We start from the raw sequence: 144,179 nt of genomic DNA, 5'->3' as shown, positions 1-144,179 counted from the left end.
GTAGGAACGATGCAGACCAGAGTGTCAGGTGGAACAGGTGACGTGTAAATAGCCATCTATTTTCTCTGATTGCTCTTATCCTCTGCTTATTATCTCCCGAGGAGTCAGTCCAGCTGGATTTTAGCCACCTGGGAGCTAAGAGGTGCATTAGCTCTCAGACACCAACCAGCACGAGGAGCGACCGAACCCAGGAGATGCCTGCAGGGAAACCTCTTCCCGCTGTCCTTGTCCGGGATGTCCCACCGCTCTGATGGAGCACCACTCAGTGCTCCATCTAAAAAACTCGTGGCTGATGCCTCTGCAGGAAATAAGGCAAGATGTAAAGCAGAGAAGACAAAATGTGGGTGTGTAATGAGGTGACGGCACATGTCCTGGCAGATGATTGCAGTGATAAAGCATGCCATATGCTCCGGCTCCTATGTAAATCTTCCTCAGCTGACATTGTTATGGAGCATTTGAGAACACACGCCGATCCCTTATGTTTTCTCCATCCTTCATAAATGTTGCCAAGCGCCAAATACCTAAACACAATTAACCTCTGACATTACATCGAAAGGCTCTGCTACATCCTCAAAGAGCAGGAGCTTCTCCCAAATATCCTCAGAGTGCACTGCCTCCACGGCGGGCAGATTGCCTTCCACGGCCAGAACAAATCTATAGGTGTTGCAGCAGCCTGCGCAGGGAGCAGCCTTCGCCCCTCCAGCCTTCGCCGACGAAAGAATTGGTGAATCAAATGTGCCAAATTGATCCCAGTTTGGGATCAGCAATACAAGACCCAAATGAGATGGTGTATTTGGGCAGTGTCCAGAGCATCCCAGCCGTGACCTGGATCTCAGCATCCAGAAAGCTACCGGTACGAATTGTTAAGCAATTTAGAAGTATTAGATCAGAGGGAAATAAGGAGAAGAGAAATTGCCAACAGGGATTTTTCGAGAGCAAATTCCTGTCAATCCTTTCTACTCTTTGACAAGAAAACCAGCCCGGCTGATGGAGGGAAGCTGTAGCTGTGACAGATCCTCACTCCAGGGAAGCTCCTGGCACCATCTTGGCTGACAACTTCGCAAACAAACAAGGGAAACCTGATCCAGGTGAGGTTATAAAGGGGGGGCACAACAGAGGGGAGAAAACCTGTGCTCAGCAAGCTGTTATCAGACATGCCCTGCCAGGCTGCGAGGGGATCTGAAGGGGCACCCGGTCCCCATATATTCAAAATTTGCGTTAGCAACCTGGATGATAGACTAAAGAGTGTGGTATAAAGTGTGCGGATAACTCTGGGCTATGAGGACTGCAAGGTTTTTGGAAGGCAGATCATTAGAAAAAATCTTAATAAATTCATGGCATTTATTTTGAGTGAGCTAGACAAAATTCAGTAAGAACAGAGAATTAAAGAGCTGTGTTTTGGCTGGATAGCTAATGCCCAAATCCAAGTTGGGGAATAGCTTTTGGAGAGGTCTATAACCCCCCAAAAATATGATGGGATCCAGCTTGGGATGATGCTCAGGAGGGAAAGGCACAAGGGCCACCCTCGGGCGCATCCGTGGGAGGTGACACCTTTGCTTGTACGCAATGCTTCGACTCACTGCGATGCACCACAGCTTAAGGATAATACAGATGAGCTGGAAAATAATACAGATGTCCAGGAAAGAGCAACCAGACGTGGTCTGGAAACAACGGCCGACACAGAAAGGATTAAAGAATTGGGGGCTGCCGACTTTTTCACCATCTGCTGTTTTAAAAAAAAAACAAGCTCAGGTTTTGCCTCCTTCACCCAGAGACAGAGTGATAATTGGATACATTCAGCGGCGTATTTCGCAATAAGCAGCTTCGCATCAGTGGTTGGATCCCCAAAGCGGGTCTCTGCCCTGCGAAGGGCTCCTGGGCTGAGGTTTCCCCGAGCAGCACCTTCCCTTCTCTGCAATAGAACACAGCACACGAAGCTTGGTCACGATTTTCCTTCACCATGCTTGTCTCCCTTGGCTGCTTCTTAACTCCTGAAGCTCGCAGAAATGGTTGTGATGAGATTCTTTTATTTCTATTAATTTTACAAAAGTTGCGCTATGGATACATATGTGTATTTTGCTGAACCTGTCCTGGAACAGCTGTAGACATTGTTCTTCATTCAGTTGCTGCTTTCCACCATTTTTTGCAAAGTTATTTTCTGAATCACTTCTTTGAAGTAGCTTTTTTCCCTCGGGTGGGTTCTCTGAATTTCCTTATTCCCAGTGGAGGTCTGGGCATCGGCAGTAAGGAAGCAGGATAACCGTCCCCGTCACACGGGGTGGGCAGAGCAGGCATGGTACCTATTGTTCTCTGCATCCGCTGTGGCTACGAGAGGAGGAAATCAGCTTTATTTGAAGCAAAGAAAGACATCAATTAGGAAATTCATTAGGAAAAACTTCCTGGCAATAGAGTAGCAATGCATGGGAACAGATACGGCAGGCAGCTGCGGAAACAGCCGTATTTTTAAGAAACGGGCTTATGGGAGATGCTCTCCCTTACATCAGCTCCTGCAACGTTCTCACCTCATCCTCTGTGGTCCACACCTGATCCTCTCCCACGCTGACTATAGGGTTCCCCTCTCTTCCTGCCCTTCATCTGGGGTCCCTGCATCCCTCCTCCTTTGACAGCGCCACACGCCAGGGTCTCACCCTGCCCCCGGGGATCCACTACACTTAGCATCCCGCTGAAGGTTAAGAAGATGGTGCACCTTTCCGAAGGGCTGGGAGAAGGGCAGCGCCTTTTGCAAGGCAGAGGGAAGGATGGGGGGACAAGGGCGGGTGTTTCGCCTTCCCTCGCGAGCAGCACTTGGCAGGGGAAGCCGCATGGTGGTATTCGCTGCGAGCCCACCGCCATTGGCACTGCCTCTCAACTGACAGCAGCAGAGGAACAAGCTTGCAAGGTCTGCTCTGGAGCCCACCCAAGCATTACCAGCATGCAGGGGGTCCCTGCTATCAGAAAAGCCACCTGTTATTCTCTTACAAAGGCAAAAAATTCCATTTTTTTTCTCCTAGCCCTAGCAAAGCAAGCAACCAACCAACCCAAAAAGCTGCAAGCTCCCTTTTAACCAAATTACTCCCTATGAATGATATTCAAGGGAAGAAAATGGGGTGCTGTGCTGACCCCCCTGTCTGCCAGCAGAGCCAGCCCAAGCAGCCGAAGGCAACACCCAACAAGGGGGCTGCAAAAGGGCCACAGCGGTTTGGCACGTAGCAGCGGGCGAGATCAAGAGCAGAGTAATCCGCTGGCACACAGGTGGCTCACAAATCCCATGTCTAGTGGGCTTTGCTTATTTATTTATTTGTTGGGGCGGGGGGGGAATCAAACAATTAAATACATTGCTCACTTGGCACTTTTCGGGTGTCTCTCTGTCCCATGTTGCCCCTAAGCTGGGACAAAACTGGGATGCTGAGCACACCTGAGTGTGGAAACGTGGATTGGGATGGATGTCTCAGGAGGTTCTGCAATGAGCACACATTTCCTAAAAAGCTAGAGAACAGAAAAAAAAACAAAACCTTCTCCTCCACCTGTGTCCTTGCTAATCATCTCAGCAGATATCTCAGTCCATCAGGCGTGATGGAGGGAACCCCTCCTTGTCCCGGCAGGTCGCTGAGCCCCATGGTGTGCGGCAAAGCCTGAAAGCCGTTCGGATGCCCGTGGCATGGCACGAAGACGCACGGATCCAAGCCAGAGACCAGACTCGCAGACCTGCAGGCAGGAGGGTGCCGCCGGGACTCTGCCAACAAGCTGCTCCTGGCATGCGCCGCTTTCCGGCATCCCTGCCCTCCCGGCAGCCTTTCTGCTTCAATATATCCATCTATTTGGTAGCAAACTCGTAGCCGTACTGATATCGTTGCTATCACAAATGCAATGTTTAGGATTGGATCTCTCCCCTGAGTCAATGCCTGTTGGTCCCTGATATTCTCTGCTTTGCCTCCGCATCTCTCCATTTCCAGCTCATAAAATTACACCGCTCGTTTCCAACTAGCAAAAAAATTTCTGACCCCAGGCTGAGGCTCCCTGGGGGCTTGCAGGGTTGGGGCGGCTCATGTCGGGGAAAAGCCACGGCCCGCAAGGGAAGGAAGCTCCAGGAAAGAGATGTATTTTTGTTACTGCGGCTGTGTTTTAAGTTTCTATAGCTACCAGAAGCGAGCTGTCGGGAAATATTGTTGCGCTCTTCCCCGCATGCTGCTTTTGAGTGGAAAAGCAGGAAATGGGGCCCATCGGAAAGGGTTTTTACCTTCCCATATTTAAGCATCTCTCCTCTCATCTCCGTACCCCCTTTCTGGGTGGGATGAGCACATTTGGCCGCGTGCTAGCGATGCTTCACCAAGCTCAGCGATCAGATTGCAAGGCCAGATGCAGCACAGTTTTCCTGCAGAGCTGCGAGCGATGGTGGCCAAGGTTCCCGAAATCAGCTGGGAAGCAGCATGCCAGGCTGAGCGGGGGCTGCTGCCAGAGGAGACAGTCCCCAGCCCTCGGGTCTCCTGGTCCTGGGCACCGATGTCGCGTGCTGCTGGGCATCCCCCTCTCCGCCCTGCAAGGCTCCTGCAGAAATGCAAACCCCAGTCCATTTTTCCTCCCTTTCCCTGTTTCCATCAATCCTTCGGCATTTACGTACACATATATAGATGCACACAGCATGCAACAGATAACCTTTAAATAACTTCTAGTTCTACTCTCTGATTTTGAGAGACTCGAGCCCTCAGCACAGGAGGAAAAACTTTCAAAAGCCAGAAACACCCCTCCGAGCCCACGCCGAACCCCAAGGCCACCTTTGCCTTCTGGCACTTGCATCCCCAGCTCACTGCCACGACAATAAAATCCACCTTCCCTCTTCAAACAATGAGCCACTCTTCCATATGTTGTCAGGAATAATGTGCATGCTGTTATACACGGTGCCTAAATTGCTCCGAGGGGACAGAGGGGTACTCAGACACAAGACGATAAATAGGGTGTAAGGACCATTTCCTCAAAGGGGTTGAGTTATTTGAATCCTAGCGGTAACAGACCTCATTTTGTTCAGGGACAGACGTGTTTCTGGAGGCATTATCTAGATCCGAGGTGTTTCTTCTCCTTCTGCCAAGTGTTGGGACACAACTGTCCGAAGTAATGCACTCACATCCCTGCTAGTTTCTGTTCTTCTAACAGTTTGGTCGTCTTTCCACAATGCACGCACACATGTATAGAGATGGGCTGGTCCCTCAGTACTTATGAATTAGTGAAATGTGAGGCTCAGGAGGTCAGAGGTTGGGTTCATACAAACATCCTGAAGTTCAAATATTTTCCCAAAGCTTGTCTGAACTTTATGTGACCCTCTTCAGTCTGGAAATGTGAGGCAGACGGTGCTCCTCATGAGATTACCAACACGTCATGAATCTAGCAAAGTCTGCAGCATCACCAGCAGAAACCGCTTTTCCTGGAACATTTGGTCCTTGGCTTCAGCTGCAGACCAAGGCCATGAGGGCTGGGCTCTGGGTCATGGTCAAATGCCAAATGATGCTTTGGACAGCTTCCAGGTGGTCTCCAACAATGTGGACGTGGCCTTCAGGCATTCCTCCACCTGTCTTTGCTCCAATCTTTGAGACCCAAGACCCAGAAATCGGTCAAAGAGCTTTTCTTCTCAAGCACAAGCTGCCTACGCCGAGCTCCGATTTGCCAGCTCTAAGGCAGGGGTGATCATCACCCAGATGCTGGAGGAAGGCTTGAAGATGACAAATGCACACCATTACCTGTAACCCTGTTATTCTGCAATTTGTGCGATATCCTACCCTGATTTAAGGCCCAATTTGCTAAATCCTTGGCACACATCTAGCAAAGGACAGTGGCACGTTCTTATCCTCGTTATAAAATCTGCCTCCTTCCCACAGCAGGAGATGACTCAGACGCTGAGCCTGAACACGGTATTTTGCAGATATTCGCAGAGTAACAAACTTCCCAGAAGCGGTAACAAACACCGGGATCCTGGTGGACATTTTGCTGCCTGCTCATTGATATTACAAGACGTTTCACGACATTAAAATCACTATTTTTTAACATAACTCACAAACAAAACAAAGCCACCTCAAGTCAGTGTTTTAGTTATAAGTTGCTTAACAGCAAGCAATATTTCTGCCGTTGTTTCTAACAAGCAATTTGCTACTTTTTGCTGTTGTCTGAAATGCCAGAAGATTAACAATCTCTCTCCTGGGTCTGCAAAATCTCCTTTTACCACTGAAACTAATTACTCTGTTAACCACTAATGCTGCCGAAGGAGAGCTAATGAGTTGCTAGACAGTGGGCGTTTTATCTCCCATGCAGAAAAAGCTACAGCCGTACAATATGCAGCACCAACAGAAAACTTCTGCGGCGGCCGCAGCCTGCCTGGCAAAAGAGAAAACCGTGGAGGAGGAAAAGCAACTGCTCCGAAACACCTCTCCCCGTCTCCATCACCTGCAATGCTCAGAAAAACAGCCGTGGAGATGTAAATGAAAGGATGCCTCGTTGCTTTTACACCCCCAAGACATTGTCAGCCTTAATGAGTTAATATTGTTAAATCCTTCTGTGCTCATCAGCTGGGAAATAGCGTAGGAAAGGCGCTTTCGAGGAGGGCCCTCCCAAGACGGCATTTGTACATTCCCGTTTCCTCCAGCCGTCTGCTGCCTTTCCACGTCCCCCCAGGAGACGTGTCCTGCATCGTGCACCGCTGTCATTGCTGCTGGTTTCATTACTATCATCGTCATCCTTTCTTAATGTTAATATTGTAGAAGCAGCTTGGAGCACTCATCACGGTCCCGGACCCCTTCGTGCTTCATGTTGCACAAACGCTGTTGGAGATATCCCGCTCTTGCCCCGATCACCCTCCAGTGCAAACTGAGTAAATTCAGGACTCCGCTGTGCATTGTCCTACCTAAAAAACCTCTACCCCCATCTCTAACGGGCTGATGGGCTGCGCCATCACAGCCCGCAGCAGACCAGACCAGAAGCAGGGTTTGGAAGGAGGCGAGTGAGTCATCTCCTCCGTGAGGCTGAGACGGTGGATATCCAGGGAAAACACTCGTGATTTGGTTCACCCCCGAATGGGTACCTCTAGCAGGACAGGCCATTTCTCCCCATCGCAGGTGCGTTAGACACCTGTGGTGGGGTAGGAAGACTCCTATGTGGGATGGAGCACAACCAAGCACCACCCCACAACTGGGTTTTTCTGAATTACAGCATCTGGTCCTCAACGGTACCCAGTAGGGTATGGGTCACAACGCCCAACTTGCTTTTCTTCCTCCAACACTAACCCACTCCTCAAAGGCCTCGTTCATCAGTTTGACCGTAGGGTCGCTGATGCTATCCATTGTCCCTAGGATATCACAGGAATTAAATTAACACTGTACAGTGGAGCTCAGAGGTAAAAAAATGACCACAGGCACTGGCGATACTGCCAATTTTACGTTGGATCGTCCTCCTCAAGCGACCAATTCAAATTCTTCCTTTTCCCCACATCAGCACTGCTGAAGAAGCGCTCCCGGGAGCAAAGCCAGAGCTGGGGTACATCTCCAAGGTGCCCAGCACAAATATTTGCAGCGGTGGACATCTAATACTCTGCAACGCTGTTTGTGTTCACTGAAGACATTAATACCTATTGCTGGTCATGCCATGGCTCATTTTTATTGAATCCAATGGAAACAAATTCTCCTTGACATCAGCGAAGCCAGGGCTTGGCCCCAGGAGCAGAAGGAGCCGTGCTGGTTGCTGACCCAAGGGTGGGCAAACCCGAAGCTAGGTGCAGGACAGACCCTGCAGTGAGCCCTAGCAGATCAGGATGCTCAGACATGCCTGCGAGCTTTCCAGCTCCCTTTCCATCCTCATGCACGCTAAATCTGCATTCACACCTACACTTTATCAAGCACCTCGCCTGTCCATGCAGCAGGAGACTTCCCTGCATGTCACTAGTTTTTGACCTATATATTCATGGCGTTAATTGTGCTCAGCAAAAGCAGCAGCATCGCCGCCATGAAACAGTCTCCACACTTCTCTGCTTTCCTGCCCAATTCACATAACTCCTCCAAGTCCTCTGTGACCAACTTTTTATGCTGTGCAGCCTTTCCCAGCTTCCCCAGTTTTGAGGGTAAGAACATTTTTATATTGCATTCTTTGATGGATCATTCAAAGGCTTCAATAACCACATTTCAGGTTTTGTAACCTTGCCTGAGCACTGCCTACTGCTGTTGTTTACATCTGGGACTTCAATTGCACAACGGTTCCTTCATAAAAACATTAGTTCCTCTCACTTGGGTTGAATTCATGGCTTGAAATTGTGTCTTTCCATGTGTTTGTATACATTTTCTGTGTCTGCTATGGCCAGAGAGCAGCTCTCTGCTTCCTGGGGAGAAATTGTTGCTTCAAAAACATCCCCTGCATAGTTATAATGAGTTCTGAAGGAAGAGAATAAAGTGTACGGTGCCACCAAGGTAGAAAAAAAGGAGGTCAAAGTGCTAGAGAGACTCGCACATCCCTGGAAAGCTTCTGGAAGTGGAGCTGGGAGTGGGGAGCACTTGCAAGGGAGGGGGTGCTGAGGGGAAAGTTGTTTTGCCCTCTTTTTGCCTTCTCCATTTCCTTGTGTGTGCCCAACATGGAACCTCAGGGTGCTTCTGCTCAGGAAAGGGGACTGGTCCCATCACAGACCAACAAGCCAAACCAGGGAGCTGGAGGTCAGGGCATGCAGAGCCCCGGAGGGCTGGAGCCCGAAGGTGAACTCAAGTTACGCATGTGCAGACACAAGGCAAATTCAGCATCTTAGGGACCTCAGGAATAAGTAGCATTACCGATGTAGACTGACCCATCATGGATGCACCCTTGGGGTTTCACACCAGTGAGCTGGGACCTTGATTTATGTCACCTACCACTGTGAAGGTCTCTTGGGGCTCCTCAGCTTCCAAGATGCTGTATCTGATCCAGGGCAAAGGAAACAGCTTTCCTGTAGGAAGCAGGAGACATCTTTATGGGCTGTTGTCTGGAGCCTCTGGGCTTCCTTCTTCTCCACAGGCCGTGGGGAGCCCAAGGGGCTTTCCTGGCTCAGGGCTCAACATCTGCATCTTCTGGGTGAGGTTTTAACCTGGGTTTGGCCCTCTTGTCTTGAACCACTCACCTTGAGGCAGGAGCAGCTGAAAGGCTCTCGGGTGGAAGGAAAGGAGGAGAAGATGAGGGAGAGCAGGGGTTAAATGTTCAGATAGTTCATCTGATATCAAAACCTTTCCAGGACAAGAAGCCAAAAAATCATTTCAAACCAGCAGCTGTAAAGGTCACGAGGGAAACTACAGTGTTGAAATAATGTCTTCGGCAGAGCAGAGGAGCACACTCGGAGCAGCAGGTTGGCCGGCACCTCTTCACCCCCCGGCTCACCAGACACCAGCAGAACCGGTGGTGACACCCTCGCACCTTGCACGGCCCCACGTTGCCACCAGGAGCAAACTGAACACAATTGGGCGCGGGTGTTGCTCAGCCAGAGATGCTGGGAGTGGGAACTGCCTCCCCCACCAAGCGTTGCCGCAGGCGGTGGACTTTGATGCCTCCACGTAAACATCTTTCTGCTTGAGGAGCACTAGCTGGAAAACAGGCTGTTTCTGGGAAAGAGAGCAGTGGTATGTGATGTGCCTCTTTGCTGTCCATGTATTCTCTGGTTTTTACGGTAACGGCAAATACGCTGGGCCAGAAGTGCCTGACCACGTATGAAGAGTTTTAAGAGTATACGATGGTGAGCAAACCCTGCCTGCACATGGACCTGAGCAAACCCTGATTGAACAAAGTGGAGAGAAGATCAAAACAAAACTCATTTTTTTGCCTAGAAAGGCTTGCTTTGCTTTGTGTCTCCTCTGTGCAAAAACTGGAATAATTCCATTAAAAAAACAAAAAAAAAACCAAAAAAAAAAACAAAAAAAAAACCAAAACCACCTGTGTTTTCCTCCTTCTGGCTAGACCCAAGACAATTCAGCCCAGGAGCACTGCTGCTGGACATCCTCGGGCCTGGGACTGAGACATCCCTTGCTCCTCTTTTCTCTCCAGCTCAACTTTTTAAGTCAAAATTCATCTGCCACGACATGAGCTGTACGCCGACGGAGAGCAGTGCATAAGGTAGCAGGGCAGGGACCGACGGGGACACACTGATGCCCTGACATCTCATCCCCCCAACCCGCCTCCAAACCATTTTCTCCAACCCAACACAGCCTCCCCTCTCCCCGTGCCTCTTTTCTTTCTTTCCTGAGTCCCGGAGCTGAGTTTTGGCCCTTGGGCTGGGTTCCTCTCTGCTCTCGGGGAGCTCCTCTCTATTTATTTTCCCATCATGTTTTGCCTTTAGCACATTCCTCCCAGCTCCAGCGGTTCACTTGCAAGACACGGCATTTTTCAGATTGCTGCCATAAATCCGCAAATCGGCCGTTACGGCGAATATTGGGTGACCGCACGCCTCCTCTGACCCCAGCCAGAGAGCATCAGGTTCCCTGAGACTGGATCAAACATGGGTTATTTTGGCTTTTTTTCCCCAGCATTTTATTTAACCAAGCAAAACCCGCCCTAGGGTCGGCCGGGACCCGAGTGCCACCCCGGGAGAGCCCCTCTGCAGCCTGAATGCAGCCTCTGTTGCGGCTCACACGGGCACCGCTATGCGAGACGCCCCAGGCTCCCTATTGTACGGGCACCCCTAGCCCGGGGGGGCACGGCCGTGCCACCCTGCCCATCTGAACCCCCTGCCGATGCACGCAGCCCCTGGTGCAGATGTGCACCACTGTACGCGAAGCACCAGGGCTGAAGCCCCCGCAGAGCCAGGGGAACATTAATGCCTGATTTTTGCAAAGCCTGGGGCTGGAGCGGTGAGCCAGGGAAGTCATGGACACTGAAACCTCCTCTTTAAAAAATAATTCAGCTAATTGGTTGCTGATTCTGCCTTTTCTTCTCCTAAATTAACGCTCTGGGGCCACAGCAACTTGTAGCCAGATTTTGTGGCAAAGCTGGGCTTGTCTGTTAAGAAGACTGTCCCTTCTGATCCACACCCTAAAGCAGCAAAAAACCCCCACCATTTTCCCCAACACCCACCAGCCTTTTATTCTGGTTTTCATGGGCTGGGGGCAGCTGCAGAGCCCTGGGCAGAAGCGCAGCCTGCAAGCACAATGAAGTCCCACGCTGGTGGGCTTGCAATGAGCAATGAGGTGCCAGGCATTTGGCCACCACCGTCATGAGGTCTATGTCCCCTCTGGGAACCTAACCTAGAGCCAGAAAGACATTACAGGTGCCCCCCTGGGGTGAGAGACTCGTGATGTCCCTGGGCAATCGGGCACGGGTGAATACGACCTGATGGACAAGGCAAAGCAAAGCCAGCACTGCAAGCTGGTGCACTTACGTGGCTTTTGCTGCTGATTTTTTTAAACCAATTGATTTGTCAATGCACTGGAGAAACAAAATGGGGAAAAGGCAATTACGGAAGAGACCAGCATCATATTAGGGATCGCTGCTGCTGCTGCTATTAGTGTTATTGCCCTCTTCCCTCTGAGCCTTATTAGGTGCTTACATGAGAGTCAGACTGTCCTGAAATGTCAGTGAGCACCAAGCACTTGAAAATCCAGCCCTGCGGTGCCCAGAAAATCTTGTTGATTACTTCAGACATTGTATGAACGCGGGAAACTACAGCAAGCCTCGGGCGAGTCCCGGCCACGTACGACAGCGAGAAACAGGGAGCAGAGGCAGGCAGGGCAGAGGGGAGCCGCACTTTTCAGACTTCTTACTCTGAACCAGACGTGCTGGGAACATTGCACAGCAATTCTTGGTGCCAGGAGACAAATCCTGCCACTCACATTCGACCAGCTGGGTGACAGGTCTTGTTGCAGTGCAGCCATTTCAGCAAACGTGGCATCAAGTTCCCCAGGACCGCAGGTTTTCTGAGTACTGCAACAATGCTCTGCTCCTGTTGTTCAACAAGGGTTGCACGCTGTGACCAAACTCTTTGCCTGCTGGCAGTGGGGCATCAAGAAGGCAGACGGACATCCTGCCGTGTTTCCAGAGCAAATGTCCTAAAAATTGTTGCATTCCAGGGTTTGTATTTTGCTAAACGAATGTCCACCGATGTAACACATCCGAGAAAGTGTCCTTCCCTTCTCCTCATTCCTAGATCTCTCTTTGCCTCTCTCTTACTACTGCGTGAGCTTCTATTTTCCCATATCTTCAGAGCAAGGTCCCATGCTCTCCATTTCAGGTAGGGGAAGGGACTTCCATGCGTCCTCATCCATACCTAAAGCTCTCCATCAGCCTTATTAGAGATGAAAAAAGTAATGACCTGATTCCAAAGAAAAGCCAGATTTTCCCCACTTTTCCATGAAACCCAAGCAGCTGCAACTGCAGGAACAGCCTCCAAAACTCTGGAGCTGAGCAGGAGCTTTCCTGGAGGTGGGTCACATTACAGCAGGTAGAAATAGCTGGGTCTGATTTTTATTTTGTAAGTGTGTGGAGGTACGTTCAGAGAGCCAGTGCCAGCCCAGGGGAGCTTTTGGTTCAAACAGCCAAAGAGCAGAAGGGAACTGGGCTTGTTGCCAGTCACCCCACAGCTCTGCTCAAACGGGACTGGAGAAGCAGTGTCAGGTCTCCTGGTTCCCAGCCCAGGGACCTGTTCACAGTTAAGGCTTCTTCTGAACTTTCCCTCTTTGTGGCCTGCATGGCCATGGATAGTTGTTGACTTCTTCTCTCCACAGGACATCGATGGTTTGAGTTTTACAGACTTCCAAGACTGAGGTCCTCGCCGAGGCAGACACAGTGGGCTTGCTGTCTCCTGGGGAGTTATATTTGCTCTTCCTTTCCTTGCTGTTTTCCTTAACCTAAAATAAGATGTCCCAGACTGGAAAAAAAAGTGAGCCTGTTTTGCTCCCAGTCTCTGGATAAACATATCGCTTCCCAACCCTTAAATAGAGCTAATGGGATGAGCCATGGGGAGCTCGTTGAGATGCGGCAGCTTCAGAGGCTAACGAGAAACGCAGAGGTGATGGGGCCCCATTTGCTTCCTCTATCATCTGCCCTGCCAGACCCACAAGAGAGTTCTGCTTGGTCTGCTTGGCCATACCCCACACTACGAGGCTTGGGAAATCAGCCCCCACCCGCCTTGCTCTTGCTCTCCCGCAGTGCTTCTCGTTACGAATACGTGGCTGTAATTAGCGCGGCCCATGCCCGCTCGCAGCCCCTCCTTGGGGACAGCTGCTGGCTGGAGCCGTCTATTTTTTCCCACCACAAAACAGCATTCGTGTGCGAACATGTCGTTTGCTGGGAGCTGAGCTCCGCCGCGGCGAGAGGGCTCGGTGCTCCTCATCCCCCACGAGCCGGGAGGAGGTCCGGGAAGGTTGGGTTTGTCTCAGAGGAAAAGCAATGATCTGTTTTGGCCTTTCGATGGTGGAGGAGTTAGTATCTTTTGGCTTGGATGGGCTTTTTTCTACCTCAGACCGCCTCTCCCTGGATTAAATGAAAAGTTTAAATGTTATCAAGTGCAGATAGTGCTGAAATTACATCCTCCATCAGTGGCAGACAGGGCTGGTTGATCAGGCTTTCATGTTTTGCATCAATTTAAGAAGGAAAGATAGTGAGAGCAGGCGTGGTATCTCTCAGAGACCCTTTCAGAAACGTCCAGAGGACGAGCTCAGAGGAAATGAACCTCCACCAGCTCTCAAAGGTGGGCCAGGCAGAGAAGCAGCCCATTTAGCCCATCTCAGTATCTCAGAGAAGACCAAGATGAGCCACCTGCACCATCCTCTGCTGGAAACTCCTGGGGCACAGGCAAGCGCCGCACCCCAGATCCTCCTGTGCATCACCAGCTCTTTTCGCTGGTTCTGGGGAACTTTAGCAAAAGCACTTTTCACTTGGTCAGGAGAGCGTGGCACATAAAGAGCCTGCTGCAAATTTTGGCACAAGTCCTTCCTCAGCATCTCCAGGCATCTGGGCAGCAAGGGGACATTTGCTCACGACGCTTGTTCTTGGCTGGGGAGGGCAGGGAAGATGCTCTCCTTGGGTCACAGGTACAGCAGAAAATGGGGCAGCCGGTTTCTGTGAAACCCTGTGTCCAGGTTTGCCGTTCCTTCCTTCTCCCACCTCCAAAATGTGACAGGGGAATGGGTCCCTCTCCTCTCCTGAGACAGTCTGGATGTAGGAACTTGCCTAAAACTACTACCCCACAGCACCAAAAACACATATCTCCTACTACACGATAAGACCTCAGAGTTACCTGTTCTCAGCAGTAACAGCAGCCAGTCACTACTCTATTTCCTCTACAGTTTTGCTTCTGCCATCAAAGGTACCTGTGTAGGAATCACAGCTCCACCACCATGAGTGACGCAGGCAGAGCAGAAGGAAACCCTCCTCTGTGCGTCACCAGACATCGTTCAGCCATTAAACCAGCCCTGCAACGTCTCTCTGCTCTTTCTAGGTGACTTAATTTTGGTTGCCTTCTTATATCTTTTGAACTAATTCCCTTCAAAGCTGGCCTTGCAAAAATAACCTTGCCTCTGGAAAAAGAATCCATCATCTTCTGCCCTCGTGAGCTTGATTTTGTCACCTTGCACCCTCCTTGGGGGGATGTGCCAGCTGGAGGGGACCTCTGGCCACCACCCGCCCGCTCCACCTCCGGGCTTTTTGTTGACCCCGAGCCAATTTCTTGGAGATGGTGCAAAGAAAAGCACATTCAATCCTTTGAAACTCCCTGCTCAGCCCCTTTCGGAAACCAGATGTCACCAGAGCCAGAGACTGCTAGCCGAAATATCTCGGTTGACAACTAAAAGATGTTTACGCTGCTGATGGGAAACAACCCACCGAGCGAAGGAAACCGCTCGGCAAGGGAGGGAGATTCAGCAAAAACAACGTGAGTCAGCAGCCGAAACGGGAAGCGACGGCGATGACGGTTGGCAGAGGGAGAGCTGGCGGCCGGGGAGACACGAACAGCTGATCCAGGTGAAGCACAGCCGGACCAGAGAGCGGCTGCAGGGGTGCAGGAGCCGCTCGCAGAGCAGCTGCCCTGCAGCAATGGGGCAGCCACAAGCCGTGCTCTGTCTGGCTGAAGAGGAGAGGATTTTCTCTCCAACTCAGCGATGAAAAAAAACCAGTGTGGATTGAATGGGGCATGGGTTAAGCAGCCTACCACGCTGCTTCTGATTTACCGTTTATTTACCACTGGGATTTAAATAATCTGTTTAGGCCTGAACGTGAAGGATGCCTGAATCGGGCTGACTCAGCTCAGCAGGTGAAAGCCTGGGAAGAACAAGCATCGTTTCCTTCAGCTCCAGGGCAAAAGAATTTAAGGACAAGGATTTATCCAAGGAGAATCCCACAGTAATCTGCAAACTGTCCTCGCAGCCAGTTGGCTGGAAAAGAAACCATCCCATGCGTTACTGAGGATTGGGAGGCTTCGGTCCCTGGTCCACTCTATTTTTCAAGGCAGAAGCCCCAGGGCTGTCCAGCCCATTTCCTCCCCTCCCTCCCATACATATCTCTGCTGGTGGAGCTGTGTGAAATCCAAAGCCTTCACTACATCTATTGCAAAAACATCTGCAGCACAACATCTGCAACATCTGCACTACGTGCTAAACCAGATATCTGAGCTGTTCATTGCAGGGTTTTGCACCACAGAAGTATCTAGAGGCCCAGAAAATGATGTCCAGCCGTGCTGGTCAAGACTGGCCCCTGCAGTGAAGACCTTGCTGCAGGCAAGGAGGAAAGAAGGACTATAACCTCCATTTCTCAGAGGGAAACCGTAGGGGCCGCAAAAATATGTCACCTCGGTCACTTTATAGAAGAGCCCGCTTCCACATGGCCCAATGAGCTCTTGTTGCGTTTGGTAAACCTTCATGGTGTTGTCTTAAAATAAAACAATCTTTTATTGGACCTTTTCTTTGTGCAGCAGCAGGCTGACGCTCTTGTCATTGCATAGTTTAAAAGCCAGGCTGTAAAAGCAGAGCAATACGTCCCTGATCATTAGTGCATTTCTGAAAGGCGTTCTCACTTCTTCGCTTTGCTTTTCACAGCCCAGATGAGAAAAAGGCTTATGTGAGCAAATCTAAAATTAATCACCTGAGTGTCTTACAGATTTCCAAGGGTAACTGTGAATCGTTGTCTTTGCAAGATGCACAGACCTCAAAGACCGTACATCTCCTCTCTCCTCCTGCCCTTTCCCTGGGTTTGTTGCTCCAAGACTAGAGCAAACCTCGCATCCTTACGTGCAGGTGTTAGAGGCAGAAACTGGGCAGCCTCGCATGGATGGGCAGGAACTTGCAAACATTAATACCATTCTACCTCTGAAGCAGGCTGTGGGTGGCAGATCCCTTCCCAACGCTCTGCCCCATCCCCATTCCTCCTTGTCTGCTGCGCTGTCAGGAAGCAATGATCCTTCCCGAGCAGCCAGGATGCTCCAGAAACGGTCCCAGAGCTGATGGGATAAGCAGGAGCTAACAGCTTAGATTACCACCAGCACTACTAGCATCATTTCTGCCACCAAGTAAGACATTTACACATGCTAGACCTTGTTTTTAAGGGTGCACAAAGCTGGAACCTAACACAGAGCACAGATACACATTCACAAGTGCCGCCCACATTCTGGCTGAGTCAAAGAGCTGAGCTAGCGTGGCAAGGAAAGTGAGAGCTTTAGAAATCAAGCATGCATTAAACGTCGAGCAGGCTGGACGTCAGACAATTTCACCTATGGAAAAGAAACATCCCTGGTGAGATGTTTCCCTGGTGGAAAACATCCCCGGTGAGAAAGACCTGCCTTAGATAGGCAGAGCAGCTGATAGAGAGTTACCTTCTACGTATACTTCACCACTGATTCCTTTGGGAATGAGTGAGGGATAAAAGGGCATTCCTTGTGTGGGCATGAGCATTGGGGTGGGCTTGATCCAAATCTGTTGGAGTCCAGGGACACTTTCCATTGCCTCGAACCAGACCCCAGCAATCCTTACTGGACTGCAAAGTCCTTAGGGCTACAGGGCAATTTTTGAGCTGATAGGAAAGGCTTTGCAAGCAGGGATTAATTTGTAAGAAGAACTGAGAGCTGTAGTTGTAAGACAGGACCCTGCACGGGTTCGTTGCTACCGTTCAATAGTTATTTGAGCAATGGCTATGTTTCGCCCAGATACTGCCTTGAAAAACTGTAGAAAACTTGATTTACAGCTTGGCAAAGGGTGCGTGTGCTGCCTACCTGCAGCAAAAACAGCATTTGCCTGCCAAGAGCACGGTTTGAATTCCCTGGGCTTCAGGCTGGAATTCGCAATATCCTGCCTGCCAAGCTGCCGAGCACATACCCAGCTTTGTGTGTGTTTTGATAAAAGAGGGAGAAGATCCCTTTGCCACATCCAATGTCTTTTGTTGTTCTCAGAACACCTTTTCTGGAGGCTATTTTCCCATTTTGTCCAGTCCTTTCATCTTGGCGCTGGGTTTTCTACCCTGCTGGTTTTCCCAGCGGTGTAAATCTGTGGAGTGTTAGCAGATCTCCCAGCTCCATTGTGCCCGCTTTCTCCCATGCAACTGGAAGTTCATCTTTTGCAGCCCATTCAAAGAAACATTTGCAGGATAAGGACAACCACCTTGCCGCACCTGGAGCTTCTTCCACCCATCCTGGGGGCACGACAGAGTGTTCAGCCCGGTTTGCAAACTTTTCCTTGTCTTTCTTGTTTTGCTGCCACAAAACAGACAAATCGCTATTGCTCTAACTTCTCATAGCAACTCAAGTCCAGGCTGAGAAAAACATTAATCAAGTTGGAGTTCAAAAATGAAGGAGCTGATAAAGTTATAAGCAAAAGGAGAATATTTCTGCAAGGTCAGCGATGTGCACGTACACTCTGCATAACGGCAACACGCTGCCCAGCCACCAGCCCATCCAGCCCAGCCAGGTCCCAGTCTGAACATCATCTGCAGTCTCCACCATCGGGAGATGAAGCAGCTTACTCATGACCACCCAGGAAGCATTGTCCAAAGCCCACCATCTCCAGTGTCCCAGCCTTGTGCTGTAACCACTTGCAATCCTGGATTTGCAAAATGAGGGCCTACAATAGGCACATCGATGCATGTGCAAAGCTGATAATTGCAAACTTATGGATACTTTATATCACATTATAGGACACCACTCTTCATTTATTCCATATTCATCTTCAGCACAGGGGTGAGCACTCAGTAGGCACCAGCCCTTTGACTGACACAACCTGTGGAGTTGGTTCCCCCATTAGATTGCATATTTTCCAAGTGAATATGTCCCTAATAACAGTTATTTATTGGAGATAAATGCAGACACCAAGAATACCTTACCTCCTCGCCATCCCAACAAAACATGCAAGGAAGCAGCAGTGGAGGAGACTCCTGTGCAAAGCTTTCCTACAGGGCAGCACCCAGGGCTGTTGCACATCCCTGATGTCAACAGCAGCAATGAGGGAAGGCAGGAATAAAGATAATCCAAGTGGATGGAGAGAAGAAACTCTGATTTCCCTGCTAGGATCCCGGTGCTAAGACCACCTTGGTTTGGTCCTCTCCTCACCTCTGTGCTTACAGATGGGTACGTGTGGTGTCACCCTTGCAGGTTTGCACGCCCATAAGCCTCGTGTCAGGGATCAGCAGCCCCAGTGCGACATCTGCCAGACGTGCCCTACAGAGTCAAATGATTGCTGGAGCCAATGTGATGGTTAAAAGCTCTCTGTCCTTGTCCACAAAACCCTGCAGGAGCAACCTCTGCTGTTCTGCGCTGCCACTGCTCTCTGCCCCAGCTGGCTCCTCACATAGCCCTCCCGAGAGCATGTCCCATGCTCGCCGGGGCTGTCCTGCACCCACCACACTTCTGCGTTTGCTTTTCATGGATGTTGTCCTCAGGACACCTCCTCCTTTCCAGCCACTCTACACAACTGCCTGCTCAGACCATTTCCACCAGCCATGAGCTACATCCATGCCTGGGATCCTGCTTTTTTATCAAACCCAATCCCAGCCCCAGCTTCTCCCCTTTTCCTGTCATCAACCCCCTTTCGTGTGAAGGCTGGGGGCTTTCCAGCCCAGCTTGGGGTGACTTTCTGTGGCCAAGAAGAAGGCAGGATGGGGACAGCTTAACTCAGCCAACTTGCAGCCTCCCTGGCCCCAGGACCACACAGTCCTTCTGCAGGGATATCTCTACTCTCCATCCACCAGCTGCTGGGAGTGGCGATGCGGGTTTTTAAACCAAAATTCCCTTGCGAACAGGGTGCTGCAGAGAGCTTGGGTTCAGGGCCAGCATGGGCGGCAATCCCTTGCATTTGGCGTCCCCCTTTTTGCAGAGTTGAAGAGAGGTCAACTTTCAATCAGTGCCTCAAGTGTCTTCTTAGAGGCTACTTGAAGGCCCCGGGCTGGCGCTGCACAGCCTCGCCAGCTCCATGGGAGACATTTGCCAGGAAAAGCGCTGCAGGCTCAGTTTGTTTTATCTGAACCGATAAGTCCGGGAGAGGGGAGATCAGCTTAAAGCATTCCAGTTTGGAGGCCCATTTCTCATAAACTCCTAAAGCCCCTTTTCTTCCAGCCTAACCCAATCCAACACATTTGTTACTAGGCTGAGATCCAGCAAAGAGTTTTATTTTGAATGCCAACAGCAAATTTTTATGACCACAAAATAAACTTTGAAATATGATATGTTTAGATAAGCGATGGGAATGCTAAGAGACTCTCAGCGAATTAAATCGAGAGGTGTGAACAGTTCTGCTTAAAGGACATTCAAAAATAATGGCACCGAGGCTGTGCTGCAGCTTCCAGGAGGAAACATGCTGGAGGCAACAGTCAGCAGACCATAATAATGCTGGTTTGAATTATGGCTCTGCAAAGACGAGCTATACAGGAGCAAAAGGAGATGGATTATGATCAGCCCTGAAGCAAGGACGAGGTCCCAGGGAGTTCAGACCCCGAAGACGTGCCCCAAACCTGCCTCTTGAGGGCTTCTTCCAAAGCTACCGAGCAGCACAACCGGTTGCATCGTGGCTGCCTCCTGTAATGCAGGGAGAGAAATCTTCTTCCCCTGCACATCCACGTCAAAGCAGCCTTACGTATCCCAGTGCATTTTTTTTTCCAAGCATTGCGCTGAAGGGATATCCGTGCTTCCAGATGAAACGCTCAACCTACTCCAGTTCTTGACCTGCTCACCACCACTGCCCACATCACTACCACCAAGGTAGCCAGTGTTGGACAAGATCGGCTCCTGGGTGAAGAACAGCTATCTGAAGGTAAAACTGAGGAGCAGAGATAGTTTCGGTCCCTGGGTATCCACAAAGCACGTGTGCTGTGTAGCCAGCTTGGAAGGGATATGATACATCTCAAACAGCATGGATGGATAGTGCATGTGAGCTATATCCGCAGCTGTCCTACCCGGGGCTCCTCAAAAGTCTGGGGTGGCCACAGCATCAGGTGCTACATAGCCCAAGCATACCCAGACATGTCCAGGATTTCTGGACATGCAGCCCTCAACAAAACTGCAGTGCTACTGTGGGTTCTCGCTACGAATGCAGAACTCCACAAATACTAAAGATTATGGCTGAATATTTAGAAATGCTCAAAATCTGCCCAGAAGAGATTTCCTGGTGAAAAGAGAAGACATTTGCACCACATAGTCCCAGATGGAGCAATTCCTGGGGAGGAAGAGCCTGCAGCCGTTTGCACAGTCAGGACATCACAGGCTCCTGATTCTCCCATCCAGGATGAACTCAGCCACCACGATAGCACCCTGTGACGGTTCCATCACCCTGATGAGCAACCACAGGCAGGGGCCCAGGCGAGCAGACAATGACCTGCCCTCAGGCAGACTTCTTGCCAGCTCAGGGCTGAATTGCAGCTGCGGCACAGACCTAAGCCCGAGTCGTCATCAATTTGGAAACCCCAGGGAGCTGGGGATGTTGCAGGTCATGTCCTCAATCCTGTCCTGCCCTCCTCTCTCGGTGCTTTTTTCCCCTGGGGATTCAGTCACTGTCTTAATCTTTGAAGCACCCTGTGGTCAGGCTCCAGACCAGCTGAACACACCAGTAACAAGCTAAATTGGTTGCCAATGGTGTTGCTGCAAGAGGGGCAGAGCTCAGCTGTGCATTAGCAGTGCTTTCTCAGGGGGGTCATTGGCGATGGGGATGAACTCCTCCAGGAACCATCACAGACCTCCCCATAGCGTGTAAAGGGCATTTTGCTTACCTCGGGAAGGCAAAACAACGCATTCTCAAATTAACAGAGACAAAACAACATGAGTGGCTGCTCATCTCACTCCCAGAGGAGAGGATAACACGACAAACGCCCAGCAGATGCTGGCCACCTGGCTCCAGGCGCGACTCAGAGTCACTCCAATGTGGTGCACCAGCCTGCGGAAAAAAGAACTGGGTTCTGACAGTCCAATGCTTTCCCTTAATATTGGCATTATCAAAGGTGTTGGGGGAATGGGATTCAGAATGGGACCCTCGAACTGAGGTGCAAGTCCTATCATGGTTAATATTTTAATTAAAGCCCCAGGTTCTGGAGTCAACATGATGATGGAGAGGACTCCGCTCTATATTTCAACCAAGTTTAGCCCCTGAAGCCTGCACTGAAGCTGGAGACACAGTTTCTTAAATATTTTAACAAATCCATATTTTGAAGTCAGGCCCAAGGGCGAGCTGGAAGCCACCTTAACGAGCTGTATTCAATCACCTGGGCCCCATGGACGGCTCCAAGACATATCAGGTATCCTGCTCTGGCACTGAGACCCTGCCTGGGTGTCCTGAACCTTGTGTTAGCTTTCACTGTTTGAGTTTTTCAAAAGAATGAACCCAAGCCTGGGACTTCTCTCTATTTTTATCATGTTCCATCACTCCCAGCAAGAACCAGACAAACAACCCCAAGAAATGCCTCAGAAAGTCTGGAGGACAAAAATAAATGCCCAGACTGTGGTTAGAGGGGCTGAGCTTGGCCGAGCCAACTTGGGCTGGAAAACAAGCAAGCTGTTTTCTTTTAAAATAACTCCGGTGCCCAGAGAGGCAGAAACACCATCCCACGGGATCGGGGCAGCACGGATCCGTGAGGCAGGAAAGAAGGACAGGTCTGGACAACCCCAGCCTCAACGTGCCCAGAGAGTGAAACTCCCGTAATCCCGGTGTTACATTAAACAGCTTCTTTCTCTCCCTTTCTGCCGCCTCTTTTCCCTCTGCTTCTCAGCCAAGCCTACATCTGGATGCACCAAAAATAGTCTCGGAAATCCTGTTTTCACCCAACTTCAGCCACCCACGGGCAGGACTAAGGAGCAGATGCAGGGCACGGTGGCTTTGCAGTAATGTAACCCAGAGAAGACCTGAGTTTAGCCTTCTGCTTCACTACAGAGTTTCTGTGCAACCCTGGGCAGGTGGGCATGACACGTCACCCTTTGGAGCTCCTCTTCCCTCACATGGAGATGGCAGCACCATCGCTTTGTTCACCTTATCGCCCTACTTGCTGAAATTTTACAGGTTGAAATAAATAAAACGGATATGAAAAAAAGCCAATAAAGTAGAACTTGTGGTTTCTCCAGACCCAATGGACACAAAGAATCGCTCCACCAATACCCTACAGGCCAATACACTGAATTAAGTAGTCCACGGCCAGAGCTGGGCTCAGGGAAGGAGAGACACATGGACCTGTGCAGGGCATAGGGAGCTTTCCAGAAACAGCCTGATCCTTTCAGCATGAGAAACCCAGGCGTGTGGGTGGGATATAACCTAGGAGGAGATTTTCTAGAAACTGAGATCAAGAAACAGAGGAGAGATGAGGCACCAACATCTCTTTAGCAAGGAAAAAAGGGGCTCGAAGTTAGTAGGTACTAAAGTTCCTGCTAAATGCTCTGCTGAACACAGGTTTGATCTAGACCTGTTCTTGTGAGCACGGCAAGTACCTTGAACAGGGATGGGCAAGGCTGTACCAAGCAAATTTCTACCTATCCCTAAATACGATCTTGTCTAGGACCTTGGATCATTTGGAAACCTTAGTGAAGGATCCAAGATGCCAGCTCTGGGTCCAAGCTACACCTCCAGCTGGCCTTGCTGGCAAAGCAAATCCCCCCTGCTCTTTGTCTAGTATCAATAAAGATGCAGCCTACCTCAAGTCTTCTGTATTCTTGGTGGGTCTTAAGAAATTCATGCAATCCTTAGTAGTCAAAATAATGAGATTGCCTCCTAATGTGAGATTTCCTTTGCAGGGTAAAGTACACCTAAGGGCTGCTGATGTAATTCTCTCATACTAAGCTGATTAAATGCTGAGGAGTTAGAGCCTTTTATAATTTTATTACATTAGATCCCAGAGATGAAATGAATAGAAATGACCAGACACTGAAGGAGGCAGAAATCTGTGTCCGCAGATTTTAGAGACTATAAATTACATTCGGCCAATATAGCTAGGTGTCTGCAAGAACAAATCTAATAATAGAGTATCCGTCTGTTCGACAATATGGATAAACTTGGGCTATCGGTATTGTACAATATTAAAGGGAGAATTACAAGCAGGACCACAGAGAACAAGTAAAGGTTGTCGTATCCCAAGGATTCGTGCCATCCCTTTGAGGAAGATCAGCAGCCATTAGAACTGCTTAGCAACTGACTGCAGGATATTATTACCACCACTAATTATTTGTAGTGAGAGATGAAGATTTGCTGGGCTGGGCAGAGGATGCGACATGATAAATCCATCATCCCTGCCCAAAAGGTCTGAGCTGGAACCTAGTAAAGTCCTAGATTTGGTTGAGTTTGGGGAGAAATAAGGATTGCAGACACCCCTGAGAAGCTTGGATACCTCTCAAAATGAAGGCAGAAACAGCAAAATGCTTCAAGGTGCAAATCTAGATGTGGCATTGGTGATTTGACTTCTTTCAGCCATCCTGGCACAAAACCCTTCATTTCACTAAACTCTGGCTTAGACAAATCAGCTGGGGACAGAGATTACAAATGAGGCATCTGCTTTTTGAGCTCCTTCCCATTTTCCTTCACGAGGAAAGCTGGATTTATAAGTAGCTTCCAACCAGGTCTTTGTGCACACTCTTGGGTCATATTGGCCATATTGGCCACACGACCTGGTTTGCAGTTGCCTGACTGGGTGATTTATGCAACTCATCAACAAAGCAGCCAGTGTGAGTCGGACGACCTAACACACAATGTGAAATTCAAGGGATATTCATGCACCGATGCTTTACATTTTTCTCCGGGCATCGCCGTCAGCAAAATGCTCCAGTATTCAGATGAGGGTCCTATAAAAGGTCAAATTGAAATTTGCTTGCATATCTGAACAAATATTTGCGAACAATTTTCCCCATTATTCTCTAAGCTTTACATATGGCCTGTTCAGCTGAGAAGCATGGTCCTTTTTAAAATATTGCTAGGGACTGCAATGACTTAAAAACTGCCTGAAAGCTATTAAGAAGCTGACTATTCAAATGTATTTTCTGCAAACAAATGTTTATTTGCTATGTATAGATAAATGCTGTCAGTGGGCTAATTTGGAAGCATTGTTGATTACCCATTGTAATGAGGCCTATTACATAATTAAAAGAGTTTTCTCCTAACTGCATTTTGCTGCTAATTAACATTTTATGCCATCTACAATGGACACTTTGGGCTGCGTCAAAGACATTATTATGCAATTTTATCCTAAGAGCAGTCTATGAATTATTAATTAATATCAAATCTGTTGATTAAAGGGTAATTTGTAAGTAAGCCAGTCATAGCTAGGAACATGCTTTGCCCATAAGTATTCCCCTGAAACAGGCTCCAAAATAATATGGACTAAACAAAAGGTAGAAGACTGGGAGCGTGAAACATGGGAGACCAGGATAATTTATGAGAACCTCTGATGTTTTTCCAGAAATTCCAGTTGTTGGTGTTTTAATTAAATAGCGTCTTCTAAAATGCTCTGTCATGTCCCGGCAGGATTCACGAAGTGCAAACGATAGAGTCCTTGTTCTTTATGCAAGTCAAACAACAACAGAAACCTACCGTACAAATTCACCGCAACCTGGAAGTTCAGGTCAAAAAATACCCAGGCTGGGGGTGGAAGCAGCGATGTTGGCAGAGGTTGGAGAACATCTACAGAAATGCTTTTGCTGCAGCAAACCTTAAAAAACCTTTTGCTGCATTTACCTTAAAAAATGAAATGTGGGCCGGACCAAGGCTGCAGTATGAATGTGGGGAGGGTTGCCTTCCCGCTGGTCGCTTATACAAGTGCATTTGTCTAAATATAGGTTCAATCGGTCAAACCAAGCTGTGGAATGGTTACTGGGCAAAGTCCTGGCTTACTGGGGTCGAGAGCAGACTCCCTTCAATGTGAGCCAATTCATCATCTGAATTGCCCACCACGGGCGATAATCAATGCGCATCAGGTCCCGTAACATCGCATCCAGCCCAGCTGCACCCCCCGCGCCTCACCCGTGATGTATGGGGGCTCTGGAGGGCAGCGTTACCCGCTGGGCTTGCCGAGCCACCGGCTGGGAGCCACAGTCACCCTGAAAAGTCGAACCTTGGGGCTTCATCGAAGACCAGGCATCCCGCGGGACCGGAGCGGGAGGCTGGGGAGCACCCGCCCCGCGCTGCTCGGCCGCCGTGAAGTCAGGGCTCATTAATCACAAGCGCAGGGACACGGCATCATCCTGGGTTTCAGAGATGAAGGCACAGCCCGATGCGCCCTCCCCCAGCCCCGGCATCTGCTCGCTGCTGCAACAGCCCATTTCTGCTCCGTGCTCAGGCTTAAATCGGCTGCAGCTCAGCCCTAGGTCAGGAGTGGTGGTAGAATAATAATAGTAATAATAATAATAGTAGTACTAGTAATAATAATAATAATAATAATAATAATAATGGCAATTATAATAGCAACAACACTAAATATTTAATAATAATAATCATCATCATCATCACCCTGGTCATGTGCACGCTATGGCATAGCTGGAGATACCTGAAATGCACTCCATGCACTACACAGGTTGCATCTGCTCAGGGAGAGGCAACCAGACTGCTTTGTCTTTAGCAGATGCCTGTTGGGAAAAACTACTTGTTTACCAGTCTTGTTTACCAACATGAGCAGGCTGCAGGAGTGCTGTGTGTTACCACGATGGGCACGCCGCAATCAGGCTTCATGCTTTAATTATAACAGGGGAAGAGGAGAGAGAAGGGTGATGGTGGTGGTTGCAGCGTGGTACAGCCCCGACCCTGTGCAGCAGCCCGTGATGTGTCTCACACCCAATGTGATCAGAGTAGCACGTGACTCAGGTGAGAAGAACAGCAAAATAGGTCATAAATAGAAAAATAGGTCAGGCAAACAGCCACGCTTCAGATCTTGGACATCCACCGATGTCTTGGATGGAAAGGGCGTTTCTGAAGGCTAAAGGGGGATCCATGACATCTCTCCTTCAAGATCAGCTCCAGCACATTCCCACCCCCAAAAAGGTGAAAATCTGCCAGATTCCTCGTTCAAGCACATCCCCAACCCCAGTGGCAAAGGTCCTCTCCCTTCTCATCACAACAGCCACTTGTATGGACTCACCCTCTGCAAGCCTGTGCCCGCACACAGCTTGGCCAGGGGCACGTTGTTAACCCCTGCGGTGTCCAGGAATGGTAACGAAGCCCAGGACCAATTAGTCGTTGTCCTCCTCCCAAGAAAAATATACAGAGAAACTAATTGTTGGAATTCAAAAGCCCTTGGATACAGCATGATTAATGAGAGCGGCTAACTATAGAGACCTGTAGGAAGATACAGCTATGTTTACATCAGCCGTTCTCATTATGTTTTTCTCATTTTGACTTCTCCCATTATTCTGGAAGATGTAATGAAGAGCTCCTTCAGTCATGCAAAAATGAAGCCAGACAGCTTCTGAGGTTTATGGCTTGTAGAGAGGATCTGGAAGGCTTTTCTTTGCGAGGCTGGGTAATTTTGAAGGCAGACTAAAGGAAAGGGGTGATCACATCACTTCTTTACACCGTATGTAGTCTTCTCACCTTTAGCAAGAAGTTTTGCGCTTTAGATTAGCTGACAGGTCCTATCTCAAGGTGCAGTAGGTGATAGCAGGTCTCCCAGGCTTTGATCCCCAGCACCTACAGCCCTGCTGTACCACAAAAATGAGGAGGTGCTCCCCAAAACTGAAAGGACATTCCTCTGTACCACCCAGTGCCACACCAGCACTCGTGGTTTCTCTATGAGCACTGCACCATTTTTGAAGAAGATACCTTCATTTCTAACACATTTCTGGCCATCAGGACTGCAGAAGGCATCATGAAAATATTAACTGGAAGAAACCAAAGGCTCAAACAGTGGAAAAAGAGCCCCTTCATTGCTATTTTTCTCAGATTTTAAAAGCAGTGTCTCACCTGGCTAATTTCTGCTCTTTAACTACAAGATGGTGGAGAGCATCAAGATCGCCCATTCACCACCCAGCGTAACTCCAGCCTCAGCATTTCCACTCCTCGTTGATCGTTCTCGCAGTGAAACCAACCCATTCATTTTTAAAGCCATGAAAACACAGACGACGGCCACCTCTCCCATCCTGGTAAGCTCTCTGGGCGGTTAAAGCTGTGCCACATTTCCTGCTTCTGCCAGACTAGGCTGTGGACTTTTTGACCCTGGCCGTTGGCAGAAAGCCAGGCCATCCTATGGACTAAAGCTTTTTTTTTTTTTTTTTTAAATAAATGTTTCACATATGAGAGCCCTATAAATATCCAAGCAATTTACTGCAGATTTACCACTCTCCATTTTTCTGATCTCAGCAGTGGTGCTCCAAGTTCAGCCCCAATCCAAATTAATACACAGCGGTAGCTTTGCATGTCAATTAGAGGGAGAAGGTTATTTTCTGGCCCGACCTCTGAGATCAAGTGCTAATGCACTACAGAAAAATGCAGTGATCTATCATCCAAACTCCAGCAAGGACCACTTTTTCCTATGAGAAGGGCTTGCAATAACTTACTCGACACCATCAGTCATTTCTTGGCCTTCCTCACGGGGGCATTCACGGCGTTACGTCCAAGTGCTGCAGGACCAGGAGTATTCAGCCCCAGACACTGATTGAACACAACACCTTATTATTCATTTTACGGTAGTAGCTTGGTACCCGGGTCATGGAGCAAGACCCAGCCGTGGAGAACAGCAGACCTTGTGCCTGGAGACTTTGCGGTTTGAGGATATGCTGCGTTTTGATGGTGGTGCAATAAACGCTCCTCCCTACGGAGGGGTTGCTGGAAAGGGCAGCAGTAAAGGAAGGAGAAGTGAACTGGTAATGAATTGTGTCTGGAAGCAGTCAAAAAGCAATGTTCTTAAGCCATTCCACTGCCTTGTGTCTTGTGTATTGGAAATCACAGTCTAATCTGTTTTCCTGCACAGACCAAGTGGGGAAGCAGCATCAAACGATCCCCAGATGAAGCTGTGTCCCCAAAGAATGAGCTACCCATGGGGACACAAGATGAACATCACTGCCATCTCCTCCTCTTCCTCCGCTCTCCTCCTCTTCCTCCCTAAGCCCCAAACCCTGCGCTGGACCCATGGCTTAGCAAAGGACTGTGACTCTGCTCTCCTGCGTTATTGCAGCCCCTTGTCTCCCTGGTGAGCCCAAGCCCGTGCCCACGCGTGGTCGGGACAGGTCGGGGTAGGGACAGCTATCACCCAGAGCAAGAGATGCTGCCACCAGCCTCCCCTCAGACATAAAACAATCCCTGCCCCGGTCCAACGCCAAGGGGTCTGCACATCCCCGGCTGCAATAGCAGCACGCGTGGGGGATTGGTCCCTGCCTTCACGGGTCAGGAGCTGGCTTGCTGGGCTTGTGGCTGGGCTCATTAGAGGCCAGGACGAGCATGGCTGTGCTGGGTGTCCCATAGCTGGAGGGAAGAGCTTCCAAAAAACCTGCTGGAGCCCAGCATGGCTCAGGATATTCTTTCAAAGGGAATATTCGAGGACAGAAAGGAAAGAAAGGAAAAAAAAATCTTAATTTTCTCCCATAATGACCTTTGCTTTCCTGCTCTTTCCCTCCTTCCCTCCTCCTTTCTTAAGAGGGAAGCTTTTAGGCTGGGAGCAGGTGAAGAGCTAGAAAGTCTTCCCCTCAGCACAGTACCCAACACCGAGAACTGATGGCATCCCGTCCCTGTGGGTAACATGAGCTGGGAAGGATGCCAAAAACCTGGGAAATATTTCCAAATACCTGCCGCACGGTGAGATCTGTGCACCCCCAGAGTAAAACAAATCTGCTCATCAGAGATGCTCCTGTGAAAGCAGCGGTGGGAGATGGTTTATAGGGGAGGAAGGACATCTCTGGACAGAATGGTCCCTAACGCCACTGCAGCTGGGGAAAGGCAGCACGTGCCCCTTCGCTTTCAGGAGCAAAGCACCATCCCAGGTGCCCTTCAGGGTGGCTCAGAGCCTTGTTTGCCTTTTTTCCCCAATTGCATATTCATCTGCTTAGTTTGTAAATCCCTGGAGCCTCGTTTGTCCAATTAGTACTTGCTGAGTCTCTTGCTACCGGCAAATAATAGGCTCTTCCATGCGCTATTGCATTACCCAAAAGAAAATTACTTGGCAGCTAAGAACCGAGGTGGTTTAGTGCCACGAGGAATTGAAGGGAGGAGATGCAGCTCCTGCACCTTGACTGGCCCTGGCATAAGCCCTGCGCAGACGGGAGGGCTCAGCCTCAGCCCTTGCAGGGACATGAGGTCATTTCAGTGATGTTTTGGTGTTCTGGGAACTGGGATTTGAGAAAAACTTGCCCCATCCATCCATATCCAACAGCTTTGCGAACAAACCACTTTAACTTCGCACCTCTTAGCCTTCACGTTACAGGCGCTGTAGCTCTTTAACGGCATTTCTTGCTTTGCTCCCCGTTGCAGCTTAAAGTTGGTTAAAGTTAATCTGGGAGCCTCCCCTCCAGTCAGACCTTTTGCAGAAGAATAAATCATTTGAGTGGGTTAAAAAAGATTCCCAAGCATTTGAAGAATGAGAACATATTTTTAGCCGAAAAAAAAGAAAAAAAAAAGCTCTTTTTTTCCCCCCTCCTTCTACTGGTGCAGTTAATCACTCAGTGAGAGGGCTGTTAACACCACCAACACCCAGTCCCCTCCAGCCCACTGAACAGGCGGCTGTTCCCTGTCTGCTGAGTGTAACATTAGCCTGAGACCGGTGAAAATCGAATTAAACCCTAACAGACTGCCCCATCTCACCTTGAGCAGATCATCCCACTTTACCTACCTAAATGTCTCCAAATCTGGAGATGCCCAGGCATTTCTGGGCACCCCTCGAGGGCGGAACTGAACGTACCGACATCAATGTTGGAAACACTAGTGAAAATTAAGCAGCAGACCTTGACAATAACGTGACAGCAGGACATCTTGCTGGAGACCCATCGCTTGGTTTGTTAGGGGGAAAAAAAAGGGGGCAAAAACGCAGCATCCAGATGCAAGGGCAAAGAGGGATATAACTAATGAAATCACCCATGCTGGGATGTAGCAGGACCACAGAGCTCAGGTTTTCTTTCCTCTAGCCTGACATTTAGGCTAGACATATATATTCCTTGACAGAGGTTTGTGAGCAATTTGACCTGCGCTAATTCTTCACCCGCAGCTGGGAAAGCGCTGCACACCAGAAATCAATCTGCCTTGCCTCGATTTGTTGTCCGGCTGCGTGCAGTTCCTTAGGAAGAGGCAAGCGTGTCCTTCTCTGATTTATCATACAACTTTAATAAGTGTATTTTATAGTTTAGGTCATATCGTTTCATGAGTCTCGTTATTTTAGACTGGTTTTATAGCAACAAAAATGTGCCGTAAAAGTGTCTTTCTCCAGTGGAGTCAAGTAGCCCTTCAGTTTAAGCCCCCCTCGTGACTTGGAGAGAAGGAATTTTGTTTGTCAATGTTGAATAAGACACCAAGATGACAGTGTAAGTGCCTAAAAAGGTGTGTAAAGTAATTGTGGCTGCAGTTGGAGTCTACTGCGTGTGGCTGTAACATCTCTCGCTCCCCCAGGAGGGGTTTGGATCTGCTGTCTGTTTACAGCTTGCCAAATCCTGCCCCTGGAGAAGGCTCTGTGCCCACAGATCTGTTCTTCCCTTGGCTCAATTTTGGCTTTACAGAGAGGTAAAGGAGAGCAGAATTAGGCTTGGATCTGCTGGAAGACTATCTGTCCACAGGCCAGCTTGGTATAAAGCGAATTCAAAGCTCCATCAGACTTCAGCGAGCATTGGGTCAAACTCTTAGTTCTTCTCCAACTAAAACCAACATTAGAACTGGAAACAAGCCAAAACCAGAAATACTTGCCCAAATTTCAGAACAAGCTGAGTCTGAACCAAGTTCCTAAAACCTGGAGTTCAAACTAAAGCAGGGACTGATCTGAGTATAAACTCCTGATCAAACCCACCTGGGATTTGGGGACAGCTTGGCACAAGGGCTAACCCCACCATGTGGCCTCCTTGCTAGATAAAAACAAGACCGAAAGTCAAAACATCCTTACTTGGCCCTTACAGAGGGCCGATGACTTCCTTTTCCCCACATGGCTCCCTTAGCCGTCCCTCTCCAAGTAGACCAAATACTGCAGACTGAAACGAAAACCAAACTGAAATCCGCTTCCCCGCAGACGTAGGGGAGAAATCAGCACATCCTTGGCCGGCGGTGTTTGACAAAGTCCAGATATTCAGACTCAGCCTTCCACTTTTACTTATTTCTGCTAAAATCTGTGCATCCCCAGTGTTTCTCTACCTGGACGACCATGCTTTGTGCTCTCCAAGTGAGGTTAGTAGGCTCTACTGCCTAACTTTAAATTGTTAAAATCTGGGCTTCCAAATTTGGGAGTTCTCATTAAAAGAGGACTTTGATTTGGAACAGCAATGGTTGGATACATCGGAGGTGTTCCCCATCACTTTTTGCTCTCTGCCAAGGCAGGGTATCAGCCCTGACCACTGTTTTGCGCTGGTGGAAGAAGCACATCATTGCACGTGAGATATCTGACCCTACATTTCTTAAAATGGGCAGGACACTAATGAAGAGAAGGAGGAAAAAAACACATACCACCTTGAGTGGAGCTGGATTAGGAAGCCGCAGAGGACTGGAGGACACAGAGAGGTGAGCCAAAGCCTCCAGAAGAGCAAACCTGCAGCAGGCCCATGGGTGCAGCCCCCAGGCTCCCACCCCAGCACCGAGCCCCGTCCTCCTCCATCCAGGACACCCCCACAGCTCACCAGCATGTCGCAGACATTTCAGGAGACCTTTCTGCACGATGCAGGATTGCACCCTGGGGCGGCCAAGGAGACGCACGGGACCTTCCAAGCAGGAGACCATGGCGCGAGATGGGGACAACCCCATCCTCTGGCTTTTGAAACCATGTTTCCAGCTGGACAGACAGAGAGGAAACAGCTCTAAATATAATAAGACATCCCAAATTAGCAAACCTGAACCGAGCCAGACCGAAGGATTAAATAAAATAAGACAAAGACTGACAGTGTCTGTTAACCTACTCTGAGCAGGGTAAATATTTGCGTGCTAGGTCTATTTTGCTTTTCCAGCACACATCCCCCTGTCAGCACATAAACCAGGACATTTCACCACTCAGACGTGCTCAGAGGTCTGCCTTCACCATGAGGACTTCACGTGGATCTTGTCTTCCTCTTTTCTTTGCCTTGCTCCAGAAAGAAGTGGAGACCCACCTGCAAAGGCCTCATTTCCTCAGTTTTCTGCACCCCAGGCTGAGGTGGGGTGTGGGGATCAGCATGGACAGGACGAGCTAAGAGCCACCCGTGTCGGCATGGCTAATGGGGCCAGCGAGTCATGGGCTGAGCCCTCCCCAGCCACCCATGGATCCCTTCCAGCCGGGAAGTATTCCAGTCTTCTCCATCTCACTCATTCAAAGACCCCTTTGCAAGTGGGAGATGAAACCCACAGGAAGGTGTATTTGCTCCATCACATTTTAAGGTTCACATCTTCTCCCTTCCTTGCAAGCACAAAAGCTGGAAATCCGCATTTCTACTCAACCGCCACCCAAAACTCTCCAGCAAGTGGCTGAGGATGTGGGCTCCCCTTTAAGCAAGCAGCCAAGCTTGTAATAGACACAACTTTTATTCAGCTCTACATGACTTTCCTCACCAGGACTAAAGCCACCGGTCCCAGGCTGCACCTACCTGGCTCCAGGTGTTGTCCTCACTCCTGGTTGATCTTCCTCCATCTTCTGCAAGGGAAACTGTAGAGCAGAGGTTGGAGAGGAGTTAAGCAGGTATTTATGGACTAAATTTGCCTACTGAAGAGGGAGCTGGAGGAGTATCTGGCATTAATGCACTTTTAAAAGCACTGGTGTTTTTATTTGGGATCCTGCTATGTTTGCTGGGAGCATCACCAGGAGTGGCAGGCGTTGACCAAGCCGGCACTGACGCCTTGAGGGGGGTCTCGTTTGGCCATGCAGTGGACACCCTGGCATGACACAGTGAATGCAGCAAACAGGAGCCATCTCCAGCCAAGGGGAATAAAAATGTACAGCTGGGTCATGGCTACAGTGCCTGGATCTGGTCCTGGAGCTCATTTTGCAGATGCTGGGTGAAACAACATCCTTGATTTGACACAGATGAAGCTATCAGAGGTGGCCACTCACCTGTATTTAAAAGACACTGCCTGTGACTTTTAAAGGGTCCTTGCTCCACAATGGGACTAAGACAACCTTTCCCAGGCAGTGGGAAATGCCCCACCATTGCTTTTGCAAACAGAAAGGAGATGTTCTGTTTTATTTCTATAGTCACATAATAGGGAAAACAGGCAATAAATATTTCCCATATGAACTAGTGGGGTGTACATACATTCACTCCCAAATACTCTCCCTTCAGCAAAAAACAAGACACCTGCCTTTGAACCGCACACTCAGCACCACATGGCAATTATTCCTTATGAGCCTAAAGAGGAACCGAGTGAGTCATGGCTCCATTGTGGAGTCGGTTTTGCTCTATTTTGCAAATATTTGCTCTTGAGCAATACCGTTACTTTTGTCACGCCTGCAGACCGGCTCCTTTGTGGAAGGCGTCTCATTGCGTGCAAGGAGATAGCTGCTAAACCGAGGGATAAAAAAGACCTGGACAAGTGAGCGCACACCTATGGAGAGTGGTCCAGGCCGTGCTGCGCCGGCCGCTCTGCGCTTGCAAATCAGGCACTGCATCCCAGCACGAAGCACCGAGGAGCAAAATTCCCGAGAGCCGCCGCTCTCCCTCCGGAGGTCTTCTTCCAGCTCAAGCTTTTAATTAGATGGGTTAAAGACTGTTGTCTCCGCAGCCATCATTGCCGTCAGCCTCTGTTTTGGCAGCGGAAAAGGAGGAGAGGTTGAGTCCACCCGAGTTGGATCTAATTGTCGATTGGTGTCATGAGCCCATAATATATTCCAGAGGCAGATCCCAAGATGTCAGACACCGGTTTAGGCACCAAAACGCTTGGGGAAGTAACTGCTCCATGAAACCACAGGCTTCCCGTCTGTGCACAATGGGTGTTTTAGCATCATGTTCTCGACTCTGAGCTTTTGGGAGGATGAGCTGAAGCCGTGATTCATGGCTGGATTGGTTCTTGGCTCCGTGGGAAAGGCTGCAGCTTGGATGCTGCGCCTTCATCCCATCATGCCATATTCTCCCTTCACACGCGGACGTACCCCTCCACACCCGAAAAATAGCAGCTCCCCTTTCCTTCCCAGCTACATTCAGACCTGCAAAATGCCTCAATCCGAAATACAAACCACACGGAGCTGGGGAAGGACCTGCACAGCACCCCACTGCTGCCATCACGGACCCTCTGGCAGGGTTGGCCCAGGTCCGCCGTGCACCGGCACGTCCCCTGTCCGTGCAAATTGCTTTAAGGAATTAAAAAAAAAAAAAATCACCCACTTTGTGCTAAGAACAGAGAGAGCCTGTTCCTAACGCCGCATTAAAATGCTTAGCTTAGCGTTGTAACAGGTTTTTCAAACATTTCTGGCTCCGGTAAAATATTTTAATAACACTGATAATATTTATCATGTGGTTAGGGATGTTTGGGCTAGAACAAGCCGTAACTCCAGCTGGCAGAAACCCCAGGAGCCAAATAACTCCTCTCTCTCGATCGCGAGCTGACGTCCCTTGCTCACACCCTCCCCGGACCGTCCCCAGTGATGGGCAGCAGCGCTAAGCCCTTTGGGAAAAGCTTTTTTAATGACCTAAGTGACTTAGGCACATAATGCCACATAAAGCCAGGGAGGCTTAAAGCCAGATGTTTTAAAGCAATTCCAGAAATATTTCCAGCAATACCGAAGCAAACATGTTCCTGTGAGGGTTTGAACCGAACCCTGGGGAATTACCCGGCAGGAAAAGGTGCGACAGCTCCCGGGGCGTCACCCGCAGCAGGCACCGAGCGGGATGGAGAGGAGGTGCTGGGTTCAGAGAAGCCATCGCGGCCACCACCCCACTCGCCGAGAGCGGGTGCTCCTGCTCCAGGGGCTGCAGCAATTTCCTAGACCTCTTATCCTGCCAGTACCTTGCCAAAAAGCCTTCTCTTAATCAATCCTTTATTAAGACAACTATTTCTACTCCCTAGGAGATGTCACTCAAATGGTAACGGTGCTTGTTGGAACTTGCGGCTTGCCGGTGGGAAGTGGGGATTTAGGTAAACAGGATATTCCCTGTGGGGAGCACTTGCATCTACATCCCCCAGCAGGCAGGAAAGAGGCGGATTCCTGGAGCAGTGTTTTCCACTCACTGATAGAAATGGGTGGACAGAGCCCCAGGCTATTCTTTTCCTGTTACGTGAGCAAAGTTTTCGGTGGGTATTTTTTTTTTCCCCCCCATTTCTCTCAGATAATCCAGATTTATTTCATTGATTTAGTCGAACATCTGAGTGTGCCACACCTATTTATTGGGGTTTTCACCCCGGCTTCGGGATATGCGATGTGTATATGTCTGCTCGTGCACGTGCGTCAGCCCAGGATGATTTGAAAAACACTGACTGGTTAGAAAGGACTGCCAGCAAAGACATCAGCATAGCTCCATGTGGTGGAGGAAATAACGCTGAATAGGAAACTGTCAGCTGAAATCCCGGGTCACATAAACAACTATGCATACGTCCCCCTTTTTTTCTATACCATTAGTTAGGGATTCGCTCACAGGGCATAAGCAGCATCAGGTAGCTGCGTGCAAACCCGTTCACTTGCCTTCTTCACCTGTATTTCTAATTTGTGATTTCTAACTGCTGCCGGGGCCCTGAGCCTAAAACAGAAAGCTTGATAGAAGCACAGAGATCACCCAGGCTCCTGCTAGAACCACCCCACCCGCCCCATCGCCAGCTCTCGGGGGCAATCAAGGCTGGTGGTGCTACTCCTCATCCTGACGGGGTTGCAGGAGATGATAAGCCAAGGGGAGAGGTGAGGTCTACCATCAGGTCTCCTGCAAGGTGCTGCAGCGTCTTAACCATATCGCGCTACTCAGGAGACCGTGCACGGTATAATTAAGCTGTAAGGCAATCAGGAGAACGTGCTTATTAGGAGATGATCACCCTCCTATGTGGATGTCAGTGGTTGCAGGGCTGCCCAGGAGGACCCAAATCCCTCGGGAAGGAGATTAGCAGCTGATAAACAGTCCGGCTGTGATTTACATTTTTGCATGGTAACTGAGCCAGGAGGGGATGGAGAGGGGAACTGGGGGGCTGAGGGCAGAAGGATGCAATGTTTGCTCTCCCATTTAGCCATGTGTGTGATGCACTTGAAACATCTCCTGGAGCAGCACACAGTGAAGCCTGGGTTAAGCCACTGACTTTTTTTTTTTTGCTATAAAAGCGAGAACATTCCACGATGGATTATAAGACTTTAAAACAAGCACGTACCCTACAGTGTCCATGGAGGGAATGCATTCAGAGGGAAAGGGAGGGACAGGAGATTGAGTACTGGGAGTTAGAGCCTCAGCTGGTGTAAAATTGGTTTTGGTGGGGCTGCGCTGATTTATCACAGCTGAAAATCTGAGCTGAGGTGAGAAGGAGCAGCCAGAGGAGAGGCAGGGAAAAACTTCTCTGCTAGAGGGTGGTGCAGCATTGGAGCAGGGGCCCAGGGTGGCATCTCCCACTCCAGGGGGTTTTCAGGGCTTGGCTCGACAAGACGAACAAGCAAAATCCCATTCTGAGAAGCAGGTTGGATTGCAGACCCCCAAATGTCCCTTCCCACCTGCATTGGTGTGATCCATGGCTCTTGAAGGACACAACACAGTGTGACTTCTTCCCTGTTAGCTTGTCCCCAGCCATCCCACGGCACCAACCCAAGGTGGTGGCACATTCCTGTTGCACATGCGAATAGCCTTACTGAGAACGGTCTGTTGACAAATCCAGACCAGCAACCCATCCTGGGTCTCCCTTTTGCCAGGTCCAACCATGTCAACGGTCCCCTTGTCAAGGCAGAGACCCCCATGGTCCTTCAGCAAGCCCTGGTGTGACCACTGACCCTTGAATCTGCTGCCACACAAATTATTATCAATAAAAACCCAACAAGCTGATGGACGGTGCAAAGCCCACCGAGGGACTTTCACCCCGCTTTCAGTGGTGCAAGGAGCGGGGCTGGGGTCCCGTGGGCTGGGCAATGAAAAGCCCAGCATGGTCAGGGTTTGCTGGCACTCAGCGTCTGCAGCTGCAGAACAGCTTCAGAAAAAGCTGGTGGCTCAGCGGACCCGCTCCGGTTCTGCTGGCCGCTGTGCAGCAGCACTCCCCACCCTCGGGGCTGAGCTTTTTGGAAGGCGCAGCTCCCCAGCCAGCGCCCGAGGCTGCAATATTGAAAGGAATCTGAAGCAGTATTGAATTTTACTGGGATCTGAGCCCCGGCCCCCTCAGGTCCCGTTCCAAACCCCCAGCCAGCAGAAGCAAATACAGCCCTGGGAGAGCAGCATCACTTTATCAAAAGCCACACACACAAGTCTTATAGGTTGGTGCTGGCCCTCCATCTCCATGCACCTCAAAACACGCTGCTCCCAGGGCGGCCAGCTCCAGAAGGACACCCCTCCACCACGGGTCCGTGTACCAACCGACCTGCTGCTGCTAATTACCCTTGATATGAGAGCTGTCGAGAGCTCGTAAGCCTGTAATTAGAAGCAGAAAGAGGAGATGGATAGGTGGCAGGGGGAAGACTGGAAAGCGTGAGATGCTGCAGGTCAGCGGGCAGGCTGGAGAACATGTGCAACGAGAGACCTCCATGGGCATCGTTAATCTGGATCCTTTAATTGGGATTTTGGGGGAAGCTTTTTCCATCTGTTTTCAAAAAGGGAGGGCCAGAGCTGCCCCGAGGAGGCCGGAGCAGGATGACTACCCGCCCCTGCGAGGCTGGTATCAGCTCTTTTGCAATGACTTCCATCTTCTCTCGCTGCGAGCAGCCTCCTGGATGAGGGACACACGTCACAACATGTCCCCGACCCCTTCCCTCTCCCGTGCTTGCTCAGCCCAGCAGCCCCAGGGGAGGATGAATTTCCATTACTGCTTTCAAGTCTTGCTGCTGGTTATTGCTTACCGCTATATCAGCCATCAAAGTTCCCATGAAAACAGTGAACAGGACACAAATTGCAAATTAGGTTTTAATTAGAAGCTGGCACCTGCTTTCTGACCAAGAAATACAATGAAGACGTCTCTATGTTGCTATGGCAGTCCAGAAACATAGATTTCTGTTTCAGGACCCTTTGAAGACAAATTTACTCAGCACTATAAACTTGTATGCCAAAGTGATTAACACTTTAATGCTAATATCAAGCTGGACCAGTTACACACATTTTATTCATTAGAAGGCATCATTTTTCAACTGTGTCTTATCAGTATGTAAATGAGATTTTGACTCGGTCGTTGTCTGCTCCCAAAAGCGCAGCCAAAGTGAATTCAATTAATGCGATTTACATCCCAATGTGACACGCGAGGCTGTGCGGGGCTTGATAAGGCAGCCAGATGGGAGCCAGGCTCCCGGCACAGCCGTGCCATCGCCCTTCGCCTCCTCCCGGCTCCCCATTTTCCTTGGGCACCCCCAAAACAAAGACGTTTGGCCAACGCCAACCCAAACCTGATTCTCCCCCTGCCTTGATGCTCCTACTCTCGTGGGACATCCCATCTCCTGCCACCGCCTTGCTGCTGGAGCCACTGAGATGGCACTGAAGCCACCGGCGCCAGCACAGGGTCACACCGGGGTAAATGAGGACAAACTCCAGCTTTTCTTTACGGTTGGACTCAATGATCTTAAAGGTCTTTTCCAATCTAAATGATTCTATGATTCTAAATGATTCTATGATTCTTCTCAGCTCAGGCAAGCCCTGCAGATGTGCAAAACAGCTGGTTAAGCGGCTTCCACTGCAAGGACAGACCCTCGGGAGATCCTGGCTCCCCCCTCAAACATCCCTCTAGCTTTTCCTTGATTTGGGCCAAAATCCTGATCCTGCTTATGGAGGAAGCCTGCTGCTGTGGCACCATCCACGAATTTCGGTGTAAACAGCGATGTAGGATGATGTACATGGGCTCAGGCGCTGCTCAGCTGGGCTAAGGGGAAGAAGGACACTTACTCTCCCCCCCTCACACTGCACAGCAGCTCTGCACATGGTCATTTTAGGTAGAAACCTGAGTTCTATCTCATAGCTTGATTTTTTTCTACAGGTCCCACGGCTCTTGACACCTATTTGGCCGGAGCCGGCTCAGAAGTAGGGAAAGCACAGGCAATCCCCTCCTGGGAATGGCCTCATGGACATTTTGGCTATGCCTGGTCAAAACGGGATGTGGTTGGGTCTAAGAGTCATCCAAAAACCTCTAAAAACAAGGCTCAGTGCCTGCTCTTAATGCGAAACGCAGTAACTTGCCCAAAAGAGCTACTGATATATATGGTATATGCAAGAACATGTACCCAAAAGCCTGGGAGGAAAAAAGAAAAGAGCTTTTTCCTTAAGTGACTGAGCTTCATCTGAAAATTAAATAGGTGTTTCTGCCCCTGCTCGTGCCAGGACACTGCCCAGACGTTGCGTGGAGGCACCTCCTTGGCTGGAGGTTTGGAGGGCTGGGTGCAAGGCCAAAAGCCATCACGGCGTTACTCGCCAGGCCAATTTGTGCACGGTGTAATAAATTTTCTTCTGAAGAAATGAGCCCTTGCTAACATTTCCGAAGCAGGCAGTATTTATTGCTTTGTTTATGCAATGCTGCTTGTATCCAGGTAAATCACTGATGTCTCTCCCGACCCCAAAGTTTGCCCCGACCCTGATCTGCGCTTTGCCCACCCAATGTGGATGCTCGTGGTTGAGCACAGGGTGAGTCCGCAATGCAAATGCAGCACGTGGCTCTGAGCGGGCACCCATCCCGAGCCGGCAGCTCCGGCGTGGCTGGGAAACAGCGGTCAAGAAAAGCCCACACGTCCATGACAGCTAATTAATCCAGGGAACGTGCAGCCCTGCTGTCGGGGGAATGCAACGCCTGACTGCACGGGAAGAGCCAGGAGAGCAAAGTGGTGCTTAGCTGATGCTGTAACCAAGAGCTGTCCACCCTCTGTTTGCACTTCTGCAGGGAGCTGAATTTGTCCCCAGCGTCCCCGAGCTCACCTTGCCCGCTGCACCCTACCAGCTCCCACCCAAGCAGGGATGCTCATCCCCTGCCCCCCACTACTCCCTGGCCCATTTCCACCTCCTGCACCCCTGCAGCCCTATCTCCACCACCACCCCAATCCCACCCGCTCCCCCGCAGCAATCCCCCAACTGGCAGGGATCTATTCCAGCTCAATTTGATTTCCAGGCATGGATTTTGTTGGACAGACCCATTGCGCTGAGCTCCCAGGCAGGGAGCTACCATTAATCCATTGCATGCCACTCTGCAGCCAGCCAGCAGTTTGTTATCTCACCTGTGAGCAAGGTTAACCTTTTTCCACAAATAAAACTTTCCACAATAATTATTCACCTTAACAGAGTGATTGTGGAGGGAAGCAAAGAGGAAAAGACATTTCTAGAGAGGCGAATTCTGCCTGGGAGCTGGAGCAGTCCCCATGACCCCAAACACAAAGTCAATTGTTGCTCAAAATCTTCCTTTGTAGGGTTCAAAGGACAAGCAATAAGCAAGCTCAAATTATCGCCGGGCCTTAATGAAGTTGCATTCAGCCTGAGCAGAATTGCCTGCTTATTCATGCAAATTCACTGTAACCTGCTTATGCACATTATCCAGCTTGGAGACCTGTGGGAGATCCTAGTTGCCTGGGGGAGATTAGGAGAAGAAACTCAGGACTTTGTATCAGCGCGAGCAGCTAAGGTGCTTCCAAATATCCCGATTAATTCCCAGATTGACCCCGCATTAAGCCAATATAATAGGCACTCATTGTCTGAGTGCATATGACTGTTAACGATGGAGAAAGTCCCCGAGCGCTGGGGACAGCCTCCAGCCGAGCAGCCCTACACGTCCAACCAGGGAAAAACAGCATCGCATTGATCAGCTGGTTCCCAGGCCTTAATCAATACCTGCTTTGACTACACAGAAATGCTCATTTATCTGTCGTGTGCAGATAATAATGAGATTGTTGAGGTGGCTGGCTGAAAGAAATGCCTCCTCCTGGGAGGATGCTAACAACCCCCGCAGTGCCGGCATCGGCAGGAATTCTCATTTCTCATTCCTCATTCCCGCACGGTTGCAAATTTTAGATACAAAACCTCAGCGGCTTGTGCTGTCTGGGGGAGGCATCCACAAGCCACCGCTCGCCAGAACACGCTGGGGCAGGACCGTGTTTTGCACAAACCGGACGGGCTCCCAGGGTTTGCTTTAGAGAAATTTGGGTACCCGGCACCAATGACCCTCCCCCAATGACCCTCCCGAGCACAGCTTCAGCTCTGCTTTTGGGAGGAAACCTGCGTTAATCTCAGCAGTCTTGTAGCAGTGAGTCCAGAGACCTCCCTGCAGTCATCCACGCAGGACCAACCTCATCCAAGGTGGACTTCTGCCCCAACGTTGGCCACCAAGGCCATGTCTGCCCCGGAAGAACTGGGTGCTGGTAGGGCATAGGGCACACTGGAGATAAAGGTGCAAAATGGGTCAGTGAACACATCCAGGGTTCCTCTTTCATCGATGGCATGAACTGAACATGGAGATTTACTCGCAGATACCCAGGAGGGCTCCTCCTCTGGTGCTCGGTGGCCGTAAGTCCAGAGACACCTGCAAGGGCAAAGGGAGTTACTCCAGGAGCAAGGGCCACAGTTTAGTGCCAGTTTTCAGTTACTGTGGGGTAAACCCGGGGTGATCCAAACGCACACCAACACTCGTGTGTGTCTGCAGTCTTGCGAGCGATGGCAGAGTTTGGCCTCGCTGTAGGAAGAAGCAGCTGGAGGAGCCGCCCAGGACTCGGGGGATGGAGGGAAGAGTGGGCTGGGAACCCCAGGCATCTCGTTAAACTTTACATCTTGTACAGAAAAAAGCCAACAAAAAAAGGAGATCTAAGCGCATTTAGCTCAAGGCCAGAGTTTGAAGAACGGGAAAAGAGAGGGCAAAGGAAACTGCGGGGCACAGCACAAAGGGCAACGGCCAGCACAGACCGTTTGCTCCCCAGTTAGACCTGTCCCACCATCAATTTTTTAGAGCAGATAGCCCAGTCTCCAAGTGGTGCTGGGGTGTTCCTGGGGTGCATGGTGAGCCCGTTCACCAGGGAAAAGCCACATTCCTACAAAATAGATGAGCAACACTTGCTCTTGCGTGGCGGGAGGAGAGGCAGCCCAAGCGACTATTTTGTAGCTTCAGGAAAGAGGAGTACCTTTGGAAATGTGTTATTTTTCCGTTTGTTATTTTCCTATTTAACGAGGCTGTTGCAGGAACACAAATATCAACTTCCTTTTCCTTGTCAGCTGGGGGAAAAAAAAATACCGGGCTGCTGACCCCGGTTAACTCCTTCCCGCAGCCGCCAGCGGCAGGGTGCTTCACGCACGTTAGCTGCATCCCCTTGAGGTCAGTGGGTTACAGCTCTTCCCAAGGGTATCTACTTCAAACCCCCCAAAATCCCCCGCTGCCACAAAATAGCAGCTGAAGGGGAAAAGGGGGCTTGTTTTTAACTGAGCCTGTTAAAACCATTGGGTGCCATGGAAGCAAGTAAGAGCCATATATTTCCAGAAGCAGCTTTGTGGCCCTAATACAGCCCACCCAAAATCCGCTCCCTGCCGCTAGACACCTTCAAACACCCTGAAAACTGCAGGGCTGGGGCACGGAATGTCTAAAGACAGGCAGGACTAAGGGCAAAGGTGATTTAGTAGAGGTTGGACAGAAGATGGGTGGAACGGGCAGGGCTAAAACTGAGACCTTCCTTCACTACAGCACTGGTCCAGGCTGCCCAGGAGGCAGTGGGATCTCCATCATTGGTGTTTATGGTTTTCAAGACCCTAAAATACTCCGTCCCCATTGAATTCACATTCCCCCCACGGAAATGCTTCAGTCACAGAGTTTGTATCTCTCCCACCAGCCCAGAAGCATCAGCCAAGCAAAATGCTGCCGTGACCCAAGCAAGTCCCATGAGGAATTTCTTGCAGCCAGGGCCAAACTCCGGCTAATCTAACAGAAAGACCCAGCTTCAAAACATACACGTGTGGATATAACCCTAGAAAGCCAGAGTTAATTAAGCCTCTCACTGGCAAAAGCATTTAATTGCATAGCAGCAGCCTGGCCGGATTTGTGCATAGCTGCAGGGAGACTTTCCATGCTCAGGCTGCCGCGGCACGCAAGCTTGTCCTCCGCACCAGAGAGCCCAAAGCAGCAGAGGAGGCAGTTGCCGCACTGAGGTAGATCCAGAGCCAAGGGTCTGGCCCCTCTCCCCAGCCAAACCCTCATCCCCAGGTTCAGGTGAAACCCTGGAAGGGTTTGCAACCCTGACTTCTTCTGCTGGTCTTGAGCAACCTCCCGCCAGCCCCACGCATTGCTCCAAGAAGGGGGAAGTGACCTCCTCTGCCCCTTCTCACCCCAAAACAGCGCTCTGGGGAGCACTCCTGCATGGTTGGCATCAAACCCATGTTCTTCCCTCCTTGGGTATTGAGGGCTGGACTCACAGAAAGGTTTAATTCCAAGCAGGATGGAAGTGCTGGGTGACACCAAAGGTCCATGTGCATGCAGACCCAATCGCTGCTAGTGCCCAAAATCTCAGCCCCGAAGGAAGGCACGATAGCAGTATTCCTGCCGGTGCCATAAATCACTGCCCCACACTCTGCTGTGCCTAAATTCCCTGTCTGCCCCCACCTCAGAGCTGGGAGCTGCTCTCGCTCCCCTCCCTGGCCAGGACGCCCCATCTGCAGGTTTGCACAAGCAAGATGCTCTTGTGCTAAATTACGCTCTTACGCTAAAAGGAAACACACAGTCCCTGTCCCTTTGCCCTCTCATTTTCAAGTGCTGGCTTGAAAATTAAGCCACGTTAACCCCCAGCCGGGGCTGGCCACCGCGGCCTCCCCGGTTCATTCCCACTGGCCCTTCCTAACTGCCTCCCGGTGCCTGCAGTTGTTCAGCCCAGCACTCGCGGTGGCTTGTGGCTGCGATTATCTGGGGCTCTTTTAAATCCCTACATAGCTGCGCGGCTGGTCCCTACGCAGGGAGAGGAGAGGGGACCAGCTCCTGGAGCCATGGCCGGCAAACGCAACCTTGGTGTGGCATAATGAGGGTTATTAAGAAATGAGATGCTGGGGCTCATTGGCTGGGAACAGGGAAAGGGAGATGTTCCAGTGATGGAGTTGAGGGAGAAACAAGATGCTGCTGTGGCAGCCAAAAACTCAGGGCTCTCAGGGCTACCGGTCACCGGCTATGGGCTCAGGTACTGGCTGACCCTGGGCTGAAAGCCCTGTCCCTTGGCTGCCAGGTCCAAAGCTGCATCCGCACTGCTGTCCCCGAGACACCACCTGAAACACGACCGATGGAGCAAACTCTGGTTTGCAGAGCCCACGCAGAGGAAGAGGAGTTGTTGGCTTGTCTGAGTGCTCTCCTCCCCTCGAGGAGGGATGGGAGAGATGGAGACATGGGGATGCATCACCAGGGGACTGGGACACTGGCTACACCCAGGACCCCTCTCTGGGTACCAGTAGGGTCATCCGAGGAACCCCCTTCCCAGCCAGGCGATGTGCATGGAGATCCCAACCTGCTTGGCCAAAACGAGCCACCAGCTCGTTTTGCCACACAGTTTTGGGTCCCTTCCCCCCAGACTTGACGCTACAGGATGAAATTCAGTCCACGCCTGCCTCCGAGCTCCGGGAAGGTTTCCAAATGCCACGACAGCATCACGCTGGGGGCCAGCTCCAATGCGCAGCTGCCTCTTGCCCGAGACGCCACTTGCCGGCCAGTTCCTCCAGATTAACGATAGCAGCCTCCGTCCCCTGAAACAAATGCAATCGCATCCGATACCCGCTGCACTCTCCTCCCCCTAATAATCGGTGCTGCAGCTGGCGGGGACGGTGCTGCTCCCCTGGAGCTGCCAACACCTCCCCACGGCACCCCAGATACGTCACTCATGGGCCAAAAAGGGGCAACCAAAGTTTGGCATCAGTCTGCAGTATCGAAGCCTTCCTGGGGTCACCATCGATTAGTGCACTGGCAAAACAGGGAGATGGTGGGAGCAAGGGTCTTTCTGCTCTGGTTTCTGCAAATGAACAGAAATAACATCATTTATGGGCAACACTAACAGGAGAGGAACATGTTTTTTGCCCATGGGCTGACCCTGCCTGCTAAGAAACCCATCGCTGCACGGCAGTCTGCCTTTTCCAGCTTTTGGGGATTTTATGATAGGCAAGACACAAAGGCAAATCCAATGGGAAATGGGGCCAGGCAGCCAGGGGCTGGGACATCGCCCCGGCCCATCCGCCCAGCCCGAGGGCAGATGCTGCTCAGGTCCCTTTGCAGAGGTTAATTTTGAGCATCCCTAAGGCAGGCAGCACTGTCATCCCTCATCTTCCTCAGCCCCACTGATCCTTGATCCTTGATCCTCCCCTCCTGCCCCTCTCCCCAGTCACCCACCTCCAGCCCCAGCACACTGCACATCCAGATCTCCACCCCTTTGCAAATCCCACGAGGATTTTGCATCCTGAATGGACAAAATACCTCTATTTTAGAAAAAAAAATTAAAAACTCGGTGCTTACGTGCCAGGCAAGAACACACCAAGCGCTGAGCGCAAGCACTTTCTCCAGCATCGTTCCCTTCCAGAGGCAGCGGCTGAACCTGATGCTCCATCTGAGGCTCCATCACAGCTTAAAGATAAGGCAACTCACCGCCCCTCTGCACATGAAAACCAAAAAACCACAAGCAGGGTCCAGCACGGTGAGAAAGGCAACGCTGGAGCCCTGCAAACACCAAATGTCTGGTCGCTGCCGCGGGGCTCAGCCTCAGGTCAGCTCCTCTGCCCTGGGCAGCAGCAGCCCCAGCAGCACCATCCCATCCCCAACAGAAACCTGCTGCTCTAGATAAATAAGCCAGCTCAGGTCCAGCAGGCATCGTCCTCAGGGACGGTGAACCGGCCGCGGTCCCACCGACCCACCGCTCACGGCAGAGGGCTCGGAAGGTTTGCTCCCGTCTAAAATGCCTGTTTCAAGGAGGTTATTTTGGCTTTTTTTGGTTTAGGGTTTTTTTTTTCCTGATTTCCTTCTATGCTTTCCATTCAAAAATAAAAGCAACAGCAGATCTTTTTAGGAGCGGAGAACAAAAGAGCTGTAAAATTAGGCGACTTCATCTGAAAAGCCGCTGTCTGTGTTGTCTGGGCGTTTGGCAGTGCCCCTGCTTCCCTTTTGAAGAGTTCTTGTAAAACCCCATTATTCTTCACTCAAACACACAAAACAACTGCAGTCGGGCCCCTGTTGAAGGAATAATATCTTTGCTTCCATGCCAGCACTTTGCCATTAATGTTTTATTGCTTTTAAAGAACTTCACAGCTTCCCTCGCCTCGTGTCCCCCTGCTTTTCATGTACCAAGATGTTTTGCAACTTCCAGAGGTGGGCACGTGGGCTTCGGCAAACCTGCCGTCCAGCCCTCCATCCTCCCGGGCCGGCGGGCTGAGCCTTCGCAGGGGCTTGGCATGAAGCGAGACTGCTCGGCCCGTCGCAGGAGCAGGGCTTTAATAGATTAAAGTCCAAAAGGCAGCTCCTGGGGAAATGACTCCTCTGATTTCCATCATCTGCTGGGTTGAATTCAGCTCTCCTGCTCTCAGCATTGGGCATAACAGAGCAAGCCCCAGCCTCGCTCTCCCCCCCGCTCTGGAGGTAGCAGGGTGACTCTGTCCTCTATTTCTTTCCCATCTGTTTTCTGAGGTTTTCCAAAGGCAAGGAAATCTTTTTTTTCCCCAAGGGAAAGACTGGGAGAAGATTTCCCAGGGAAAACTTGCAGCAGTCGCAGGCAGGGACCTGCAGCAGGACGGGGCAGGATGCCCACCCCCAGCGACACCCATCCCCTCATCACAGCTGAAAAGTCACCAGGGTTTCCCTTCTAAAGGCAAAATAAACCACAAATATTCCTTAATCAAGCAATAGCATTAAACAAAAAGACCGTTGTCATGGGATGACGCTATCCCTGACTCCCCATAAATGCAGGGAGGAGCAAGGTATTTATTTCCAAAGGCAGAAGAAATGAATCCTCCAAACACTTCTATCACAGTGACATAATTTCCATTATACCCTGCGACCAGCGGAGATGTAATCATGTCACTTGATGGATGGCGGCGTACGAGGGTGCCAATTGTGTTATTGATCCGCTGACTCCGGGTTGCTCCTGAGCATCGCTCGCCTTGGCCAAGGAGGTACGGGAACGTTGTATCCACACAAGCGCCTTTTGAAGGTGCACAAGGGTTTTTCAAGCCTATTTCTGATGGAGGAAGGTTTCTTTTCACGGCAGCAGTCCTGTCGGCCCCATCTATTTTAACACCCCGTTAAAATGCGCCATTTCTGAAAGGACATGTGGCAGGCACAGAAATTGCAAATGAGGTTGTTGCCACCTGCTCCCGCACAATGCAAATCGTATTAATGCAGGACAAAGGGGCACCTCCATCGCAGCCGGCTGCTGCCCGCCTGCCGGCCACGCTGCCGGGAGCCCATCGGCTGAACCAGCGCAGCACCGATGCTCCCACCAGACCACGGTGGCTGGGGGAAGAGCACCGCACCCAGGCACGGTGGGGTCCTGCTGGGATCATCCCGCAAGTGGTCCTTCCATGGGATTCAAAATGACCGTCCCCCTCGCTTGGGCTATAAAAACTTATTAGCAAAAAAAAAAATCAAACAAGATATTTATGTGTCAATGACATTGGTCTTCCTGGTGTCGGAGCAGCTGGCGCTGCTGGCGCAGGGCTGGCTCTTCCAGGCATCAAGTAGCGCAGTCAGCACCCAACCGTCCTCCACCAAGCCCTACAATTAGGCAAAGGATTAGGATATATTTTAAACCCTTGTTTATGACTGCTACGTGGTCAAGGAAAAGAGGCAGGGGATCGGCTATTTCCAGGGAAGGAAAGAAAGCGCCACGGGAGCGCTTTGGCAGACATCGCCTCCGAGCAGGGCTCAGCCTCCCCTCCTGCGAACCATCCATCCCTTAGCGCCTGGGGTTGCTGCCCAAATTTTTAAGGCCGGCCAAAGTCCATCACCGACTTCTCTTATCCACCTCCTCCAAGAGGAGAAAGAGCTAACGGTGACCTGCGTCCCTGGGACCACGCCGGTCACGTGTGGGGCAGAAAAATGCAAAGCACAGTAATTATCTGTTGCAGAGCCCTGTTAATGATTAAGTTTGGGAGACGCTAACAATCAAGCCTATTGAAAAGACTACAAGGGTTTCAAAGTGTTTCCTCTGAACCATGTGACGGCAAATTGTTCTGAGTAGACGGCTCTTAATTCAAATGCTCGTTGTCATGGGGACGGGATAACACCCCTCCTATTCAAGGATGCCACACAAGAAGCCTACTATTTGCTACAATAGGCTTTTTAGTTCAAGCTACGCTTTATAAATAACCAAAAAAAAAAAAAAAATCTAGAGATTAATATCGGTGCTGACCTTCCCTCGCACAACAGAGCTGAAGGGCCAGCGGGTACCGGGGCTGGAGGAAGAGCTGAGAGGGCATGGATGGACGGATGGACGGACATGGGAAGCGGGTCGTTGTGGCCCGCGGTCTTGCGGCATTGATGGGGCTCAGCCACGTGCGCGTGGGCAGGGAGTTTCTTTTTAATTCCAAAATGTCACCGGCAAGGTCGCCTCCTCCTCACGCTGGAGCCAAAAAGCAGCCTGGATCCTGCAGACCTCGAGAAGGGCAGGAGCCCAGCCCCAGCACCGGCCGGGAAACCCAGTTGTCACCAAGGACCCTGGATTCCGGGCAAAATCCCGTAAGGGTGTTTGTACCAGCGCAGCCCAGTTTCATGCGTTGAAGTGGCATAGGTCCTGCTGATAAAACCTCTGCTCTCACCAGTGTTACGGATGGGACCAAGGACTGAAGATGGAAAAAGGCAGCTCCATGGTACAAAGGGAGGAGGAGGAGTAGAAGGAGACGGAGGTGGACTGGATGTCCCCAGCATCACCCACCTTGATGCACCAAAGCAGACACCTGCCCCAGACGTTGCTCCAGCCTCTCCGCGGGCACACCGCTTGTCTCGACCCCCTGTGCAAACGATGCGGCAGCAGGACCGAGACCCCCTACGCCCACCCTCTCCTTAAGGGGAACCCTTCATCCCACTTCACCCCATCCCCTGGCCCCACAAAACGGCAGGAGACTCATCGGCTCCTGCTACTACCCACCACGTGGTGGGTCCCCAGCAGCATCCATGGCAGGAAGAGGCACTTACCACAGCCCAAAACAAGGGCCATGGGGATAAAGGTGGGAGGCACCAGCTCACCTCTTGGAGAAGTTCACGCCTTAGGTGAATGAGAGAAGCCATGGCTGAGGATAGAAATATTGTCTTCACATGGAACTGGGGTTGCACCAAAGAAGATCTTGGAAAAATCAAAGAAAAACAACAGCCAAGAGCATCTCTTACAGTATCCTGAGCAAGAAGGCACCTGGGCTTGCTGGAGCTGTGTGTGACTCGTGTTTCTATCAAGTCACCTTGCAGTCCTAGTCCCCTCCACAGAGCCCACCGTACCCCTCCGCCTGCTCCTTCTCTCTCACACAGATGACATCTCTGCCATGGGTCACAGCCAGGCACCAACCACAAAGGGCTACCAAATTCCAGGATGGGGCCAAGGAAAACCACCGCTGGCTGACATTTGAAGGAAAGGCAACGTTCCTCCTCATTGCTCCCATGCATGGAAGGACAGAGACCCACCTTATTTCCCTTCCCTGGACTATTTTCCCTTCCCAAACTGGACTATTGCACCACCTGAACCTGCCGCCAGCCTCCCCTTCTAGCCCCATCCCTCTTCCACACTCTCCCAACCTCTGAAAGACTTCTCTCCCCAAAACCCTTGTGTGACAACCACTTGTCCTAAAGACATGAAGGACCATGAAGGAACTGGCTCAGCTTCTTCCAAAGCCAAGCATCATCAGACCAGCTGCAGCATCACCCATCCCATTGCACCTCTTCCCCCATGTGTAGGGCTTTGGAGGGCTCTCCAATAGCTTACGAAAAGCAACCAGGCTTTGCTGCTTCACCCAACACCAATAATCACTGGGACAACTGATTGAAGCAGCACACGTGAACCCCTAGAAGATGGTAAATCTGATTTCTCGGTGTCTGCTAACGACAACCTGCTGCAAACTCCTAGGACCCAGGTCTGAACCCAGCTCCCACCAGGAAAAAGAGCAGCACCCACTCGCCCAAATCAAACCCTGCCACGGAGAGGGGATTGTGAAGCTGAAGCTTTCGGACAGGCTCTGCTCCTTTGCTCAGAGCTGCCGAATTTGGGGCTAAAATCAGCTGTGGCATCAACAGCTGCTGCATGAGCCGTTCGCTCGCCTTCTGCTCACAGGGGCCGGGGAAACATTTGTACTAAATATGAAATCAATTCCCAGGAGCTGCTAAAACACGCTAGGAATTTCTGGAACAAATCTTGTAGGCTTTAAGGGCTTTGTTCGCATTTGGGCTTGCAAACACAGGACCGATGGTTGTGTAGGATTTAATGATGGAACCCTACAAGTGCATGTGTTTAATCGGTGGATCTCCTTGCCTCGGGACACCAAAGTTAGGTGGGCTCCAGGGGGGGACTGGATAAGCTCATAGATGGTTACTAAATACATGGAAACCACATGTGGCCAAGGAAATCCCGTGGTGCAGATCACCAGCAGCTGGGAGAACATTGCTACATCCCTGCCCAGCCCCTGGGCTCTGCCCTGTGCTGGCAGCTGCTGGAGATGGGACAAGGGGCTTGGAGGGCTTTGGTTCTCACCCTGCCTGAAGAGCCTTTTTTTTTTTCCCTGAGGTGAAGAACAAAACCACAAATCGCCCTGGGGCTGGGAGGTGTGCGGTGGCACTGGAGAGCCCCGGTGTCCTCACCGAAGGGTCCCGACCCGCTCTCGCTGAAGGCATCTCTGAAAGCAACCGAGGGCTTCACGCTGCGGGAGACAACGGGCTACGACAGCTTTATTGTTTCCCCTGATGAGGAAGGAGGAGAACCACCACCTCCTCGCGTGGGAGCAGCGCTGAAGAGGGAGAGGCGACCTGCCAGACAGATGACTCATTTCCATCGCCACCTCCTCCTCCAGTGCTAAGCGTCCTCAGAAAAGAACGGGAGGCAATCCTTCCCCTTCAGGCTCTCTCTTTGCCTGCGAGAGGAGAAAAAAAACAGAGGTGCAGCCAAAACCCCATCCCTGCAGCCACGAAGGATGCGCGCTGCTCCCCAGATTCAGCAGCGATGGAGCAAAAGGTCTCAGAGCATCACCCGCACCCATCAGCGTCGCCCTCGGGTGCAGGCTCAGACCACACCAGCAGCCACGTTGCAATGCCCACGGATGTGATTCCCCAGCCAAGGGGTTCCCCAGCAGCATCCCAAACCAAGAGGGTGGGGGGACAACCCTGCTCACGAGCAGCAGCATGCCCCAGCACCCCAAAACAAGCCCCACGGGGGCAGGTGCTGTAGCAGGCTCCGTGCCATGATACATCTCCAGCTGCTGCGGGTCAGCTCTTGATGAGGAAAATCTCTAGCCTTGTTACCGAAAGGACTGGAAAATGCGAGAGGAGGCTCTACTGCTCACTCCCAGCTTGGCAGAGCAGCGAGGGACAGCTCACGCCTCTCCCAAATTCCCTTCCAGGCTGCTGCTTGTCTCACCTTGCAGCTCGAAGCCACCGAGAGCAGACCTGACCGCACAGGCAGGAGGCTCCTGCAAAGCCAAGGCTGCCTTCGCCGCTTGGTCCCGCGCCTGGTAACCAAGCGACTTAAAGCCAGGTAGGAAGAGATGCGAATCAGCCGAACCTGCTTAAAATGAGCAGGACACACACACCACGGCCCCTACCATTGCCCTGTGCAACGCGTAAATATTTCAGAAAAATTAATTGATATGCTCTTCATTAAGCGTCTACGCTGCAGCTCTGGGAAACAGAGGTAGGAAATTGCGCAATTGCGGTGCTGCGTTTTCATCGGTCAGCACACGGGATCCACTGCGAGCCACCACGGAAAGAAAAACCATGCGTAGGGAGTCGGGAACATTTTCTTGTGTCAAGTACCAACCGGTTTTAAAAGCCCTCCTGCCTCCAGGATACCTCATTCTCCCCAGTCGGCAGCAACAAGAAAAGACTCAGGGGTTTCACATAAAAGAGAGGGTTTTTGTGGGAGAAAAATGATGAAAGCAGGAAAAAAAAAAATAAGTAAGTGGAAAACACCAAATAAAATCAGGATTGGGCAGTTCAAAGCCTGTGTGGTTGTTGGTCTATGTAAGCTTAGCTGCTTTAATCGGAGCCATCTTCTCCATTTCATAAGATGCCCAGCGCTCTGCTCACAGTGTACACAGCGCGTTTATTATGCAGCCGGTGAGCAAATGGTAACGGAATATTTTAATCAGATTTTAACAACATTAAAATCCATGCAACCCGAGTGGGGAAAGTAAGGTAAACCACCAGAAAGGAAGGTTTAATGTGCCTTTCCATCACACTGACTTCAAGTTTGCCACGTGAATAAGCGGCGCTCACTCTGCTCCAGCTTCGACAGCGAAATGACGCGGCCCCGCATCCTCGCCGCCGCATCCACCCCGGCACGGCGTGATGCCCAGCGCCGGGAGGGTTTCTGCCAAGAACGAGCCCTGGCAGGGGGGTCCCCACCATCACCCCGCTCCCGAAGCCGACCCAGCTTGTCCCCGACATTTAATCCCCCTTTCTCTCACTGTTGTTCCATCCTAACGAAGGCGTTTGGCGTTGGGAAGCAGAGGAGGAGCCTCCTATTTCCAGAGGGACCGATTAATGAAAGGTTTTTCTATTACTCCCCATTTTTCTTAATTGAGGTGGTGCACCTCCATCCTCTAAACTTCAAGAATGACAATAATTAGCACAGCTAGTCTTTATTACTCTCATCATCTCTCCCCTTCAGGAAGTACAAGATCTAACGCACCAGTGATGAATATGAAAACCGGCTTTGCATGGCACACACTTACGGACCTCGCAAGCCGCGCCGCGACCTTGTAATGAGCGGATTAGCACAGAATACATATATATGCGGCCCTTTAAAAGAGAATATGTATTAAAAATACATCAATATATCACTGCTGTGGCGTACACACAGTTTAATAACAAGAGACCCCCCTCCCGAGCTGGCTTTTGTCAGCAGCAAACAGAGCCGCGGAGATAAACAGCAGCTCCCGTGACTAAGAGTAGCCCTCGCGTTAATGCCGGTTGCCGTTACAGCAGCGTAGTGCCGGCCGCAGGGCCAGGCAACGGCAAAGGTTGATCCTGAAATGTGGATTTAGGTAGTAAGAGGTGAGCCTGTAACACGGACCTTAAGCAAAAGGTAAGAAAAAAATTTGTGCTTGGATTTAGCCATCCTTGGGCAGAGTTAACTGCCAATGAGGAACTGGTACTCCTAGCCTGATGGGTTAAAAAAATATATATATATATTTACATATATACACACGCACATATATCTATCTCATATAATGGTTTGGGTTGGAAGGGACCTTTAAAGGCCATCTAGTCCAACCCCCCTGCCGTGGGCAGGGACATCTCCAACTCAATCAGGTTGCTCAGAGCCCCATCCAACCTGACCTGGAATGTCCCCAGGGTTGGGACATCTACCACCTCTCTGGGCAACCTGTGCCAGGGATTCACCACCCTCATCGTAAAAGATTTCTTCCTTATATCTAGTCTGAATCTGCCCTCTTTTAGTTTAAAACCATTCCCCCTTGTCCTGTCACAACAGGCGCTGCTATAAAAGTCTGTCCCCATCTTTCTTATAAGCCCCCTTTAAGTATTGAAAGGCTGCAATAAGGTCTCCCTGGAGCCTTCTCTTCTCCAGGCTGAACAACCCCAGCTCTCTCAGCCTTTCTTCATAGGAGAGGCGTTCCAGCCCTCCGATCATCTTCGTGGCCTCCTCTGGACCCATCCAACAGGTCCAGGTCTCTCCTGTGCTGAGGACCCCCGAGCTGGACGCAGTACTGAGGTGGGGTCTCATAGACGAGGCATTTGTATGTATATGATGTACACACGTATATATATCAGATCAGAGCCCCAGTTGGCACAAGATGTGCCTAACACAGTCACAGTGGGACCCTCTCCTGATCCCAATCCCGTAGGATTTGCCCCTTTACCCAGCTATAAGGGATGAAATTGCTTCAGCTTCCAAAAGGAGCCGAGACACCGGTTGCACAACCCTGCAAACAGAGACTTGCCAAAAACCGTCAAATACCGCAAGATTTACGATAAACTCGCCCCAACCGGCAACAACAGGAATCCAAGAGCAAAGAAAATTTGGGGACGGTTTGTCTTTCTGCCTGTACAGCCCCTCCAGCCCCCGAGCGCCTGGCAGCGACACGTATACGTGTGTTTAAAATACACCTGTGTGCTACAAAGCTCTTCACAAGACACCTCTCGTCAAGCGGGCAGGGAGCCAGACCCGGGACTCTGCCGCACGTCGCTTGGCAGCACCGGCCCCACGTCCACCCAAAATTAGCACAGAACCCAGCAGAGCAGGGGGAAAGAGGAGGTGGGGTGCATGCAGGTATATATATAATACATGAAATATATATAATAAATCAAATATATATATTATACATATATAGAGAAGTTTGCTTTCCCCAAGAGTCACATTTTTAGGCTTTTTCTCCTACAAACACTCATTAAAAAGAGGAATTGGGTTCTCCCCCCGCACCGGTAACGTGTTGCTTTTGCTCCTTTTTCCTCTTCAGGTATCGAAAGGGCTTTGAGAGGAGAGAGGTATCATTTTCTCCTTATCGCAGCTGGGGAAAGATGAAGCTTACGGTAAGGAAATGCCTTGTTCGGTTGGGAACGGAGACAGATCCTGCTGCTGTGGGTGCAGCCATCAGGTTGCACAGTCTCTTTCATCCAAGACTATCACTCCATCGCAGGAACAAGCTGGAGATTTAGGAAAAACATCCTATACGAAAGAACTTACTGTTTGGGAGTCAAAGTCCTGCTGTACAGGGCTTTATGAAACCAGGGACAAAGGACATAGGCCCAGGCATTTGCAAAACAACTATTTTTTTGCAATATCTAACAACTCATTGAAGGCTGGCGGTCCCACTCAAACTTGCTGAAGATCCAGCAAAACGTCTCAGGGAGGCTGCGAGGGAAGCGGCCCTTGTGATTTTGGCTGTTGTGCTTCCTCAGCCAATTTACAACTGCATCCATTGAATTAATAATGACCAGCCAGGACTGGCGTTGCTGATAGGAACCCGCTTCCACCGCTCCTGAAATATTTATTGATTTTAAAGAATTCTACCCCAGCGCCTGATGCAGCTCAGGTTGTTTTCGAGAGGGTTGGATTAGGACAAGCCTATTTGCTTAAGCAAGAGATCAGGTCTTCAAGGATGGCCCCAGGCAGCATTAACGTACCGTAGAAACGTGTCTGGCTCTGAATATAAGCTTTGAAATGCTCTCAGGCTATTTCTTCTCTGTGCTTTAAGCCTGGTTGAGGAGGTGATGGGTGTTTTACCCAAATAGGTCTTGCAAGAACATCATGAGAGTAAAGCCCATGAACCTCCCCGGGCCTCCATCTATCTCCTGGCTCGTGGTCCCACAGCGATATAAACGGGACCCACGGCTGTATTTGACGGTGACTTTGTCAATATAAAGAATTGCTGATGGCCAGTCTGGAAAGCAAAAGCCCACCGGGACCTCTCAGCAGATCCGAGCTGGTTACTAACCCTAGATCTCTAGAAATTAATAGGATGAATTTTATTATAGCCTAAGCTCTTTGCCCGGCCCCCATCCCTCGTCCAGCCAAGCATCAAAGGGAGCTGCGGCCAAACACTGCTCATGGGGTCGTACCACGGTTGCAGTGGGGCTGAGGCTGAAGTTTAGGGGCTTGGGGAGGGGGCAGAGCTGCACAAAAGCAAGCGTTAATGCCCAAGCACCCAGGGTGTGAACCTGCCCTTCCTGCAGAGGAAGGGTAAATGTCTGCCCTTTGCCCCTGCGGTGGAAGAAGAACGTGGAATCATTGCAAAAAGGGGAAAAAAAAAAAACCAAACACATCTTCAGCAACAGAGAACAGGCCCTGCTCAAAGGCCTGCGTTCCCCCCCAGTTTAATTAGCTCCTTAACGACGCAGAGCCAGCTTCCCCAGGAGCCTAAAGATGTATTTTTAGGTGCAACCGCTCCAAAAATAGAAGCATCCCCGCAGGAAGCTGAAAACAGCCCCCGAGGAGCCACGTGCAGGTTGCACTGTGGATGCACCCCCTGGAAGCACAACCCCTGCCCAGCCCAAGCACAGGGGAGATCAAAACACGCTCCCTTCGAGCGGGGACCTCAGGACCTTCCCAAACATCTGCTTGCAAAAGGTAAAAATAAAAAAGGTAAAAATAAAAAAGGTAAAAATAAAAAAGGTAAAAATAAAAAAGGTAAAAATAAAAAAGGTAAAAATAAAAAAGGTAAAAATAAAAAAGGTAAAAATAAAAAAGGTAAAAATAAAAAAGGTAAAAATAATCGGTCTTTTGTACAGATCTGGGTCACATCCCACCCGATCCACCCCAGAAGGACCACGGGTTTCTCCCGGACATCTGCTGCAGTCCCCAGCGCCGCACGCCAGCGCTGACGCGCAACGGGCAGGAGCTGCCCGGCAGAGGCTGTGGGCAGCAGGACATCCCTCACCTCCCTGAACGGTGGAGACGGGCTTAAAGGGAAAAATGCTCCCGGCTGTCGGGTTCGGGTTGTTTGGCAAAACTGTTCCCAAGCTGTTACAAATCGTCATTGCAGGTATTTCAGAAGGAAGATATTTTGTTTTCTTTCTTAGAAAGAACATCAGACAGGAAGGAAAAAAAAAACACGTAACTTTTTTCCTCCTCTTCCAACTGAAAAAGGGGAATTCAATTTTTCAAAGGGTTGGGGATGGTTTAGGTGTTTTGGCAGAGTCATTTTTCACTTACAATTGTTTTCAATTGACTTTTCATTGAAAAAGAGCCTCACCCTGGAGTAAAAAACACAAGGGCAAGTTCTTTGGTCCTGACTTTGGCTTTTGGCTTTCATAAAAAAAAAAAAAGAAAAATTGTTTTGGGAGACAGAGTTTCGGGGGGAACCAGAAACATTCCATCAGGCTGGCATCATTTCTTTCCCAGCTGCCTGTGACCCCTGCCTCTCGCAAGGGTTTTGTCACTGGTTTGGGGACGTGCGCTTGGTTCGGGTGAACAGCTGGTGGCTGGGACCGAGGAGAGGTGGGTTTTGGAAGAGGACACACCACAGGCGACCTCCCCCAGAGATCACCCGAGCGAGTCTTGGCATTCCCATGGGTTGTCCCTGTAACTCCTGGTCTCTCACGTAGACTTGGGAAACTCCTCAAGGCCTTTATGGACCCGTTTGCTTTGGCGGAGTCTCGCAGAGGACAACATCCAGATGAAGCTCTGGCTGAGGCCACCTCTCGGGTCTCTAGTCCTGCCCCTGCGACAGACAGAGCTGTCAGCAAAACCAGCGTAATTTGTACCTTCAGGAAGCTAGTCCAGGCTTATGTGAAGCAGGTCTGGGAGAGAAGATGCCCTCCATGAAGACACTTGGGTAAACCTCCCTCCAAGGAGCACCCCTTGCCCATTGCTGCCCCCAGCCACCCCAGGGTACTGCGGCAGGGGATCCACAGGGATTTGTCAGAGCAAGCTAGATCTCCAAAGGGAGGTGAAAGAAAACTACTGCTTTTCCAGCATTCAAACTATCTCCATTCCATTTTAAAGCTTTTGGAGACTTCGAGTCTCTGGTAATGCTATGGGACGCTTTCTCCCCAAGACCCTTCCTCCCCAGCCAGGGCACAGGCATGTGCCACGGAGAAGAGTTTGCTGCAAGATGATGTTTAACCAAACAAATCTGAGTATATCAAAGGGTCCAGACAATGAACCATAGAATCATTAAGGTTGGAAAAGACGTCTAAGATCATCGAGTCCAACTGTCTACCCAACACCACACCCACTAAACCATGTCCCTAAGCGCCTCATCTACACGTCTTTTAAATACCTCCAGGGATGGTGACTCCACCACTTCCCTCGGCAGCCTGTTCCAAGGCCTGACCACTCTTTCAGGAAAGAAATTTTTCCCAATGTCCAATCTAAACCTCCCCTGGCACAACTTGAGGCCATTTCCTCTCATCCTATCGCTTGTTACTTGGGAGAAGAGACCAACCCCCACCTCGCTACAACCTCCTTTCAGGTAGTTGTAGATGATGTCTACATCGATGACGTCTCCCCTCAGCCTCCTCTTCTCCCTTCATTCTCCAATTCTCCAATGAAGGGAAGCTCCTGCCTGGTGCTGTCCACACTTACCTTGGAGTTGGATTGTCTCCTGACTTTGCATCCTGGATAAGTTTAGCCAGGATATTGAAGCCAACAAAGCAGGCAGAAATGGTGTTTCTCACCTTCTGGATTGCTCCCTTAGAAACTCCCACCTGGCCAGCAGCAGCTCTCTCTGCTCACACCTTCCATCAAGATCCACAGAAGAGCCCCCCAGTATAACCCCACTGTCCAACGCGAATGGCAGAGCCCCGCCAAAACCTGGCAAGAGCCTCGGTGACCAGCAAATGATTCAAGGAAACTCACAGCTGGCTGCGAACAGCACTGCAAGTGCTGCAGAAAAAGGTCAAGGTCACGCACCGAGCAAGGGGGACGTGGGGACCACGGCGGCACGGACCACCAGCACCCCCCACGGCACCAGCACCCCTGGGGAGGAAACACAGGCGCGTCATTGCAAAGGGGGTTTACGGCAAAATCATTTGAATTGTTTGGGGTTGAATTAAAGTTGCATGAGATTTCTTTTTTAATCACGATAAGAAATAACGGAGTGAGTCATTGCCCGAGAAAACCCAACAGCCGCTACTAGATGAACAACTGACTGCTCACGTCTGCTGGACACAGCTGGGAAGGGGTGGGAGGCTGTAGGGTGAAGAAGAGGCAGTACAACTCCGGTGAGAGCAAACAGACAGCTCAGAGCCTTCCCCTGCATTTCTCATTTCCATTTTGAAGGGGCCGATTAAGAACAGAAAGCAAGAAAATCCGGTGTTGTACGTGAATTAGGCTCGGCAACACTCAATTGCCAGCACCACGTTGGAAATGCTCAGCACCGCATCGCACTCGGCTTATGGTGCACAGCTTCTCCTCGCGCAAATCACCCCGGCCTTGCAATTGAAAAAGCAAAAAAAAAAAAAAAAAAAAATCCATTGCTGGCATCTGAACATCCCCGTTTGGGCTTTTTCCAAGAAAAGCATCTCCGTATCCATTAGCTATTGTCTCCCTCTAGCGCGGGCAGAGACCAACCTGCCTCCTGCTGCGGCTGCGGCTCCCAGCCTGGCTGGAAACCAAGGGCTGAAGCTCTGCGGAGAAGCGGGGGGCTCAGGGTGGGCTGGGAAAACACGGCAAGCACCGGCTCTACCTTTACATTGACGAATCAGCTTCACACACTTTGGTTTTTTTTTGGTCTTTACATTTTACCTCAGCAGATGCTCGGAGCAGGAGGGATTTCTTAGTGACCGAATCGGCAGGCTAAAGCCTTCCAAATTTGAGAGACGACTGCCAGCAGCCGCGTTTTCGTTTTATCAAGGGCTAGAGAGGACACCGAGATGAAATCGCATCCTGGGGAACCATCCTAACCTCTCTTCACCCTTCAGAGAGGGGATTAGGGTTTGCTCAGCTGGGCTTTACAGGGGATCTTTTTACAGCTGCTTTTAACACCTCTGTACATCTCCTAAAGCAAAATAAAAACCTGCACTTAAATTTCAAAACAAAAAGGTCCTGCATCCTCTCCTGGGAGGATTTCTGCCAAGAGAGGAAGGGAATGACACTGCAAACCTCTCCCCTTTTAAACTAAGCACTGCAGCAGCCCCTTCACCCCCCGCTCCGCAGCTTCACCCAACAGAAAACCAAGCGCCTGGAGACGCAGCCAGGTTTCCAGCTCCACGCTCACACCGCCTTCGCCCCTTCAAAGGCTGCATCCAGAGGCTCTCCGGGCACTGCTGTCCTTTCCAGGAACATTTCTTCCTTCAACGAGGCACCATCAGCATTTGCAAAACCATCTTTTTGATGAAAAAGGGACACCGCTTTACCTGGAGACCCCAGTTCTCATTGGGACGTTACCTGTGCCGAGCGCCAGCCGAGCTGTCGGAGAGGGAGGCAGGATGAACGCAGCAGCTCCTCAACCTGCTCTGCCTTCACGGCACCACGTTGGGGATAGATACAGGTGGGTCAACCCTGCTCCACTTGGTACCTGTGTCTCACCACCAGCTTTCCCAGGGTTGGAAAGCAACTGCCCCACCTGAACACAGGGAAGGAAGCCCGTGATGGAGGGAATTCACTGGTGCCCAGCTCCGCATGCTCTCCAACCGGCAATGCACACGGCAAGACACGCAGGAAGGCTCTGAGCACCCCTAGACTAGTCACCCACATATACTGGGAGAATTGTTATCTGGTGAGCCTAAGGAGGATGGGAAACAGCTCCTCGTGAAGATTCCCTGCTGTCCATTGCCCTTATCCATAAGGGGAAAGGAGAGGAGCAAAACACACAGGCAAGACCCAGATGCACGAAGGAGCCAAAGGAGAGTGAGCCAGGGGAAGGTTGAGCTTCCACCCAACTGCACACGAGATAAGGGATACGACAGCAGAAACTCAGGTCTGCTCTCCCACACGACCACCGCAGCCAGCGCCTGCCTCCACGACCATGTATTTTACTAAGTGACAGAGCTTCAAAGAAGAGGAGCTTCTCAGCTGGGGTGGCCATGGGGACTCTCCAGACGAGCAGGACTACAGTCACAGCAACACCACAACACCCTCAGCCCAAACTAACATCACTGAAGCTGTGGGTTATGTTCATAACTAGTTTCAAAGCAGTCAAACCTGCACGGATCCTGTAAGCTGCAACTTACCCAAAAAAATAGGTGTCTGCCTCTGACCATAACCTGGGCAAGCGTGGAGACCCTCCAGGGTTCAGTTTTCCCTTAGATCTAGTTGCAGGGGGTGTCCCTGGCACTAGAAATGCCTTCTACTTCAAACCACCTATAGAACAGGCTAATGGCATTTGAGTTTTTACTCCATGAACTACCATCTCCAAGGAACATGACAGTTTAATGGCTACCGTTGAAACTCAAGGGTGGCTTTTGTGAAGAAACCCAGGTTTTTCAGTTCTCTCCCTCTTCTGAGCTACTTCATAGTTCTCAACAGGACTTGCATCATCCAGGAAACCACTGGGTCCATGTAAAGAAAAAACTTCTTCACTTCACCTCCTGTCTGGTCAAGGGGTGGGTGACAAAGGACAAAAATACTAACAAAAAATGCCACAAAGGTGAGAGTGCGAAATGCTCAGGGTGAGCAGTTTGAACCATTTTACCTCTACCATTAATTCACTAACTCTTTTGTTGCCTTCCCTCAGATAATCACGTCCTCAACTGTTACCAAGAACTCAGTAACAACATCTCACCTTGCTTATCCAATAATCTCCCGCAGAACTGAAGGGTTCCTCTAATACACATTTAAAAACCCAAAGCAGAGGAGGGCCACCTGATCTCCCCACACCCCCAGAAGAATCCCTGTCCCATCAAAGACCCTCCCCAGATTTGTTCCCAACTGCACCCAGTAACAGAGCATCCCAACCCCCCAAAACTCCTTCCACCACAAACTCTCATCCAGGAGGCAGGTCCAGGGCAAACGGAGATACTCCGCGCACCGCTGGCGGCCGGGCAGGCTCGTCCAACACTGCCACAAAAGCTGGCTTTGCCATACAATCCCGTGTTTCTAAGTGTTCCTTCCCCCTTGTACTCCCTGATTTTTCCCCAAAGATAATACATGACATGGAACCACAGTTCGCATGATGGTTTGTTGGGGATTTCTTCTATTTTTTTTTTTTTTTAAACCTTAGTACCTTTTCTTTAAAAGGAAGCCTTGCTCTGAAGCTTGCAAGCACGCCAGTTTGCCTCTTCTCAAGCTTGTGCCACCTCCTCTGCCCAAAAACAAGTACACCGAGTGCAGCGTGATCCTCATTTCAGGGAGGGGAGAGGTGGAAATCTCACCTGAGTCATCCACATTCAGTTAAAAGAAGAGAGCAGGAACACCTTGAATAATAGCATCCCTTTATTTGCTGACACCATTACAAAAACTGATTACATTAGCAAACAAAAAAAAAAAAAAAAAAAGGAGTGTTTACTTGAGGTTGAAGTCAGAGGCAGCTAATCCCAAAAATGTAATTAAGTAAAACAGTGTACAACATCAGTATTAAAATGTTATATCCCATTGGTGACTTTACCACATTGGAGTTTTCTGAACAAGTTTTATTGAGCAAAATAAGATAAAAGGTTATGTGTTTACTGTCTCTCCAGGAATGTAAAGGTCTAATTATCCAAACAGGTTTGTTTTTATTATAAAACTAAACTCTGGAGGTGTCTACAGAGTTGGGTTTTTTCTTTAAATCAGTAGTCTAACAAGGATTAGAAAAGACAAAACTCTGTTCAGTGTTTCTGACGAAGTAGAAAGGGTGAAAACATAAATAAGGCTTTAATTTGGCAAAATATAATACAATGCCTTCTGCCATCCTCAAATGAACGATTCCCCCGTGACTTCATTCTGCAAGAGAAACACAAACGCCACGTCAGCCGAGCACTTTCCGAAGGGCAGCGTTCAAGCAAATCCACACCTCGCCAGCGCTTCAGCGGCTCACGCCAGCCGCTTCGTTAGCATCAGCCCATGACGAAGCCCAGAGGAACAAGCTGGGGTGGAGGAGGCTGAGCAAGAACAGCCTCCCAGAGCAGAGGCCAAGGTGCAGGTAGCACCTTCCTCCCACATGCACCAAGCCCATCCTACGAGACTGGGCTCACCCCACCGTGAACACCCTGTTACCAGCCCTTCAGACCAGCTCTGCCGCCCACGCTGTGTTACAGAGGCAGGAGCAGAAAAAAAAAAATACCTAGACCAGGAAAAAAAACCCAAGTCCCCATCCTCAGCAGACGAGAGGGAGTTCTGACACTTCTCGCAGCAGCTCGTTCAGTGCCAAGGCGTTGCTGCCTCCCAAACCAAACAGTTCACAACCCGCCTTCAGACCCGGCTCGCATCTAGGAGAGGCTCACAAGCTGCATCAGCTTCCCAAGGAAGTTCAGTGTTTCGAGTTTATCTGACCGTTAGCTAACTTTGGGTCATTTAAGAAGTTTACCAGCATGATGCAGTCAACCACAAAGGCCCAGGTTTCCAAGTTGGCTGTGTATTAAAATAAAAGCCTTGTTTGTGTGTCTATAATTGGAAAAAGAGTTCAGGCCAGACTGATGCTTCAGATACTCATATCCCCGTGACCACAGCAAGCCATTGCGTTAACTCAGTGAAAGCCCAGTGGGTTACTTTATATCGTCCATCCCAAAGCAATCAGAGCATGGAAGTGTAGACATTTTGCTCGTGTAGCTGGGACGAAGGGAATGGAACAAGGCACAGGCACTGGGAGAACAAAGCTTTGGGAAACCTGCGTGAAGTGGCAAGTAGTGGAAGGGAAGGACAAAGAGTTACGTAGCCAGAGAGGGACATAGAGATGCAAGATTAGTCCCAACTAACTGAAGTATGGATCCAGAGAGGGATAAATCTGGTGCCTACTAGAAGCTTTTGATGAATTGCACAGAGACGGTTTCAGATTTTGACACCAGACTTGTTAAATTGTCCCACCACCACAGGCTGTCCTTCCTGACAGCCACCCAGTTCAACTAGACAGCCACCAGCCACACCTACCTACTAGCTGGTAGTGTTCTCGTCCCTTTGACAGCATTTGGCTTACTGACACCAGCAGCTTCTTGAGATGACCTACATCCTGGTTAAGATTCACCGCCACATTTAGTCTTTTATCAGTCAATTCCTGGAAGAAGGGAAAAAAATCATTAAAAACTCATTTGCAATCTAATTACCAAGAAAGCCTAGAATTAGATCCTCAGTATAAAATTACAACTCTTTGCGCAGATGGGAACAATTCTTGTAAGTCAGAGGGTTATGGCCACATTTAAAGAGAACGTGGTTCAAAGTCAAGAAGCCGTTTCCTGTTCCAGGGAATTACCTCCACAGGCCGAACGCTGGCGAGAGCGTCGCTGACCTCCAGCTCCCACCCTCCCTGCCCAGGACTCCACTTATTCGCGGACTTCCAGGAATTGTGCTCGTAACCACAGCGGATCTGGCCTCAGAAGTTATTACCCCACGTCCCCACAAGCCTGGCTGAAAACCCCACGCAGACGAGAGCGCGTGCTTTATTAGGCAGGGTGCTAAGCACAGTGACGGTGCACCCAGCGGGAGGGACGGCTTCTGACCCCCGCAGCTGTAACAACAAGGCTGCTGGACCACCAAGGACTTGGTCTGTATGAGGATCTGTATGTGGGATGGTGTCCTCAGCAGTAATACCCAAACACAAGGCAGTTCCAGCTGTGAAACCATTTGAAACAGCTGGCTGGAGATACACACCTTTCCCCACCCATGCCACAGCACCGGTGCTCCTGTTCAGGCTCGGGACGTGGGCTGCTGCCCACCCGCTATCCCACAGGTTCACGCTCTGCTCCGAGCCCCTGTGAAATTCTTGCTTGCCAGCGACACCCGGCCTTAGATAAGGATTTCACAAACCAGTCTAAGCACCAGTCAGAGAGAAATGGAAAAAAGGAAGCTACCAAGAGCTAGAAAACTGGTTTCTCGCTCTGAAGTGAAAATGCTGAGCTTGCTTTTTTAAACAAAAATAAGTGCTTTTTTTTTAATACGGAGTTCAACAGTTTATTAATAGGGAAATGTCACAACTCAAAATGGACTCTTCCTCTCTTGCCTGCCCTCCTCCCCACAGTCAGTCTTGCTGAGCTAATAGTGATATAATCCCTGTTTTATTACCTTTATTGATTAGCTCCTCCGAAGGCATACAAAGAACTCCGCATCTAACACACACATTACTACTGCTTACTCAGCTTATAACACGGACGTGCAGATAACCTGTAGGAGAGCTTTCCCTTGCAATTTAACAGCTAAAAATAAGCAACTCTGCCTTGGCGTCAGCAATACAGAAGTACCCAATTCTCAACATGAGCACAGAGGTGTTCGCAAGCGCTCAGCATCGGCCAACTCCACTCCAACTGAAAGCGGTTTTACTAACAGAACGAGACTGATGCATAATGCTGCTGCAAATCTCTCCGTAGAGTTTCAGGGAAATTAGAGTGAGTTCAGAGAGGGCCACTTTCCCAGCTCCCATTTGGCTGGAAATGCCGCTAGACTTGCTGTAACGCAGAGCGGGCATTAAATCAAACTCAACCACCTGCACCATTACAGAAACTACTCCGGGCTCAGGCAAGAGGACAAAACAATATATTGCAAAGCTCTTAAGTGCAACTGGTAAACATTTTTCTACTGTAAAAAATCATTGGGAATCTGTATTAGGGTAGCCTTAACCTACTTTACCCTTATTAAAGTAGAAAATCAGGTCCGCTAAGCGAATTCTCAGTCTTGACAATCTCATACGGGTTGATGAAAGCGGAAAGGCAAATGCAATTAGCATCCCAGCAAATGAATGAATCGCAGCACTGACCGGTAGTGCTGGGTATGAGAGTGCATGTGCATTAGCGTAGAAACCATCACGAGCAGAAGCAATGAAGGAGCCTTTCAATTCACTCTCAGCCCTCATCTCTGGAAGAGCTCTCTTCCCCCTTATTTGCTTCCTCTCCCTTCTGTTTTGTGGCTTCACTAATTTCAGGCGGTGTTTACTCATGAATTATAGACACATCCCCAACCTTCCTGGGGCCCATCCTGACCAGCTCCCGATGGATTTGGGCTCAACACAGTCATACTGCAGCTTCTGCTAACGCAGGAGTGCAAGACAGCCTTACGCAGTCGTTGCTGTGCCCCAGCCCCACGCTCTCCGTGACTCGGGGGAAAGCATGTCTTTGGGAGATATGGGGATGAAGAGAGGAAGAGGATGGTAGTGGGGAACACCCTGCAATCACAGACCCAATAGCTAAGACAGGCGCTGAACTGACAGATTCCCCTCCACCATGCTTTACACGTACGGCATTTCCAGTTTTCGGTGACAGAGTGTTTCGCACCGAGATCTGGGGGGGAAAAGCACATTAGATTTCATATAAGCCTCGAAGTAAGTTTACTGCCTAAGCAAACTGCTGAATATAAATGACTTCCTTAAAGCATACTAAAAGGCACCCTTTAGTCATCATCTAGTCCCATAAGTGACAAGGAAGCTGATTAGAAAAACCAAATGGTCTGGTTTTAAATAGAAAGAGAAGGAGCCTAAAGAAAACACATAGAATGTGTCTGAGGGTTTACGCAAGCAGCATTTCTCAATTTTGTGGGTTGGTTCCAGTACCCAGAAGGAACAAATATGCTCGTTTTCAAGCATGTGTTTTCAGGTCCTTCCTGAAAAAAAAAAAAGACACTGTTGCTAGGTGGAAGTGGCTGGAAGACTTTCTTTTTTAATCTGAGAGCTATTTTAAGCTGGGTTTTTAGGCTTCTGGGGAGACGGCAAAAAGGGCCTGGGGAAAAAGATAATGTTCTAATTCCAGCCTCTGCCAACGGCTACCTGTCAAGAGCGCTGCTTAGACAATTAACATATTTCCACTAATGAAGGCTTAATTACAGGTTTATTAGGACTGTTTTTCCACACTCCTCTTCCGTATAAAGAGATGGATATTCTGGAGGAAACCTGGTTAGGGTTCCACAACATGCCCACGCAGCTACAGCGGAGCAATGCATGAGCCAGAGGGGTTAAGCAAGTTAAGGTAAAAGCAATTAAATCAAACTAGCATGCTCAAGCCACAGCAGGGCACACCTAATGACACCCAGCTCAGGAGAGGGCTCACCAGTGTCACCAGCCACAAAATGCCACGGCTGATGGCATCGCTGTTCTGATGTACCACTTGGATAAGCCATGAAGGCATAGCAGAGGGCAAGCATTGGTTTGAGGAGGGCTTTTCTTCTCCAGCCTGCTGCAGACAGGGACACAGAGCACCGGATTGTCACCATCACCGGCTGGCCTCCTGCTGGCAACACAGGAGAGGGCTCGGCAGACCTACCAACCCTCCCAGGAACCCAGCTCACAGGGTTGGGACATCTGTGGTCTCGCAGGCCCAGCTCCATCTCTGGCTCAGACACAGTGAGCCCACAAGACAAGTGTCGAGCAGCATCCACGACCGATCACACTGGAAAAGCCATTTCATTTCTGCTAATGACTACAAAGGCAAAAGCCTACAGTACTCTTAGAGGACTCCTAGCTTCCTCTCACAGCTGATGAAGCTACTTATTTTCAGCAGCTAAAAGGAGTAGATATAAATTATTTGTCCTACCAGCAAGTGCTCCTCTCCCCCTCAAACGACAGTATTTCCTTCCACTCTATCCATCAGAAGAAAATGGGTAATGAGTTCCACTGACACCACTTAGCTGTGTAAAACGTGCTGGGAAGGCATCTGCTTTAGCCTTCCCCTTCCCAACTGCCTTCTGGAAAGCTGTTCTGAAGCTATTTTGAAGCTGGTGTGAAAAGTTCTCGTTTCCAGAGATGGAGAAGCCCAGTTACAAAGCCATGACTCAACCACTTGTACAGGTAGTGTCTTTTTAGGGCCAGCACTCGGAGTACCAGCTACACAAGCAGTTCAGCAATCATCCGTGCAAACAATAACCCAGAGGCTCAGGCAAGTCACCTGCAAGTGTGAAAACAGGCCACCCCAGACAGAGTCCACCCAATTCCAGACCCTGCAACTGCAATGCCACTGCTGGAGGATATAAAAACACCACCAATCTGGAGAGTTGCCCACCCACAGCACAAGGCAGGGCTCAAGTCCGTGGCTTACCGAAGCTCAGGCTAGTAACATTTTGCTGCTGGACCACTTCTAGGTCAGCACAGATTTCCAGGAGCTAGGACCAGCTGAAGTTGAATTCAGGCACCTACCAGTAGCTAAGGACAGGTTCTTGCCCACAGCTGCAGGGGACCAGAAAGGTCAATGTCCTGGCAAGAGACATCATCTGCCTTGGTGTTACAGGGCATGCAAGACTGCCTTCTTTCTTTGGCGTTACAGGTGTCAGCAAGCACCAACCCAGCAGTTAATATTTCAAGCTTATTTAGTAATAAGCAGATTTATTTTTAGCCTCCCTTCTTGAAAGGACAAGTCTGGGCATCTTCCCCAGACCTTTTCCACTTTTGCCCAAACCAAACCAACCACCATTTGGAAGCCCAGATCTCATACCCAGAGTCTCTCCCCTTCCCCCTTACAAATTTGAGCTATGAGAAAGAGGTCATGATCCAGATGACAGCAGAACTCCCAATGCTAGAAAGATGTCAGCATCCTTGGGATACAGCTCCAAGACACCACCCTGACAAGCTGCAGGACAGGAATTTTCATCAAGCCTTAGTTTACCATCAGCAGAACACGTCCTGTTCCTTTGCTGGACCTCAATTCCCAAAGTGAGATTTGCACTGCCCCTGAGCACGGGCTCAAAGGAAACACTCACCGACTCTGTGCAAACATCGCTGTTTTCAATAACGTTGGCATCCCCAGCAACTTTTCCAATTTCTCTCTCAAGAGATGCCAAAGACTCCTGGGCCTGTAGGGAAGAAAAAAAAAAAACAAACAACCATACAGGGGAGGCACAACAATTAGGAAAGGCTGAGAAGCAAACCCCCATCTCTTCAAGAGCGCTAGAGACACAGGAAGTCACTCTTCAGGAGGAAATCTGTTTTATGCCAGATTCGCTCAGGGGACCAACACACTTGCCAAGATTGACATGTCTCCGTACAATCAGCACGTTGTATGTCAGCCTGCCTGCATTTGAAAGCAATTCTACAGGGAAGCTTTAATAGTCTCATGTCAAGTTATCAGGTAAAAATTGTGCAGCAAGTTTTTTGAGCAAGAGTAACAGCACAGGCAAGTCCTCCAAAAGCCTAACCATAGATCTGCATTTATATAGAATATACCATGAACCAGGGACATCAGCACAGCTCGCTTCATATGTCAACATCCAATATAATTGTCCAAGCAGAATGTTTTAAACACCTTATTACAGCAGGTCTCCTTTGTCTTCTCACCTCCTCGCAGTGCTTTTGTGACCATCTGTCCCTGCTCCCAGGACAAGACCTGCCCCTCCAACAGCTCTCCCCACTCCAGTCCTGCAAGAACGCAGCCCAGTTTCCTCACTAGGCTTCTTCCCTCTCCTCTTTTTGTCACCTTCCCCTGCTGAGCTACATAGCTGAGTTTCTGGTACAGCCTTTGCTTTTGATGAACGCAGTCCAGCCTTAGGGAATTATCTCCAAGAGCTGTGGGACAGATCCCCTCCCAGCTTGCCAGTCTGGCCCTTGCTTTGCCTCCTTCCTCTGCCTCCCCATCACAAGCCAAGTGTTATTCCTCTTCTAACCACTGTCCAGTTATTCTCACGTTCCTTAAGGAAAGGCTCACTGTCCATCTTCCATACTTTGCTTTATGCCTTCCTCTCACCTCCAAAATATTGTGAGATGGCACAAAGGTGCTTAATGTTTCATTAAACCTCCTTCAGGCTGTCCCCTGTGACAAGAGCCCAGCTTCCACAAGCAGGCACGTTGCCAGGGCACCAAGACCACCGCTGACCCTGTCAACCAGCCCGCTGGTCCACCACTGGACAGGTCTTAAGATAACCCAAGAGACAGGACAGCTGTAGAAGATACAGCTGCTGTTAAGCCCAAAGCACTAGCAACCTTTAAGGTTTACGTATACTTCCCAGTTTCATGTTACACTCACGGCTGAGAAAGCAGCACCGCAGAAGGAACAAGGTGTTCTACAGTCTGGAGCCAGAGCTCAGCCACGCTGCAGGCTATTCTTGTCGCCATTTATCAATTCTCCCGTGAGAGGTTCCTTTCTGGGGTGACAGACAGCACTGAGACCTCTCATGCTTGAAGATTTCCCACTCCAATCCATCTTGCAAGAGCAGCCATTGAGGAAGAGCAGAGGTAACCCACCTGCTTGTCTCATCAAGCTTGCGTAGAGCTGACTTTAAAGATTTGCAGTCTCCTGGGTTATAGCCGATTTGTAACCGCATGCCAACAGGCAGATGGCTTGTAAACCAACTTGTAACCACTACCATTTGAAACGGGATTTAAAAGCTTCAGGCTGTGGTGTGGGTGTAGGGCTGTGGGATGGACTTTTTGTTAGGCTGGATTTCTTTAAATAAAGAATTATTTGTCAGCCCCAAATCACCACTTGTTCCCATTAGCATAAAATTACTGTGAACAAGAGACTCTTTCAAGAAGGATAATTAAACAGAGCTGCTAGTTGCATTTTTATCATTTCAACAGACACGCAGGTATCTTGCATGAGCTCTTACACCCACAGTCCCAGTCACTTGGGGAACCAGCGAGTAGAGTAAGACACCCCACCAGGCAGGCAGTCTGCTCAAGCCGCTCAAATCACTATGTTTTCCAGCACTGCAAAACGACAGATCTTGAGGGTTTCAATAACATTTAGATCTGCAACTGTCAAGGGTCTCTGCTTACCTTGGGCAAGTCACCAGCTACCTTCTGTCTCTCATTTTGATCAACTTTGAGTTTTGATAGCGTTTCGTTTAGCTGCGTTTTCAGCTGCAAAATAGTAACAAAGAAAATCAGTTTCCTTCACACAGGGATTTTATCTGTCTGTCCCACAGATTAACGCAGTGCACACTGACTGCAAAGGGAGTAAGACTGCTAACAATTATTGCACACACTGGATTAGTCAACACGTATGATGAGGTTTACAGGGACAGTCAAGGAAGAGAGACTCCATCTGTAAAGATAAATGTAAAGAATGGAAACTACAGAAGAAAAGACATGGTTGGCATGAGCTTGATCACAAGTGGTTTCGACTTTTAAACTATATTGCCGGTAGAAATATTAGCACTACTGAAAGTACGTAAGCCTCTCCAGCATTCTTATCACCAGTCAGCCCAGAATTCAACTTAATTCACAGCAAATATGCAAAAATGTAGATTGTCATCTTCCTAATTCAGGATAAACAGTCACTTCACTGCTGAATAAACTAAAAAGCTCTACTTGTCATCTTAATGAAGCACCACTTACTACAACTACATTGACTTAACCAGTCTGTTAATGTCACATCAAGGCATGAATCACTGACAGGGGTATATTAAGTTGTTGATTGTGTTTAAATTCAATCCAAAAAAGTGAAATTATTTCAGTCAAGAGGGATGAATACTTTGTACTGACTGCCCTTAAACTACAGCCTTCCGAAGGAAATAAACATTTTTTAAAGAATATTTTGATTGCTCTTCAACACAGCATACAGAACCAGCCACAGCACTTAAGGCTTCAGCCTCAAATAGGAGTGCTAACAAGAAGCTCGAGTGCCAATTTTGTTGGATTTGTGCCTCTGAAGTGCACTGTGCTAGCGTGCACTACTCCTGCGGTCAATCTTCTTGGGAGCCAGCAGGGGAGTAAAGAAGTGAACAATAGGCTACTCAGAGCCCTGAATTCTCACTGATTCCCAACCTACGCATTACATTTGTCTCACCCTTGGAAGGTCTCTCCCTTTGGAGTACCTGGACTGGTGGATGCTGGTTTTCTGTATTTTGGGGAAGCACTGTTGAGCTCTTCTGTAGTTTCAGTTTCTCTCCTTGCCCACCTTATAAATCAGTGGGAAGCACATTTTGAAATCCCATCATTTCTATTCCTCAGCCTCCTGCCTACTGCAAAAAACCACTCATATACACTGGACAGCATTCCTGAGCCATTTGCATGAAGGTAGTTGTTTACCACCTCCTCACGCTTCTACCAGTACAGCATCATCAGATTGCAGAGTCAAGCTGCCCTAGCAGAGAGCTCAGCTTTTTAAGTTTTTGTTTTTACAGACATAATAGATTGTTGCCCCTCATATTCAAGAGGTTGGCGTTTACTGATTAACTGTAAGATATGCATTCAATTCCCATTTCCCTTGCTTTCAAAACGAGAGGCTTTGGTTGCTGAGGCAGGATGCTAATCAATGCTGTACTGGACTTGCCAAGCATCCTATTAAATTTAAGCAGATTGTTATTGTGGGTTTGGGCTTTTTTAAATCAACTATTTTAACCCAGTTACATTAGTGGCAGTACCCTGGTGAGATCAGCAGCTCAACCTGCAGTGACAGTTTGTCCCATCAACTACTCCAAAACCTACCAAAGACATGGTGACAGAGACAATCTTCCCCAGTTCTGGCTCAAGAGCAAGAAGCACTATTCAAACACCAGGAGAGGAAGGATCTGACTGCTCCTGCAGCCTTAAAATCACATCACTGAAACAAGTGAGAAGTGAAAGGACTCAAACCAGAAAACCACACATCTTTGGGTCTACAGGTCTGGCCTCGGTTACTCCAACCCCTTCTTGAGAAAACCTGGTATAGGAGCATTATTGGCTGGATAGCATTGCTAGCTAAAGACGCTGTAACATAGCGCATGCACCAAGCCAGAACAGCTATTCAGCCACGTCAGGACGCCAGCTGCTGAATGGCTGGATACTCTGAAATCATCTGACAGTGGTTTTGGCCAATTTCTGTACATAGAGAGGAGGATGGAAAAGACTCTGCACAGTCAGAGCACGGATACCACAGTTGCATCCTCAAAAGCTTTGGAAAAAAACAACCAGAAAATAATCCTCAAATTAAACCGACGGGAGCACAACTTTTATTGCTCCGAGGACATTATATTTGCTGTTGCGTATGTCTATACTGTAAAACATTGATTCTCAAGAAGTTTCAGGAATGAAAGTCTTGCAGACTTTGGAAAAAGTCTTAAGAACCAGACATGCTATTGTTAGGAGCAGAGAAAGAGACAAATTGTAAAAGTCAGACTACATAAATGATTGCAATGGACAAAAATATCAAGCTGAAGAGGTTAGCAGAACAGACAGGATTTGAAATAAGTCTCCGCTTCATAAGTATGCTGGGAGCCTAGTTTGTGCCCAGCGGAGAATGAGCTTCTTACCAAATTTAACTCTTCATTCTGTCTTACTGCTTCAGAATATGAATCATCAAGTTTTTTCTGCAATTCAGTCAACAGATCTTTGAGCTGAAATGAAGTTTAGAGTTTTAGGATTTGTCTCCTTAGGATGCCCACTTTTCTTCTGCTCAGTTATTAGTGTGTCGCTCTACCCTAAGGTCACAAGCATATAAACTCCTCAGCCACGGGGGCTAAGCATTAGATTAGTTTGCCAGCCAACTGGTAACCGAACAAAAGAAAAAGAACAGTTTGGTCAATTATGTTTACCTCTCTGACTTCTGAAACATAAGTAGATCGTTCTATTTCTGCCTTTTCTAGTTCACTTTCCAAATGTTCTCTCTCTTTTTTAAGCTAGAAACAGAAAAAGAGAGTTAAAACAGATGTTTTCAGTGTTTTCTTGCAGTATCATTTTCTTGATTTATTGTTAGCTATAAATTTCTATCAAATACTCCATGATATTTAGAGAGCATTTCAAATCCAGTGATTGCACAGCACAGATTTAAACTGTTACATTTCAAAAAGATAACAAGAAAAAAATCAAGCCCAAGATCATCAACAAGCAGTAAACTGCTCAGTCTCACAAGGAAAAAGCCCCAGTGGGCAAGTACAGAAGTAAAAACCAGGACAATTTCCAGTACCCAGCTTCTCTCCTTCTTAAAAACACTGGCCAAAAGATTCAGTTTGAACTGCAGCATAGGCTGCACTATTCGCAGGAGAGAAGTCCTAGGAAGTTCAGACTTACAGCATAAGCCTAAATCATGTTTTAAGTCACAGAAAGCTTCAAAGAAAAAACACCTGCACGTACAGTTTCAACTTCTTTGATTTCTTCCTTTAACCTCTCTACCTCGTGCTCCAAAGAAACGACTGAAGAACGCATCTGCAGTTTTCAAGAAAGATAAATATATCGTTTAGTTGGGTTGCTCTGAGACAGACCCTCCATATACACACAAGCTTGCTTCTACAATTTAAAAATTTTAAGGATGAAATTACAGCAACTGAATAAAATAAGATGCTCATTCAAATAATTCAATATACTGAGTTTCCATTATAACACTTTTCCTCCCTTCTCCAAGCATAAGAAGTTCTCTGATAGTTAGAGCCTACATGCCTGAGATTTAGAATATAAGGATTAAGCCAGTCGTCCATTAGCCATGGTAAGGGAAATATCTTTCCTAGACAGGGAAGACTGTCTCCATCCATGTATTATATGTAGCCAAATGCAGCACATTTAGCCTTATTAGAGGCTGCATAAGTGCAGCAGATGGTAGCACATCTATAGTTCAAGATCTGACAGCCTTTTATAAGCCCCTCAAACAAGATGTTTATAAATCACCTATCTGTTTGCTCCAGGCTCATTCTCCGGCACCCAAATTTACTAAGCAGAAGTACTTTAGAAATAATTTCTTTCAAAAAAAAAAAACAGCTTGACCTACTTTAACTCTAGATTAGGAAAAAAACATAAAAGGCTTTTTTCTTACCACTTTTGCTAGCAACAGAGCCTTCCTAAAAATGGAAAGCTTTGCAGGCAATTTCAAGTGTAATTAGTTGACCATAATGGATTAAGCACTATTTTAACAGCTTCCAAAAAATTGTTATATGATACTTAAATTTCAGCACAAAAAGTCTGTATCTGTTCACAAACAGACTTTGAAAAAAACAGGTGCTTAACAGAAATACAGTCTGAGTTGCCAGGATCAGAAAAATATGTATTCCTGGGCACATTAATGGGACACAGATACACTCCTGAATCTTTGGCTTCCTATCCCATCAGCATTAACATCACTACATGCTATTTGGCTGCCTTCTGCATCACCTGCAAAGGACTGTGACGCAGACTTGCCATAATGGTCAAAGACCTTATATCTGTGCTGTTTGTTTGTTCTTGCTACTCTAAAGATGGCAACAGGCATAGCCACACAAATCTAAAGACACCAACAATTCCACCACTTTTTAGTTTTTTTTTAAATGGAAGGATGTTCCTCAAAAAAATAAGTCACTCTTAGCATGAAGCTAAGTATCAGAGCACCAAAAATCCTATTGTTATAAGGAGGAATCGTTCCTATTATACTGGCTGCAGATTTCACCTTTTTCATCCACTGGTCACGCACACATCAAACCAGCAGCCAGGGCTGTTCTACACCTGCCTTCACAGCGCTTGAACACCCTCTGGGACTTCAAGTAGAAACTGCCTGGCTGCCGCAAAAAGCGGATCTTCAGAAATACCTGTTTAAGTTCCTTCTGTGATTCTTCAACTTTTATCTTCCATTTGCTTTCTTCCTCCTCCACACTCCTCTGTAGCCTTTGTAAAATCCCCTCCTAAGAAGAGAGCGGGGTTTGAAAGCTTACGGCAGAAGAAAGGCAGCTTGCAACATCACAAGGCACAGGCGACCAGGCATCCTGCTTACCGTCTCCGCCAGAACCGATTTGTATTTCTCGCACTCCAGTTGCAGCAGTATGTGCATTTCCTCGGCCTCCTTCAACTTCTGCTCCATAGCCTGGCAAAGGAAAAAAGGGACCAGAAGAGTCACGTCTCAGCTGACGGCTTTGAGTCCTATTATTTATCTTTTTTCAACAAGCGAGCTAGTATCATTCACACTGGCAGGTCTTTCGTTCCAACCCATGCGAAGACAACAGCAAGTGCCGTGTTCACCTACAACTCTCAATACTCAATCACAAACTTTACGTGAGTTACTGCAGTAATTCTGAGTTGCCTGAAAAAAAAAAAGATTACTTGAAAAAGGGAACAGGGATTTTGAATTTCATGAACGTTTTCACAACTCCACAAGGTGCTTTTTGAAGATGCAAATACATTTCTGATTTACAAGATGCAAGTATCTATAAAACAATTTTCTTGTCACCCGTTTGCCAATTTGAACTTCACAACCCAGAGCACGATTTGCAAGATTTATACTGGAAAAATACGCACAAGGAAGTTGTCCACCATTTGTGCCTACCTTGACGTCTTCAGATCCTGAAGCCTCTCTCAAGTATTCTTTAGCCATCTTTTCAAACCCACATATCCATTCAGTATGACTCTGTTGGGAGAAGCATTCAGTTAAAGCTGAGAATAACCTCAATAAATCTACCTTCAGGACATTTGCCTCCCAACCGCAGGCTTACAGAGCAGTGTTTGAGTCCCCTAATTCCCCGGAGCTAACGCACAGGCTGACAGCAGCCGTTGGGCTAGTGCCACACGAAGCCGAGCAGAGCTGACAGTCGGCGGGCGGCAATGCAGGAGCACGAGGTTACGAGCGAGACACAGTTCACGGGGGCTTGGAAGTGCTGAAATACAACTGGGTGACAGAGATCTCCCTGCAAGTGTCAGGGCTCTACAAGAAGTATTTGAAGACTTAAGGGAATCTCTTCCAAAATCCCTGAGCAGTTAAAGCAGACACTTGCCACTTAATTCTAGGGACTGAAACCTTACAGAAACAGCCTTTTTAAAGACTATTTCTAGTTCATCAGGAGATTAACTTTAACACGTTTGAGAATACTTTTAAATATGAATACTCAAAACCTCTAGATGTTACAAGTGAAACACAGACCCCAGTTTTCCAGCCTCATTTCACATTATGCACACAATCTAAACCACACCAGCGCACTTCCCTTGCAAACAACAGAAAGCCACCAAGAATACAAAATCGGAAATCAGTGGTTTTCAAAAGGAACTTCGGGAATAAAATAAACTCTCCTGAATTTTATTAACTGGCACTGAGGCAGCGCAGCCCCTCTGGAAAGGGGGGCCAGCCGTTATCCGCACAGCCGCTGGGGAAGATGAATCCCCATCGTGCCAGACAGAGAGCAAACACGCAGCAGACCTTATCCGCCCCTGAAAATTTACTGTCTCAGTTAGACACAAAATAACACACGCAGATGAAACAGATGTTGGGGCAGTTAAACACACAAAATAACAAAAACTTTTTTTGTTTGTTTTAACACTTTTCTTGAAGTAACCGTCTGCAGCTTTGACTCTTTGCTGCTGGCAGCTACAGGTATTGCCAGCAGAAGACACTCGTGTCCCACTGCAAAAACCTCAGGGCAGAAGGGACCGCGGGGAAGTGCCCCAGACTGCCCAGCACAGCAGGACCAGAGCTCCGCGGCCCCCAGCAGTAGGGTAGGAAAAGCCACTTCTCTTACCACGTTAGAAGGAAGAGAGACTTTAGGGAACAGCTTCTGGAGTAGTTTACGCGTCTCCACCTCGGCAGCTTCCAAATGCTGCTGCTTCTCCTAAACCAAGAGAAGGGCTCACGTGAAATCGGGCAACACGCTCCATGGACCTGGCAATAGCCTCTTCTACGCCTAGAGTAACTTACTTAACCCAGAGAGTCATTTAAGGTTGTACAGTCTCTAAAATTGCCAGTAAATTGCTTCAAAAATTGACACCGAATTGCTTCAGAATTTGGCCTTCACATTTGTTTGTGCTTTTAAGCTTTTATTTTCATTACTTTCTCCTCCAATCTAGCCTGTTTGTACAGAAATTACACCATCGTTCACAACACAAACTACACTGTGCTGAGTAACTGCATCCACAGATCACACCAACCCTGCCATTCAAGTTGAGCGAGCTCAAAAACAAGAACTTCGGTCAATCAACAATGTTTAAAAAAAAAATCCATACTTATTTTAAATCATTTTAGGCGGGGGAAAAATCACCATAAATCAACATCACGACATCAAAAACAGAGAATTAAAGTCAAAAGGAAACTTTGTGTTAATGCACATTTGAACCAGGCCAAGAAAGCAAGACTGTATCTTCTAAATATTAAAGTAATCAAGAGGGAGACCCTTACATCCTCCTTCCCCAAGCCTGGATGCAATGGGAAATAATTATTAGAGCTGTGTGACAATCTCCAGGTTTTCTTTGTCATTGCTCTGCAAATATAAATACACAGAGCCAAGGGCACCACAGATCCATCGTTCCATTTATTTAACATCAAAAGCAGACCAGGCACACGACAATTTGCTTGCTGTGCTTGTGGCAGATTGGTTCAATTCAGCCATACGACACTCAGGCTCCCGTACAAGTTTAAACGCAGAAAGCCTGAACTCCTGCGCAGAAGGCAGCTTTCAGCGAAAACCCTTCACTAATATTTGGGTTTGGTTTTTTCTTTGACATCAGTGTTACTGCGCCTTGCTGCTCCGAGTTCCTCTGCTGCAAGAGATCGGTGGCATCAGTAGGTTGAGATTCAGAGACAGAAAGGGACAGGAGACATTAGGTTGTGAAGTTGTGCTAAGTGTGTTAGTGTTCAGCAATTTAGGAACCACCGAGAAGTGGCAAATGGCTGTTTGATGAAGTGTCCGACTGCGAGAGAAAGCAGGCAAGCGTTAGCACACAGCAAAAGCAGGTACGCAACTTCTCTGAACACGGGGCTGAGCAAAGAGCGGAGACATCTCCAAAACACAGACGCACAATCCCAAACCGGAGCTCCTCTGCTTCTAGCTACCTGACTTGTGTTTGTAAAGTTATTTTGATGCTTTTTTTAAAATCTGCATAGTGACAATTAACACCAAATCAGGCTCATAGCAAATGCAAGCTCCTTTCGGAGCAATTCACGCCCCGTATCATTTTGAACGTTGGCTCCAACAGAACCTGTCGAGCTTCATATGCTTTCAAGGAGGAAATTCACAGCTGTGGTGACACTGTTTTCCTGAGAAGCTCTCAGGTTTTTAAATAACAATTTAGTCCTAGTTCTTCACAGGTCCAATAAATTTATTCAAGCACAGCAAAAGCCCAGTAGATGAAAGCAGGTTGCTCACCAGTACAGGTTTTATTCTAGAGCTCCCCACAAAGAAAAAAAAACAATTCACGACAGCTCTAACAATTATGCAAATAGAAATCAAAAAATCAGCATGCCCACAAATTAAGGATAAAAAACATAAAAGAAACCTAAAGACAACAGGAAGAAGCAGAGGTGAGAGTATATGAATGATCACTCAGAACAGACTATATTTAAATTGCAGTAAAAGTTAAATGCCTCCATTTCATTTAAAAAACCAGCTGCAGATCTGCTTCTAGCTTAACGCATCGTTTCCAGCAGTTAACATTACAACCTTGGCAGTCTTGTTCATTTTGTCCTGCAGCAATTTTTCAGTTGATGCCAATGCTTCCATTGCTTTCCAGTTTTTCTTCCGAAGGTCCTAATCATTTTTAGAAAGAATGATTTCAGTTCAGCCAATATTCAAACTGTTTCCGCTTTTACTTCAGAGATATATTTTGCATTACATTCCACCATTTGCATTTAAATGCTGGTTACTGCAAGATGATTTTGCCGGGTAAGATGACATACACTAGCAAAAACAAGTGTGATGTTCAAAGAGTTTGAATGAAAAGGGGAAAAAAAAAATGCCAATTTCTGCCCAACCTGCCCCCATGTCCAAAACTGATCCAAGTGTTACTGCAGAGCGTATCGCTACAGCAACCCCACACTTTGACTGCACTTGTAAGAAGAAAGAGGGAAGTTTTCAAAAGTAGTGAGGAACACAGACACCAAACCACAGATTACACAACAGAGTGTTAGGCGTGTCGCGTTGCAGAACCCAGCATGGACCCCAGTATACATGGAGGTGTACACATTTATGCCCCTGATCTTGCAACCAGATCTAGCTGCGTAGATCCTTGGCCCTCAGCCCAAACCTACTACGTCAGGGCTGATTTTAGACACACAAAGCTCAGGGCCTTGGTTCACAGGATTTACCCACGCAGCTCTCTCCACCGTGCCCAAAGAAAACTGGTTTGCTCACCAGTGCCCTCCTGGGAGGTTTTGGGATTTCGCCAGTGGCGAGCACACCCCAGATCAGCATGGAAACACCACCGTGCCGTATTGCGCTCCTGCATCTTTCTTGGCGAGGTCATCAAACGTGTACTCCACAAGACGTCAACATGCAAGCTCAGTTAGGAGGCTGAGAGCTCTTATAAAAAGAGCCTCACAGCTCTTATCTAGAAGGATGTGTGCTAAGGGCCTTGTGGGGAGGAGATTATGGTGCTCAGGACTTAGATTCCACCACCCCCACCCCAACCCCCAGAACAATCCGCTCTAGCAAAGGGCTATTTTTGAAAGGCTGTATTTTATTTTTTTAATTCACCACGCAAAGTGGCATCCAAATCCTAACATGTACCTATACTAGTTTTACTTTACCACTTTCATTTGCCCGCTATTTTAAGGGCTCACAGGACATAAAAACAAGATTAGATCAAATTGCAATGTGGAAAGCTGGGACCTACAGGCATGGTCTGCCTTTAGCAGTAGCCAGATTTCTGCCTGCACCGCGAAGGGTACTTAGACCTTGCAATTCCCCAGGAAACAGGCACACATGTGTTCTACCTTCCCAGCTCATCTGTCTGCTGATAATACCCACTTTCCTCTCTACCTTATTTCAGCTCTTAAACACCACTACTTGCTCAAAAGCTCACATTCTTAGTATTTTTCTTGTGCATCTTCCCTTATATCGTCCCACTTTTAAGCAATAAAGCTTATTGCACTGTACTCAGGCAATAGCCTTTATAGGCTATCAAGAAGAGATAGGCCAGTTAAAAATCCTCTATTTTAACAACTTTCTTTCATATAACTTAAAAGATGCCATTTTCTTGCCCTGCACAGATAAGGTATTACAAGGAGGCAACTTCACAGCTCTGCGATAAAAGATAGAATCTTTACTTCCACCCACAAACAACCCATACTGCACCATCAGCAGCTCTGTAAAGGAAGGCTCACTGTCCTTCACCTCCTTCAGACGATCAGGGTTAGTCACTCTTAGGAATGGGAAGAGCCAGATCTGAGAGCCCTGAAGCTAACGCCTCCTCCCATGTCCACGCGCAAGGACCACAACTCAGTCAGAGCACGGCCCCCTTCATCCTCCCACCCTCCCTCCCCAAACCCCCTCTTCTTTCCTTGGCAAAGGACGTGTTTCTCAACAGGGCTAACAAGGCTTGAATCCAAGTCTGAGAACTTGCTATGGGATGCGTCCCCCAGCAAGTCTCCTCCCTCTCATCAAATCAGCAACTTGTCAAAGAGCTGACGGAACTTGGAACAGTAAAGTAAAGTACGCTTAGTCACTCCCAAGAAAAGAGAAGAGGAGTGTCCGGGGGACACAATACAGCAGACAACTGTCAAACGTTTTCTTAACAGAATGCCTTAGGCATTGAGGAGTGCTGCGCACACAGGTTTGGTTGTTCTTTGGGGTTTGGGTTTTGTTTTGGAGGGGTGGGGGAAGAATTTCCTTACGTTGTTCTTTTTCCTCTGTTGCTCAAAAGCATTTCTCTGAGAGGCGAGCTCATTTTGGAGACTGGCGATTTCCTTCTCTTTCCTTGCAACCCTGAATTAGCAAAAAGAATAATAAACAAGTCAGGAGACATTTAAGAAATTTCAAGTGAAACACTGACACCCTTTCATATATACTAACTTTCCTTCCCTTCCAGCAACACACTTTCTTTGAAAAGCTGCTCTGACTGACTTGGCAGTACCACTTGCTTCCTACTGCTCCGTGAACTGCGGGCTGCCAGAGCAAAGCCCATTGTAAAGCTGGTTTTTGCCTACACCAGGCATCTGCACGCGTTTATCAAGGCCACGGAAAGGCAACACATCAGACGAGGATAAGCCAGCCAGCCCACTCTAGTACAATGTCACAAAACAGGCACCGCCTGCTGGGTAAGAGCATTCTTTTTCAAGCACCTAGTCCACAATTTATAAGTCATTTAACTTAAAAGAAAAATAATTCAGCCAGCAAAAAATGCATGACAGTGGCAATTTGTGTAGCACAGTATAAGCCGGCATGGCATTAGCTTTCACATAGTTCTTTAGTGCACTTCAGCTCTACGTTATACCACACTTTAACCCCTGAGACCTTCCCTAGAAAAAGGCTTCTACCAGATGATTTATAACACGAACAACAGCCCTCTACAAAGCTGAAGTTCCAAGAAAAAAAACCTGTCACTTTTGCTTTAAACACCACCATTTAACTCTTCAGACATAAAGCTGAGCTGGCATACATTTAAAATTAAATCAATCATGGCTTGCTCACATTGTGGGCACAACATACTGCAAGCACTGGCTGCAGAAGACTGCAGCTGAGGATTATTAGCACAAGCAGAATCTCTATGTTCAAGTTTTATTAGATAATAAAGTGGTGGTTTTTTTTTTACTGGCTACTTCTCACACACTGATATTGTACATTTGGCATTTATTTAATCTTTTAGATTTCCTGAGCAATAAGTGAAATGAAGCGCTTATCTATCACGTTCAACTTTTGGCAGTACTCACACTTGCAGAAGCTCCTCACTTTGGACAGCCAGAGATGCCTACAAACAGATCAGAAACTCATTAGGAGCAGACCAGCAGCAGAGAGTGATGCAGAGGGCGTGATCTGCCTTGTTAACCAGGAATGGCTGCAACACCGAGCAGCTGCACTCTTGGCCTTCGAGAGAGTCTTGTCCAGCCTCCTTTGGCCAGAAGAACCCTGGCTGTGATACAGCGTGTAAAGACAGGGGTGGAAAGCTAGACAAGAACACAGCAGGCATAAGAAAGAGCACAAAGCTGCAAACTCACACGATAAAGGGAAGCAGGAACAGATAGGCAAGAAAGCTGGCTTAGTGCAATCCAACCCTGAAGCTGTCCCTGGATTTGCATGGTTAATACAACTACTGGTTTTCCATGCCATCCGTACAAGCTACCACCACCCCCTTTGACTTCACTCAGTAACCCTGCAATTGGAAGCTGTACCTGTTTGCAATTCTCCTGCTTTAATTCTTGAATCTGAACTTTAAAAGATTCATTTTCCTTTTGCACATCCTGTTGAAAGAAAAGAGGCAATACATACATGTGTATACATATAGATATACACTCACAATACGGACCCTCCTTACAACACAAGACACTTCTACCGAAACTTTACCTGCAGCTGTTTTATGTGGCTTGCAATTTCTCTCTCTTTTTCTTCCACTACAGCTTTCAACTTCTTCATTTGTTCTTCTTCCCCTTTCAACCTGCAGGGATGGTTTAGAAAGTAAGAAAAAAGGGTTAAAGTAAGAATTTATGCTAAGAAGGACAGACACTCTAGCTGGGACAGTTTTCAGCAGCAGAAGATAAATATATTTTGTATGCTATATATAATAATCAGCCAAAAGGAAAGCACACACACACAGAGAAGAAACCATTGCATTATGGCTCCAAACCAAGAAAGCTAACAAAAATACATGCCAGCTGCAACAACACATATTGCAAACACTCACCTGCTAAGAACTGGCCTGAAGCAAGCTAGTCATTTCACACGTCAATCAGCAAACACATTTAAACATAGCTGATCTCCAGAGCATTCAGAGCCAAAGTGGGAGAGAAGCAATTGATCACCTGCGCAAATCCTGCAAGCCAGCTGGCTCTGAAGGCGCCAGGGACAGTCTCCCAAAGGTGAGGCTGCCTTAGGTACCCCGTACTGGCTATACAGGAGCCCTGCTGGGAGGGCAGCACGTTACAAGAGCTGCATTGAAGACAGAGTCCTTTTTGGCACAGTCCCGTACAACCTTCCTCTGACTTAGAGCAGCCAGACAAAGCAGAGTCAAAACAGAAGAAAGTCTGGCAGCATTTCTCCATAAAACAGGAGCTGCAGAATTGGCTATTGCATCTCAGACTGAAAATGGCAAACCGTATCTGTTCATTGCTTTTACCGACTCAGCCACAGGCACTTAAATCCACACTCTTTTAAACATGCTAAACAGAAGGAGAAATTATCACTAGACACAAGAAGTAGCAGCAATTTCACTAGTTAGTAGAGCCCTGGGCGATCATTCACTTTCGCAAAGTGTATGAGCACTACTACTTAGGCACGCCAGGCAGGGACGCCAGACGCTCGCTATTATACGCGGCAGCAGACGCGCTGGCTGGTGTACGTCCATCGGCACTAACAGCTTATTTTAGCAAAGCCCATAAAATTCTTGAAACCAATTCATACATTCCAATTTAAGATAAACGCCAGCACTGAATGCATATTATCAGCAGGCACTTGAGAAACTGCTACTAAGGATACTCACAGGCTCTCCAGGTCCTGGACTTGGGACGCAGCAGGTACCTGAAAAACAAAGCAATTCCCAACCTCATTTTCATGGCACAGTAAAGCTTTCAAATTAACGGCAACTCTTTGCATGAGCAGGGGCACCACACAGCTTGCAAGATACTTGCCAAAGAAATACCAGGAATTTTGCATCAGACATTGCTCCAAGAATATCTAAACACATAATGGATTTCAGAAGCACAGCTTACACCAAGCATCCCAAACTTCACACCAGCCAATTTCTCTCCATTCTACCTTCCCCTGGGATAAATGCCTGTCTAGACATCCACCCAAAATACGAGTGCAACTCAGTTTCTCCCCTTTATCATCGACAAAAATCCAAACTGAGCTAGAATACCGCCTTATTGGAAAAATTCTTCCATTAAGTAATACCTGGCTTCAAGGATGTCCAGTTGCCTGTTCTCAAGTCCAGTGCAGAAAATCAAAAGCCAAAATATTCCAGCCAGTTGCAACTTCTGCAACAGGTAAAGGCAGGAAGGAATCACAGCAAAGCCTGACCACTTCAACAGGAGCTGCTATGTTCAGTTACAGCAGGAGCTCCTCCATGACCATAGCTCTATGGAGACACTACTTGAGTTTGGAAAGGAGGTACCTACGACACAGCTATGATTCTGCCTATGAGCTTCAAAGTTTTCAGACCACCAAGGCTACTCATTATGCATAGTTATCATCCAGGTTAAAGAAAAGCTCTCAGAACTTGTTATCCATGTAAAACCTGTTTTCGATGACCACAGTTAACCAGTGGGCTCTCTGCACTGTAGACTACCAGTTTAGTCAAGTGGGATTTAAAATAGCTCTGTAGGTTGAAGCCAATGCAAACCCTTTGCGTGAGGTAGAGGACAGAAACAACATCTTCCAGTTCAACTGAGCAGCACTCCCAAACCACAGCCACTCTGCAGGCCATACCTGTTGGAGCTGTTGCAGGTTCTGTTGTTCTAACTCCTGAACTTTACTCGTTAATTGTGCAATTGTATCTTTCTGACCCTTTGAGAAAAAAAAGCAAGTTCAGAAGTGTAAATGTAACTTCTCTACAGCCAGAAATACTGCAACAGAATTTATTTCCCTTTAGAATACCAAAGAAGCTTACCTGCAGCCATTCTCCTTTCTTAACAATCTCTTTCTCCTTCTCTTCCAATAAGGCCTCCATGGTTTTCACCTGCTTTTCCTTCCCCTTCAACCTGTACCATTAAACACATAGACATACAATATAAACCCTTGCTCTTTTATCCATCTGAAAAAAAAGACAGACATCCTATGCTTTGCAGCACATAACAAAAGCAGCCTATGTGAGCAAAGGCACAAACACAATTCACCCACTAAAAATCAATGTGTGAACACCTCCACTTCAGTCTGGGTTAGCAGAAGATGCCCTTGATCAAGGGTACTGCTCATTAAGTGAAAGCAGGCCCATTCTGTACTGACATATATTGCAGGGATTTCACACACATGTGGTCTCATCTAAAAATACTTCCTTTCCCCCTTTCCCAGTTGGGGACACGAGGGACTGATGACCATGGTGACTCAATTCTCACTTACCCACCCAGCTACAGCACAGATATTACCAAAGTAAGTTAGCCGTAGTGCTTTGCCTACGTCCTTCCATCCTGACTTCAGTTTAATCCCTTGTAGGTTAATTGGGGCTCACGAAGCCATGCAGCACCTCATCTTGTTTGCTGTCTCAGACAGGACCACGTAGTTAATAAGGATGCGTGTCTACCAAGACCAGCGTTAATAGCCTGGCTCATTTCATACAAAGCACAGACACCAGACGAGAACATTCTAACTTAAAATAGACTGGAGCAGGGAAGCAAGGGGTGCACAGGGCAGATCAGACATGTTAACAACTGTACTTACAGAGTCTGAAGTTCTTTGACTTGTGATGTAATCGACACCTAAAGAAAATAAGTACTTCAGTTCAATGCACATGGAAGAGACATAAATGCTATAAACTGCTTTAGGGAGAAATAAGGGAAAAAGCCATTAGACATTACTAAAACAGGCACTATTTGTTACAGTTATGTAAGCATAAACACACTTTTTATTTTGTGGGAAAATAAATTACGAGAAGCCAAGTGTCTCCACATTTAAAATGTGACTTCCAGAGCAGAAAAGAAAACAGCAGAAATGGGAACACAAGCAGGGCCACCGGAGCACCCTTCAGGCACGAGAGACAAAGGAAGAAGCAGACACTGACACAACCATCTCACCAGCAACTGCAGCTCAAATCAGAGCAATCACCCCGGTCATTTAGACCTTCACGCAAGCAAGGGCTTTTTAGATGCTCTCTGCAATGTCGACGCTCCCTTAAATTCCCATTCTCAGGCTGAACATGGATTCAAGAAACAAGATTTAGTGGGAATGTTCCCTTTGAATTTTGTAGAAAAGCCTGACAGTGGCTATCTCTGTAGATACTGGCTGCCCGAACAGCTTGCTTAGTCCTCTACCACAACACACAGGAGTTTCAGACATTCCCAAAAACCTCTATTCTGCTTGCAGAATGCCAAAAGCTGCATCTACACCACCTTTGGAGCAAGCATCCCCCACATGCAGCTTTCCAGAGACAGCAACTCTAAACTGCATTTTGTTCTGGGTTATTTGTCAGTTCCAGGGAAGGAAAAACACACAAATAATTCCTCCAGTTCCTGGGAATTTGCTTGGAAGGAAAAGCCCAAGACAGAAACACATTCTATGAAGCTTTGCCTAAAAAGGACAAAACTTTAACACTAAGGAAAGAAGAAAAGGGGGTGACATGCTGGAATGTAGCTAGAAAGACTGAAAAAAGTGCAGACCAAAAAAAACAACCCACACACCCCACACAAACAAGCAAGCAAACTTCCTGACAGCACGATGGATTAAGCTGCCTGCAGAATGGGCTCCCTAAGGAAACGTGGGTTCCCGTTGTTTTCGATGCTAGACAGCAAGCATGCCAAAAAAGCCAATACTGCTCCATTTCTGCATTCCTGCTAGCTAGAGTAAAACTTACTCTGCCAAGACAGGCTGTCTTTGGACACTGGAAACAAAACGGTCTTAGGTTTACCTGGAAACCCAATACTATTTGGGCCAGTAGCATTGTTCTAGCAACACAGAAAGGCCAACAAAAGGAGAAGCACCTTCAGCACTGGAGGTTTCTGAGGTGCCAGCCTCAAAGGACGTCCCAGGGTTTCGTGTTTACTGCAGGGACAGTACGCAATATGCCCACCCAGAGGTAATGCTACAATGCTTAAGTTACAGCAATTCTTGCCAAATTTCATACTAAAAGTCCAAAAAGCTCGGGCATCCAGAGGAATGCGGTTTCTGAAGGACAGCAGTAGTTATACTACATGTTTACAGCTTTACATCCAAGAGTAGTGCAGCTCTACCATTAAAAAGTTCCCTTACCCAATGACATTCACCAGTGAAAGAAAACACACTAGAACAGAAATGAGTGAGCAGCGCATCCAAGGCAAGGCTGTTTCACACTTCTGGCACTGAGGTATTTTACCTGTTTTTCCATCTCAAGCTGGGAATTTCCTACTTCTTCTTTCAGAGCCTCTATTTCCTGTGTCAAAGCCTTTTCAATGACAAAACAGACAGGATTGGACAATGGAAACACAAAAACGCCACAAAAATGGATGCTACCAGTTCATCACTATAGAATGCCATGCAGTAACAAGTAAGTGGTAGTCAGTGGCATAGACACAGAAAGGAAGGTAGCTATTGCAGAGACGGATACCTGAACAGTCTTCTCCTTGCTTGCTACTTTAAGGATTTCAGCTTGTAGGAGTTCTTCCACCGATTTTATTTTTCCATCTTTCTCATGGATTCTTAAAAAGAGCAGAGGAACAACATTAGCTAGCTGAACAAATGCACTACTTCAGCAAATATACAAGCTTTGGTTCTGCTATCACATCACATCACCAGCCTCTGGAATCCACAGTGGGACCTCCCACTATTGCATGTGCCATCTCTCACTGCAATCCAGATACAATAAGCAAGAGAAACAAATAGGAGGAATAAGACTGGGAACAGTGCAGAACAAGCTGGCTTTATATAACTAGTAGTTCACATGCTAAATAGATACTATTACTGTCTAAAAATACAAATTAAGGTATCAATAGTCCCCTGGAATGACACACACTTAACTTCAGCCTTCACTGGACATTCCAGCGAAGTATTTATCAACTTCAAATACAGACACACAGAGTGAACAAGCTCACTCCTTTTAGAGTGCCTACTGAGAAAAACAATTATCTGACAATTCAGTGCAATTCCTCATCTAGTCCAAGTTAGGCTTATGAAGTTAATTGCTTAGGAGAGAAGCAACTGGATTTTCAAAAGGTATTGATCTGACTTGACGTGTTTCCAAAGTGATAATGCTTCCTGCCACACACACACTTCACCCGGTTAAAAGCAAATCATTTCAGGGAAGCAAACCACTTTAGTCATGGAATAAAGACAGACAGAAGTAACAATCAGAAATTAAATCTGTGCAGTAACTTACACTTTCTGAAGTTCTTCCACCAGTGATTGGAAGGAAACCTGTTCAAAACAGAGCTTCAACTTAGAAAGACAGAAGAGAAAAACAATTCGCAAGTGTTGAGGAGTAAGGAGTAGAGAGCTTGAGCTTTTTGGCACTGGGTAAACAACGTAGCAGCCTAAAAATATTATCTATCTGGCTGCTCCTGAGAAAATTAGCTGTTGGTCTCCAGTTCCTGGCAAACCAATAATACCAGGTCTGCTGCAAGTTCCAGGAAAACAAAAGCAAACCCACACCATCTTTACCAGGAGAGGCTGAGGTTCAGGCCCAGCATCTGATCAGCTGACCTCTTCATACTGGCACTACTGTACACCTCTCCACAGTTATTGTGCTTCTCCTCTCCCATAAACGTTTTTCTAGAAACTAAGTGCTCTCCTGAGCTATCCAAGCAGAGCTGGATGTCACGGAAAGGCACTGCCCGATCAGCACCAAGTGCACATCGGAAACAATAATACTGTGACAGTGTCACTGAACAGAGACATAAACAGAAGGGGGCTAAGTCACACCTGCACAAGTGTGGATTAACATTAGAAAGCTCAAATACGCATAATGAAGCCAATACAGTATGAGCTGCCTACCAGCCACGCTTGCTGCACTAGGCTTCTGGGAAAAAAGCAATCCACAGCCATTTCAGTGCGTGGCAAACTCAGACCAACACAGAACCACCACTGATTGGAACCTTTATATCTGCCATGTTTCTGATGCTTATGCAAAGGAAGTATCTGACAGAAGTATCAGCTTCCAGACCAACGCTGGAAGAAAACAGGATGCTTTGCCAACAGGCTTCAAAGACATCTTCACCTTTTTCCCTTGACTTTTGCAACCACAGCAAGATTCTTTTAGATTTAGTTTAGGTGTAATAAAAGTTTTAGATGAAAAGTACTACCTGCTCTGATTGCTGAATTTGCAGACTTTGAAGTTCTTTTCTCAAGGACGAATTTTCCATTCGCAGTGCCTTTGAAAGCAGACACACAGATAATGAAAGACTCATTTGTTGGGGAAAAAGGGTTAAGCTTGACAGAAAAGTCATTTCTTTTAGAAAAAGTGAAAGACTTTGAAAGCCTGAAAGAGACCCCCTCTGCAGCAGTTGGAGCCGAAGTATTCAATGGACTAATTATTCATTATGGACAACTCAGAGTGGATTTCAATCTATAGGAAGCTAGAGTCCAGGGAAACATCAAGGCGATGTGCTCACATCCTTGGCTGCTTAGTAACCCGACAGTTTGCTAGTGTGCAACCCCTCCCCAGTATAGGGGTGTCAGCAACGCACCTGGAATTTAGGGGCGTTAAGAAAGTGAGCATTCTTGGCTATGTCCAGGTAGACAGGACACAGCTTTCCAGCAAAAGTCAGCTGAAAACAGATCGGGATTTTTGTACTGGCTTTCCAGATTTCTCATCATTAGCTTCTTTATAAACAGAACAGGAAGGAAATACCTTTAGCATCACCCCAGAAGTGTCACTAGTTTATGATTCATTTAACCCTTCAGATTACCAACCAAGCAAAGAGATGCAGGAGCCCCATACTGCCGAATTTTTACAAAACACCCATTCCTAAAGACAGATTTATTGCAGATTAGGCCAATACAGCTCTGGAGATGTAGTCACTTTATTCCAAGAGACACCAGGTAAACATCCTAGCAAAATCTGCTCTAGACTAAGCAGAGAGAAGCACTTACCGTACACCATCAATGCTCATGCTTAGTCTATCTTACCAAAAAGGTTTTAACCTTGTCTTCACGAGATGCTTTTCCTATTCAAAGGGAATAATCTCAGACTGCACTATGAGCACTCAAACATACACTTTGTACAAAAGCACTTAATCTCTACTCCCCCATAAAAAGATAATATGAGAGATTTTACCTTCAGCTCCTCCTCTTTATTAGCCACCTGTATGAGTCCTGCCTCAAGCAGCTCTTCAACTGTCTTGATTTTATCATCCCTCTCTCTCATGCTGAGAAATCAAAAGTGATTATTAGGAAGAGAGTTAACCTTTGACAGCAGTTTAGCTATCAACAGTAACCCTGCTGCCAAGAAAACTAGATCTTTATTTTAGCCTGATTCAAAAGAAAAAAAGTTTCTTACCTTCTTTCCATCTGCTCTAACAAATCTTTGTTCGCCTATAAAAACACAATAAAGTGATCATTAATTGGATCAATAATGGTTTGGGATTTTAAAAACAGAAATAACTAGAGAGCATCAGCTTAACCAGCACCTTAGTTAGCACACTAATGCAGAATGGAAAATAAAATAGGGGCAGAATGTCCTCACGGCAAGCATCTAATATTGATGCAGGAAAGATGTCAGTCTTTCAGGGAAGGTACAGCTCCAGCCCAAATGCCTTGATGATTTTACACTGCTGGACTACAGGAGTTCTGGCGACAAGATGCTGAGGGACACAGGATCCCAATGATCCTAGGGAGTGTCAAGCACACCAAGCACTGTGCGGCATCTAATGCACAGCAGCCAGCTCAGTACCTGAAAAATCTGCCTCTTCTGAGCATTTAGTGAAACCACGAGCTCCACTTGCAGCTCACTCGGCAGAGCATTTATGATTTCTCAACAACACATTGTGAGAGACCAGACGAGAAACATAAGCCAGCTACCAAGAAAGATCAGCCCCGCTATTTCAGACAGGACACCAAATCAGCCAGACCCAGGGGAGTAAGGCTGCAAATCTGGTTCTCTGCCAGAAGAAAGGGAGCTACTCCAGACAGGGAGCTGCTGGCTAGCAGACACCAGTGCAGAAAAGGAAATAAGTTTCCTGTCCTGCAAGTCTTTTTCCAGTGTTTCAGGAAGTTTTCTCATTCCACAATGGTACAAAGTCAGGAGTGTTCACAAGAGCTGTCCCAGCCAACATTCACAAAGGAGATGGGGCTGAGCAACACAACAGCTTTGAACCTGCGGCACGCTGCCCGAGTACCAGTCAGACTGGCTGCAGTAGGTGTGCCACGGGCAAAAATATAGAAGAGGAGGGACAAAAAGATATCACGATGTACATAGTGTTCCCATTCCATGAGTTTGTTCTTTGGTTACTACTGATTTGAGAATTCATTCCAGGATGGAAGAAAACAAGCAGGGTAAAGATCTTACCCTGGTCTCCCCACAGCCCAGTAAGAGCCCTCTCCCCTGGAAGCGCTGGTTGCTCATGGGATTTTTTTATTCCAGAAAATTGCCATTAAAACTGGAAAGGGTTGCAGAAATAAGTTTTCACGTGTGTTAAGCTAGCATTCTTCAGGGGGGGTAAAATACAGACATTTCTAGACATCTTGACTAGGTCTAGGAGACAGCCACAACTGCCTGGAAGAGAAAAATACCTAAAAAGCAACAGGCTTTGACACAAACCAGTTCAACCCAGGGCCAGCTTAAGAAAAAAATACTGAAGTAGTTAAAAAGAACAGAAGATATTTGATACAACCTCAGCAAACACTGTCTATACCTGCTCAGACAGGACAGTCTGCAGCTTCTGAACTTCAGCTTGCAGAGTTGTGTTTTGATCCTTGAGAACCTGGAAGGAAATTTAAACATTCTATCAGTTCAGAACTGCAAACCCTAACTACAGCATTTTCATTTTGGCAACTAAATAATTAAATAGCACAGAAGTTGTTACAGTGAGTTCTTTGGAAGCTATAAGACTACAAAGAGTCCTTTTCCCTTCTTTCTTGCTTTTCTGTATTAATACTTTTGTCCTTATGTTCCCATGAGAAATTCAGCTGTTACCGTCTTCAATTCCCTGGCAGAGGATCAGACAGTACCAAGTGAGAGAGGCAAGAGAAGCCGCATTTTCCTCCTAAATCAGTATCAGCATCATGTCAAGATTTGATAGCTGCCTCTTACAAAACACTCATCTGGCAAAGCAAATGGTCTAGGATCACCTCTCTAGTTCTCTTCAGCTGCCTTTACACTGAGGACGCACAGCAAGGAACCAGCAGTCCAGCAGCAGAGAGGTTTGCACAGCTCCCACACTTTGGTCCGAGTGCAGGCTGGAAAGAGGCGAATCAGCAAGACAAACAGCCATACCGCGGTCCTTGTCTTCCCTCCAGCATTCCTGCCGCAGCCCTTAACAGACAGGCTGCCTGTCTGGATTCCTCATATATATTTTAAAATCTGCCTCTAATACTGCTTTTTGTTTTACAAAGTCTTTTTAAAGAATTGCTAGGTGCTTTACAAAAGTAAAAAGCAGAACACATGATCTATGCTTCAGACCCAAAGCCTTACAGGGACAACACAAGCAGGAAGGGACAGCAATGGTGAGGATTAAATGAATTATTCTGTTTTGAGCCCGGCTTTTCTCTCTTTCATGTGCATGGGAAAAAAGAGCATTTCCTCAGGTGGAAGCATGTAGTGCAGAGCTGGTCTGGCTTATGTTTGGGATCAAAGACAGGAGGAAGACAAGACTAGAAGGGCACACGATATTGATGCTGAGAGCACACTATGAATTTCCATAGTACCATGACAATATACTTGGTTGTTCCCTATTCACTCCCCAAGAACTGCTACAATTGCCTCCAGCTGATTTTTGCCATTATTTAGCACCAAGTTGGTTTCAGCACATAACCATCCACACCACCTCTAAGGCTTTTTTCCTGGGTAACAGTTACTACAGAAACCATCACTCTACAGAAGTTCAGATTACTCCTCCTTGTATTCCATTTTCACCACTTCACCTGCCATTTTCAAGTGTTCCACCTCCTCGGGAGCCCTGAGAGTGTCACTAACTTGAGAGTCAATGACTTACTCAAGCCTGCCACCTCTCCCCACTCTGCTTTCCGGGCTGTTTGTGCACCCGCTACCCAGCACATGCCCCACTGAAGATTCAGTTGATAGCTTTGTTCAGCTATCTAAAGTTGTACTTTGTTTCTTATTCTATTAATTGAGCAAACTTCTTCCCTCCTATTCTCTGACAGCTTAGAGAAACTATGGGACATTGCAAGGGACTCTCATCAAAACATCTTTGAAAGCGCCACTTTAATACGTGACCCAAATTTACTACCTCCTTGCTAACACCTTCAAAGAGCTCCAGGAGACTCATGAGGCATGGCTTCCCCTACAAAAGCCATGCTGCCTCTGCCGCTACCCACCTGCCCTGTTCCTCACCAGCAAACCTACCTTTGACATTATGAGATTCAGACTGAGTGACCTTTCACCAGAAGCATCGGAAAAGCAGCACTACCCAACAGGGTGCTTTAAAGGAGTTAAAAAGATGGAGTCATCACCTTTCTCAGGAAGCAGGTCTATTTCTAACAGCTGAAGTTCAGAAGAAAAAGCCTGAAGTGGCAGAGAGCAAGGAGGAGTTACGTTGCTCTCTACATACACCATCTAGAAACAAGTATCAGCTCTGCTGTGAAGACCCCAGATGTCAGCACTAAAAGCTTCGGCAATATAGCTGCATCCTTATGAGAAAAAGTTTGGAAGACGGTAGGAGAAAAAAAAGCATTTTTACACCTAACTTCGACAGAAAAAAAAGAAAAAAAAATCAAATAAAAAAAAAAGACCTGACAGCACAACACCACAAGCAACAAAGGCTCACACCAAGGCCCTGGAAGTCATATTAGAAGGTGGAATGCAGGAAACCCACAATAGCTTTTACTGAACAACCTCCTCTTCCAGATTTCAAAGACCTCGCTCTTCACAACTGCAGACACCACATTTAACTTGTGTTACCCCATCTCTTACTCTGCTGCACAGTCTGTTGCTACTATTGTGACATCCCACATTACTCTTGCCTTGCAGACAGAATACTGTAGTTTACCTTAACACCCAACAGTCAGTTCTATTTTACAAATCATCATTTAATTGTATGAACTGCTCCGCAACCTCCGAAGTCTGGAAAACTTATTGTAAATAAGCACAAGAATAGCTATTCTGTATCTCACCTTGAATTCTTCTTTTGTGTTTGAAATCTGAGCAAGTTCTTCTCGAAGCTGATCTTCAAGAGTTCTTATTTTGTCATCTTTGATGTGAATGCTGAGACACAGCAGAACAGTTAAACATGTTTCCTCATCCAAGTCTTACAAAAAGCATCAATTCAAAAGAACATAAAAGACTGACAAACATTGTTTATCAAATCCTAGAGCTATTTACCTTTTCTGCATCCTTTCCAGTTCATGTGCAGCAGCAGCCTAGATATAAAGAGGATTAACACAGATTTAGGATACATCACATGATTCAATCAACCTTTCATTCCACAATATTAAAAAGCTAGAACAAGTCATTTGGCCTCTCAGTGCATGACTCACCAGCAAGAGTGAAAGGGGTAAGCTCGTCTTCATGCACTTTTAAAACACCAATATATACCAGGCAAGCATGCAATTACGCAAAGGGAAGAAGACCTCGAAGACATTCATTTGACAACCAGGATTATCTCTAATTAAACACTGCACTTCTACCTCTGTAACGAACAGGCCACATAGCAGTAACAGCGGGAAAGCATTTTCTTTGGTTCTAAAAGACGACTATGGTGAGGCAGGGGGTTTTGTGTGCTTCTGGGTTTTTTAGAGGGATGTTTATGACCCTTGTACGCAAATGCCAGGACTGCACATTCAAGCACAGTTGTGTTCACTCCTGTGAAGTGTCCTGCACTCTGCATGCCTCCAAATCTAAACCAACCGAGCAGATTGCTTCAGTAACTTGGATATCCAAGTAAAAAAGATTTCGCTGGTGAAGGAAGGGTAAGAAGCAGGCTTCCCACCAGCTATATGAACTCCAGGGAATCGCATATTAGCCCGATTTGGTAGCCTCACACCTTTAATGTGCTTAAGCACAGCTAGCTTAAAGCCAACGAATCTGCATTTGCATTTATAACAAAATAGGTTGTGGGAAGAGAGCAAAATTAAATATTTAATGAAACAATTATTTTACCTGTTCATTTGTCAGAGCTTGTAACTTCTGTACTTCTGATTTCAGGGATAGGTTCATATTCTGTAAGACCTGAAGGAAGGAGAAAGAAATGTATTTGCACTTGGCATACAGTATTTCAGGTAAGTTCACTCTCCAGCACAAAGTATTTCAGGTTACTTTTTGAAGGACTCTAGAGGTAAAGGAAAGGAAAGGAAAAACCTCAAGCTTTCTTATCAACAGCTTCCCAGCATCAAGCATTGGCCTTGCCTAGAAAAGCAAAATCAGCAGACCTGTAGCTGAAAAGAGCTGTTTCTAGACCCAAAGGCAGCAGCCTTGCGCGCTTCATTTTGTACACGCAGCCAGCAAGCCTCCCCCTGTATCAGCTGGCATTTACACATGCTTTTATTATACCTTGAGCTCTTCCTCCTTGCTGGTTAAGTTGGCATGTTCATTGCCTAGCGAGTCTTCCATCTGCTTTATCTGTTTGTCCTTTTCCGCAATCCTGCACAAATAAGAAATGATGACGTATCAGTACTAAAAGGTCTTGGATGAAAGTGGTACATGAAGCATCAGGCTAAACACAAAATACACGCTGGCCCTTAAGTCCAGCTCCTACTCTAAATCCTGCTGACAGCACACTTTGGGTCCAAAAGCTTTTCCATCTGTTTTAAATATTGTTTGCTTGCCAAAAATTTATGAGACATTCTCTAGCTCTGAAACACAACAACTACCCCATCTCCCAAAGGGAAAAATCTCCTGGCACAGCCATATAGCCCAAATATTAACAATTCTCATGGTCACGCACATTCCTGCACACTGCGCTGATCCCTGCACATAGGCAGTGGTAAACAAGAGAGGAAACATTGCTTTCTGTGTAACATATAGAGCCACGTACAACAGACTCCAAACCTGAGGCCAGATACGGAAGGGAAATCCGCAGGAAGCGGTTTCCAAGCTCCCAAGTCAATCTCATGGTGAGAAGTTAAAAGCATAAATAGCAACATTTCCTTCACCAGTCTCTCCCATACACACTGCACGTGCGTGGAGGAACGGTGGCACACATTAAAAGCCAGTAACACCTCCCAAATACCAGAGGAAATGAATGCTCACACTTTGTGTAGTTCTTCTGCCAGGACTGAAGCTGAGGTCTGCAGAAGGAAAAAAAACAAATAGCTGAAAGTAAAGCAAGTCAAAGAATCATCATCTACAGTGAGCCAGGAATAGCATTTGTAAGATTTGTCTAGTTATTTTAAACTGGCACAGGACGCTTCCAACTATTTCCTGGCTAAGGAACATTGAAGGAATACCAGCACATACTAATGTCCCTTCCCCTTTGGCCTAAGGCAACATGAAGGGAAAAAATGAACCAGATTCAGACAAGCCACGGGGACCACCAGCACTTGTCTCCCAAGGATTAAGTGCTTTACAGGACACACTGCTGACAAACCACTCGAATTTAAAAAAAGAAAACGCTGCACAGTGTATCAAGACTTGTGTTAGGAACAGAAACAGACGCATAAAATCAGCAAGTGGCATTTTTTACCCCTGGAAAAAGCCTATTCCTACGTGGTCACCCACAACAGGGCAGGAGGGACCCATCACACTAGTTATCAAGGCACTAAGGGACCTTTGCAGACTGTTTCACATCCAGTTTGGTAGCAGCTGTGCAAAACTTCCATGTTCACTTGTGCTTCAGATACGTGGTTCTCCTTATCTAGCCTTACCTTCCCCCAAAATCCTGGATCTCGCAGAGCTTGTGCCCATGGGACCCTGTAGCAATTCCTATACTGCCTTATCCTGATACATCACAGAGAACAGCATCGGGGGGGATCAAAGGGAACGAATAGTTCCAGTCCCAGAGGGTCTCCTTAATGACCAAAACAGTTTCATCAACCCTGATGTCCAGAGCGGTATCCAGTCCTTCCCCCATGTGCAATTTTCACACCCACTATCCATGGTGGAAAAACAGCCCTGCATTTTCATGGCCAGTGGGGCTACATGGGGGAAGCGCACACCTCCTTCCAACAGCCTCCTTGTGTAACCCGGAGCTAAAAAGTAAAATCTCCCCAGGGACTTATTTTCAAAGCCCTTTTAAAGGACTGGGATGAGAGGATTAGGTCATGAAGATGCTGTAAATCCAGAGTGCCTCTTCCTTCGCTACTCTCCCCACCTAATGGGTTAAAGCACTTCAAGCAAAGCCAGATGATGCGTTTTCAGTCTGATGTCGAATTTAATCAAACTACATCAAGCACATCCGCGATTAAAAGAACGCAGCACCCAACTGCATAGGAACAGTCTCCACTTGTGCCCACAGAAGTTATGGCCTTTTGAGCTGACTTCTGTGACCTAGCTCTACGTGGAAGCAAGTTCAGTGACTCTGAGGTTTACAACAGAAATCGTTTCTCAAAGAAACTAGTCAAACTAAAATTTTAGAGATTAAAAGAACTGAGAAAGGCATTGCGCATGTTCGGTGGGGTTTTGGTGGGTTTTTTTTTTTTTCTGCACAAAAATCACCACTGGAATGAACAAACGTTTTATATGGGAGCTACCATAAGACACTGTTTTTCAACCTGATGCACAAGGGAAAAGCATGATCAGGTGGTTAACAGGAGAACTGCAAAAAGACCATAAACCACAAGACAGAATTGTACACATGCAAAGGTACAGGAAAACAAACATTCAAGAAGGTATTCTACCCTTTGGTTATAAATGAAAGCCACTACAGGAGGAAGTAAGTGCGTGTTTTCCCCCAAAAGGACAGCAGAAGCTTAAGTTTTAAACCAGTTTGAGAAACATTAGAAAAGAAGATGCTAACAAGTCTTTGCTTTCAGCATGACATAACTCATATCCAGCTACAAAAAAAACCCCTGACTTTCATTAAAAGTTCACAATTCATGACTACAAAAGGAAGTCTGAGAACATGCTGTACCTGGGCTGCCATTTGTGAATGAAACTTCTGAAGCTGAGCATTCAAAGCATCATTCTGCTCTATCAGCTCCTTGTAAGAGAGCACAGAAAGAAAAGCAGGCTGAGATCTGCAGCTAGTCAACTTTTGCTAGGATTAGCTCTTAGCCATGATTACGTTAGTAAGAACAGTTTAGCATTTACATGTCAGACACTTTTCAAAGATGCTATTTTTCTCCCCACTAAGATCAACCAGTTTGAGTGGAAGCATAAGAATCTGTTCTGTGTCAAGAGAAAAATATTCCCTGCCCCACCGTACGCCATTTGGTTTCCCTGAAGCCCTCAAGAGCTATGTCGACACTGCCTCTCACCACTTGATGCCAGGAGAAGAGAGATCACTCCAGAAGAGCTCACACAAACGTCAACGGTACACGGCTGCTCTTCCAGGGTGTTCCCCAGACCACAGCGTCATTTCATAGCTTGGGAAATTGCCTGCGTCAGCACATTTTTCTGACTTGCCTGGAGTGCTCCTCTGCTCTGAGATGGCCCCAGACCTCCTCACAGCACCGCACACAAGGTTGCACTTCATAAGTTGCCGGATGACAGACTGGCACACAGTTTTCTCATTCTTTAATCAGTGGGAAAGCTTTACTAAAGCAGCATTTCAAGGATATTACTGTGTTTCCATAGGCACAAAGTGAGAGGAAAAAGAAAACCAAACCCTTAAGATACTTGAGCAATACTACCTGCACCTGCATTTGCATGGAGTCCTCCGCAGTAGCTCTCTTTTGCTCAGCCTCCATTAACTGCAACATCCTCTGCTCCAGCTGCTGTTTTGACACCATTGTATCAGTAAGTTTACTGTGCAAGCTCTGGATTTCATTGTCTTTGGCCACAAGCTTATTCTGCACATCTGTAGCAGAAATGTCAGGATTTTAATTCAGAAGTAAATATTTAACTTTGGGGGAAATAATTTTCACTGTAAACAGGGAGGCTGATGAAAAGCCTCATTGCAGCAACCCGAGGTTCAGCTCTCTCATCAGCATTCAAACCAACTGGTATCACAACATACTATTTCCCCAGGGTGCTGAAGCAGTACTGACTTCACCAGAGCTTTATTTAAGCCATTTACTCAATAATGCCCTTTTGTACAGGTGGCAACAGCCAAACCACTGCAGTAAGCATTATTTGGGAATTTTGTGTTACATGCCTTGTTGCGCTGCTTCGTGTTCTGCTGTTCTTTTCCTGAGATAAGCCTGGATTTCTTCCCATCTTCTCTCTGCTTCCTGCTGCTGGACCTTCACATTGAACAGAGAGTTGATGAAAAGAAGTCTAACCTTTAATTTATTTTTTGAAACATTCAGAGTACATCTCTTCAGTGTTATTCCCAAAACAGATGGCACTGAAGTAAAATTGTTTCTTGTTTTCATTAGGGCACATCAGAGAGACAGAGTGCCCTGTAATCCTCCTCCTGGAGTAGTTTAGCCTATTAATTTGAAAGGCAAATTGCGAACAGGATTTCATTATAGGCTCTTAACAGGATAGTTTTTGTAATATGAAGGTGTAGCATCTTTGCCCTGCAAGTTCAGAATTAACACTAGAAGCCAGACTAGCGATGCATCACATAAATCTGCATCTAAAACATGTCTCAACTCTAGATACCAACTCTCCACCTGCAAAGGCTAGAGGCAGGGAGAACTTCTGGTAACTAGGGCTTAATTGCAAATACAAAAAAAGTGATGAGCATTCTCACTCGAAGACACAAGGTTTCTCTTCTGAAAAAAAGTATTAATACAAAAGACCTTTTCTTCCAAAGAAAAGGAATTAAGTGCATCCAGAAGCCAGTCCATTTACATTTTAACTCTTAAAAAAAAGTATATTTAAAAATGTAAAACATACATTAACGCAAAAGCATGTAGTTTCAAATAAAAATCACATAAGGTCAATGCTATCTGGATGAACTACTCCAAAATATCAAATCTTGCTGGAATTATATGCTCATAGAAAACAAAGTTCAACATCACTGGTTAAGCTTTTCAAAGATATTTACCTGGAAGGGTAAGTTTCACTTCATAGGGAGGTTTGTAATCACTCAAAACCCAGAGTACTGAACAAAAACATTAAATAAGCCCATAGGCTGGCTCAGCCTATCTGAAAATAGATCCTTGTGCATATAAAGACGACAGAGAGATTTAGTGGCCAGGGAAACAGCTAAAGCGATTCTCACATGCCTCACATCCTGCCCGAATCAGAACTTGGCTCAGATAAAGCCTCGAGCACAACTCAACAAGCAAAGAAAACCCAAATCACCTTGAGCTGAGCAACTGCCTGCTCTGCGTTCTTCTTCTGGAGCTCCTCTTGCTGCAACTTACTGCTCTTCTCTCCCAGCTCATTCACCAGCCTAGCATAATCCTGGCGCAGTTTGTTCAGTTCAGCCGACTGCCTAAAAATAAACATTTTCACAGCTTTTTTTTTTTTTTTGCTACAAGAAGCATAGGCCATAACAACAGCTACTCAAATATCAACACCAAGTCCTATATTTGCAGCCAGAGGGCTGTACTGGGTGGGTGTTTTTGTTTTTTTCTTCACACTGCTTCATCCTAGAAAAGGGATGAGAGTCAGGTACTGTTGGCCATCAGCACAGCAGCTACAACCCACTGAGTCAGAAACAAAAGGTCAGCAGTAAGCCACAAGCATCAGTTCCTTTAAAATGTCTGCAAGCTGATGGGCATAATTTGGACAGGCTTATATAAACTGAAGAGGTTCAGCATAAGGAAAGGTCTCGCATCGAAATTCACATTCCTTTCCTCTTCCCATAAAGGATTATTGATCTCAGACTTACTCAAGACTATTCCTCCTGGACTACTAATTGCATATATCATTTTGGACTATACGTTGACTGCTGGCCTTGACTTATCTATTAACTTATGAAGGTATCTGATGCACTCTCTCACTTAAGGAGAGAAGATGCATTTGTATAGCCCAAGGGAAGAATTTTAAAAGGCTCCCCTTTGTGTCTAAGCAAATAAAAAGCATTTTATTTTTATCTTAAGTTTCCCTGAACTAAGGATTTTTCAAGAAAACTGTCTAAGAGATAACGATGCTTCATTTCTACAAACAGGACACCTAAATCAGGGTACCAGTACCCTTCTCCGAGCACACGTTATATCAACCCGCCCCAGCAGGACACATGCAGGGAGCAGAACACACCTCTGCTGAGCTGCGCTCGGCAGCGCAGAAGCTGTTAACAGAAAGGTCCTTATAGAAGCAGCATCTCTGCAAAAACAGCATAGCCAGAAAAGGAAGATACTGAGCCCTTTCCAAGTCCTGAGAATGGTTTTGACATTCTAGTCTCCAGCAGTAACAAATATCTGAGAGCATATAAAGTGTTGGTTTTGCTTTCTATAGGCAGAAGCCCACTGGCAGCAATTCACCCGTCTGACTACACACCTTACCGGAGCGCTCAGCTTTTACCACAATATACACAATCCTCTCTGCCAGCTCAGGGGCAGCTTAAGTCATAACTCACAAAAGACAAAACCTTGAGATGTCTTTTTGCTTCTCCAAACGTTTGCAACACCAGCAGACAAATCCAAGTGCCGCCCCAGCGGTATCATTAACTGCAGGGTGTTGATATTTTTTTCTTATTGCAAGACCAATTTATAAGTTTAGAGCTGCTGTTCTCCCAAGAAACCAGCATCAGCACCTCTCCCCTAAAGCCCCAGGGGAAAGAATTCATACCCTGCCAAAAAACACCAACTGTGGCTGAGCACTTCTGCACTTCTTTCTGCTAAAGCCTCGGCACCCACTCTCTAAAAGCTCAGGCTTCAAATTGATAGAAGACAATAATCTGTTTTGAAAGCCTTGGCTCAATGCAAATACAAATAGCTACCTCCCCAGACCAAAATAACTGTGTTCCTAGTTTAACCACAAATTCAGAGACAGCCAAGGAGATGGAAACGAAAGGAGCAGAAGCCAGAACAATTCTTCAGAGAAGGCTTAAAAATACACAGAGCTCCGAGTAGCCGCTAACATACTTGCTCTCCATTTGATTGGTAGAAGTACTGACAGCATCTCTCAGGATACCATTTTCCTGCTTCAGGTGGCTTATTTCTGCCTCCATCTGCTCACGGAGTTGCTGGAACTGATGGGGAAGAAAAAATCAATTCCAAAAAAGATTAAACTAAGGAGAAATAAAAAACTAACTGGATTTTTTGGGAGAGGGGCACCTTTACGTCCTTCCTCCCACACCCACCCTTAAACTAAACTATGCAACTCAGACCCTCTTGCTCAAATTAAAGCACCAGTTTCCTTTTATACCAGTGTATCAACCTATTTATCAAGGCAACCTTTTTTGTTTGTTTGTTTAAAAACTACACAAGTGTTACTTAGGATACCAATTGCTCAGCTATATAACTTTAGATACTTGTCAATAACTGGATATCAATATATTACTTTTCCAAAGGGAAATAAAATAAATGCACTGTGAATTAAACACTAGAAGTTTACAAAGCTTTTAAGCAAAGCCGAAAAAGTATAAAATAACTAACAATACACAGATTATATTATGCATATTGCAAAAGGCTAGTTCTCATCTAATATCCTGAAGTCAAGATTGTGAAACAGATTCTTTAGTTAGGCAATAGTATGCTTCAACTGCATTTCCAACACTGTTTGAAAATGTGGCAGAGGAAATCCCTGATAACCTAAGGCTGCTTCATAATAGTGCAAACAAAATCAAAAGACAGGATTCAAAGGTGAAAAATGGACTCTGCATATGCAGGCGACAGCAGAGCTGTTCTTACAGCCCAACAGCCTGCTTTGAAAATCCTCTCAAGCACATAGAGCTCTAATACTTTCTTCCTCTCCCAGTGCCAGTTTGTAGATAGGGCTGACACCATTTCCAAGACCCAGTTTCATCAAATGGCTGACTCACCAGTGAGGATCTTGTATATAAAAAAATCCAAACAAATGTTTGCGTAACAACCACAGCAGGAGATAGCAGTCCCTTGTAGGGCAGCCACCTCCAATTCAGCACCAACACATAACAAGCTGGTCCTTGGATGTTTGTTGGGGAGTTCTCTTGCTCCCCCCCCCCGCCTTCCCCCCTTTTTTTTTAATGCCAACAGATATACAAGATGCCAACAAGCAAGGCCACAAGCACCATATAACTGGAAGCTTGGACAATTAAGTTTCAGCTTCTCTGCAATGCTACAGCACATCAGCAGGGGGAGCAGAACCAGAGCACTGGTTCCTCTGCACAGCCTTTCTCCAGCTTTGCCTGCCACCACAGCGTCTGCAAAACCAGTTGTGCCCAGATCTCCTTCACTCCTCCCAGCCAGCTGTAAGACCCTCTCAACATACGGTTGTCTGTATAGGTTCAAATGAAGTTGTCTCTGCTCTGGAGAAGATAGTTCTGCTCCAAAACTGCATAGATGCTACCCTCCAAAGTGCCAAGACAGAAAATAAAGTATTAAAGCTGAAAAGTTCACATGCTCGGCTTTATGCTGTGACATTTATATTGGAAAAAATACTAGAGTGTCAAATCGAAGCACCAGTCAAGTTGGTGTAAGAGGGGCCATTTTTCTGAGAAAACTTTAAGTCAAACTTTTTAATCTGATAAAACAAACTCTTCTGAGGTCACTCCATTATAATGCAACTTCAGGAGAGAGTAACAAGGGTCTTAAAATGCAAGTGTCTGCCCTTCAAATATTTGCAGCAAAGCATTCTCCTAGGCAATGATATTTCTTGTATATTATGCTATAGTGTCATTCTGTACTATAATTTTTAAAAAATGAGATTTATCAGCTGGTAAATGATCATCAGCACTAGTGGCTCTCAAGTTGAGTATTGCAGTTAGATTTTACACTTAAATTGAATAACATTTCAGCAGAATACCATAAAGCAAAAGTATCTAAGATCAGAGACCATCTGCCTAGGTAGCACTGGTCTTTTACAGACTACGAAAGTCACCTATGAAAACTTCTTGTCTTTCTTTTAAGTCAGGAAACTGCCACAGAGTTTCCCATGCTCATGCAGATGTGTTACACCACCAGCTACCAGCACACTGTGTTCAAGGCTCAGGGTAACTAGTGAAGCCGGTTTCTGTCTGAGCAAACAACAAATGCTGCACCCTGGCTAAAGAAAAGGTTTCTCAGCACTGACCTGCTTGTGCATGAACATCAGCTTGAACAGTTTTGGTAAAGCATTTACCTTTATCTTCATCTGTTGAGATTCTTGGTAGCTAACGTGTATTTTACTCTGAAAAGTGCCGTGCTCCTTTTCTAGCGTGTTGATGCGCTCTCGCATTTTCGCTGTAAGCAAGCCGTTTCTCTCCTTTTCTGCAACCAGCTCCTTTGGTGGGAGTGAAAGGAAAAAGGGAAAGAAGTCATCTATTGCTCCTTTGTAGAGTCTAATAGTGAGTGTTTTAAGATAACTAAAAATATAGCAAGTGTGCATCAAACCAAAGCCAGCATCAATCTTTGCTCAGAGAAATTACAGCATTAGACCTGACCAACACCTTTACGAGGATTTAGGATCAGCATAATTTCACGTTTATTAAAAAGAGGTTTGCCAATTTAAACACTGTTCTTCCGTTGTCTCAGAAATAAGACTCCAGCTCTTCTATCAAGTTTGGCCAAATTACACAGAGTCCTAACAATTAAAACTACAGATATCACACAGGTTGGAGCTTAGATTTTCATCCCAAGTTCAGCAAAATGGAGGAATGCAGGTAAACTGCGGCAAAACTACAGAGCATTTTAGAGCAAATAATTGCTTTGTAGCAGGTTACAAAGCCAACAGTTTTGCCAGAGGAGATGGGCTGCTATTAGTACTCAGAAACAGCCAGAGAAGCCCTGAATCTCACCAGCATGATGCCATACTACAGCTTTCAAATAAAATACACATTTTTATTTAGATTAATCATTTATTAGCTAGTAATTTAACCCAGACACCTAAGAAATCCATAGAGCTGCTCCTATGCAATATAAGTGCACTTGCTGTAGTAAGCAAAAACATTAAGTGCAGCTTTCAGCAAGCTCCCATTGCAGAACGAGGTATTTGTACCATCTAAGCTTCAGGTGTCTCCAGCTACGCAGCACAGCACACAGCTCCTCGCAGTGCCAGACACATAATTTAAGTGCTCTAAATTATTAGCCTGAATACCCTCCATCTCTTCAGAGTAATTATAGCTTTTTCCACATTTTAATTTAAATAAAAGCTATTCTCTCTTTTAGATCCAACTTACTAGCTTCAGGAGGCTGTTCCCCCCGAATGAAGTAAGTGACATGAGTTCCCAAGCTCATGTTCACGGAGGCATTTAAGAACTTGAGTCACACCAGACGTTTTAAGTCACTTTTGCAAATACAGTGTAAACAGCTTGACACAAAGCCCTCTCCATGTTATATCTGCATCTGCAAAGATGCAACAAAAAGAAGGGCACCAGGACATATTGCAGCTTCCTTCTACCCCTCCACCACTTCCACCATCCATCTGCAGTCCTCACTAACTCAGCTACCCTGTCACGGCAATGCCAGAGAACCTGGGAAGATTAACTTTCACCTAGCTTGCGTTTTGCCAAATACCTCCGAGGTCAGGCATCTCTTGCTCTCATTTATCCTCTCCAGTTATCATCTTTATCAACACCCCTGCAGGAACATCTCTGCAACGCAAAGTCCTTCCGTGGCTTTTGGCAGTGTTTTCAGACAAACGTGTTCATTAGAAGATAAGAGCTTTTCGTCAGTCAAGCTGAGCTTTTTTCCTTGTTTATCCTGATACTTCAGCACTGCAGCAACTTTGCTTTTACCCATTTTCTCCCAGCTTGCAGGAATGCCTATTTGTTTCTCCTTCTCCCTTCCCTCCCCCAATCCAGATGGCAAAAAAAACCCTGATGACCCCTACTTCTCTGCAGCTCCTGCCTTGCCTTCACAAGCACCACTTTGCAGATGTTTTTTCCCCAACCACATCAGCTTCCCCCACACCCAGGCTCCTTCATACATTCCCTCTGCTTCTTCAGCAGCAGATGCTTCCCCCCCTTCATCCTGCAATCCTGAGCCAGAGTTTTTTTTCCCCTCCAAACACATCACGAGTCCTTTCTTCCTACAGTTACATATTGACTATCCCAAACCTCTCGATACCACCTGCACATATACACCCACCGGTGCCCTGCCAGGAGCTCACACAACACCCACTCCCTTCTTCCCTTCTCATCCGTCAAGGCTCCCATGTCCACTGGCCATTCTGCTCCCATCTTCAGCCATCCAGCTTTCTGTGCCCAACTTTTGTCCCACAACACAACCTTCCTGAGTCTAATGCCTATGTGCTTCCAAACTAGCCAAAACCTAAGAATCCTCCCCCCAGAGGAGTCTCCAATTCACTCCATACTGCCTATTTGTTCTACCGTAACTGCTTTCCTCTGAAACCTTCATTAAAACAAAAAAGTCAAGTTTCATAAACTAGTCTTGGCAGTGGTACATCAGCAACCCTGTAAGTCTAAAGCAATCAGAGCTGCAACTCAAGGTGCTAATCAGGCAGTCAACATTTTCTGTACCTTCCTTCTTAAAGAAAACTGATGATTGTTGTGCCTAGAAGCACACAAGCATGCGAATGCTAGAATACGTACTAAATTAAAACTGCGATGCAGGAAAGGTATTTAATATTTGCATCCACAAAACCGAATTCTACTCACGAAGGAAGTGTTTTTAAAGTAACCTTTTGAAAAGAAAAATAGTCTCAGCTTAAGAGTTTCAGTAAATGAACTCTCTGGAAAACCTACTGGAAAATAACTCTGCATAAATACATTAACAGCATCATAAAACCAAACATAGTGTCTTGGTAAGCTTTCCCGATATAAAAAATTCCATCTTTCAACTTATACTAACCTCTGTAAATCAGCATTTGCTGGCTGCTAGACCTCCAAGCCCCTGCTCCTCTCCCATGGCTCTCTATACACCTGAACCTCTTTATACTTGCCTGGGTTAGCTGCTTGCACTGCTCCTTTGCAACAGCTGCCTCCTCCTTCATCGCAGCAAGCATCTTCTCTTTGTCTTGTAGCTGATGTACAGCTGCAGCCGACTCAGCCTTGCTAGCCTGCGGCAAAAGTACATAAAAATGATCATACATGCCAGAAGTACTTGCACAGCACACTAGCAGGCAGCAGAGCAAACTTGAGAGGAAGAAACACCCCCTCCTGCCCCCGAATCATCCATCTGCATGGCGTACATGGCACCACCAGTACCCGATTCTGCTGCTAATGGATCCTGCAGCACCGATTTCATTAGACAAGGAAATGCATTTTCAAACGCACTGAAACCAATTAAGAGAATAAATGGGCTCTTAAGGTGCTTCCGTGTTGGAAGAGAGCTGCTGTGGTGGCACTGGGGAAAAAGACCAGCCATTAAGAGAAATGAAGGAAAAACATGCAGACATGCTGAATCATTCAGTAATTGAGGTTGGAAGGTACTTCCAAGATCACCTGGTCCAACCCACTCTCAAAGCAGGTACAACCCAACTTGGATTGTAACTACAAACTTAATCTCTTGAAATATCTCACTACAAAGGAAAAAAAATGCTGATCTGGTCTCTCCTTCCACTTCCCAGGAGAGCCTCCAGTTGACATAATTATGTTTCTGCTGGCACACTGACACACAAAGTTTCAGAGATACTACAGGGAACAGAACTAGAGGAACGATCCCCGTGGTCCTGCCAGGTGTATACTGGTCCTAAAATGAAATAACTGTGGTAAGGGGCAAGCCGCCTAGAATTCGCACTCAGACTTCACTCAATGAAGTCTGGTAACTGAAGCAGCAAAGAGGAGTGTCAGTCCCCCAAACCCACTCTGAATTTGTTTGGAAGTTCTCCTTTAATGGTATTGTACTGCATACATACACAAAACACATTGACAATGTGTGCATGTGCTACAGATAGGAAAATAGTCACTAGTCACATTTCCATCTACAGAAACCTACAATTTTTGATTTTATACAAACCCAGGAACCCACTTTGATCCTAGAGATTTACCTTTAATATAAAATATTCCTTAAAAAAAACCAACAACAAATACAGCAAGCAAGCTGGCTGACGTTCTGAATAAAACAGGTGATACCATTGCAAGTGTACCACTACAGGGATTTCAGTCATGCACTGAAACAGGGACCCAGAGAGACTATGAAGTCTCTGTCCTTGGAGCAAGACCAGCTGGACAAATCCCTAAGCAACTTGCTCCAAATTCAATGTTGACCCTGTTTTGAGCAGGCAGTTGGACTGCACGACCTCCTGAAGTCCCTTCCAACCCGAATTACGTGATACACTACTATATTGCGTTAATTGAGTTGACACATATCCAGTTCTGCATTTCTGTTCTGGTACCATATCTGCAGAAGAATACAGAATTGAAAGACTTCAAGTGTGACAAACAGGATGTTACAAGCACAAAATGACAATCATAATGAATCATGGGAGGGAGGAGTAGATATTTGTAAGATATTGGTGGTCACCACTCTCTTCTGTCCTAATACAAAAATTAAAAAAGAATTGCCAAGCACTGGCACAGGTTGCCCAGAGGGGTTGTGCAGCCTCAATCCCTGAAGGTTTCAAGCCGGACTGGATAAAGCTCTGAGAAGCCTGGGCTGACCTCAGAGCTGGCCCTGCTTTGAGCAGGAGGTTGGACTACAGACCCTCTGAGGTCCCCTCAAGTCTACAATTGTCCTACAATCCTATGAAAAATATCCAAAGAACTCAGCAGACTAGAATGTATAGACTTACGAGATGAAGAGACTTGCAAAACAGAATTAGCTGGTTGAGCACACAGCCACAGCAGCTTTTTCTTAATTTCTACTATAGTTTATTCTATTTACACGTTTGTGAAAGATCACTCCTGAAAGCCACCAGATAGCCTTCCCCCATGCCAACACACACGCGTCAGCTGCAGCAGCAGACCTACGTTATATACCTTATTCTCCACGGTTATGCCTGCTCTTTACGAGCAGTCAAAAGCCATCAGCCTGTCTAGCCAGCCCATGGGATGGCAGATGGCAGCACACAGACATCTGACAACTGCTTTCTGCATGCAAAGCAAGCACAGACCAGCTGGAAAAAGTCTTCCAAAGACAGAATACAGAAATCGCAACAGAACATTGATATAGCTAATTTGACAGCATCTCTTCTAATTTCTGCTTATTTAATAGTCTTCCCCCCACCCCGCCCGCGGTCATTCACCTTTTGCAGGACATCATGAATTGCACTGGATTTTTCCTTTAACACCTCCACTATGCAACGGGCCTCATCTTCAGTGAAGATCATATTCTTCATGGCCATTACAAAGTCTTTAAATTTTACTTCAGCATTCTCTGCAACACAGAAGGGAGGATATATTTACTTTGGACTCCATACAGAATTATTTACTTTGCCTCGAAACAGCATGTGATGGGGTATCATTATGCATTATATTTAATTTCAGTCTGAAATGCCAAGAAGCAAAAGGTCATGAACATTCAGCAAAAACAACAGATCTCTGATTTAAATCCGATAACAATCTGCCAGCTGACAGTTTGGAGAAAAAAATCCCACCACTTTGTTTGTACAGTTGGTAACATTTATAGTGTTGCTAGCAAGAAGACAAAGCATAACACAGATTTTGGGGGAAAAAATAGCATTCATGTGAAAACTTGAAGAGTTCTTTCTAGTGTATTATGACAGTAACTCAAACTGAGCTCTCAATTTAAAGGACAGCCTGGCTTCACAAACAATAAGCAAGTGACAAGGTAACAAATTTAAGAACTGGCACATTTCTGATTACAATATATGGAAACCAGAAAAATATTCCACCAGTCTAAGTTCGGAAGTGAACTGCTGCAGAAGGAGTTCAGCAGTAGGAAGATAAATCAGCAAGTGTTTAAAAAGACACACACAAGGAAACACAATTCAACTCATCAATGGTCTTACAGGAACAAAAAAAAAAAACATTTGTTCATAAAAAACAGGATGCACATATGTCATTAGGTGGCCCCCTAACTTAAGCAAATGGAAGCACAAGACCGAGGCATCCAGTGTCTCTGTCAAATATTCACCAGTGCACAAAAGTACATCAAGGGACTGGAAGGAAAAGAAAAAAAAAAAGAAAAGGAAAAGCTTAAAAGTGATGTGTGGTTCAGAAAGTGTCCCAGAGATCATGGAGAAGGTTCCCACTGTAGTACTAAACGTGCCACTGAAACCAAGCCACACATCAAACCCAAACCTCTCCAGAATTTGAAAAATGAATGAAAAACAAAAAAGTGCTGGTGGTACTAAGCCCCTAAGAGAGATTACCGAGCATAAAAACAAATCACTGAAGAACAGAGTCCAGGGAGGCAGGGGAGAAGCGCTGAGAAATTCTAGCACACCCTCTCTTACTCCTAAATCCAACTTAGTCTTGGCCACAGACTTCAGATCACATCATTACTGCACTGACATCACCAATGATGTTGTTACCAGGAATATGCCAAAATCCTGAGGCCACAGTCTGGTTAGCCAGGAGTCTATAGCAGCTTTGCCTGGACCAGCCTGAGCCCTGTGCTCCCTGAAGACAGGAGGACTTTGCCCTTGCATCCAAGAAGCTTACAATTAGAATAAGGGAAGATTTCTATATTGGGAGGGCAAATCCCAGCTGACATAGGAGAATTAGGAGTTCATATAGAAGGTTACAGCTTGCAAAGGAAATGAGAAGGGACGGGTGCACGTGAGAGGCTTTGATGCTGCAGGTCAGTAGTATGCAGCCATTGAGCTAGAAGCACAAGAGGAGCCTCAGACACGTGGGAATCCAATCTAGATACCACAAAGCATTGCCAGGAAGCTTTCAAGTGAGCGTTTTAGAAGACAAGTGTAAAAAGAGAGGTTCCAAAGAGTGCAGTGAGTGACCAGGCAGACAATGTTGGAGAGCCAGCCTTCTGCACAAACCTGAGCACGGAATCACTGCTCAGTCACTTGGCTTCTCCTCTCTGGCTGCCCACAAATTTGAGGGTCTCACCTCATGGCTCAGTAAGTTTGGGATCCTTTGAGCAGGTCAGTGGCTGGGACACAATGCTCATGAATCACTCCAGGCCTCCGTGGGAAAGTATTTAGGAAGCTCCCCTGTCCCAACCAATTCCAACTGCATTGAAAGGAAAATTCAAAGCCTTCCTGGAAACTGCCAGATATCTCCACCGGCAATTTGCTTCAGGTAACTCCGTGTTGCACTTGGAGATATACGCTGGCTGGTCAGGCCCAGCTAGCTCCATGAACAGCCCTAGCGCGTACGGGCTGCACTCCCAGTCTCAAGCAGACTCCAACAGCCGGTGCTGAAAGCTCTTGGTTTACAGTCCATCACGTTAGCAATGCCTGCACTATCTACTGTAAAACTAGCTGGTGTGCATCTGCGTGGTCTGCGATCACCCATTTGCTCACTGTGAGGACACAAAAGCCTACAGTCAACGTTAAAAGGATTCAGATGGCGCAAAGCGCTTTCAACAGTGCCAGAGACAGGGGAGAAACGAGCACAGGCAAGAACAGTGTCCTGCAACCAACAGCATTTTCCTCAAATCATTTCTTCCTAGCAAATAAGAGAGGATCCCCCTCCCCACATACACAGCCTGTTTTTCCAGGCAGGCTATGTCAGAGACAGACTGCATTATCAGTTTCTTACCTTTATCTGTTTCATTCTTCGGTTTCTTGCCGCTGCTCTTCTGGATCCCCTCATTCACGTTTTGTTTTGCTACTTCAACCGCTTCTCGTTTTTCCAAAGTCCCAGCGTCAGAATTATCCATCAAAGGAATATAAGTAGTTGCTTGAATAAGAGGTTCATCCACCAAAACTATAATCAAAAGTCCACAGGATGGGTTAAAGCTTTGTAATAATTAACATCAACATTTTTAAAAAAGGTACATAACATATTAGAGAGTTGGATTAAAGCATCTCTAACCTCAACAGTTAGTTATACTCTCTGTTTCTATTATCCTTCACAGCTTAACTCATTAAAGCTCTTCAGGTAAGTTCATTAAATAAAGGTCTCTAATGCATAGTAATTTAATAGCTTCAATTAAATTTCTATTTCCAAAGCTGCCTTTTGGCATTTTAACAAGTAGCAGAGAAGCTTTACATTTTGACTTTCATTTCACTTTAATGAGAAAGTTGCACATAGCATCAATGAGACTGGTTTACTTGTGGCTGCGTATGAAATCATTCAGCATCCCTGAAGCATGACTATAGCAAAGTCTTTTGTCCCTATTCTGTTAAAAGCTGGTACCTTACTGTCAGCATTTTCACCCAGATTACATCACCTGTGAAGTAAACCATTTATGCAGAACATGCATTAGGGACAGCAATCAAGCTTATTTCAAATGCAGACTCAACTGCACTTAATGAAGATATCTCATCTGTCAGAGCAGGCTTTAAGCATCTTTAATATTCAGAAAAGTACCCAGAGGTACTGACCGACCTCGGGTCTCCGTTCACACAGCACTGTATAAATGTGGTGAGGATCAGCCTCTGTCCAAAGAGCTTTTCAGCCTGCGCTGCCGAGACAAAAGCAGGGGAGGGGAGAGGAAGAGCGACAGACCAGGGACAACAGATACAGCCAGCAACAGAGCTGGCTTTGCTCTTTGCCCAGCTCCTGAGCTGCTGGTCCACACTGCCTAAAGTATGCAAGACGCTGTGCACAGAGCCATGCCACAGCAGGAGAGTTCACTGACCCAGCCAGCCCAGACTGAAGGGCTGATGGACAACAGATGCCACGCGGCAGACCAGAGAGAGGAGGAATTGGGTGGGATGCAAGGTTTCAGGCATCAGTGCAAGACAAATACGCATTCCTGGCTGCCAGAGAGCCAGTTATAAAACACTTTTGTATTCTGGCTGCTGTTAAGGAGCAGAAGAGGCCAGATGGACCTTTTGCGTCACCTGCTATAGTCCTTCCACTTAAGCAGCCAGCAAACACCTGCAGGTACACTGCAAGCTCAGAAGTGAGGAGAGCTCTCCTCTAGCAGAAACATCCACCACCTAATCCAGTTACCATCCTCACCTTTTCGCTTCCTCTTCTTATTAACTTCCCCTCCTCATTTCATTCCCTTCCTTTCAAAATCTATTTAATATCAATGAGACATTTCGCAGGGTCAATAACATCTGAAATCCCCATAGTACTGTCTTGGCTAATCCAGATGCCCACCACAGCTAATTTTTGCTCTGTCATTTTGGAAAGGTGGCTCTAAAAGAGAACAGGTTCCATTCAAATAATGCAGGAGCTACTCCCCTGTGGCACTGACAGCTTAGCTTTAATGCTGGCTGAGCTGGTACTGACACTTATTTGCCACATACAGACAAGTCTGTGGTCCATAGAATGGCCCCTCAAAAAAGGGCAATGGATGCATCAAGAAAAGCACAAGAACATCCGTAAAAGGCAATCGCATCCTAGGTTCCCCTAGGTTTCTTCCAGGAATAATATGAACGTTTTTCAGTTGTTATAACATACAGGAATCCTACACTACTTGGAACCCCATCCTGGCCTGACCAAGGCCCATGGCTGATTTGGACCCCGATGACCTGACCAAAGTATAAAGAAAAGAGTGACCAACATTGTCTACTCCAGGAGCAGTCCACCAGCCGCCAACTTCTTCATAGCTGTCCCAGTAAAGAAGAGTTTTGAGAAGCTAACAAGGTGGCCTCGCAGAACTTCATGGTCACGCTCTTCCCAAAGCCACAGGCACAACGGCACTCATTGTAAAAAACACAAACACAGAGTCACGCTGAGCCAAGAGGAGACAAGAAACAGCATCTTGGCAGAGAATGAGGGATGACGAACAGTAAAGGCCTTGACAGCAAAGATGAACAGTTTATGTTGGAGCAACAGCTAGCTAACAAAAGGACAATAAGAGAGGAACGTGGTCAAAGCAATCGGCTAAAAAAACTGCAGTCTTGTTTGGGGCAGATGACTGCAACAGTTCCAGACATGCCTTGCTCAGAGCAACTTAGAGCCTGCTCAGCTTATACTCTAAGTCAGCACATTACTTCTCAACTCAGGCATGGATGTTTGGATCCAAAATTGCTCAGAAAGATTCACAGCATCATCCCATGTTCAGTGGTACCAGATGTTCATAAAATTAAACAGTATCTTAGGCTGAACAATCTTTCCTACCTGGAATTCCTGCTTTTTCAAATTAAAAGAGTTATTCTTTTATGAGTTTCTTTTCCAAAGGAAGAGAAACTAAAGTATGGATGGCAAAAAGGTTTAATAGCCAGGTTTATCTGAACTAAATCACAGTCTGTATTCTCACCATTATCAACTTTCTGCTTCTTTGCAGAGACTTTCTTCTTTCCTGATACATTTTCTTGCTTTATCTCCTGGTGGAGCAGCACGGGGTCTTGCTTTTTGGCAGGAGATACAACAGAATCAGTCTTAGTATCTTGATCATCTGTAACAGACAATTAAGACAATATGCTCTTCTGTATACTCTCATCATTACTTTTAAATCAGTAAATCTGTAATAACCACCAAAGTCCACTCCCAGAAAAAATAAACTCATGTATTTTAAATCAGAACACGAAGTTATCCATATATATGTATATACACGCACTCACAAACACATACACTTCCCGTATCAGACAAGACCCCAAGGCATAGAAAGGTTTAGCAAAGTCAAGAGCCACAGCACCTAGTGTTTTGACAGACAGGAATCTTATCTGCAAGCAGAACATACAGCAATGCAAGTAACAGTTTTACAAATCCAATCCAGGATTTACTGCAATAGAGCAGACAGCACGTGTTACCCATATTAGTTTCTCATTTGCAGGAATTATTTTATTCCCCTCCACGAACCCACCTGGGTATTTTACACACACACCCCCAATAGCTACTGGGACTGTGAGAAGCAGAAAATAAGTGTTTCACATTCGGGAACTGTTCTTTTTGAAAAGTTGTTTCTAGTGAGAAATTTTTTATCTTTTTGGACAGCCTGTGCTATATAATATTCTTGTCAGAGCTGACACACACAACACGGGTTATGGTGTTAGCTCCTGTAATCAAGGATAAGAGTTAGTTGTGGCTGCCCTCGGAATAGTGCTTGCAGACCACATTTTAACCATGCCACAGAGATTTTTGGAGAACACCCACAAAGAAGATTTGATTTTTTTTTGTTGGTAGTGAGTGGGTCTTTTTTCTCCCTTTTTTCAGAAAAAGAAAAAAATCCACCACATCAAGCAGCAATGTCGTTCTTTTTCCTCACTCCCTGTAGCAAACCTGTTACACCTGCATCTCAAAAGGGTGCTCTGCAAATACCCAGTTTCGGAAATAAGTGAAAACCAAAGTATTTTTATTCTTTAACTTCTCTTCATAGCCAGACAACCACACTGAGACATGTCAACTTCTGCTGAGGATATGGTCAAGACAGTCACAGGCGATTCCGACTAGAGTTTTCAGTCTGTTCTAGGTTGAATGTTTCAGTTACAATGGCTGGACCAGTTTTCTTTTAGCATCAGTTCCATTCAATTACAGAGATGTAGCAGGTGGGAAGCAGCTTTAAGTGCTTCTTTCCATGAATCAGCCACCAAACACCTCTTTGTACATTAAGCCTGCACTTAAAGAGTGATTTGTTTTGCACAGTCTGCTATGAAGTTTCCCTAGATGCCCCTCCTTATCAGAGCAACCACTCTTAGGACTCCACTTTTTTACAGCTTGACATCAGAACGCACACAGCAAACATCTAATGACTTCTTTCAAGTAATCAAAATTTTGACAGCTTCAGAACAAACTACCCAAACCTTAGAGCAAAGCAAAATACGTTTCCCTCGACAATCTTTAGTAGAAGAAAGCAAGGACGGGAGGAGGAAAACCAGAGCATTGCTGCCAGATGAAAAACAGGGGGGGAAAAAGCAATAGCTCGTCAAAAGGGAAAGGTTAGAAGTGAGCTTTGCCCCATAGAGATAAGGCAGAACAGTTGTGAGAGAGACACTCTGTGGCCTTGCAAAAAGCAGAACACGGTTTTGGCGTTCTGTGCAAGAAGCATATGCAACGTCAGATACCCATTCCATTTTTCTGCTTCTTCTGCCCAGGCTTCTTCTTAGATGCTGCTGATTCAGATGGTGGAGTGGGCTGTTTTGTAACAGGGACTGGTTCTACTTTCTTGCCTGAAGACTTGGATCCTTCCGACTCCTTAGTTACATGATCATCTTGAACGGCCTTATGTTTCTTCTCCTTCTTCTTCCGTTCTCTAACGCCAGTAGATGCTTCAGTCACACTCAAGGGAACAGGAGCGACGTGCTCTTCATCCGTACCCAGGGCATCAGAGAGCTTAAAGTCCCGAGGTGTACTTTCAGAGTCAGACTCGTGGATGTTCCCATTCTGAGCTTCTTTCTTCTTGTTCTTCTTCTTTTCTGTTTTCTTTTTATCAGTCTTGGTAGGTGGAAACTTTAGGTCCCTTTTCTGTTTTGCAAGGACTTCATCATACAAAGTTTCTTTCATGAAAAGCCAGAAGAAGAGGAAGATGACTGTAATAACCACAGAAGGAATGAGGATGATAAAGTAGGTAGATTCATAAAACTCCATTGTGCTTTTTCTTAGCTATATTTAAAACACCTATAGGGAAAAAAGAAAAAAAATAATTAGGTTTTGAACAGGTTTTCCTCGATACTATTTCCCCCACCAATTATAATAATAAAAGAAGCTTTGTCATTGTTTTAGAGAAGCCTTAAAATAGCTTTTAATAAAATTACCAAACTGTATCAATCATGGAACAACTTCTGAAGTCATTACCATTTGCTTCAAAGTTGTTAACCAGGATAGGAAGAAACTGCAGTTTGCAAGACTGCTGATCTTGGAACAGAGCAGTTCTCCTCTTTCCTTACTTTTCTTCATCTTCCTCATTCTCCCTTCCCAAGTGAATTTCATAAAGTTAAAGCTTTTGATTTCAGAAATACATGAGACAGCACTTTCAGAGCCTGTGAAATAAGGATCAGTACATGCAGAGCAACACTTTTTTTTTGCCATAAATCAAACATAACGAATTAAGATTTTTATCTTGAAAAGTGGGAGTTAAATTTCAACTTCCTTTTGTTCCCAGATTTATGACAGCTTCAGAAGTGGAATGAGGGGAAGAAGGGAGAGAGCCCTAAATTTTAGTCAACCATAAAGAATCAGGTATTTTCAAAACTGCTTTTTGAAGTCTAAAACCCAGCTTCAAACTCATGAAGATTCCACACATTTACAGGAAAACAGGAAGATCTGTTACTTATTTTGTGCATGTAACAGCGTACAATTTCCAGGGCACTAACAGACCAGACGACTCCAGAATAATTTGCCGAAAACACTATGCTCAGAGCGTTACTTCTTTTTTTTTTAAAGCAGGAACTACAGGGTTAAAAAAAAAAGTCAGGATGAAGCTAAAAACCTAATTTTGCAACCAAGACAAGACCAATTTTCCTATTTCACAACCGATCACTATGAACAGACCTGGATTTTTGCAGGAAGAATTCAAATCCTCTCCAGAGTGTTTGTTCCAAGGTAAAAAAAAAAAGCACCAAACATCGAAAAACACAATTAAAACTAATTAAGCAAGTGCAATTCCTGATTCACCAACTCAGTTTAAAAACCACCATGGAAAGCACATGCTTCAACTACATTTTCTACACAAGAAAAGACAACTCTTCAACTCAACTGCCCCTTGGGAGACCCATTCTCGTGGGAATGAAAGGCAGGAGATCTAACCCGGGTTGTGTCTCCCATGATCTTTGTCACCTTCTCTGCAACCACTGCCCAATTGCAGCACCCCCCAACACGTGCAAAGGTCCCCAGCAACACTTGCGGAAATTTGTACTGTCAGCAACTCCGGACAGTTGTTATACATCAGCCTGCCCTTCTGCTTCTCCTCAACCAACTTGAGGACGAGAGCTTCACACAGGCCTAGACATAAGCGAGATGACCCCAAAAGAGTAGGGGGAACTGCCCCACACCTTAAAGCAATATTGCTTATAGTATTTCCATTGCCGCTTACAAAAAGAAGAGAGATGTGCCCACTGAGGGCACAGGGAATAAAGTACATACAGAAGTTGCACGGCGCAGGGAGAGGTCAGGCTCTCCTTGCTTCTGGGCAGACAGAGGATTACTCTTCAAATACCTGCTAGTATTACACTTAAAGTGTTTTTTTACCTCAACTCCTGGCTGTGCTGGAAGCTGCTATCGTAAACTGGCTTGCCATCCTGCCACATCGGCGAGAGCTTGGTTTGGAGCCTGGCTCTAGCTGAAGAGGGAAGAGTTGTATCTAATAGTTTCTGGGCAGAGAGGAGTTACTGTGATAATTTATTTGTACAGTGCATTGAGCAGCACAGAAAGCAAGGAGTGGGAACTCTAATTTGGCTATTAAGTTATCCAAATAAAAGACTAGCATTTCAATACACTAATTATTCATCAGTTGTCTTAACTAAGTCTTCTCCCAGTTTGTATTTATTTTCTGTGTGCGCACAGCTCACCGAAAAGGCTTGGGTCTAGAATTACATCCAACACGGAAAGTTTCAGAAGAGCTGAGAGGGATGGGAGGAAAAGCTTGTCTTTTGGGAAGAAAAAGCACAGATGCTCGAAACTAAGCTGGAGCTTTCAAGATGATTAGTTACAGCTACTTGATAAAACCAGCTTCCTGCACTAAGTGATCTAATATTAGTCATCTCTTGAAGGAAGTAGATCTTGAAAATTTGTCTCAGCCAAAGTCAATATTGAATGCCTACGGGAAAAGCTAATCCCCAAAGTAAATATGTAATTAAGCAGATTTTTCACAACTGTAATTAAGTTGATCATTACAATACATTACTGCAACAATTACAATACCTAACCACAAAATGCCCAGAACAGCCCACCTCTGCCTTGTTGATACACAAGCACGCAGCTGGCTGTAAATTCATCCAATTGCTTCAGCCAAGCCGGGACGATCACACCCTGCAGCCATCCCTACACATTTCCCAGCAGCCGACACCAGATGCTCAGGTTGAATCATGCACTCAGCAAAACACACGCTGTAAAGGCTCAAGACATCAAATGTCAGGATGCATGATGGTGATCAAGGCAGGACCAAGTATAAGCAGAAAATGATTGCTGCTTTGAGACCAGAGAGGCTAGACACATTTAAAAGCTTCAGCTGCTTCCTAGAGGAGCCATAAATACATAATTATAACAGTTAGTCCGAGAGGGGAATATGTACTGGACAAGACAAGGTCTGATCTCAGAGCTGGCTGAGCAACACAAGCTCTGCTGAGCTCTGTCCACCACCCTGCTCTCCCCTCCCTGCACTTAACTCCACTTGTACAAGGGGATCCCTTGCACCCTGTGCCAGATCCAGAGCACAGCATTGCAGTGATGAGTTTCGGAGCCTCCACAGACTCAGTTGTTGCTCCTGTCCTCCTCTCGCTCATCAGGGCGAAGTAGAGCGTGAGCCAAATGAACGCTTCCACCCCAAACACTGTGATCAGAGGCACGCAGATTTCATCTCCGAAGTCCAGCGGGGAATTTCACATACACAAATCCAGCCTTTCACAGGGAAGCAGGGTTCAAAAGAAAAACCAAACAAGTAAAAGCCTCAGAATGTAACTAGAATTGATTAAGGACACTTAGGAATGGCAAATGAGCTCTGCTCTGATGGTAATACACTAATTTCCCATCTCAGCCTAGCATGATCAAGGGCATTTAAAAATCACTTCTAGAAGGATACCATTGCTGCTGGTTTGTATGCAGAATGACAAGATGACATCCTTCACCATCCACCCCTTGTCAAGACATCTTTATGAAGTAGCATCCTTGCCATGGGGTATTTGGCTCACACACAGTTTCCAGTTGTCCTCCAACAATCTACAGTTACTAAACAAGTCTCTCTGTTCCCATTTATACTTCTGTATTAGGTTGACAAACCGTCTAGGAAAAGAGAGAAGCAGTCTATAGGGGAAAAAAATCCTATGCCATACAAAAAGAAACAGGACAGAAAAGCTCCTTCAATTAAATCAGAAAAAAAGTGAATGCTACATTAACTTAAAAACCTTCATGTACCGGTTTAAATGCTCCTCGGGATTTAGTTTTACGATTCCTCCCATTCCTGTTAGCTATGGAAATATAAGACACTCTCACAAAAATATTACTTCTCCCCCTGGGAAGTGCTGGCAAGGGGACTTTTATCACTTGCAGCCCTCCCTCAAACACCTTTCCAGGATGGCTGCATCAGCTCTCTACCCACTCAAAGCTGCAATCCCCAGGCAAGGCACACCCGGCAGAAATCGCACATCCACACCCCCTCGCTACTGCCAACAAGAGGCACGGCGACTTTAGCTACTTTTAAACTTCAAGATATTTGGTTAAATACTCACCTTTCATCCATATTTGATATTTAACCTGGTATTTATTGGGCACGCCTCTCAGAGCCCGGCTGCCCAGCACTCGTGCCAGGCTCCCCACTTGCAGACACGCTCCCGTCTCATTCGTAAATTCAAGAGCTCACAACATCCCTTCAGTCATTCTGAAAAAGGGGAACAAACCGCATCTGTCCCAGCCTGCGTGCAGACTTGGTTACTGTTCCCATCCTGCATTTAACAAAAGAATTGCACTTTTGTTCCCCTAAACAGAGCCCATGCCACAGAAAATAACTATTTCTGAACTCCGGTGCAGTATTATTGCTTGCACCTGAGTTCCTCTGCTAGTTAACACTGCCCTGGATTTTGTAACATACCCTTCGCTTTTTGCATTTAGATCTCAAGTTTCACCCTGCACAGATACCACATTTCACAGGATATTCATTCAGTTTAGGTCCAGGGGATTAGCTTACTTAAGACAGAAATAAATTATAGCTCCATCTGGCTAATGAGTCACTCGTAGCTTAGCCCCAGCACATTAGAAGCACAGCTTCTGTAAATGCTTGGGTCCCAAGATGCACATAATCTCCAGGGATTTGTGCCTCTGAAAAACATTAAAGGGGAAAAAATATAGGTACCAAGGTAATTTTTTTTTTTTGTTTAAATACTAAGCAGTTTAAGAGATACCATATATGATTTAGCTAAGGCAACAGCTTGTTTAATTACGGTATTTTCCCTGGGATTTTCTCAAGCTGGCAAGCGGACTAAAAGAAAGCCCTCTCATTCAACAGTCACTAGGAACACAGCAAGAAGTCTCAGAGGAGTATCTATTCAATAAATTCCTCAAATAGATAATAGTATTTTTTTATCCTTGATCTGCACACAGTTAGCAATACACTCCATATTAGCCAGCTGCAAAGATGATCCTCTTGAACACAGCTTCACTCCCAAACTCATCTTCCCCCAGCGCTTTTCAGGAGAGGATGCCCAGCAGCTTGGGCTAGACAAGGAAACTAAACCCCGATCCACGACAGGTAAAATATAATATTAAACAAGATGTGTAGCCACTCCATGCCTATTCCTCATCCATACAGTGAGAGCAACCAGCTCTCTGTGACTTTGTTCATGAGCATTAATTAACTAAAGCACTGCTGGGCTCAAAAGCTCTAGGAAGGAGGGCTACCAGAAAAACCTAAAGGCAGTTCATTTAACATCAGCATTGCTACAGTATAAGAAAAAAATGCAGAGTTAGAACTTAGGTAGGTTTAGTTTTGGTTTTTTAAGCAGCCCTATATGTCACTGAAAAAACAAGATGGTTCTTCATGCCCCAAGACGAGACACAGAAGACAGCAGAGCTGCTGCGATGTGACACTAAGAGGCAGGAGTGAAAGCCGAGCTGTCAGAGCAGGCAGGGATTTCAGTCCATCAAACTTGCCCGAGTTCGTTAACACCCGGCTAACTTCAGCAGGTGAGCAAGGCTGGGAACCAAGGGAGCCCTTGCAAAGACTCAACGTCTTCCCCAGCCTTCCCATTCAAGGGTTACCCATTCCAAAAAAACACACTGCCTGGTGAACACCAGCAAGGAGCTGACTACACCTGAGCACTGTTTTTAAGTCAGGAAAATAAGATATTACATACAATTCTCACCTGCCACCTATGTAAGGAAAAAGGCACAGCTCCCAGTAAGATCACACACAATCTTCTTACAGGTCACTTTTAAAACTGTACAACTTGGAGGCGTGCACAAAGCATCCACCACCTGGAAAAGCTGAAGGTCTAAATGGCCCTGCCAGTTTTGACCTGGATGGCAAAATTTAACCTACTTTTTTGCATTCTTTTTAAACTCTACTTTTATAGCTATATTTCCAGGCTCTGTTTACAGAAGTCCTCTCAAAACTAAGACTGAGGGGGAAGCATAATAAACAGCCATTCAAGCGCTGGGTTTCTTTCATTTAAGTACTTGCTCCGACAGCATGATTTGTGCAAAAACAGAAGAAAGCTGTAGACACTCGAAATTACAGACTGAGCCATTCACGTATTAAAGTTACTCTCCTCTGGGAAGGAGACCTGTTCAAGTGAAGCTCAACAGTGCTTGACATCCCCTACAAACTGCTAACAGCAAGAGGAGAGTGAGACTTGTCAATAAATCTTGCTGTTCTTCACTTGATTACGCTGATACAATTAAGCCATTTGCCGAGCACAATCTCAGTGCTTCAAATACCCTCTAGGTAAATATTTTCCATTCCAAACATGCCACTGTTTGTACCATCTGTTGGGCTCTGTCTGCTCTCAGTTGCTTGATGTTAGTTAACACAGACTCGCTATTTATTAAATACCAGAAAAGAGTAGCTTTGCTTCAACAAAAGCCTTTACTTTTAGGTTTTTTTCCATACATCTTTAGAGCCAACACCTGACAAAACGCAGCAGCAGTGCCAAGAGCAAGCCGGCAGCGCAATACGGCTACGCAACATTGCCACCACTACCTGGCAGATGACCTTGCTCTCGTCCAAATGCCGGTAGCGGTGAGCATCCAGGTACCTCCTGCAAGGGTTTGCCGGGAGCATTCGGGAAGTTTCCACCGCAGCCCGGCTATCCAGGCAAGTTCATACAAGATAAGGCAGGGCAGGGATTCACCGTGCGGCAGCTGACGCCCTGAAACCACCTGGGCTGCAGGATAAAGCCCAAAGTTGGAACTGGCATCAGTGAAACGAGCAACCTCGCATTTATCCAGGGATAAAAGCATGCACACCGGTTGTTGGCACAGAACAAGGAACAGGCTGGAAAACCACGCTCTGCCCTCCTGCCTAGCAGCTTGCCCAAATACCCTGAAACTGCACAGACCCCTCCCCACCAGCAACCGACAGGGTTCACCAAAGCACAAGAACAAAGTCACTGATATCATTCAGGACTGAAAAGCCTTAGGAAACCAAAGCATTTCTCACATTTGCGAGGGCATGTTATTTGGGATAACAATCGGCATCAATCAGGGCCAGAGGAAAGTGTCCTTGTCCCAACCGGACACCAGAAACTGCAAGTTTTCCCTTAAAATCACTAACTTCTAACACACATGTCTATTATCTCCAAAGTCAGAAGATAACAAATTATCTTTACACTACCTTCTTCCAAAGTGCCTGTAAAGGATCAAAGGTTTCTTTCTTCCAGCGGGAGGACTGCGCCCCGAGAGGGCTCTGGGCATTACTCAGCAAGTCTGCCTCTTCCCATCGCTACTTCCAGGGAGTCCCTGAGGCTTCCCCAGCTCCTTCCTTCGCATGCTCATGTGCAGACGTGCTCTGCCCACACCACCGTGAACTATTCGAGAGGTATTTAAACACCGGAGCAGCAAGCTCACGGTCTTTTGGGTAAGCGTTTCCCCTTCCCTGCTCTCCTTGCAAGCAGAGACCAGATCCAACATTTGCTCTTCAATCAACACTCACTTCTGTGCACGGGGAACTGGGAAACGATACTCCTCAAAATACAAAGGGGAAAAAAAAAAAATCACTCACTGGATTTTCCTCACAGGCTCTCACAAAGGACCAAAGAGCAGCAAAATCTAAACTAAAGGTTGAACACAGACGTCGATTTTCTCAGCTTGCGGTTTTGCTCGCATCCCAAGCGGGCAGCGATAGCAGCCAAGGTCACTCCCTCACTCTCAGAGCAGCTCCGAACACCCAGAAGATGCCCCATTACATCTGTTACTTTCTGTCGCGCGTGTTATATCAGAAGGCATAGTTCAACAGCAAAAAAGGCTGCACAAGTAGCCATACGAATGCATCAGCATGAGCAATTCTGCTGATGTCAAGGCAAGGCAAGTGTCAGTACAGCCACTCAGAGAGGTGCTGCCTCTGCAAGCCAGGCAGCAGCCAAGTCTCACTTCTCCTCCAAAGCTGCCAGATAGAGCCAACAAACCCAGCCAGCAAAGCAGCTGCACCTTTTAGCCCCATTTCAGAAAAGAATTAAGTTTAGAAAAGAATTAAGTCTCAACATACAGACTTCATTAAAAACAACCATCACTGTTCTCACCACAGCATTGCCCAACTGCATTGCAATGGATGGCTTTCACAGGTTTGCTCAAGGTATAACAATACATTGTAATAAACCCGACACCGATTAACTCGTTAGTTCTGGCTTTGCAGGCAATGCTACAACTTGGGTTTTTGCCAAGGCCATATTAATGCAGGATTACATACTAAAAATAAGAGACAAAGCTAGCAGATTAGTAACCAAAGCTGAGTTTAGATTACCAGTCTGAGCAGCAGTTCTGCGTGTCGTGTAGTTTTTGAGTATCAAGGGGTCCCCTGCAACACAAATCTGCCCAGCAGCAGGAGCCAGGTGCGGATTTAAGCCAGGACTCTTGGGTCAGCCAGGCAGAAGCATTAAACACACACAACCACACCTGAAATCTGTTTGTGCCCAGCACCTGGACAGGAGGGAGGAATCAGGCCATGCCTGTTTTGTTATTCCAATTAGCTGTCTGGAAAGTTCACAGAGGTTTGTACAAGCCAAGTTGATGTGACAGTCCACAGCAGCTCAGGTTTACCACACACAAAAGCCATTTACACAAGTAAAGCCATTATGCACCTCAACAAAAGCCTTCCGACATCTGTTGTGGTCTATTGTATAAATATATATTCACAGTATAATCTTCACCTCAGATCCACAGAAAGCCTCAGAGTGCAGCTATCGTCCCCCTAAACCAGGGGCAGATACGATACGATAGCTCCGATGCTGAGCGCTGCACAGCCCAGCTGGGTTTGCTTGGGGCTCTTTCAGCTAGCATGGCACCCTCTCCTAGAACACAGGGTTTTTGCACTGCCAGCACAACAGTTTGCACACCCTTCAGCTGGGGTCACAAAGCTGCTCGTCACCCATCTTATCCCCCATTCCATCTGCTGACATAACCATGTGCATCGTCATTCCCAAAGTTGGCTCTGCCAAAACACAGCAGGTGAAGGGTCTCAGCTCTGAGGGTATCAGGCTATCTTACTCCAACACAGCTTAATCCTCTTCTGACACAGGAATAAGTTGCACTAGCTTAAGTATATTTATTCTGAGACTTCTGCACCTACCCTTGCCACGCTCTATTACTTTAACTTGATTAAAACAACCTCTACAGCACCCACAGCAATTACACAATTGACCTCCCGCTGATCACAAACGAGGCAGAGCCTCAAATTCCAAGTAAAAAAATTTGAAGATCATCTCCTGAGAAATTTGAGGCTGCTACAGCCCTTTCTTCTCTTTACATCGAATTCAGTCTCTGCAAGCACAGGAGGATAGAGGAAAGCAGGTACGAGCAGTAGCTTCTCAGTACTCAAATTCCTCTCATACTTTCACAGCAATCTGCAAAGAAAAAACAGCTGGAATGAAACCTTTTCTCTTTCCCAGTGTATATAGTAAATATAACTATCTAAATATACATTCCTGTGTTATGTATTCTTGTTTATATTTTAAAAAATAAATGTAAAATAAGAGGAGACAAACAAAGGAAGAAAAGGCCTTCGGTCCAGATCTTTTTTTTTTTGCCTTAGCAGATTGCTGTGAAAGTATGAATGGCATCCGAGTACTGGGAGGCTAATGCTCATTAAAAAAAAAACAACCCAGGTTTTTATATACAAGGGCTGCAAATAGTCAAGGAAAAGAGCCAAGCGTATTATCTGCCTATGCATCCCAGAAGAGGTAATCACCTCCCTGCGAGCCTCGCACAGCCCCACCAACACCGGTTTTCCTCAGGCTGCCTGGCAGGAGCAGCGCCACTGCCCAAGCCTCACCTCCCCGGGCAGGCACAAGCTGTCCTTCGCTTTGAATCCAGGGCAAAGCAGATGTCTTCAGCGCCAGAACGACAGGAAAACCACCACAGATTGCTAACAAGGATGGCATTTTGTTTAGGGGATGTATTTCTGAAGTTTGCACATACCTACGAAAAGGTCTGTCTTAATTTATTGCTCAATTCTCCACATTTCTACTCAACTTTGCCCTTAACCACATTTTAGCCTACTCCCTTGAATTTCTCCAAACACAAAGTTTTAAACCTACCACTTGTTCTGTGGGTCCCCAGATCGCCTGGTGCTAAAGCTTTTCTCCAAATTTTTCGCCAAAGCAGCAGCAGCAATGGAGAAGCAAAAAAACATCCAGCCTTGAAGGGTTAGCAAATCACTCGGAGCAATGTTCAAGCAGGTCCGTATAGCCGAATTTATTAACCTTTGTACCTCCACACCCAGATGGCATGGAGACTGCCAAAGCTATCCCACAGCTTAGCCACGTACAGCCTACCAGCATCACGCTGGTGCTTTCACCAAGTTTTCCACCCATGCTGAACAAGGTCTTGCAGGAACTCAGGGAGTGGGGAGCATGCATGTACAGGTGATGGCACAGGAGGAAGACAAGAAGCTTCAAAATAAATGAGAGAATTTGGAAGTTTCCTATAGCAATGCATCACCTAAGTTTTCCTGCCAGAATATATTAAATTCATGGTAGGAGTATTAACCTTGTTCATATTAGAATTTCTTTCCCCTACAAAAATAAATCAGGCAGCAAAGATATTCTTAGTGTGAACACCATAAAAGTGACTTTATCCAGACTTATTTTTAAATGTGTATTTAACAGATGAGAACAGAAGTCTTCTGCCAACAAAGACAGGTATTAACCCAGGAGAATCTATTTAGCTTCAGACTTCTTAACCATACAAGATTTTACTGAAGTATGCGCCCGCAGTCCTTTACCCTGTTGCGAAAGGAACAAAGGAAGAGGAAATGACTAATCAAAGCAGCAGCACATTAATATATTTTGGTATGTGGAAAGGGAAAATTGTAGTGGGTATTTTTAACATTCCCAACAGGAGAAGGCACTGCCATACGTACGCCAGCCGCCACAGAGACTCAGCAGCTCCCGGGAGGGGGGGGAAAAAAAAGTGGAGTTGTGTTCCGGAGAAGAGTTCTGTATTTTCCATTTCCCAGCACAAGCTCTGTTGGAAGCGTAGCACACTGCAGTAAAAGTGCCATTTGTGAGTCGGCTGACAACGTCTTCGCCTAACGACACGCCTGGAAAGGAGGCACGGCTGGAGCAAACAGCAAATGTCTCAGTGATATCGGGTGCACTTTGACTCGAACTGTAGGAGAAACCCAGCCTGGAGAGGTGCTCCAGAGGGAAAAGGCAAGAGTTGCTTGGAGCCGTGCCACCGGCAGGCACTCCTGCAAGTCCCACCGCCACCCAGCTCTGCTGAGCAAGGGATGTCCTCGCCCACAGGCTGATAGGAGACAGGGGAAGAGAAGTCTCTCCCTACCCTGGCATCTGGCAAGTCACAGCTCACCCACATGCCACAGAGCACAACCCCATCCCACACCTTCCCAAGCTTAATCCCCCCAAACTCCTCAAAGCTCCCCATCCCTTGCACATGCAAAGGGGCTGGGCTGCCAGCAAAACTCTGTGCCTTCAAAGCTTTACTTGCAATTACTTTGCCCCAGCACCTACACAAGCCAAGCCACTGATGTCCCAGTACAACTGGATTTAATCGCTGTTTTTTAATTCCGCACTCCCCCACCAGCTGCCTCCATGGGAAGCTCTGGGGCAGCCACAGTAACAGATTTGCTCAGAGCAACAGGGCAGAAGCCTGAAGGACTATTGTGATAACCCAAAATTAGAGCTTTCAAACCTCTTCCTAAAAGAGATCAAAACCAATCAATCTAGCAACAGCCTGCTACGGTCATTTGTGCAGTGAGATGGCACAGCACAAAACATTGCTCGCTCAGTACGAGGAGCTGGACCGCTGCCTGTCTGTCCGGCTGCAATTGTTCCCGCACTTCGTAATTAAGGGCTACAATTCACTCTTTTCCTAATGCCAAACCCCAAGAGACTTGTTGTAACAAAACCATTTTAAATACTAAATGGGAAGCTACTGCTGAACCAACTGTAATTGTTCATACCTCCCTAGCTCCAACACTGTTAAGTGCAAAAGATGCAGAGAAACTAATACTTAATGTTCTTGCAGAGGGATTTGTAATCAGTCACCCCCGTACACAGGTAGAAGCCTGAAGCTTAAGCAGGTCTTTACCCTGGTATCGCAAAATGACAACCCTGATGGTTCCACCAACAAGATTTTCCCATTATGTCTGTTCAGTCTGCTGTTCGACACAGCTATACAAAGAGATTGGACCACTGACAAAAAAAAAAAAAGTGCTTCGTTAACCTCTCGGTGACTCAACGATCCTATTGTTAAACAGCAATGGACAAAAGGAGAAGCTGACAGCAGGCGGATGCTCTCCTGTATTTGAATTCCTAGAGGAAAATGAGATTGACCTGCCTTGGAAGCAGGCTGCTAGTTAAAGGAGAGAGTTGTTAACTCATAGAGGGAAATCAAAACCCTTAAGTGTCTGTGAATCATATCAGATCTAGATGCTTTCATGTGGTTTCTTCTAACTACCTGAAGTTTTAAGATACTATTACTGCACACATTATGTCTAAGCAGTTGAGTGATTTCAGTTTTCTCTAAAGGGAAAGAAAGTGTGATTACTGCATCAAAATTACTGTATATGTGGCACAGACCTAGCTAAATGAGAGCATCAGAAAGCAGCATTTGAAACGTGATTGCTATGCCCCATTATCAGGCTAAGTCTTGATAATTCTTCAGCTGGAAAGGGAGATGAAATCAACAGGGAAGATTTTTCTCCCTGTTGTGAAAAAGAAAAAGTGGAAAAAAGTATCCATCAGTTAAACAATCAAAGTTTACAGAGTGGTAATAAATTCTCAAATATGCCAAGAGTTTAAAACTCAGGGTTATGCAGTTAGTTCTCAACCCCGAGATTTTAAAAGGGCAACTTCAGTTTAGGCTAAATAATAGGAGGAATGCAGACTCAACATACAGAAGTCAAAGTTCCTCTAAGTTAATAGAGGCATCATAAATAGAGTTATCATCAACATGCACAGCACAACTACCAAACTAGGACTTAGGAAGTACAAGTACTACGAGTCTCCCCAGGCTGGAATTGCCTCCTCTTCAGCCTGCACAGCTGGGTAAGCACTGCATCAGCATGCCTATTTTTGCTTTTAATACTGTATACCCACAGTCATGGTTCAAAAAGGCACAAAAACATCAGTAAATATAAATAGCCAGGCTCGAGCAGGCATTATTGCTACCCTGGCTTCCCCCTGTGCACGTACAGCTACCCTGCTCTGAACTACACCCAAGCGAACAGGGACCATACCCAACAGCTAGGCTTCCTCCAGCTCATACCTTGCAGGGTGGGGTTCAAGCCAGAGGACAACGCTGGCGTAGGAACAAATGGGTAGCAACAAGCCATGAATGCATTTTGTCTGCAAGCTGGAAAAAACACTCTCAATCATCAATACGACGAGGTGCTCAGTGCTGTAACGAGGTATCTGTAGCCTCCATATAGAGCCTGGGTGCTGTATTTTATTTCACATGGCCATGCAGCAACAGAAGACTCCTACTCACCACTTCTGCCACTTAGCTACAGAGGTGAACCAGAGCCCTAGGATTGCAGGGAACATGTTTTAACAGATGCAAGAGGCATCTACCACTCTTTTGTTCGTAGCAATCAATGAGTTTTAATCCCTAGTCACATCAGGAACAACATCTGCAAAAGAGGGTTGGATTTTATTACAACTGTGCATGAAATTTAAAATCATTTGCCAGACTAAAACATTGTTCATGCTGTATTTATAAAACCCTTCAAACACAGGGAATGTGCAGAGGTACATTCAGGACTGAATTTGGACACAGAAGCTTCTGCTGACAATGGGCTTTCTACAACACTGATATTTTGACTTTTTGCTCCAGCACAAATTTGCACCAGCTGAAGGCTGAACAGACTCCCATCGCCAGGACCTCCACAGCAGGTATGAGTTAGCTTGATTGCTCCAGAGCAAAGCTGTCCTTCAACATTTATCCTGAAGTATGTTATCATACAGGCATAAAGATAGCACTTCTATATCCAAGCCAGATCCCTTATGCTGTAGAACATGGTGCTGTTGATACTCTTAGAAATAAAGTTTCAAAATGGTTGAGGAACAAAAGAGGCTTTAGAAGCAATCCCTACAGCATTGGCACCATACAAGTTACCCCAGTGTATTTCGAAGTATAAATTGCATTATGAGCTGGAACTTTTAACTCAATTTAAAAGCACAACATGAACTTTAAGAAATGGCTGCTGAATGGTCATTTTCCTCCTGAGCCAGGTGAAGTGGTAAGGTCCCTCTCCGCTCTCCTTCGAGACACTCCACGTAGCCCATTTATCGAGGGCAGCACTAAGAGCTCACTTTATCTACCCAAAACACCTCCTACACTACGACAGGGACCTCACTGGCTATAGCTCCACCAAGATACCATCCTTTCAACTTCCACACTGAGGATATGTGTTCCCAAATGGTAGCGCCGCACATTTCTCTCCATAAGGTTTCTTTTCACCTTGTTAACCTCTCTGTGCTTCATTTAACAGTCTGCTGAAGGTACTTGCACATAAAGAAGTGATACACAGTTAGCATCATCTCAGCACATGGACTTTTCAGGCTCTGCGCAGGCAGCTTAAGTTCACATGCACTCAGGAACCAGTGCAGTATTTCGGCAGAATCCAAGGCAATATTTGCATCTTGCCTTAAACACCCGGAGTAGCAGACTAAGCTCCCCTCTGGCATCAGGGAAAAGGCTCCAGCTCCTCCACAGACTTGCTTAACACACTTGAATTATACCTGGGCTATGTGGTGAAGGAGCTTTCTTTTACCACCTTCCTCATGTGGCTGTTGATTCCCCATGTAAGCAATGCTGGGGCTTGGTGACACTTCTCTGAGCAGCAGCAGCAGACCTTGCAATTTAGCCATACTGGCCCCAGTTCCACAATCCAGTTCACTGCGTAACTCCAGATACAGGGTAATGTTGGGAGTTGGACGACAACACACAAGAACCCCCCAAAAGATGTGTTCAAAGTGCATCTCTAAGGGTTTCCTGGTTTTCTCCGCTTGTGACCATAAGGACCAAGCTTGTAAGAGTTGCCTAAAAGGAGTTCTAATACACACTTCACTGTTTTCAGAATTTGGGGTTCAAGTCAATAATCCAACACCCCGGAGTTCTCCCCCAAAAATGGCCTCATAACACATGCACGCACACCCTCCCCAACGCACTCAGCTTTACTGATCAGCACAGTACTGATCTGAACTCGAAAACATGCCAGCTTGTTAAAAAGGCCTAAAAATGCTCAGCAACAGACATGCAGAATAATTGAGGTCATTTCTCTCATGCTTCTCTGGGTTCTCACTCTCCTTGCTTTGCTGTCCCACAATCTGCTCCTCCTTTGGCACGCAAGGATTGAACAAACACTTCACTGCAACCACACAGACCTAAACTTACTTGCCTCCAACTTTGGTTACACCTCAAACTATTACTCCAGTAGACTGTAATGGGGAGCAGGGATTAAGAAATCTACTTAGAAATAGGTACACCAGACCTGAAGCCAAGACATTCTTCTTTTGGCACACAAATAGCATGGAAAAAAGGTAGAAACGGGGAGATCGAGGGTGAGGGACTGAAAAGGCAGGCTTGTAATGGAAACATCTGACCAAGAATTTTCACAAGCTTTTAAAACTTCTGAAACCTAACCCCTTCGCTAGCACTTTTCACATGCCTCAGACTGCAGACCACGTTACGCAAGTCGTAATTGTGCCTCAGCCACCCTCCCTCCCACCCACCGCGCTCCGCACCTTGCCGAATCCATGTGTTGAAGCACACCGAGGCAGAGAAGTGTACCTGTTCGTCCCACAACTGGCCTGGTGTACTGCCACCTGTGCAGAGAAAGCCTAGCTTTGTTGTGCATCTTGAACTAGGCTCTAACCCATTAAAAGCTACTTTAAAAAAATCTGGGTTTACATACACACGCACACACTAAGCTGTAAAGAGGTTTACTAAATTTAGCACGCAACCCAATCCTAGCAGTAGTGTAGCACAGGCTGTAGATATGGAAGTGACCTTAGATGAAGGTAACAAGGGAGAACTGTCAGTACCCCCATTGAACTGCCATGGGAAAGCCCAGGGAACCCAGTAAAATCCTAACACAACCTCCAAAAATCCTCTCTGCAGCTTAGTAGTTCCCAAAGTTTTGAGATGCTACCTCTGCCTCTCTTCCGGACAATGCTTCTCATTGTCCACGCTAGGACAGGCTTGGCGAGGACACCTTCTCAGCAAACATTAGGGCAAACAGCTCCTCCTTGGTCAGAGTTTGAACTTGGAGAAGTGAAGCTTTGATGGACCTCCACCACCACTGCTGTAAATACAAAACAAGGCAGCATAAAGAGAAAAAGCAGCACAGTCCTTTATCAGTCCATCACAGCTGAAGCCACACATGCTGCCAAGAGGTATTTACACAAGCAAAGGTCCAGTAGGTGTGACACGGGATACAGCGTTCACCCATAAACTCCATTTTTCTGCCAGCTTCCCAGCACCACACCCCACTGAGAACTGCAGACGCTGCCTGGTCCAAGAGAAGGACGTGCCGAGTCTCCCCAGAGGACAGCAAGTTAGAGGAGGCAGAAAAGTCCCCGCCTAGCCCCAGGGGAAAGGGACCTTCCTGGCACAGCACCGCTAAACTCGGATCACTTCCCAGACTTGAAAAATGCCCTGTGGAAGATCCGTTAGGTAAGATCTGCCATAGCCATCGTCCTGCTCTCAGGTATACCCGGAGCTGAAACGGAGAAGGGCAGAAGAGATGCTGCAACTGGTTTCATGTACCTGTTTTAAGGTTCATGCACAGCACAGCATTAAGAAAAAGGCAATGCCTACATGAAAGCCGAGCTGGGATGTCCCCACGCAACATAAGCAACAATTTAGCAGACAAAGCAGCACTAATCATCACGGCAGCCTTTCAAACCAGTTTGGGAGGCAGGAAGAAACATCGTTTTCGGGGACCAGGCTTGGCCTCCCACCCACGCCACAGCAGAGACCCTGAAAGGAAGACTCATGCGGGAACAGCCTCGGTCGCCACAGAAGAGCGGTTTCCGACTTGCCCACAGGTCAACTGCCAGCCCAGCATGCCCTGGAGGCCAGGTCACAAATGGGACCAAGAGAACAGCATCAGCAGCTGGTCTGCTGGTGATTTCTTGGCATCTTCAACTGCAAGCGCTTGGCCTCAGCTTTCCCTTCTGTTAAATGGGAGGGTAAGCACCCTCCATCCTGCCTCCGCATCGGGGCAAGTGGACAACGCTGTGTGAGAGCCTGGCAGCGGCACAGGGCAGAGGGCAGGTGCCTGGCAGAGAGAGATCCATGCGAGCCGAATGCAAGTGATCGGCTTTAAGCACTCCTGCCACCCAGCACTCCCCACCAGAGGCTTGAAACCATTCACTTCCTCCCATAAATTGGGCTTTTTCTTTTGTACTCACCGAGTATGGACTTTTCAACTTAAAACCCCACTGGCAAATAGGCTGAGGAAAAAAGTAGTCTTAGCCAGTGGTCAGATTAAACCAGTAATAATAAAATTATCAGCTGATTGGTATTATAGGCTCTCTTATCAGTCAGTCACGATCCAGTCCAATCCTGGTGCGCTCCCTGAAGAGCTGCACCTTGTGCAATAGCTTAGTCATCAGCTTCCTTGACAGCTACGCACTTGCAAATAGATTACAAGTCCACTCACATTTTTCCCATGAAAATTTTCCCCTCCGCCCTACTACAAGCAGGACGGGAGCAGAGCACTGCCAAGCCCAACCCGAGGAGCAGGCAGCTTGCCCCCGCGCAGAGGAGGAGATAGCGCTTTTATCTCCTGGACTCAACAACTTCCTTCCTGTGCAACTGCAGGCAGACAAAAGACACCTTTTCACATCAGACAGGAATGAGATGTACTAAAATTTGTCACATCCCTGAAATAAAAAATACCCTGCTTACCATTTTCAGTCCATACAGGAGAGTGCAAAGCAGAATGAAGCCAGCATTTCTTCTGTAAGAAACACTTGCAGGGTGGGATTTGGAAGCAAAGGAATAAGGAGCCCAAAATAACACAGGTTCAGTTTATATTGCTCTGGCAGGTGACACGAAAGATGATAACACTGGGCCGAGGTACTTCCCCTCCACAGGATGAGAGCTGGATTGTTTTTGGAAGCACCATGAATCACGGGCATAAATATACCAGGCTTTAAAAGCCTTCGACACCCACATAATTCTGAACTCAAGCTTTATTTTCCCTGGGTCATTCATTGATGAGCTGGACACCAGTCAGGCGGGCTGAGAAGGTTAGCTATTCAATTAATACAACATCAACACACCTCTTCTGAGACAGAAAAAGCCCTCCCTGATGCTCAATTAGTCATTCAACTACAACTTGAAGGAAACCAGGAGTTTTGCTCTATTTCCTCAACTTTACAGCATAAAAGGGCTTAAAGATGTTTCCTGCAGCAGGGGAGCGGTTAGCGATATACCGGCTGTTCTCGAGCGGAGCAGTGATTTGCAGGATTGCCTGGCTGCGAGCAGATCCAGACAGGGCAGCACAGGGAGCGGGATCAGCCAGGAGGGAGGGTGCCCAATGGGAAAGAGCAAAAATCTGCAAGAAGTGCTGCTTTCCATACTTTACTACCACTGAAAATCCTGCACACCTGACACTGACAGCAGCAGGGAGCTGTTAATGCTAGCAGAGGACAAGACTGTTTATAATAGGGATTATTAGTGCAAGAAAATGAGTAGCTTGCCCACATTACTAATTTACAGGCACTTTCTCTGAGTTATAATGCAGTCTCAGTGACCTACAAGCAAAGATGAGGTTTCATTTGGAAAATCAAAAATGCTATTCTTCTAAATAAGTCATCTTGGGAAGAAAAGGAACATCATCTCTTCAGTAACAGGAATTTAGAGCTGTGAATTTTGATAAGCGGAATAGTCACAAAGCGCTAACAAAAACAAAAGAACCTTGCAGAAAATGAGGAGAGCTGCATAAAAGTAACTATTTTACTTCTGATTAACCCACAAACCTTACAGTTCCTGTCTTTCTCCTCTCCCTCCCATCCCCCACACATTGCACAGCAAAATTCAAGGCTTGAAGCTCCCAAACTACTTCTTTATATCATAGTTGCAAGAAGAGGAGACAGTATTCTTTGTTTGTCTTAGAAAGAGTCAGAGAACAAACTTTCCAGAGTTTTCATGTGCATATGTGCACCAGAAACCATTCCTCTTTGTCCCTGTTTTCCACAGTATTTAAGAGACTTAAAAAAAAAAAATCACCTTTAGTTAAATGGGAAGTATTAAAAAGTATCATGAGATTTGCATTCTTTAGCACCTCAGATTATTACAGTTTCCACAGTCATGACTTCCACTTTCAACTCCCCACCAAGCTTCAATTAAAGAATGCCCATATTTGAGTGGATTTTGGCATTTCTTGCACCAAGACGCTGGAGCATCCAGGCCGACAAGATGGCAAGGCAGCAGAATGTACGCATTCCCAGGAGATCTCTGTTTAATTTTGCTAGATGGATAGATACCGCACCAAGCCTGCACTCTGCCCAGTACCTAAGTAGACCTGACAGTGCCCCCATAAGCTCATTTATTAAGATTCACTTATTCATTCTAATATAATCTAATTAGACTGCAGCACTCCTGCACACGGGCAGTGGCGGCGACCAGGAGAAGACAAGTTCAAACACAAGGAACCTGGCCCAGATGCTACTTTAGTTCTCACCTTGGGGCAGGGGGGGGGAAACCCCCGCAGAGGAATGGCAGGAATTGCGGATGCCTGCGTACTGTCTCCCTGCTCGGAGCAGCACCTGGGTCCACTCTGCTTCTCCCCCCCACCAGCTAAAGACCAATTCTTTGATTGGAAGAAGCAGCAGAGTCCAGATCAACATACGGTGCTTATCGATGCGAGGGCTGCTGCTCCCGCTCCGAACTCACTGGAAATAACCGCCACCATTAAGTGCCGGGGGGGCAAAAAAGCAGGAAATCCAGTCTCTCAGGCAGTGGCTGCGCCAGCAGGCACAGATGTGTTCCCAAACCAGAGACCGAGGCATCAGCCTGAAAAAAGTGCCAACAAGTCCACGTTGTATGAAATTACCTTCGAGGCTCCATTCTGGCAAGAAATAGAAAGTTTTCGAAGCCAAGAAGTACCCTCTCTCCTGCAACCAGCTGTAGTTCAGGCATGCGAACAGGAAGAAGCTTTTACATTTCTAGAAACATAAATAAATACTTTTTTTTTTTTTTAAAAGGCATCATGTGTTTTATTTGCTTGGACATCTTGTATAACGATGAGAGGAGAAACAGATTCCTAAGAGTCATGAGCTGGTAATTCTCCAATCTATCATCTCCGTAGTTTATGCACAGTCATTAACAAGAAGTGATTTGTCTGGGACAGATTTAGCCCAGCAACTCCCTGTCTCATTAGCCTAAAACAATCACCCGAGGAATGTCAAAAAGTTTGAGAGCTTAGTGCAGCGAGCAGGCCCCCCAAAAATATTCATTTTTTTTAAAAATAGTCCAATCCTGCTGTTTTGCCAACACAAAGCAGGAAGCTTAAGAGCTAAACACAGATGCATGAAATTCCCTTCATATTAGAAAGGTTTTGATGCGTAAAGGCAAAAGGTTTTCACTGACAAGGAAATCCTGAGAATATTGACGAGGGAACAACAGGAGGAGACTTAAAGACTTTCACTTGTTTGACCTATCACAACAAGTGATCAAGAGGGGATGCAATTGCTCCCTCTAATTACATTAGGGAGGGAAAACAACCATTTAAACCAAATGGCAACACTAGAACAAAAACAAATTATACTAACCGGCCACAAACATTGTGAGGATGGAAATTCAGTGATTGCTCTGAGACTTAGAGGAGGCTCTCCAACAGCTCTCCCGCAGAGATAGGGGCAAAGAATAAACCGATCAAGTTTCACCTTAAAAGCAGTTATGTTACGAAAGGCATCCACAGCACGGATGTACATCAGGAAACTAAACTTGATCAGGAGCTTTCTTCCGCTCCCGCGTTGTTATCGGCCCACTTGCTGCCACAGCTTTTGGAGCAGACAGCAGGAACGAAGAATTACCCTCCTCCTGCCACTCAGTCTTCTGCTTCTTCCCCACCCATCCAGGACAGCACCGGGGGGATGCACGCTATTTACTCAGACACATAACTGGGGTATGCTCAGGGAACTAAACTTGGGAGCTGAAGCTCTCGCAAAGTCAATGGCAAGAGGTGGGTGTCTTGGCAGCGGCAGGGGAAGGGATTAGGAGCAACCAAGTTTGATGCTTAAAATAAAACATGTCCTCTTCCCCCATGTCCTTATGCTTAAGGGTCTTGGCCAAAAACATATTTAATCTATACCCATCACCTCTTAAGTTCACAGGGAATTCCAGTTTCTGAAGGATTTTGTTGACCCTGGGTTTACAGTACCAACGATCAAGCAATGATTAGACACTTTTGAGCCATAACCATCTGATCTCCAACAGTAAGAGCGGATGATGCAAAGGAAAGCTGTTACATGGCTAACGGAATAACACCACAGTTTTATACAGGCTTGAGCAAGTCTTTCCCTTTTCTTCAAGGGGTTTCAAAAACAAAATAGTTAGCAGGCGAAGTTATAATAATAGTTAGCAGGCTAAGTTATAATAGGGGTTTTACGACAGCGGGGTATAAAGGATCAAATTAAAAACTAATTGTGTTCTTCATATCCTACTGCTGCTGCTACTTCTGAGAGCAGAAAACATCTTCTTGAGACTGGCTAGATAAGGGCAGGTGGAAAAAAAACCTCACAAAAAAGGTATTTGGTAATAACTCTAACAGAGAATTAGTGTTTCTATCCAAACCCCAACCTTTCCCTGCTACAGTTACACACAAAAGTTATTTTAATCACAGTATGCAGAAAGCAGCATCAGCATATGAGGCAAGAGAAAAAATATGTGGTAAAGCGAGTTGCATAGCCTGTTCGCGGACAGAAATTACAGTGCAGTTATAGGGAAGAGGTCCACGAGGCAGAGAAACGCTTCCAGCCCAAACCAAACAGGAGGACGTTAGCGACCCTCCGAGAGAACAGGCAAGAAAAATATGTGAAAGAAGGTGGAACGTGAGAACTGAATCCCCTTTTAACTTTTGCAGCAATCAATTCAGACTTTCCTGCGAGAGATTTCTGCCTTGTCATATGTAAAGAGATGTTAAATAGAACTTGTCAGTTATGTCTACTAAATACCATATGGGTTGTTGGACAGAGGCAGCAATGGAAACGCTAAAGAAAAAAAAAAAAAAGAGAGAATTTTAAACAGAAAAGGACTACAGCAGACTATCAGCTCAGCTCCTCTTCCACAACTTGCTTCCACAAAGCAAGAAATTATCTTCTTTGAGTTTTTCTAACAATGATCTCAAAATACACAGCAGAGCCTTTAGGAAAAAAGGTTATAAACCAACAAGCCTAAAGCACACAGGTGTACGCATATCACTAGAAAGTAGCATCTGGCATTGCCTAATATAGGAAAGATGCTATGCTATTCTTAACAACCACCTACTTAATTAAAATACTTCATCAATTGAAATTAGTTGGATATAAAAGATGTAGCTTTGCCACCTTAACTTTTCTTCCCCCCCACTATACTTCCCCCCTCAATCGCCTGCGCACAGGAGGAAGGCTTCCAGCAAGGGAGTAAGCTGCCAGGAGGAGAGGGAAGGGGGTATTAACACCTCCGGGGTTAACACAGCTGCGTGCAACCCATACCCGTGCTGTACTGAAGGGCACGGGCAATTTTAAAAAATAAAACACCCCTGACAAACGTAACCTATGAAGATGGGAAAAAGCAGTATGTTTTACTGCACCCAGTTAACACCACTACAGGAATACAAAATGGGCCAGGCTATTTTAACGAAGCGCAATGCTTCATTAAAGTTTGCAAGGCCACCCGGGCGCTGCAGCATTCGCTTCACACCTAACCTTATCCAGGGGTCTGAAAGCAACGGGAAATTCTTATAAATCATATTTTGGGGGTAAATTTTTACCTAGCAGCCCTTCACAGGTCTGTGCCTGTGGCAGCGGGCAGGTAACGACGCAGACCAACGGAAGACGACCGATACATCATTTTTTTCCCCCGTTTTTCCCGGTTAACTTGGCTTCGGGAAGGTTACCGGGAGCTGTGCGCGGGAGGCTCCGATCCCCCCCTGCCCAGCCGGGGCTGCGCTGCCCCAAAGCCACGGCGACTGGAGGCCCGCAGCAGGAGCCACCCCACCGCCCCACGGCCACGGGTAGGAGCGGCTTTTCCCCCCCGCCCCAAGCGGGGCCTGCGGCGCAACCACCCCCCCTCAGCCCGGCCCCGGGAGGGCAACGGGGGCCGCGCCGCCGGAACCCGCCGGCCGGGCCGCAGCCCCGGGGCCCGCCCCGCCGCCCACCTGCCGGCGCCGCCCGCCCGCGGCCCGGCCACGCCGAGGCCTAGGCCCGCCGCCCCTCACCGGGCAGGCCGCGGGCAGGCCCCAACCCCTGCCCGTCCCTCCGCGCCGCCGGGGCCGGACGCTCCCCGCGCGGGACTCACCGTGAGGCGCGGCGGGCCGAGCCGGGCCAGGCCGTGCGGAGCGGGACAGCGGGGACGGAGCGGCGGCGAGCCGGTGCCTGCGCGGCGCTGGCGGGCAGGAAGGGAGGGAGGGCGGGAGGAGGCGGCACCGCACGTCCGCCGCGTCTGCCGGCCCCCCCGCCCGTTAAAGGCGCGACGACGCCGCCTACCCCCCGCCCCGCCCGGCAGGGTCCCTGGCCGCCCCCCCGCCTCCCCCGTGGGGATCCCCCTCCGCGGGGGTCCTCCACCCACCCGCCTGTCCCACGCACGGCGTCACCCCTGCCAGAGCCCACCCAGGCGTGGGGAGCCCCCGGCTGCCCCACACGCTGAGATACCCCCCCCCCCGCGAATTGGGGATCGCCCACCCGGACGCAGGGAGCCTCCCACCCAGGTTTCCCACGTGTGTGGGTACATCCACCCATACCCTTCCCGTGTGCATGGGGATCGCCCCCCAGAGCTCCCTCACGCGGGGATCCCACTCCCCAGACCTCCCCCACGCAGGGATCCCCCACCTATTGGTGAAGCTCACCCACCCAGACCTCCCCCACGCGGGTATCCCCAGGGAGCTCCCCACCCAGACCCCACCCATGGGCAGAGATCACCCACCCAGACCTCCCGCACACAGGGATCCTCCCACCCGCAGGGATCCTCCCACCCAGGTTTCCCACGCGTGTGGGTACATCCACCCAGACCCCACCCAAGTGTGGGAATCCCCCCCCAGTACCTTCCCCACGCGGGGATCCCCAGGGATCTCCCCACACATGAGTGGATACCACACCACCCTCAGACCTCCCCCACGCAGGGATCCCACTGCCCAGACCTTCCCCCACCCACGCACGGGGACCACCCACCCAGACCCCCCACCCGCCCTAACTAACCCCCCCAGTGCCAGCCTTCTCCCACTCCACCCCCCTCCACCTCCTTCCCGGGAGCAGGCAGGCGTGGGGACCCACGGGCCCGGGGCAGGCAGGCACAGCCAGACCAGGAACAAGGGTTGCCCCTAAATTTCCCTTAATTGCCTTAAAACTGCCTGGACCTGCAGCGTGGAGCAGCCCTGCTCACAGCACACGATGCACCAGGGGCTCGTTCAATCACGGCCCCACCGATCTGCATTTCGGGGGAGCTTAACCAGATTTTTTCAGCTCTGACTTCTTAAAATTCTGACTTTTTCTTCCCTCTGACGTGGGTCCTTCCCGAAGCGCTGGCGCGGCAGATTTCTTTCACCTTAAACATCGCAACAGCTTGCGCGCGAGATCGGTGGCTGACCACGGATCTGTGGGTACCCACGGGGATGAAAACTGATGCTCTGTCATATATAGTTACTTGGGGACAACGAAACAGCGCAAGAAGCCACCGAGGGCACCCGTCCAGCTCCATCGCTGGGGGACTGACATTAACCCTCAGCTTCCCGGAGTCCCAAACATTCAGGGGAAAAAGCGACCTCCTGTGCACAAGAAAATTCACCTTTTTTGGCAACAGGAGCGGTGACAAGGACAACTGAGCCAGCGGTGGCTGCGGGTCAGTGCAGGTGCTGGTCCCGAGCCCGGCTGCGGTACCCACAGTGGCTGATGGCTCTGCAGCTGGGAGGCAGTCGGCAAAAGGGAGTTATCCCAGTGAAGTGGGGAGGCTGGTATCGCCCCAGGGCTTTGCACGTACCCTCCCATCATTTCTACAGACCTCTGGTGTAACTCCCAGGTCCCTTGCTCAGAGCAAACAATTTGTTTATTTGTCCCAAAGCATCAACTGCTCCACAGCATTCGGTATCAAAGAAGGATTTGCACCGAGCTGCGCTAAGGGCTCATCATTACCCTCTTCGCCAGCCATGTGTGTCACTCAGCTGCAGGCTACCGCCCCGTTTCCAAACTATCTGGAGCAAACAAAGGCAGCGGCGCAAGGAGGATGCTGATGGAAGCTGTGAGGTTAGGAGGAAGCATGTGGGCCCGGAGGCATGGCCACGCCGGCGGCAGCGTGAGCAGGGATGTGCAGGAGGCAGCTGCTTTGAACGCGGGACCGGCCATCAGCTGGCGAGGCAGCATTTTGCCGCTTCATCCCGGAGCTTCCCTGGTTCAGCGTGTCCCGGCCGGTCGCTCCGCTCTTGCAGGAGCACTGCTGAGAGCAGCGTGGGAGCCAGCCAAAGGCAGCGTCCGCACCCTACGCTTGCAAGGTGCAAATTTAAGGCCAAATTTTGCTTATATTAATCACTTAGGTAGCTGCAGTGGTTGTGGCGGGGCTGGCAGCAGGAGATTTTGCCAATATTTCATTGCTTTTGTTCACAGCAGAGTTTTCCATCTGGCATCAGCACCAAATCACCGTTTCCCCGGAGCAGGAAGAGATTTGCCACCCCATGGACAGGGTATAGGGGATCCTGCCAACAAGGAGAGAAAAACTGGGGCGAAGAGCCGGGGAAGGACGGAGGAGGGACAGGGCTGCCCCTCCTGCCCGGAGCTGAGCAGGAATGAAAGAGCAGAGAGAGCAAATCCAGCTGCTACAGCTACAGAAGCTTTTAATTTTCCTCCACTTTCCAGAACTTGGAGGCAATTGCCCCGCTGTTCGGTCACTGCTTGCTCTGACGGGATCTCAGCTGAAAACATACGGCGTACCACCAGCTCAGAAATTTCTGATCCTTCATCTGTCGTATACATTTGGTACAACATCACAGCATAAGGTGTGATATAAGAACCTGAAAATGCTTTTAAATCATATGTTGTGTACCGTTGCCCAATACGTAAGGCAATAAACCATCTAGATTATGTGGACTGAGAAATCTGGTGGAAAAACTCACTGGAGAGCTACCGCTGCGCAGGTCAGCCAGGCAGGCTAATGATGCTGAATATCCCCAACTGCAGGGAGAAAATAACGCAAACAGTCACTGAAATCCCAGTCACATTAGGCAGCCACTCATGGGGAAAAAGAAACAGTTTTAAAATGCCGCAGGAGCCCCAAGTCATTAGTTTTGTCAGGCATTTTGCTTTCTCAGATCACAGAGAAAAAGCCTTCAGATCTGTGGATTCAGAGAAGGCCCGAGAAAAAGGCAAGCTCTGCGCGTAGCGGGGCTGTAAGTCACGGAAGCTGATTATTGTTAATTTAGCATTTTATATAAGAACTTGAGAGATCCTTATCAATGCCAGAAACAAACACCCTGCAAGTTTCAACACCTCACTGATTCCAGCTAGGAAAGAAAAGATGACCAAATGCTGGATTTTCTCTCTGTCTCTCTTTATTTGCATTAATTTTTTTACACTATTTACAAGCATGAATTCCTACAATTGGTAGGAAGTGGAAATTAATAGATCACACGCACATGTGCCAGAAAGATTTCAACTGCTGCTAAAGAAGGCCACAAAAATGACTACAATTTTGTTCTCGGAGTAGTAAACTAGGAATAACTCCACTGCGGAAACTTGAGCTACATGGAAAAAGATGTTTGATCCAATCTAACTGTAAGGGAATAAAAATACATCTGTCCTAAGCAGCATTTGTCAGCAGAAATGTCGCTGGCAATTCTTGCAAGAAGAATAAAAGCTCATAATGAAAAACAATGGTCTAAACCGTGACATTGTATGTGACCAGTATAAAAATCCATCAGGCTAATACAAGTCTCCACATAATCCATGCGCTAGCACAACGTATATATGTTTTTAATTAAACTGAGATGATCATGGTTACATTTTGTACTGCTGA

General features: G+C 47.1%; 1 protein-coding gene across 1 annotated transcript; it reads right to left on the bottom strand.

Annotated features, from left to right (window-relative positions):
* Positions 1-62,501: 62,501 nt before the first annotated feature.
* On the bottom strand, positions 62,502-140,633 carry KTN1 (kinectin 1). Its single transcript, XM_075150800.1, has 44 exons — positions 140,481-140,633; positions 116,708-117,260; positions 114,964-115,101; positions 112,344-112,511; positions 109,904-110,034; positions 107,660-107,776; positions 104,900-105,040; positions 102,724-102,830; positions 100,997-101,129; positions 99,897-99,984; positions 99,433-99,599; positions 98,712-98,780; positions 96,893-96,930; positions 96,194-96,284; positions 95,804-95,872; positions 95,027-95,064; positions 94,819-94,909; positions 92,382-92,450; positions 91,028-91,062; positions 90,806-90,896; positions 89,832-89,900; positions 88,910-88,947; positions 88,142-88,232; positions 87,911-87,979; positions 86,284-86,321; positions 85,517-85,607; positions 85,336-85,413; positions 84,389-84,426; positions 83,257-83,347; positions 83,085-83,153; positions 82,626-82,663; positions 81,591-81,681; positions 79,420-79,506; positions 77,506-77,595; positions 76,323-76,403; positions 75,774-75,863; positions 75,592-75,684; positions 74,174-74,245; positions 73,636-73,719; positions 73,354-73,437; positions 70,898-70,981; positions 68,887-68,979; positions 64,147-64,270; positions 62,502-63,003 (listed from the first exon to the last, which is right to left on the bottom strand). Exons 2-44 carry the CDS (start codon positions 117,228-117,230, stop codon positions 62,999-63,001), a joined length of 4,092 nt encoding a protein of 1,363 aa, XP_075006901.1. The 5' UTR covers positions 117,231-117,260; positions 140,481-140,633; the 3' UTR covers positions 62,502-62,998.
* Positions 140,634-144,179: the final 3,546 nt, after the last annotated feature.

The sequence above is a fragment of the Calonectris borealis genome, chromosome 5 (assembly GCF_964195595.1).
Source record: "Calonectris borealis chromosome 5, bCalBor7.hap1.2, whole genome shotgun sequence".
Classification (NCBI taxonomy): Eukaryota; Metazoa; Chordata; class Aves; order Procellariiformes; family Procellariidae; genus Calonectris; species Calonectris borealis.
The sequence above is the reverse complement of the archived record's forward strand: the minus strand, read 5'-3'. Positions and strand labels throughout refer to the sequence as shown.

What these genes read in the sequence shown, in the direction of transcription:
- KTN1 (XM_075150800.1), bottom strand. Translation starts at nt 117,230, where the DNA reads ATGGAGTTTTATGAATCTACCTACTTTATCATCCTCATTCCTTCTGTG. An exon ending in GCAAGGAGGAAGAGCTCAAG is followed by an intron (nt 95,873 to 96,193) that starts GTATAATAAAAG and finishes TCCTTCCTTCAG; the next exon opens with GTCTTACAGAATATGAACCT. An exon ending in AGCTTGAGATGGAAAAACAG is followed by an intron (nt 86,322 to 87,910) that starts GTAAAATACCTC and finishes TATTTTCTTTAG; the next exon opens with GTGTCGATTACATCACAAGT.